General features: G+C 46.6%; 2 protein-coding genes, 1 non-coding gene and 1 pseudogene across 5 annotated transcripts; 2 read left to right on the forward strand and 2 right to left on the reverse strand.

Moving 5' to 3' along the window:
• Positions 1–1891: 1891 nt before the first annotated feature.
• Positions 1892–96744, forward strand: Ccdc149 (coiled-coil domain containing 149). 3 transcript variants are annotated; one of them, XR_007980225.1, is made up of 13 exons: positions 1892–1971; positions 32200–32361; positions 35902–35940; positions 52466–52573; positions 66537–66653; positions 67402–67574; positions 68282–68354; positions 69685–69769; positions 71962–72106; positions 78893–78969; positions 85909–86025; positions 94015–95034; positions 95066–96744. XR_007980225.1 is itself a non-coding variant. In XM_052199203.1 (12 exons), exons 1-12 carry the CDS (start codon positions 1924–1926, stop codon positions 94434–94436), a joined length of 1566 nt encoding a protein of 521 aa, XP_052055163.1. In that variant the 5' UTR covers positions 1892–1923; the 3' UTR covers positions 94437–96744. The 3 variants fall into 3 exon arrangements, 2 of the variants coding, with proteins under 2 accessions (XP_052055163.1, XP_052055164.1); XM_052199203.1 differs by having other exon boundaries at positions 94015–96744; XM_052199204.1 differs by lacking the exon at positions 1892–1971 and adding an exon at positions 20029–20127 and having other exon boundaries at positions 94015–96744.
• A 4903-nt stretch (positions 96745–101647) lies between these two features.
• On the reverse strand, positions 101648–107168 carry Sod3 (superoxide dismutase 3). Its single transcript, XM_052199290.1, has 2 exons — positions 107018–107168; positions 101648–103219 (listed from the first exon to the last, which is right to left on the reverse strand). Exon 2 carries the CDS (start codon positions 103188–103190, stop codon positions 102456–102458), a length of 735 nt encoding a protein of 244 aa, XP_052055250.1. The 5' UTR covers positions 103191–103219; positions 107018–107168; the 3' UTR covers positions 101648–102455.
• Positions 107169–128098: 20930 nt separating this feature from the next.
• LOC127696865 (U6 spliceosomal RNA) lies at positions 128099–128202 on the forward strand. Its single transcript, XR_007980319.1, has one exon. It is a non-coding gene; the product is annotated as a U6 spliceosomal RNA (small nuclear RNA).
• Positions 128203–129807: 1605 nt separating this feature from the next.
• Positions 129808–129932, reverse strand: LOC127696881 (uncharacterized; annotated as a pseudogene).
• Between the last annotated feature and the right edge of the window lie 14247 nt (positions 129933–144179).

The raw sequence follows: 144179 nt of genomic DNA on the forward strand, positions 1-144179 counted from the left end.
TCACAGGTTCCCAGGAGTACTATGCAAAACTAAGCCCACCCCCACAGGCTCTCAATGACTTGATTATTATAATACGTTTGCAAACATTGCTTGGGCAAAGCAGATCAAATGGCCAAGCCCAGGATGGGTGATAATGGAAAGGCTGACATCTTGGAAACAAGGAAGAAAAGCCACTCTTAGGCAGGGCCAAAGCCATCTCTCCACATGTCAGCACTCAGCTTCCGTAACTGGTCAGAAAGAGAACATTTATGTCACAGAATTGATCCTCTAGCAATAGGAACTGAAAATGTAGATACATGTTGGCCACGAGGCTTCTACATTTGTCAGATGGATTTACCAACTTCTCAGGGCACCTACTCATTTGTATAGCTGTGTTTCCCCAAGTATGGAAAACTTTCTGTCGGCAGCTCTGGGGAGGTGGGGGTCATGGAGCATTCATCTGAGCTCCCCTCTGGAGTTCTCTAGTTTCCCTCCCACGAGCGGCTCATGGAATTATCTGTAGAAAAAAGGTTTTATTTATTTTAAGATTTTCGTATTAAATTTGAGAATTTAAAATATTCTTATATTCTTTCCTCTTCTTCAAGACCTCCTAGACCCCTTCTCTCCACCCCCAACTTTGTATTCTCTCTCCCTCTCTTAAAAAACAAAACAAGCTGAGCGGTGGTGGCGCACGCCTTTAATCCCAGTATTCTGAGAGGCAGAGGCAGGCAGATTTCTGAGTTTGAGGCCAGCTTGGTCTACAGAGTGAGTTCCAGGACAGCCAGGACTATACAGAGAAACCCTGTCTGGAAAAAACAAAAACAAAAAACAAACAAACAAACAAAAAACCAAAAAAACAACAAAAGCATTTAAAAACAAATAAACATGGCGTTCTGTTGTGTTGGCCGACTGAGACTCAACACGCAGTCCTGCCTTGCAGTGTGCTTGAAATGTCACTCTGTTTAAGAAAATGGATTCTTCCCTTTCCCAGAAGTTATCAGTTGCAAATGTGCTTCTTGATCAGGGGTGGGACTTTGTGGCCATTTCTCTTCTCAGTGCTGGGATTTTTGTGTCTGACTTGGGTTTGTGAGGGTTTTGAGAGTCCATATGAGCCCTGTTGTGTTTGCAAACTGTTTCCCTGGAGTCACCCACAATCTCTGACTCTTACAGTCTTTCCACCTCCTCTTCTACACAGAGCCCTGAATAGCACAATCTTCAGCTCCTCTCTTAACTCGTGCTAAGTCCTGCCATCAAGCCTTTTTGGTCCTATTCAGAATTTAAAGTTTTATTTTCAAGTTTTGTCCTTGCGTTCTAATATGACATCGGATACTTAAAAAGAAATGTTAGTGGCTTTAAACATCAGTATAAGTGTCCAGTGTGGCGAACTTCATTCATACGCTCAACCAAAATATGTAGAGCATCTACTGCGTGCCAAAATTGTTCCAACGCTTACTCAGGGAAAAGAAAGGCCCTTCTCTGGTGGAGCTTCAGCTCCAGTGGTAGAGGCCTGATCTGGCAGGGGATGGCTGGATGGGGGAGTTTGGCTTCTCGGCGTGGGGGTGACACCCACCTGATCGCCAGTCTCCTTCCCTCACCACAGGCCTGGAATGCTCGAGTCTGGGGTTGTGTGATGGCTCACACGCAGGCTCCCTTCCCTAGGAGACACAGCTGGTGGCCTGGGGTCCCCGGGGTGCCGCGGCTGGCGCCGGCCCCGAGCCTCAATAGGGCAGTGGTTGGGGCCCCGGCTCCTCCTCCCTTTCCTCCGCGGAGGCTGACGTGGAGGTAGCGGCGCGGGCAGCCGCGGGAGGCGACGGCGCGGAGGTTCAGAGGTGCCCGGCCCTCTCCGGGCTGCGCGGGGCCGGGGTGGCGGCGGCGGTGGCAGGAGCCGGCGGAGGAGAAGGGAAACGGGGGCTGTGCCGCTGGCCCGCGCAAGCCGGAGGGGACATGGACGGCGATCGGACCGAGAGCGACTGGCAGGGGCTGGTGAGCGAGGTGAGGCCGGGGCTCCAGGTCGGCCTCCGGAGCGGCTGCAGCCGGTCCCCAAGCCCCGCGAGGCCGGGTAGCAGGTGGCCGCGGCAGGACCTGCAGGTGCACGGTCCGCCCCGCACTTTCGGGCCTGCGGGGGCGCCGCGGTCTCCCGCGCCATCTGGTGCCAGGCTTTGGGGAGGGGCCTTTGGCTCGCCAGTGTTTGGCCTAGGATTGGAGAGACTAAGGAAACCCTGGGATCCGGGAGGGGAAAAGAGCCAAGCCCCACCTGCTTGCCTAGTCACCACTGTTTTGGAGGCAAGCGATTGGATGATTCCTGGTGCTGAAAAGGTGACGCCGGAGGGACCATCCGGGCCCTTGAGTGACAACTGGGCAGGTGATATGACTTGCAGCAGTGGGTCTGGGTGAAGGAGTTTGGCGTCCTTGCAATGGCTGGTTCATGCGTTCACTTACTCAGCTCCTGTTTCCCGCACCTACTGTGTGTGTGTGTGTGTGTGTGTGTGTGTGTGTGTTAGTGAAGCCATTCATTTCTCAAAGGAAAACGAAACAGGTACATAGGTGAATTGACCTGTGCATATAGACAAGGCCAAGTCCTCCCCTGTGAATGGATTAGAAGGCCACCTCCTCTTTAATCCACCCAGAGTTTGTTGGCTCGGGTCGGCTAGTTTCTACAGGTGAGAGGGATAGAGATGTCTTCCTTCCCCTAGCAAGCTACCATTCACCTCCCCCACCTGTGTGGGTGGGTCCTCCGTTATCTAGCCACTTTAACACCCAGTGTGTGTAGGGCAATGAACTCCTCCACTTTAGAGCGACTTAATTTACTTTCTTTAAGCATTGGTCTAGCATTGGAAAGGATGATCCCTTATGTCTCGGCCCATGGCCTATTTCTATCTTCTCTGTCAGGTTATCTTATCTGTCAGGCTTTATGTCAAGGGATAGATCCACTGGGGATCTCATCTCAGGGTCCATCAATAACCATCCATAACAGTAGAAGATGATGGAGGAGGGGGGGTTCTCCATGGAAATCCAGTACTGGGCTCTGACAGAGAAGGTACAATATTCTTGTTCCAGTAGATCTGTGTTGAGAATAGTCATTACAAACCAAGTGCATTAGCTGGCCACAGGGATGCATACTTCTGATCCCAGCACTCGATAGAGGACTAGGCAGGAGGATCAGGAGGCCAAGGCCACCCTCTGCTACATAGTGAGTTCAAAGCTCTGCATAAGACCCTATCTCCCCCCAAATGAATAAACAACAAACAAGAAGTTACTTAACACTATTCTGTGCTTAGAATTCTGTGGTCACCGCCGGTTCAGAAGACACTTCAGCACCCACTGTCTTCAGAAAGCACATGAAGTTTCCTGCTGTAGTCTGGGAACAAAGTTACTCAGTAAACAATAAAAACATTTCCTTGAGAAAGGGACTGTATCCAAAGCTAAGTTGTACCAGGCATCCCATCAGGGTGTCTCCCAGTGTCAGGTGTTTATTCGCACTGAGCACATTGCACGGTAGTGGTATCCTAGCTAGCCTGTATTTTTTAATTGGTTCTTCAAAGCCTATGCTTTGAGCTCCATATACAGAAAATAATTGATAAATGTTGGCTAAAAAAAGCCCAGTGATTGAAACAGTATTCAGCAAAACCAGAACGGGGAAGTGGGAAGGGGTGGGAGGGAGGACAGGGGAAGAGAAGGGGGCTTACGGGACTTTCGGGGAGTGGGGGGGGCTAGAAAGGGGGAAATCATTTGAAATGTAAATAAATTATATCGAATAAAAAAAAAAAAGCCCACTGATCCTGAAATGGGTCTTTTAAAAGTTGTCCCATCCACCCCAAAGTCTTGTTGATGTTATACAAGAACCAAAATGTATAAAATGTTACAAAAATGTATAAAAATGTATTTCATGTCTTAAGTTCATAATTTTGTACACATTCCTAGCTATCATGGGCTATGTGTTATAGAATAATGGAATTTGCTGTTTCATAGATGTATATTAAAGACCCCTATGGTGTGACCACGAGCAGAATTTGCTTTCTGCCTTAGGCACTAATGTCTGTCCCTTGACTATGTCCTTCATGCCAGTTGTTGCACAGAAAACCATATTTCCCTTATCTGTTGAGCCTCATTCAACAGCAATTTATATAGGAATCACTTCTCAAACAGGATGGGAATTGGGGCTCAGGCGGGCCAAGGAACGTGCTCTAAGACCCACAGCTTGTAAGTGGAGGAAACATGACTTGAACCCTGGTCTGTCTGGCCCTGGGACCTTGCTTGGCAGTATGAAGCAGTGATTTATATGATATGTCTACATCTGTCATTAAATGGTATGCCTTCTAAGGCAGGGGGGGGGACCATATTTAATCCATCTTTGAATCTGAAGCAAACAGATCAGCTTTCTTAAAATAAGGCCTGAAGATCGGAATCATTCTGGATGCTCATGAAAGGGCAAATGTCTGGGTCTTCAATTTATTGCAGTGAATGGAAATTTGCTTCCCAAACTCCCACACATATGACAGGTTTAGCTCCTCCTAAGTATTCATGGTTTTCTTTGGAAGTAGGGTCTTTGTAGATATTGTGAAGCTGAGAATCTTGCAATGAGACCATCTTACATTTAGGGTGGGACCTTAATCTAATGTCTAGTGTCTTTTTTACAGAAAGGAGAGAGAGGCTCAATACACTGAGACACGGGGAGAAGGCTCTAGGAAGACAGACACTTGGAGCAAAAACTTATAGAAACTGCCAGAGATTAGGGCAGTGCCCACTGGCGCACTGAATCTGGGCATCTGCTCTCCCTGACCAGGAGAACATGTTTTTGTTTTTTTAAGTTCTACTTGGTGTTCACTTGTCACATCAGCCACAGGGAACAAATCCACCTGCTGCTGGAAAGTGATGTGCTGAGAGATTCTGTCCCCTAGCCCACCTTCCTTGTAATTCCAGCTGCCCAGGAAAGTAACTATCCACTTTTTTTTTTAGTGAGCAGAGTCCTCTGTGTATGGGCTGGGCCTGGTATCTAGCCAAGTTGAATGCTAAGAACTGGTGGTGTTATCAAGAGATCTGAGGACCTAGGGAAGCAACTTGGACCAGGGCCAAATGAGCTTTGTAAAGGAATACCACCTCTTTCTGCAGAAAGTCCAGATTTCAGTCCCTACACCTAGGTCCCTACACCATTTCAGGTGTTTTCCTCCACTGGTTTGGGCATGGTTTTCGTTTTAAACAAGCTTACAGACATCAGGCTATTCCCCATTTTTATGGTAACCAACGGTGACAGCCTTGCTGTAAACACTCCTCGGGTGAAAGATTCACGGCTGATGCTCAAAGCTGGACATTCAAGGCCTGGGGAGGTGCAAATGGCCTGTTGCCACACGTGGTGGTCATTCAGCCTTAGAGAAACCACAAAAGCAGTCACACACATAATCTGTGACTTGTATTAATTACTTTTCTGTCTCTGTGACCAATTAACTGGACAAAGATAAACTTAAGGAGAAATGGTTTTTTCTGGCTCGTGCATTCAGATGGTTCAGTCCATCAGGTCAGGGAAGATGTGCTGAAGAGAGCAGTGAATTCAGCTCCCTCGCTGCCTTTCTCCTCCCGTTCCCCATTCATTAGTCCAGGCCCCGGGTATGGCATGGGTCTGCCCAGATTCAGGGTGGGTCTTCTCCCTTCTGTTATTCTTCTCTGGAAATGCCCAAACAGATATGCCCACCACAGTGTTACCACCAATCTTCGCAGTGATTGTCAGTGCAGTCAAGTTGACAGTCATCTCTTAACCTAATCACCGACTGAAATTTGGTTGGTTCATTTGCGCATGTTGTATACAGTGGGATATATGACTGGCTGTCAACCTCCTTTGGAGGGTATTCTCTTTTCCTATAGGGATTGCTTAGCAATGTCCATCTGATGGCTTTAATGCCTGGATTTGGGCCCATTGACCTGCTAAGGGTCTATAGACTGAGAACAGGGATTAAAAAAGATCCCCAGATAAAACTGGGGGGACTAAAGCAAAGAAAGGAAGCTTCCAGGCAGCTCGTGCGAGCGCCTCCTTGTTTCCTTCCCCTCACCCTTAAGAGGACAATAAAAATGCTCACTTTTATTTTAGTTTATCCCAGAGCTCTCTATGTACCCCAGGCCGATCTGAAACTCACAGAGACCCACTCTGCTTCCTGAGGGCTGGGATTAAAGGTTGCAGCACCATGCGTGGCTACCTTAGGTGTCCTGAAGATAAAAGCACACGAACCTTGTGCTTGGCAGGTGAATTTAGACCAATGAGCATACACTCTAGGACCCTGGCTTTGATGATTTTAAACAAGATAGACATCCATGTGTCTTTCATGTTATGGTCCGTGCAGTCCAGGTGTGCCTACACTCTGCTCTGTGGATCAGTCAGAACCCGGCCTCCTTCCACATTGTTGCTCTACTATAATTTAGGGCATGCCCATCAGCTGGGTGGTTGAACCCAGATGCTGCTACTTTTAAATTCTAGCTCATCGGAAGGGGAAAGATGGAGAGGGCAGGGGGAATCCAGAGCAGGGGCTTTTCTTGCCTGAGGGACGGATGGAGAGTTTTCTGTATTACTTCTGGTCACAAGTCATTGCTTGGAGTGTTGTCAGATGACCAGCATTGACAGAAAGGATAGAAAGAAAATATAATCTTTAGCTATCTATACCCAACTTGTGTTTGAAGGATCCTACTAAAAGGTAGGGAGTATCTATGAACATGGAAAGACAAATCATCAAAGAAAGAGGTAGATAAACTGAATTTTATCAAAATTAAAAGTTATTTGCCTATGAAAGACTTGCTTGGTAAATGCAAAACAAGCCATGGGTTGGGAGATAGTATGTGCAGAATACATATCTCATATCCAGGATATAGAAACAATTCTTATAACCAAATAAGAAAATAAGCAATCTAATTTTCCAAATGGGCAAAATTAAGTAGATGCTGCTCTAAAGAAGAGATAGGGATGGCAAGTGCGCACCTGCACAGATGTTCAACATTATCAGTCACTAGGGAAATGGAAATCAGAACCACAGGGAGAAATGATGACAACACAACTGTTAGAATAGAAAACAGCAAACAAACTAATAAAGAACTAGCAGGATGCAGAGCCAGCAGAAGTCTCCATTGCTGGAAGGAATAGACCTTGGTAGTCACTTCTGGAAGCAGTGTGTTTGTGTGTGTTTGTGTGTGTGTGGTTTGTGTGTGTATGTGTATGTGTGTGTATGTGTAATCTTTGTGTGTGTGTGTGTGGTCTGTCTGTCTGTCTATGTCAGTGTATGTGTGTGTGATGTGAGCGTGTGTCTGTCTATGTCAGCGTCTGTGTGTGTCAGTATATGTATGTATGTATGTATGTATGTGTGATATGAATGTGTGTGCGTCTATGTCAATGTCTGTGTCTCTGTTAGTGTATGTGTGTGTGATATGAGTGTGTGTCTCTGTCTATGTCAGTGTCTCTGTGTTAGTGTATGTGTGTGTGTGTAAGCCTGTCTATGTCAGTGTCTGTGGGTTAGTCTATGTGTATGTGATGTGTGTGTCTATGCCATTGTGTGCTAATGTATGTATGTATGTATGTATGTATGCATGCATGTATGTATGTATGATATGTGCGCGAGCGTGTGTGTGTGTGTGTGTGTGTGTGTGTGTGTGTGTGTGTGCCTGTGCATGCACAGAGGCCATGGAGGACACCCAGTGTCCTGCTGTATCACTATCTGCCACATTCTCCTGAGACAGGGGCTCTCACTCTCCCTAGAACTAGGCTGGCAGCTAGCAAGTCCCAGAGATCTTCCTGGTTTCTTCCACTTTTTCTGGGATTAGTGCTGGGGTTCCAAGCATGTGCTACACCAGCTGCTGCCTCTTTGTGTGGCTACTGAGGATCTGAAGTCAAGTCCTCTCGCGTGTGCGGCAGACATTCTTACCCGTGGAACCATCTCTCTGGCCCTTCACATATTCTCTAAACACACTTTTATTAAGGTTATTTGATATATTAAACCCCATACTTGTTTAGTGTGTGCATTTGATAGTTGGGGCTTGAATATCCACCCAGTGATGGATATTACTGAGACCAAAGAATAAAGAAATCTTTGAAAAGCCAAAGTAAAGAGATAGAAAACCCTTGTGGTTTGCCAGAGCTTTGTAGTAATGTGAAAGAGGAACTTGGGGGAGCTTTTTGGTTTGATGGACATATCTTTTATCTTGATTATGGGGGTGGTTATATTGGGGGTGACTACGTTTATTAAAGTTTATAGAACTTTGAACTTTAGAGAGGTGGTTTTCTCTATGTAAATTACACGAAAATACTATAGTACATATATTTCTTTTAAAGAGGAGGCAGTGAATATTCAAGACAGCCATTGCTATTGACAGCCTCACTCTGTGTCTTTGTAGTTCTTAAACTCAACACGTTTGTGTCTAGAGGAGCCATGCATGTTCTCTCCCCGGCTCACTCCCTCTCCTGCGATACTCACTGTGCTGGGCTCAGCATCCCTTCTAAGAGACTAAGGACCAAGTCCTCCTTCGCAGTCTGATTCTGCCCTACCCTTGGTGTAGGACGTGTTTTATTATCTCTGGGAGATCTTGGTAGAGGGAACTACTGGGCAGCCATTTATGCCATGTCATCGTGAGGGCAAGGCATTCAGAATGGAAATGGCCATCACTAGGTTTTGCTGGATTTCCCTTCTCTGGGACAGGAAGGCATGTCTGGCCTCTTCAAAGAGACAGACACATGCAGGGAGAACCAGGGCAGTGGCTACAGGAAATGGAGGTGACAAGGGAAGACAGAGTGTTCTGTTAATGTTTTGAAGTGTTCACTCCCATTAGCTGATATTTTGTATTTAATAAAAGGACCATGCACAATAATACACAGGCTGGGCAGAGGGGCAGACATAGAGGAAGTGGAATGTGAATTGGTCCCTTCCCTCTAGCCCAGTAGTTCTCAGCCTTCCTAAGGCTGCAATCCTTTAATACAGTTCTTCATGTTGTGGTGACTCCCCTCCCCCCCAGCCACAAAATTATTTTCGTTGCTACTTCATAACTGTAATTTTGCTACTGTTGCAAATGTAACATAAATGGTCTTAGGAAACCTCTATGAAAAGCTCATTCAACCCCCCAAAGAGATCATGACCTTCAGGTTGAGAACCACTGTTTGTAGTTAAAGAGGGAAGACTATCATGAGCAGAGTTGGGCCTGAGCTGGTGTTTCCTTTGAGAGGAAGCATTCCAAGAAGGGGCAGGAACTATTTGGTTGGGAGATAGCATGTACTAGTGTTAGACAGGGTAGATCAGTGGTAGGTCAGGTAGTAACAAATGGATTCAGAGGCTAGACAGCATGGTAACTGGAGCAGAGAGGTACCAAATGCTTGTCCAGCTAAAGTCCAAGTTGATGAAAAGTACTTGGGGTAGATTTGTTTCCATTGAACTTACGTGTTGCATAGCTTCAATCATCTGCAGGGCATGATGCCAGGCAGTGGGAATGTATAAACAATGGAGTGACTCCCAGGAATCAGGGAGAGACAGGCGAGGGTGAGCTGCTACTGATCTGATCTTGTCTGCCAACAGCGCTGGTCTCAGTTATTTATGTGGTCTAGAGATAGGGCTCTGATGGCCAGACCTCTGGTTTTGAATGAGTGACTTCATTAAGTATACGGTAAAGTAAAAGAACGAATAGCAATTAGCAGATAGAGAGAAATTACAGATAGACAGTAAAATATTAAGTCGGGAGTTTACAACATTAGCAGAATCTACTGGAGTAGTACAGCTGAGAGAACAAAAGGGACACCATCAAATCTGGATCTTACAAAAAATAAAATAGCAGAAAATAAAACAGGCAAATCTCACTGAGGCACTCAGTTGCAGTTCTGCCTCCAGAGTCCCAGGCCAAGCAGAGTGTCCCATCAACTAGGCCTCCAAGTGAAAGACCGAAAAGCCGCAAATGGAGATGACATCATTAAACAGACCTGAGGGTGGACTGGGGAAGCTGGGGCAGTTGGCTGGAATTCCCAATCAAGAGTCTCAGGCGCTGGGTGGGTCCTCTCCATGCTTCCCAGAGATGAGCTTTCCACAGCTCAACAGCAGACTGTTTTATACTGTGGGATAAGCACTGGTAACCACACTTGGAGATAGTTTTACTTTCTAGCTGTTCACAAGCACACGATATTTTAGCTTCTAGCTGATTTCCCTTCTCTCCAATACAGAGGTGGGGGCAAGCCTGACCTAGGACAGAGGGTTTCAGAAGACACTTGATATAAACATGTTGGGTCTAAAGTGTGGGTGTGTTGTGTTGTGTTGTGTGTATATGTCTGAGTGTGTGTACCTCTTTCTAGACTCAGCTTCTCAAAGAACTTGAACAGAACACAGAAATTTGCCAATATAATTTGTATATTGCAACAATGAGCCCTAATTATCCTGCTCTTCTCCACCTCTCTACTGGACCCCAAAAGCTTTGAACTTCTTGGGAATACGTAACTCCAAGTCTTTAATTTGTAACCTTACACTGAGTACCAGACTTGTCCATTGTAGGGAGGTATAGTTGTAAGTATAGACTATATGACAGTGTCAATGCTCGAAAGAATGAAGAGATAAGGAAATGTAGAACTAGTGGGCACAGAACCCGATGGCAATGAGAAACATTTCATAGGGAGACCCCTGCATGAGTCACGGCAGCTGGATGGGGCAGTGGAGTGGGGTGATGGCCTTGATGGGTAGCTTGAGCATCATGGTATTGGGAATGACAGGAGGTGGGGGCAAAAGAGCTTGGTAAGGAGAGAGTACATGTTCTATTTTGAACTCTGCATTGTTCAGCTTGCTGGGAGTGCTTGAACTCTTGAGCAGAGCAGGGTGCTTACTGGGAATGCTTCTGATGAACAGCTATCTTTGTAGTGGCAGGCTAATTTCAGAGTAAGTTTATTAAAATTAGCATGTAGAGGGGGGATTGAGTGCATCTGCTATTTTTAACTAATGGGATTCATGTTCTCTCCTATGTGGAGGAATTCACATATGTACTTCTAATTTTGACAATTTCTTACTGCTATTATGTTGAGAAATTAGCTGAGTTTCACACTGAATAAAATACACTGGCTGAAGACTGGGAGAGTACTGTGGCTAATCTCTGAATGAAAATGACCAGAGTAAATAATGTTTCGTACACATAGCCTCTAGCCCATCAATCACACCAAACTGGGCCTGTTGAATGAACATGCTCTGGGGAGACTCGAACAATTGTCTACTCACTTACATAGACCTGTTGATAGACCAGAGAAAATATTGCACTCTAGCTTGATGATACAATGGCTTTACTGAGGTCATTTACAGGAGTGTGGGTGATTTCAAATCAGCTGTTTTACCCAAAAGCCCATCCAGCATGATGACAACTCATAAATATCCATCTCCATCGAGTATAGGGATGTCCATCTCAGGCAGCTCCTCTCAAGAGTTTCCTCTTGCCCTAGCAATTGCTCACCACTTATATAACTGCAAAGAGGAACCTCTTGCCATTTTCTAAGATCTTGAGTCTTCTAGACTTTGTGAGGTTCTCTAAGCCTTGTGAATTTTCCTCAGCTTCCTACTTCTCTCTAGAAGGAATATTTCAGTTTGGAAGAACTTGCCACATAGTGTCATTTTGGGTGCCTCATGGCAAGTGCTTGGCCCAGTAGAGTCTCTGCTCCTATTGTGGGGGCCTCAGACAAAATGGCACCACATGCTGGATCTAAATGGTTCCCAAGGAACATAAACAAAAATGGTTTGGATAAGAAGTGTCTCCTACCCAAGACTCATGTGTCAAAAGTTTGATTCCCCAGCTGGTGGAGTGCAGCATTGAAAGGAGGTTGGATCATGAAGGTTCTGACCTAATCAATGAATGAATGATTGCATGGATTTATAATTTGATGTGTTATTGACAAGTGATGAAAACTAGGAAGAGGGGCTTACTTGAAGGAAGTAATCGACTTGAGGGATGTACTAGAAGGGAGTGTCTGGCCCCAGAATTTTCCTCCTTCTCCTCTGCTTCCTGGCTGCTATGAGGTGAGCTGCCGTACTCTACCATATTCCTCCCACAAGATGCTTTTGCCTTGATACAGGCCTTAAAGTAATGGGTCCAGCCAACCTTACAAGAAACCAAGAACCTTTCTTCCTTTTAAGTTGTTTATGTCAGGCATTTTGTCATGGTAATGAATGGTTACACACCTTTGCCTGATTTTTCATATTTCATGTCACTTCATTTAATCTACTATTTCTATTATCATATCTATTTTATTGCAATAGACATCCTAATTTTGCTTGGATATCAGGTCTTCAATCCTGTCTATAGTCTATACAAATCATCAGTTAAGCTACTTTAAAAACAAAACAAGAAGCATGGAAACCTTCATTGGCTCCCCATTTTCTGGTACTTCATAAATTGGCTGCTTCAGCTAAACAGATTCTGCATACATCCTGGCTCCCTCCTCCTTACACACTGACCTCACTGGATCTTGTGTTCTCCCTGGTCAGAGCCCTTCTTGGTTCTTAACATTAGGCTGAAAAGGTCATCCCTCCTGTGGTGGTTTGAATTGTAATTGCCCCATAGGCTCATTTATTTGAATGCCTAGTCAATAGGGGTTGGCACTATTTGAAAAGGATTAAGCGGTGTGGCCAAACCCAGTCCCCCTCCCAACCTTCTGTCTGTCTACAGATCAGGATATAGTTCTCAGCTACTGCTCCAGCACCTGCCTGCATGCTGCCATGCACCCTGCCATGATGATAATGGACCAAACCTTTGATTTGGACTGTAGGTCAGTCCCCAATCAAAATTTTTTTTTTAAAATAAGAGTTGTATTGGTCATGGTGTCTCTTAACAGCAGTGTACAGCCGTACAGTGACTAAGATGCCCTTTAAAACCATCATGATCATTGAGCTTAAAGCTAGCACTTCTCTTCCTTCCTCATGCATCTTACTGAAAGTGCTACTCCATCAGCACTTGTCTACAGTCTGAGAGAGAATGGAACATCTCTGTGTATGTGTGCGAGCTCCTGCAAGATTAGTGAGCTCTTGAGAGATAGGACAGGAGAGCCAGTAGACAGAGAGCCAGTAGACAGTTTTGGAATGCTGACACTTTTTGAGATGACTGCCTAGGAACACCAGCTGACGGGATTGACCTATTTTGGACCATTTATGAAGAATAAAAAGTGGATGGCCCTGCCCACCTACCGACTCAGAGATGGTTAGTGGTAGGTAGAGCTCAGCAGTGTTGGATGGATCTCCCTTCCACCCAGTTAAATTTGGTGGGAATGGCTGGTGCAAAGGAATGGGGGTCTGTCCACAGTGTTAGTGGGACAGGCCGGATCACAGGTAAAGGTCATCCTTCAGTGCACTACTGGGCATGCTCTGGCGCAAAGCCTCTTACATGGCATAGATGCCCTTGGGCTGTCCGCTGGGGACCAAGGATGAGGCTCTTACTTACCATGATATGCATTGTGACAAGTGTTTTGTTGGGGGTGCAGGGGGAGAGGACAATTTACTGAGGGAAGAAAGAAGGTTCCAGGTGGAGGGGACTCCTAGGGCAGGAAGGATGGGCAGAATGTGACGTGGTTTGGTTGTTTTTCTGTTGCTGTTTAAAATACACTGACAAAAGGAACTTAAAAAGAAAAGAAGGAAGGTAGGACAGACAGACGAGGAGTCTTTTTTAGTTCATAGTTCCAGGGTAGTCCATCATATGAGGAAGTCAAAGAGGCAAGAGCTGGAAGCAGCTGATCCTATTGCACCTGCAGCCAGGAAGCAGATGAATCCTGTTCAGCTAGCTCCCCCTTCCTATGCAGTCTAGGGCCCTGGCACAGGGAAGTTAACTTACTCTAGATTATCCTTCAAAGGCATGCCCAGAGACAGAGCTATGCTATACAATCCTGACCATTGTTACCCAGATGATTCTAGATCCTGTCAAGTTGACAGGATTAACCATCATGTGGGAATGCAGAGGAAGGGTGTTCTAGGCAAAGGGGAGAGAGGCAGAGAAAGTGCTGAGGTAGCAGAACGAAGGCTTTGTTGGGGAGACCTCAGCTCAGCTGGCTTTAAGTGGGGGCACTCAGACTTCAAGAGCCCTGGTGGTAGTAGACAGAGAAGGTACCAGGGTGGTGAGTGGAGCCTTCACTCTGGAGGTGAACGATGGAATCGAGTGATCTGTCAGCTGAGCAGAAGAAACTGCCTTGGAGATGACTTGTCTGTCAGTCATGGCTGATGGAGACAAAGGCTGACAGGGACAAGAGCTAGACAGACGCAGGAGCCCATCTGTCCCTATGCCTGAGTCTTGGTTACATGTGCTCTCAGTGCCTCTGAGTCTGCCTTCCATGTCTTCTCTGTCCAAATGGCCCTAGTGCATACCCACCATCTTGGCCAGTTTCCTGTTTCAGACTGCTGTGCTCACCTGAGTCCTCTGCTGCTCAGATTTACCCTGGACTTGGGTAAATCTCCTCCTGTTTTGGACACATTATTTTCTCTGGGTTTTTATAAAGAGGAGGACTGTACCTGGCTGGTCCCTATCAGAAAAGAAGAACAAGTAAAAGGGTGTATAAAAGTGTGTTTTTGAGCCCCACTCCCTTATAGAGTGCTTACTGTTGTCAGGCTGTAGGAAAATCCCTCCCCGGGGCATCAAGGATGCCTCTGCAAACGGAGGTGATGTGTCAGCTGCAGCTGTCAACACGATGCCATTGACAATTCATGCTGATGGGGCACAGATTGACGTGCCTGCACACTCTGCCATCTGTAAATTCATGATGAAGGCAGTATTGGAGGTGGTTGGGTAGGGTGGGGACTCACTTTTCTAGCCAGCTCCAATTTTGCTTTATAATTGGCTCCAGCCTGATATGTATGCTGGGGTCAGCCTGTAACCTTTTCTTTCTTCCTTCACAGCTTTTCTAGACCTTGCAAGGTGCTTGCTGACTGCTCTGTTTATTCCAGGCAACTTCCATTCTAGGATCTCGTCTAAGAGCCTCTTCACCTCCAGCCTCACAGCTCCTTCATTGTCCCTGAGCGTGATCTCATTGCAGGCCCACACTGTTCTGACCCGCTCCACTTTAACCCCCTTCCGGTCTTGAGTACATCTGCTCGCCACTTTGATTTCCTGCTTTGCGGAGTGAAGTCAAGTTTAATGCTTAGGAAGAAGGCATGGTGCTTGTTCACAGAAAACTAGCAGTAACCTCCTTCCAGGAGATTTTAGACATGCCATCAGCCTTCCTGCAAGTCTCTTCCACCTTTTCTACCTCAGCCATGACTGTCCGCTCAAGTACTCATAAGAATTCTGACCATAACTATCCCTTGCTCAGAGCCTCTGTAAGTCCTTATTGGCTCTCACTTTGGCCCAAACGTTGCTGCCATTTAAGGCAGTTCTTACTTTCATCTAAACCAAAATGGACCAACTCTCTATTGTGTTTCTCTTTTCACACACTCAGCACCTCTGGTGAACAGAACCACTTCCGGTTCTATGCAAAGACTGGTTCCCTGCACCTGGCCTTTCCACGGGCTCAGAATTCTACCCAGAACTCTTCCACACTGCTTTTTCATTATTTGAATTTCAAGGCTCAGCCTTCAGTGCCTCATGCTTCTGATGCCTGCCCTCCCAAAGCATCCATTTTCTCAAACTCGCTCTCGTCCACCTGTCCCTGGGGCGGCTTTCCCTGAGGAGGCCTAAGTAGGATTATTCTTGCCTTGCCTTCAGCCTGGAGTTTCTCAGATGAGGACAGGGCTGATTCATTGCTCACTCTCCACTGGGCCTCTCTCAGTGTCTGGTTCACAATGGACAAATTCAGATGAGATGACAATCTGGATGGTTTGTCGTTAACACTTGAATTGAAAAACTACTGAATCAAAATAAGGACATCATATTTTTTATGAGGACAACGTGATTGTCTGTTTTTTTTTCCCTCCAAGTCTTCTTCTATCCATTTTTTTCCCATAGAGCTTCTGACTTTCAAACTATAGATTGTGATCTCTCAGAGGCAGTAAGTCAAACCATCTTTTAATAAGCTCTCTGATGTATGAGTTTACCATAGCTCACTTCCTTCCTCCCCGTTTCTTCCTTCTTATTCTTTCTGTGTCAGGATTTTACTGTATAGAGATATTGCTAGAAAAAGGCAGGCAGAGGCTGTGGGTGGGAAATCATTTGGTTATAAAGAGCTATTTTTATAATAGGATCTTACCTGCTCCTAAGTGGTCACCAGGCTTTCTTATGCTCTTGACTAGAATTAGCTCTCCCCAAAGATCATTTTCCACCTAGGCTTGACTCTTCTGCAATGAAATTGCACAATTTCTTTTTTTTTAAAGTATTCATTTTATTTTCTCTTTTCCATTTGTGTGTATGTGTGGGTGTGTGTATGTGTGTGCATGTGTGTGTATGTGTGTCTGTAGGGGGGAATGGGGTCAGGGCCATACCTATGGAAGCTAGAAGAGGGTTCAGATCCCCTGGAGCTGGAGTTACAGATGGTTGTGGTCACCTGATATGAGTACTGGGGATTGAACTTGGGCCCTCTGGAAAAGCAGCAAGTGCTGCTAACTGCTACGATGTCTCTTTGGCCCCAGTGTCTTTAATCACTGTGGTCATCATCTCATCGGGCAAAATATTAACAGAAAGAGTTCCTTATGACTGTTTTTCTTCAATTGTTATTTAGAGATATTGACTATATTCTAGGTACTTTCCCAAAAGTCAGGGTGCATCCCAAAGGGCATTCTCCCCCATAACCACCTTGGTGGTTAGACTGGGCAGGCATCACTTTACAGAGAAAGAAATGGGGATTCTGAGAGTTTATTCAGTACCTATTTTGTGGTTATTCAGCAAGAACTGGGAGCAAAAATGTCAACTTCAAATCACATGGTTTCCTATGAAGCCAGGGGCTTGTGCTAGAGGCCTTGGGTTCAAGCCCTTCTATCCTCACTTTCAGACTCTGAAAAATATCATTCCTCATATTGGCACCCATCTCACTTAGGCCTAAACCCTAAAGCCTGAGCTAACAAAGCAAGACTTTGGGTTTTGGCTCAAGATTCCTTCCTGAACTCCACATAGGCTAGAAACAGCAGCAATGGGGTCAGAAGCCCTGTAGTTGTGACTATATCCTAAAGAGGGCATCAAAACATCTTCTCTACTGGTATGGGCTGGAGGCAGGTATACCAGATGACCCAGTCATACTCAGAGTTTACTTCCCCACCTTGGCCTTGCCTCCTCTCCCTGGCCAGGCAAGGTGTCCTTGGGCAACAGGGAAGGATTGGCCATGATGGCCCAGATTTTTGAATGAGGAAGAAATTGAAAATAAAAGTGAGCAACTAAAGTTATTATATAGGCATGATAAATAGCATAGGTAATGATGGGTTTTAACTTTAATATTGAGTAATATAAATTTTCTGTACATTTCAAATTTAGCAAATATGGATATATTTAAGATGTGGGAAAAATCTTTAATTTACCTAGACTTGACTGCTGTTAATAGATGTGTGATCTCTCATTTCTTATGTTGTCATTTCTACAAAATGAACCAGTAGTGTATGCCATTTTTTTTTTTTGTATCTACGTGAAGACTAACCTGCAGGCAGTGAAAGCACATATTTTATATGGAAAGATGAATGCATCTTTTCCATGTGTCTGCATCCATGTGCTAACCACTCTGTTTGGCAGCGTGAACCTAGGAGAAGGAGGCCTAAGAAAGTGAGGCAGACTAAAGTCTCCTGCAATATGCAGCTTTATTCACAGTATCAGTCAATTAATGCGCCGAGGGATCAGAAGCGTAAAGTGTGCAGACACAGGACACGCCGAATGTGGCCAACACGCTTTTCCCACAGAGTAACCTCACTGATATTCTCGCACAATAGCCACATACTGGTGTTTATCCGACAGCGAATTCCAGGATGTGTGTGCTTCCCAATTCTTAACTTCTTTTACTTAAAAAAATTCTAGAAGAGGGAGTTAGAATGATGGCTCAGAGGCTACGGGTGTCTGCTGCTCTTCCAGAGGATCTGGGTTCAATTTCCAGTACACATATGGTGGCTCACAGTCACCTATAACTCCAGCGCTAAGGGATTTGATGCCCTCTTCTAGCCTCTATGAGCAGCAGACACGCAAGGGGCACACAGACACACAAGTAAGCTAACCATCTTACACATAGAATAATTATTCAGAAATTAACAAACAGAATTTCCTTTAAAACATAGTCTCTGAGAGAGAAGAGGCATTCATGGTGGCCCATGCCTCCCCCATGAGCTGTCACTCATGCAGTCCTGAGAGAGAGCTGCAGATGCCGTCAGCCTGTGACTCATCCACACCTGTCAATAACAGAGGGCCGAGACGGAATGTGTGTGTAATGCAGGAGCTGGGATTTGAGCCCCAGTCTTTTCCAACTCTGCCTAGTCTCAGGAAATGTGTGAATAAAAACACCAATGAAAATGAGGTGTCCTGTTCCCCTCAGTGGACCTCAGTGGGAGAGGATGTGCCTAGTCCTGCAGTGACTTGATGTGCCAGGGTGGATTGATACCCCTGGGGGAGGGGCTCCCCCTTCTCAGAGGAGAAGGGCATGAAGGAGGGGCTGTGGAGGGGGAGGAAACCAGGAGGAAGGGTGGCTGTGATCAGGATGTAAACTGAATAAATAAATTAATTAATGAAAAGAAAAAGAAAGTGAGAGAGTGAGCCAGGGTGGCCTAATATATTGAGTTCTTAAGTTTAGAAAATATGATTTTAATTTATTTCATTTTTATTTACGTGTAAGTTTGGCTGGCTGTCTCTATATATGTCTCTTGTGTTTGCAGACAGGCCAGAAATGGAGTGTCAGATCCCCCGGAGCTGGAGTTGCAGATGGTTTTGAGTTGCTCAGCGTGAATACTGGGGACTAAACACGGCTCCTCTGGAAGAGCTGAAGGCACTTTTAATTGCTGAGCCATCTCTTCACCTTCTGCAGAAGAGAATGGTACCAGAAGGGAAATGATCTTGCGCTTAAACTCTGTTAACAACTCCCTAGAATACTCACACACGTTTGTGTCATGGACAGCCAATGTCAGCTGTCAGCAGTGACATAGAGTTTTAGGGGGAACTCAATTCCTCACTTGACACTCCCAGCCAGGCCCCCAAATCTCTTCAATGTCAGTCACCTGTGCACACTACTGCACTGCATAAGTCAGGAAGGTGTTACTGCCTTTCTCCCTCAGGTGCAATTAGCACTAGTGTGGTGGCTTGCAGGCTGTCCATTCGATGGGCCAGCGTGCTGCAGGAAGGAGGAGAACAGGAGGAGAGAAGTGTCACCCCCTTTAACATATTGCCTGGGAAGTCCCTGAGAACAATTCTGCTTCTGTCTTGTCTGCTGCATTGTACACTCATGGGCCAATCACGGTATCTAGTTCAGAGGTCCTCACTGTGAGGGCCACGAGTGGCCAGGAGTACAGCATCCAGAACACTGTCTGTCATGGCTGTAATGGTTCTAGGTCAAGCACTCATTTATAATGGTCTTTGCACCTTGCCACAGTCAACCAGTTCTGGTCCTGATGAGAGGGGTTGCAGAACTAGCTCAGCTGGTAAGAACACTTACTGCTCTTCCTGAGGACCAGATTTCAGTTCCCACATCCACACGGGTGGCTTACAATAGTCTGTAATGCCAGCTCCTGAGGACCCACCTTCTTCTGGCCTCTGAGGGCACCTGCACACACACGTACATAGAAACACAATACACATACACACAAATTAGAGAAATACATCTTTTGAAAGAGAAGGACAACAACAAAAGAGGAGGAGGAGGGGAAGGGAGAGGGAAAAGAGGACCGCCTCTTAGTAAATGGCCAGATGTCAGATACCAGGCTAAAAAGCAGTTTTCATAATCTCATTTAAATCTCTATTAGCCGTATGCAATCGTGGTCTCCATTTTATAGATGGAAGACTTAGGGTCAGCAAGAGACAGATTTCCTCACTGAGATCATTCGGCTGAGGTTGCAGGGTAGGGATTGGTATCCAGATGCAGGACCCTCAAGTCCAGGGCCTTACTTGCTATTATTTACCACTGCTTTGTCCATTGAGGTCTCTCCACCTCTGCATTTCATCTCCTTTAGATGTGGCCAGTCTGGTCACTGGATCAGCCTATTTGGTATCCTGATGTTGAATTTCTTTACTGATAGAGAAATCTGTAAATCTTCATGTTACCTGCCTCAATGACATCCGAATGCTGTCTCAGGAATGCTTTTGGTAAGTGCCAGGTCTTCAGACTACACATGCGGCATTGTCGTCTAAATGCTATTTTGATTAATGGCAGTGACTGAGGTGGTGATGGTGGGGGACAAACAGACTGTGGTAGAAACAAAATGTGTCTAGTGTTGATTTGAGCTCCACTGGTGATTTGTAGCCAGTGAGCATTTTCCATTTCCCCCCGAAAAGCTGTAGTCTCGGGCCGCCCACTGGGACCCTTTGTTAACATAAGCGATCCGTGTGCATGGTCGGCAGCCGCAGACATAGATGGACTCCCCAGTAACAAGTCTTTACACTTCAGCTTGTCCTCTGAAAACTCCGGTGGTTTGAATCCCCACCCCGGGTCCCAGAATGAGTCTCCACCTGAATTTTTGCTGTGGGCTGGTTCTGAACTGACAGCTCTTGTTGAGGAAAATTTCTCCCTAATCAGTCATGCCTGGAGATGGTGGAAAGAAAATAAGCACCGTGAAGATGAGGCGCGAGAGCAAATTAGCAATGCTCTGGAAGAGCTGAGTGGTGCGCAGAGAGAGGGAGCGAACAGCTCCCCGCCTCGGGCTGCGGCTGGGGACACCTTCATCCTGCAGGCGGAAATTCAGGGCCCAAGTGGCCCTTTAGGGATGTCTATGAGGTTCTCATCCAGAGAAAACGACTGTAATGATCACGATTGGTTGGAATCCTGGCAGATGGTAGCAAGAGCTCTACTTACTTGGGTAATTAAAGCGGTAAGGATTTGCATGGTTGATTTGAAGGATCTCGAGGCTGCGGGTGCCCGCGTGTAGGGCAGACTGCGATGGAGCACCTCCTTGCTTTAGAGGATATGCACCTGGCACCAGTATGCGCGGATGAGAGCGGGGGCTGGGGGTGGGGCTTCCACACAGGCGCTGTCTCCAGTGCTCTGGTCCACTCATGGGACTGTTCAGCCCAGCAGGAGATACAGAAAGGTGACGTTTGCTGTCAAACCTGAGGAGGGAGACTGCTTCTTGCTTTTGGTGGCTCGGATGCGTTTTTCTTGATTACTGTGATGACAGAATGTGTTCTATTGGGGGTCGTGGGTGTGACTCAGGTGCCAGTGCGCCCTTTGCCTGTTTAGCACGTGGAAATCGGCAGCTGGATCCCCAGTACTATCCAAGGAAAGTGGCTGGTGGCGTTAGAGTTTCCACGCTTTGTTTTAGGTGAACTGTTTTATGGAATCCTTGCGACCCTCCTGTGAGTGAGATGGGGTGGTGAGCCAGGGGCCAAGTCTACATTCAGATCTCACCTTGGCTCCGACAAACTGTAATGTTTTGCTTGTGTTCTGGCTTCCTTAAAAAACAAAGCCTTTGTGCCCCCTCCCCTTTCTTCTATAGAGAGGAGAGATGTTGGTCAATAGTGGATGCATGCAAGGAGCTGTGTTATGTGTGGGTACTAGCCTCCAGAGTGAGAAAGACCATCTGCATTATGCACAGGAAGGAAGGAAAGAAGGAAGGAAGGAAGGAACTCAAGCACTGTTTGGAGAGTCCTTGTGGGTTTTTGGGGGGTGGGGTGATAGCCATGTAACCCACATGATGTTCCCCAAACCCCAGAATACAACTTGGTAACAAAAGTGATGCCTTCATGTTGGTTCATCCTGTGCTCCCTTTCATCAACAGCTGCCTGGGAGGCAGAAGGAGTCCTGAAGGGACCTTAGCTCCTCTCTCTCAGGAAGCAGAGACTTCCTCTCTGAAGGAGAAACATAGCCCTGGGTCCCTCTGGCTTGTGCTGTTGGGAGCATGTCTGAGAAGTTAGGAGCTGTTAGAGTTTTCAAAGGGGCATTTTAGCCCTGCCAGCAGAAGTGTTAGAGCCTTTTACATCTATCTGTCTGTCTGTCCTTCCATCTATCTACCTATCTATCTATCTATCTATCTATCTATCTATCTATCTATCCGTCTGTCCATCTGTCCGTCCGTTCGTCCATCCATCTATCTGTCTATGTATGTGTGTATGTATGTATGTATGTATGTATCTATCTATCTATATTACTATTTATTTATTTATTTATTTATTTTTATTTATATTTATTTATTTATTTATTTGCTAGGCATATACTCCACCATTGAGCTACATTCTAGTCCTCCAACACTGTCTGGAAAAATAGTCCTTCTATATGGCCCAAGTTGTTGCTTAAAAGCTGTCCTGCTCAGCTTCCCAAGTGCTGGCATCACAGGCACGCACCACCACCAGTGGCCTGGGGTCTTTTCTATGATCTCTTTCTCATTGCAGGGGAAGCTGAGCCACTGTAGTTCACCAGCTTTTGAAGTCAGCCTGACTGATATGTGCCACACATTCTGCTGCCCTTTTGATGCTGCTCAGCCCTGAAGAGCTGAATTGAACCCTTCTCCTCTGTGGAGATAGCCAGAGCATCCCCTCTTCCAACCTGTGTGTGACTGATGTATAATATAGTATGTAAATAGATACGTGAGCACAGGCTGCCCTTAAATCCACAGTGCTGTAGATCCCCACCCAGCCACCTGGACGGGCATGGGAGAGTCTGCGGCTGCCTGAGGGATCACAGTGCTGTCTCCTGAGCATTTGATCTCTGTAATAAACTGGAGCTGCACACCCCACTGGCAGGCAACATCTTGGCCTCAGGCAAGGTCGGATTATCCTTACACTGGTGACAGCAGCATCGGTCTAGGGAAGGGGTGAGTTTGACAAAAATGTGCTATATTCAGCAAAGGAAGAGGGATGTCCTGGCGCACCGTGACCAGCATAGATACAGCGGAAGAGAGCAGCCTTCTTCCCTGGAGTTCTTACTCAGCGTTTCCAGGCCCAAAGGAAGCATGGAGTGGGGAGCATGAGTGGAGGTGTGGCGTGGGGGAGAGATGCAGCAAGAGAGAAGGATTGAAACAGACAATCGGGTGCATCTCGTTATTCGACACTCCAGTTAAGCAAGACCGTCGGGAATTTGACAAACCCCCCAGCTACTTTGGTTCACGTTATAAACTCTTCCAATTACCTGAAATCTCACTTAACTTAAATTCCAGCACATCCCCTGCGGGATTCAAATAATCAAAGTTTGCCTGTCGAAAGTAATCCCAAGGAGGGGGGAACGGGATGGCAAGCCTGAAGAAGATGGATCATAAAAAAGTCATCTTCCAGGATGCCATTAGAATCACTAAGCCACCGACTTAGGACGGCTGGATGGTTGTTAGCCGGAGGCTAGAGAGGAGCACACTATCAGAGGAGAGGGGCCGCCCTGGGAGGTATGCCTGTGAGGATGGGCAAAGTGGGGAGGAAAGCTTGCACTTAAGGTTTGAGGGGGACACTGGAGACTGGGGTTCTGCAGAGAGAGATTTGAGCTAGATGCAGGGCACTGTGGCTGCCCAACATGGTGTTTTATACTAGATGCCCGATCATATCTTTAACATGTTAAGGACACATTTGTGTTTCTCTAAGCGAGGGCCATGAGTGCCCATCTGACAAATCTGCAGGATTAGAATGGGGAAGGGACAGTGAGTCCCAAAGAAATGAAAGCACTTGTGTTACATGCTCCAAGCTGAGAGCACAGATCCCACTTTGACCACTGCAGGGGTTCTCCCACAGTCTCTCCACACGCACACTGTTGCTGTAGAACTGTACATTTCCCTCTGGAACATAAAATGACTTCATCAGTGAGTGACCTTTCGACCTTTCTACATGATGTTGTCATCTTCAAAGTTCACCTTTTAGAACTGAACAATTGTGTTACAAGAAAAAAAAAATCACAAGACATTCCCATGAGATAATTCTCATAAAACCATAGTTTATGATTTTGTATTGGGCAACATTCAGAGTCATATTTGGCTGCATGTGGCCTGTGGGCCATGGGTTGGACACACCTGGTAGAGATTTAGGAAGAATATCAAATCGATGGCTTCATTGTTGAAATATGTAAACTAACACTGAATGCATAGATCAGTATATCAATGTGTGTGTACATTGACCTACTGGGGACTGGAGTTATATCCCTATAAGTTATATATCATTTACTATGCTATGAGCTTTCACTGTGGGCTAGAGTGTGTTCTTGCCTTTGGGGGATGTAACATTGTATGTGGAAGGCCTGGTTGCAGAGGCCAAGCGCATAGAGTAGGCAAGTGGGCAGGCATTGTGTCACAGAATTCATATTCATGTGCGCGCGTATATACACACACACACACACATGTGCACGTGCACACACTTTTCTCTCATATTGAGGTGCATTCAGAATGCTGTACAGCCACCAGGAGCCACTCTTCCTCTACTTGGGTCTTAAGAGGCTTTCAGGATGGGATGCTTTCTCCAGCACTGGATAAACTTAAAAAAGTTGTGTGTGTGTGTGTGTGTGTGTGTGTGTGTGTGAGTGTGTTGGGTCTGGGTGGGTCATGGAAGGAGGCTTTAATGGGAACAAGGAAGGCTGTCAAAAGAGCAGCTGCAGACAAGTTAGAAGCAGGCTATGGCCAGATTCCGAGGAGCTGTAGTGTGACAGTCGCTTCAACACTCAGAGGGGGTTTTAGGAATGGCAGGAGAGCCATCGAGATGCTCTGTGGATAAAGGGACCATGGAGCCTGAGGATCTGATGTAGATACCTGGGTCCCAGATTGGAAAGAGAGGGATCTAGGCCTGCACTAGGCAGGTAGGGAATGCAGAAGAGGCTGGGGCAAGAGGCTGCCCAGACATCTTAGGGCAGAGCAAGCAGCGGTGTCAGAACAAAGGGGTGCTTTACTGGAGTTGAAGAAGGAGTGTTGATTGTTGGATGTTTGCTTGGTGCTTCTGCTTGGGTAGGAGGGGGGATTACTGAAAGGGATGGGGGCAGGGAGAAAGAGGGCACTACCAACAGAATGGAGGGTAGAGAGTGACCGAGTACTGCCAGCTTTCCATCACTGTCATAGACACCAGAGAGAATTATGAAGAGAAATGTTTTTCTTGGCATTTTGAAGACCCGTGTCTGTGGGCAGTTGGCCCCATTGCTTTTGAGCTTTAGGATGAGGCAGCCCATGATGGTAAGGAGCCCATGATGGTTGGAACAAAACTGCTCACTTCATGGCCAGGACTGAAAAGAGAGAGGAGAGAGTCTTGTCCCCCACTGTCCCCCTTCAAAGGGCATGCTCCCGTGACCCAAGACCTCTCTCACAAGGCCCTGCCTCTTAAAGGATCCACAGCCTTCTATTTTCCTATACCTGGACGAGAACCTTTGGTACTTGGGCCCTTGGGGTAATATTTAATATTCAAACCACAGGTCTAGGTGAAAAAGTACCTCTAAGCAGTACTTAGAGTGAGTTTGCAGGTAGCAAACTTCTGGATGGTTTCTGCTCATGACCCTTAGCTGCGTGTGCTCTCCTCTCTCTGTGATCCCTTCTTGGGTACAGGTATGCCCTTGCACAGCAGAGGAAAGCCAGCTTGATTTCTTCACTGGAAATCACTAAGGACCAGGAGTCACTGTTTGGTAGAAAGGGTCACTTGGCCGACATACTCCCCCGGCACTGATCTACCTCCTCTCTCGGCAGCAGTTAGCCGGTCATAAAGCTGTCCAAATCCTAATGTAGTATGTCAGATAGTCGTTTAATTATTATGGTCTTCCTTGTAGCAATTATGATTTGCTTTATTGCAGATAACAGGAAATGGGTAGATAAAAGGTGCTCACCAGCCCAAACTGTGGGATTGGGTTCTTAAGGTGATAAGTACCGGACTACCTTCACTTGTGGGTGTGAATTAACCGCACACATGAGTTACAAGCTCGGCTTCAAAAAAGTAATTGAAATGCAATTCAAAAGAAATCTATTTTTGAGTGGATAATAAAAATATTTCACGATATCTAGTATACATGCCAGAAACGGGGCATATTTTATAGAGTTCATTCCATGCGCGTTTCCTGGATTGCCGGGTCTACTTGGTGTGTGGCACTTTTTTCTTGCCCCAGCCGGTAGGCATGCAACTACCTGCAGCTGCGGGAGTCCTGTCAGCTCACAACTGTCACTGGGGGACACGTGCTTCTGCCCCGATGGACAGCAGCTGAGAGGCAAACGACCATAAAAGGGATTGTTAGCAAATGCCCACCATTTATTTTTCAAACTCTAGTCATGAGCCGCACAGGAAGGTTCCAGAACCTTTGCAAGGTTCGGAAAGAGTAAGTAAACTGGATCCTCCTCAAGTTGGCCATTTTCTCAATCCCCAGCATTCATGTCTATTTCTCATAGCTCCTTTACTTGTAGATAATTGCCACTGACCCCTCTGTCTACCACAGGACTGTAGACAAGGGTCCTGAAGATACCATGGAACCAAGAAGATTGAAACACTGGAACTCGGCTCACCTCTTGCACAGTTTCCAATGCAAGTTCTGCTGCAGTGGTACCTGGCGGTGGGTGTTCTGGGCCTTGCTCGCAGTGTCTGCAGACCCCTCCCTTTTCCTCTTCCCCTAGTCTAAGTCTCACCACTAGTCAAGTCTGTAGAGCCAATATTCTTATGTAAGAGTGTAGAGCCAATCTTCTCATGTCTTATGTATATTCCTCTGTCAGAGTGGTCACTGCTGCTTCCCACCAAAGCATCCTGATTTCTGTGTGCAACTCTGCCCCTCCTGCCTTTGAGATCATTAGATAACTGACCTCTTAGGGCCCCAAGAACTCATCTCTGAAATGGGGCTAATCTAATCTCACTGTTAGAGAGACCCATCACAGAGAGCAAATAGGGTCTTTCCAATACGGTACTCAGCGTAGAATGGAAGACAGTGAGCTCACCACAGGGGTGACTGCTGTTACTATTATAATCAGATAAAGTCTTTATTACCTCTGGCAATGCTAGACACATGGCAAACATTAAAAAAGCAAAACAAAAACCCAAGCAAACAAACAAACAAACAAACAAAAAACAAACAATGCATTTGTTTCTCTTTTTGAAAATAAATTGAATCCTTCCTTTCCTGAAATTGGAAAGAAAGCAGAAAAATCCACTGTCCCTAGTTCAGCTGTGAACTTGGCCAACAGAGTTATTACTTGACTGAAGATCATCAGTGAAGGAATGAGAGATTAAAGGTGCATTTCCTGGCTGCACCCAAGCGGCCAGAGAGTGGAGTGTTTTCCTGGGCTCATCCTGCTCACTTGGGAGGAGCAGTCACGTGACCCACGGACCTACTGAGAGGATCTGATCCAGCTCAGATTCTGTGGCTGAAGCTAAATTGATGTATGTCTTGTGTCCTTTGGTCTGGGGGGTGCCCTGCCTAACATTAGTGTCTTAGACAAGGTGAGGACCCCACAATAAGAAAGAGCAGAGCCAGAGTGTCTTCCGGAGGCCTGCTGAGGCAGCTCACTCTACAGAGGACAGTGACGTCAGTGTCCGAAGACCCAGTGCCTTTTCCTTCCACTGTGTGCTGCATGGCAAATTGTGCCCATGCTGATGTGACTTACCCTCTCTGATGGCAGGAGGCCATTTTCCCCATGTCTCAGAAGACTCTGAATGATCTTCCTCTAGTTAGAGACCCTGGGCTGCTCACTCCTGGGAGAAGAGAGTCTGAACTGCTCAGCCGAATGAGCTTAGGCCTCACCGTCTCTCCACCTTCACCCCAGACACTGCCCCTGCCAGCCCCATGCATGGCACCCACTGCCACCTTCACTTCTCTACTGTGAGGTCTGTGCGCTTCCTGTCTCCTATGTAGTCCCCTCCCCTCCCCCTCTCCCCAGCCATGTGTGCCCCTCTCCGGGCCTGCAGGCTCCATGTCATGTGCCACCCCTTTCTCCAGTGAACAGTTCCACTTCCAAGCGTTCTCCACTTGTGGAGTGATCTGAGCAGAAGTCATGGCAATCACAACTAATGCGCTAGATGGTTTACAAACGCTAGCTTTCTCTACTCTCATCCACCCTCACGCTGTGAAGGCCCCATCTCCATCTGCATTTGATAAACAGGGAGGCTTAGGGTCCTGAGTGGTTAACTGTCTGACCACGGAGCTAGGAGGTGGCAAAGCTAAGACTGGAGCTCTGGCATGCTGGCTCCTCGGCTGGGATCTCCACCATGACTGCGTCCTGCATTGTCCCTTGGTGGGAAGTTTCTATCTCCCCCGCCCCTGCCCCCCAGTCAGGGCACAGTAGTGAGTCACTAGTAGTGAATATTCTCACATGATTTATCACAATCATCATCATCATCATCATCTACCGACTGTGATCATAACAAAACTCTCAAGTATCCTGAATTCATGTTTTTTTTTTTTTCCTAACTTGCCAAGAACTTGAAGTCATTTGCTGGCCAGAAAGAATCCTGAACTTGGAGTGAGATGAATCCACAGTATATATACCCTAGCTTTGAGTATCTGCCATGCTGAGGCCCAGATTCCTCAAGCAGCCTCCTCTAGGAGATGCCTAAAGTCTGCCCTCAAAAGAGTCAGACAACTTGTAACACGGGGGCAGTACTGCATCTGAGGCAGCTCCGGATGCCTTGTGAAGGTTTCCCCTTCGTTAGTGTGAGTAAGGCTTATCTATATACATTCTCATCTTCTCAGTCATTCTATATGTGTTATATATGTGCACATAAGAGAGAGAGAGAGAAAGTAAAGGAGAAAGTGGATGCATTATCTCAGTACAGTGCTCTACGTTATACCCGTGTATATACACCCACACATCTAAATACATGCATTGAGCATCTGCTGTGTACCTTGCATTATTTTTTCAGCACTGGAAATCTGGGATAAATAAGATGAAGTTTCTGCTGTCACAGCAGAGATGCTGAAAAGTCACCAGTCTTTACGACCAAGTAGAGCTCACGATCCTAAGACCAGGTATAGCTCAAGACCAAGTCACAATACAGAAAGGGCAGGAAAATCAGGCAAGGCGGCTGGCTTAGTTTCTCTTCTGTCGCTGTGATAAAGTACTCTGACAAGAGCAACTTAGGGGAGAAAGGGCCGGTTTTAGCGCGCAGTTCAAGGCATAGTCCATCATAGCTGGGAAATGAAGGCAGCGGGAGCTGGAGGCAGCTCACTTTGTATCTACAGTCAGGAACAGAGAACGATGGATGCTTGCACACTTTTGTTCAGTCTCCACTCTCACCGCGCATGCGTCGGGATCCCCACGTCAATCAAACCTGCGCATAGTAGAACCACTGACAATACGTCTCTGGGGCCTCTGAGTTACCTGTGGGTGCAAATGGCTGTCTGAGAGGAGTCTTCACTCTGCTCACTCTGTGCTCAGAACCACTTTGGGCTGCTTTATAAGTGAGACTTCAGTCTAAGGTTTAACCCGCTGATAAAAACAAATACCATGGGCTAAGGTCTTTGTGACCAGTTCTCTAAACTAGAGCAGGCATAAGAAAGGACGGACGGCTGAGTGGTCACATTCTAGGCCCATCCTTTTCTCAGTGTGGCTTCACTTTCTGTACAGACTGCCTCTGCTTTCCTTCAGTACATATATATTATATATTACATATACATGTCCATATTATAATTAATATATTAATGATAAATATAATTAACACAATATATTATAAAATAGAAAATATATTATAGTATGTGTGATGTATTATAATATATACAATATAATATATAAAACATATATCATATATTTATATGCTATATATATTATACATATGTGTGTATATATATATATATATATATATATGTATATATATTAATGTAATTCCATCTACCCCAACTCCTCTGTCACCCCCAGACCCTCCCTAGCATGTCCTCTTCTCCCCTTCACACCTTCATGTCCTCTTTTTTCTTTTTCTATAAACCATTGGGTTCAGTTAGATCTGTCTGCTATAATGTTGGTGGATCTTTTTGGCCAGAGCTTGTGCAGGTCACCTTCGCAGGGGCCAGTTCACAGTGTGGCGGCCACCTTAGCACTTTACAGTGCTCCTCCCCAACTGTCTAGCTCTTCCTGCCCCCTCTTTCGTGATGTCCTCTGAGCCTAGCTCTTTGTGCTGGAGTTTATAACTTTGACCTCTCCGTGTGCTTAGGAGCAAACTGTAGAACTCCGCTTCTCAAACTCTGAGCCACTGTGGCTTGTCAAGGCTTCCGTATCTGGTGTCTCCCAGGCTCCATAGAGCCTAAAGCCAGAGTTTTCTACAGCCTGTCTCTCCTCTAACCTGGACCATGCCTTGGGAGAGAAATGCCTTTTCTTTTGGACCATTCAAGGGCAGGGAACCCGAATTCCTGCTTTCCCAGTTGGAGGCAGCCTTTAGAGTCCCCATCATGAGACAGGTGTTTTATACAAGCTTACTTAGGGAATATCTTGATAGAGTTGAGGTTTTCTTCCCCACTGGACATCTTTGGGGCCTCAGGTACGAATCCCATAAATGCAATCTTATTGCCATCGACACCCAAAGCCCCAGCGACTGCGGCAGCTGACTGTGGGGAAAGACGAGAGAAGGGCAAATGGGTTAAGTGGTGTGTAATGATGCTTTCCCCTGTGAAATCTCAATGCCTCCCTCAGGAGACTGCCGTTCAGGGTTTCAAGCCACTCACCTCTGATATTTACTTGCTGGGGACTTGACTCTCGAGAAATCACTGTGGCAACAGAACCATTTTGCCATCCTGCAGACAATGTCAGTCTCAAAATACAGAGCGTTTTAAGGCAGGATTCCAATCTTGTTACTGTGGGGAATAGAATTCCACCAAGGTGAAGCGTCCTCTCTCAGAACGCAAATCTACCTCAGAATGGCTTTTCTTCCCCCCTTTGTTTTTGAAACTAAGCAATTACTTTTTTTTTAAGGAAAAAAAATGTGCTAATTCGCAAGACTCTCTTTTTCCCCCCTTTCATTTATTTGAAATTGAACTTAACAAAGTCGGTTCTGAGCAAGCACTATATATGAGTAATGCTTTTTGTCTATAAAGAGCATTGGCTCAAACAGTATGGGAGAGCCAGTTCCCGCTCTGCTTTGTGTGAACGTCCACAGTGACAAAGCGCTCGTGTCAGGGTGTATAATGAAACTATAAATTGTTTTCATGAATGCTCTGAATTTGGTCTTTTATGGGGAAAATTCAAAAGGTATTTAGTGCCACATTTCACATACGTGAAGAACACCAGGCAGTGTGATCTATCCAGCAAAAGTAGTATCTTCTCCGGGCTTACACGGGCCACTTACGGTGGGACTGTTAGCCTAGCTTCCTTCCTGGGGCAGGGCAGGAGGAAGAACTAGAGATTCGGAAGTGTTATTGCTTGAAGGCAAGAGTCGTAGCCCAGAGGCCTGGCTGATCAGGGGAGAATTCAGAGTATAGCAAAAATACTTAGCTCCTGAAATCCATCTCTGGTGATGGATGCGTGTCTGTGTTTGATCCTAGAAGAGGTTTCACAGATCAGTACAGATCAGAGGTTTTACAGTACAGTCAGTGAAGAAATTCTCCAGGGAAAAATAACTGCTGGGTTTCATGGGTGGGAATGATCGAGTGAAGTGATTTATGGTTCAATTAAATGATCTTTATATTTGGAGGGCACCTTTGTGATCAATAGCATATGGACGTATCCTCAAAAATTTAGGGAAGAAAACAGAAGAGCATAGGAAGAATTTTAAAACTCGAGGAAAGAAATTACTCAGGAGAGATCGTTCCTATCAATATTCGTACAATTTTCATGAAATATCTTTACGTGTATTACTTTGTAAAATTTTAATAAAATTTTATGCGAGCTTGTCCAAATATACATGCCATATTAGATACGTCTGGGATCTAGAAATGTATTTATCCATGTGTGTAATTTTAAAAAATACTTCTACTTTATTATTATCAGGATGTGTATGGGCATTGTATGGTGTGTGTCTGCATATGTGTAGAAACCAGGGGAAGAAGTTGGGAATGGGCTCTCCCATTGCATTATGGGCCTAGGTGACTCGGGTCGCCGGGGTTTTCTGGCAAGTGCTTTACCCTGCTGAGTCACCTTGGCGGCTTCCAGTTCTACTTTTGAACTCACTTGCAAATGAATTATCGCATCGTTCCCAGCTTGTGAAAGCTCACGAACCGGTTAAGGTTTGGTTTTGTCTCTTGAGAGCCTTGTGTCAGGCAAGCCTAGGGTTGTGGGTGATCCCTGATCACGACTAAGGAGAGAGCGTGGAGCTTGGTGCACTTAGGGGTGCAGAAGCCTGCCTGGCACTTCTAACCCATGGCCGCTTGTTCTGCAGTACCTGGTGTGTAAACGGAAGCTGGAGAGCAAGAAGGAGGCTCTGCTGATCCTCTCCAAGGAGCTGGACACCTGCCAGCAGGAGAGGGACCAGTACAAGCTCATGGCCAATCAGCTGCGAGAACGGCATCAGTCCCTGAAGAAGAAGTACCGAGAGCTGATTGTAAGTGACACTGCGGTAGCATCTGGACCTGCTCTCTTAGAAAGTAATCCCTTCCCAACAGCTTGCCAGCAGCCATGTCTGTGCCTGTAACCCTAGCACTTGGGGCATGGAGGCAAGGGGACCAGGACTTCAAGGCCTTCCTTGGCCACAGAGTGGCCAAGAGGCTTAAGAACCTGTCCCAGACAAGGAAACAAGCCAAAGAGCATGAAAGAAAACAGAAGTTAAAAGTAGAAATGCACTCGCCAGCTGTTGGTTCTACATGTATACACTTCCAGGATGCTGGGTCTGGTACCTATGGAGGTGCCATATATATGCTGTATATGTATGATGTATGTTTACTGTGGTTGTTTTCTTATTAATCTATTGATACAGACTTTTGCTTTTCGTTTTAAAGAATAATCATACCTTAAATCTGCACTAATACAGACCCTGCCAGGTGCGCATGCTGGCCCAACTTAGCTAAGTTAATGAGCAATAAAGAAAAAAACCCCTCAGTTCCTCTTTGTCCTGTCCTGTTCCTCGAGCTCGGACCCCACAGGTGGCAGGCGGCTGCTGTGTGATGAGGGTTGTCAGCTCCCATGGTGGCTGCTGTTCTGTTTTGCCACAGCAGAGAGTTCTGGGGGACATCATGTGACCATGCTATCTAAACCAAGCTTTCTTTATCCCGTAATGGCTTCCTAGGCCTTGTATACAGGCTGAAGTCACCTGTGTTAGTCAGAGTTCTCTAGAGGGACAGAATTTATAGAATGAATATCTGTCTGCCTGCCTGTCTGTCTGTCTGCCTGTCTGTCTATCTATCTATCTATCTATCTATCTATCTATCTATCTATCTATCTATCTATCATCTATCTATCTGAAGGGGATTTACTAGAGTGGCTTACAGGCTGTGGTCTAGCTAACCCAACAATGGCTGTCTACCAAGGGAAGGTCCAGGAATCCAGTAGTTGTTCAGTCCATGAGGCTGGATGTCTCAGCTGATCTTCACTCCATGCCAGGATCCCAAGGAGGTAGTCTAATGCCACTGAAGGAGTGGACGTGCTGGTGGGGGTGAGAGCAAGCAGGCAGAAAGAGCAAGCTCCTTTCCTGTCTTTAATACAGGCAGCCAGCAGAAGGCGTGGCCCAGCTTAAAGGCGGATCTTCCCACCTCAGAAGATCTGTATTAAGCTGGGCCTTAAATCCCAGCACTTGGGAGCCAGAGGTAGGTGGATCTCTGTGTACGAGGCCAGCCTGGTTTATAGAGGGAGTTTCAGGACAGCCAGAGCTGCAAGAAGAACAGTCTCTTGAAAAACCAAACCAACCAACCAATTCTGAATTAAAGGTGTATCTTCTCACCTCAAGCATCCAGATTAGAAGTGGATCTTTCTACTTCAAATAATTTAATTAAAAAAGGGAGTGGGGGCTGGAGAGATGGCTCAGTGGTTAAGAGCATTGACTGCTCTTCCAAAAGTCCTTAGTTCAATTCCCAGCAACCATATGGTGGCTTACAACCATCTGTAATGGAATCCAATGCCCTCTTCTTGTGTGTCTGAAGACAGCAACAATGTACTCATAAATATTAAATAAATAAATAAATCTTAAAAAAAAAAAAAAAAAGATCCCTCACAGGTGTACTTAGCCATTTGGGTTTTAGTTAATTCCAGATGAAGTCAGGTTGACAACCAAGAATAGCCACCACATCATCTCTGGAGCTTTTTGCATAGTCCCCATGATTGGGACACATCTGTTACAGTTTGTGACCAAATTCTGGGTGATTTGAGCTTCTCTTGGGTTTCTTATGGATTTTTTTAAAGGATGTCAGTTAAGCAGAAGTCGAGGAAGCAGTGAGGCTTCACACTCTGGCTCCTTTCCCCTGTTGATGTGAGCCCTCTTTTCTGTCAGCATGCCGTTGCTATGTGTCCCAGGCTGGTCTCGAACTCAAACTCCAAGTATGTGCTTCATACTAGTCTTCAATTTATATTCTTCCTGGGTTCACTTCCCAAGTCCTGGGACTGCAGGCGTGTGCCCAGTTTCGATTAAGTGCAGGCACTATTGTTAATATTTTATCATTTTCCTGGGATCACTGAGCTGTCCTGGAGTAGAAATAAAAATATTCCTTGAATTGAAGTAACTTTGATGCATATGTGACCAGAATCTATGTAAGAGCATTTATTCAGCACCGTGTGGTGGAACATTTCTGAAATCCCAGCACATGAAAGGCTAGAACAGGAGAATGGGGAGTTTGTGGCCAACCTAGGCTACGTAGAGAGACCCTGTCCTATTAAAACTGTAATAATAATAGCAATAACAACAATAATAATAACAACAATAATAATAGGTTCTCAATTAATAGACATTTGTTCTCCTGAGAGATTTATGTTCCCAAAGGCACAAATGGAAGAAGAATTCAAGTTTTATAAGTCAAAATGCCTAATAGAAAATTCTAAGTGTTATTTATCTGAGCAAATTGCATTTCCTTCCCTTGATTGTTCTGCCCATAAATAATAGACATTTGTGTGCATATGTGCATATAATGCATTGTGCTCATGTGTTTTTATGTGTATGCATGTGTGTTTTTAAAAATTAATTAATTTATTTATATCAAATGCTTCCTTCCCAGTCCTCCTTCCTCGCAGTCCTTCCCTCATGGAGACAGTTCCCCATCTCCCTCCCTCCCCTGAAAGGGTGTGGCCTCACTGGATAGCCCCACACCCTGGGGCATCAAGTCTCTGCCAGGGTAGGCATATCCTCTTTCACTCAAGCCAGACAAGGCAGCCCTGTATGGGAGCAGATACCACAATAAGGCTACATGTGCGTTTTTATGTGTGTTTGTATATGTGCACATGTCTATTTATGAGTGTTTGAGTGCGTGTTCCTGTGCTTCTGTGTTTACATGTGTGTGCATATATATGTACATGTGTGCTTTCACATGTGTGGCTGTGTGTATTTGTGTTTATGTTTATGTGAATATGTGCTTGTAGATATGTCTGTATGTACATGTTTGTGTACATGCAACATGTTTGTGTATATGTGTGTACATGTGTAGGTGTGTGCCTGTGTGGATATGGATATATGTGCATGTGTATGCGTGTGTATGCCTGTATATGTGTGTGCAAATGCATGTTTATGTGTGTACATGTGCTTGTGTACATATGCATGTGTATGCATATGTGCATGTGTGTGTATGTATTTATGTCTGCATGTGTTTTAGTCACTATTTCTTTTATTCTATTTCAAAGAACTTTAACCAAATGAACTACTATTTCAATTTATGCTATGCCACAAAGTAATTTTGACCCATCTAGATTTCTCTTTTAGAAACAGTATTTTGGAAAATACGTGTTTGGTCTTGATTGGAGCCGACTCTCTGGGGTCCCCTCTGGAGTGGTAGTTATTTCTAAAGAGTCTTTGAGCTTGCTTCCTTTCCTTACAAGCTGCATGGCTGGCGGGGCTAAGACTGAATTTAGACTCACAGTTGGTCCAACTGAGGGTTGGGATTCTGTGGTGAGCCTGGGCGCATGGTTTGTTCTTAGGAAGTGAAACACAGTATTTGTTTCCTTGTAGGATGGAGATCCATCACTTCCCCCTGAAAAGAGGAAGCAGGTAAGGTTTCTTCCTGGTATCTGGCAACTCTTGCATCTGGTGTGACTGTTGCCTTGACAGTGTGAAGAATTGGGAATCCTCAAGTGTATGGAGCAAGCTTCCTGTTTAAGTTTTCCTGGAGTCTCTCAAGCTGTGGAGGATGTGGTTGACTGAGGGATCAGGTGAGGCTGAAGGGGCACTGAGCACAGCCCAGCAAGGTGTGGGAGGCGCCTGCTGACTGGATCTCGGGACTCTGGGGGATCCTTTGGGATGCTGGGAGTTGAGGGTTCACAACGGTAGCTCCGGTAGCTCTGCACTGCTGGGTGGAGGCCTGCTGTTCTGCGGTTAAGACCTTCCCACTTCAGAGTTTTTTGGTTTTTGGTTTTTTTGTTTGTTTGTTTGTTTGTTTCGAGACAGGGTTTCTCTGTATAGTCCTGGCTGTCCTGGAACTCACTCTGTAGACCAGGCTGGCTTCCAACTCAGAAATCCACCTGCCTCTGCCTCCCAGAATGCTGGGATTACAGGCGTGCGCCACCACCGCCCCGGCACTTCAGAGTTTCAAACACATCTTCTATCAAAACTCTCACTTGGTTTCTTACTTTTCTCTGTATGGGAGCCAACCCTGCTCACCGATCAACCCCTGCCCCACGTGTACGGCTGTTCCTGAGTTCTGGATTGCTCTGCTGCAGGCTGTCCTACACAGCCTGTGGCTGTCCTCTGTGACTCTAAATATTTGGTTTTGCCTTGATTTTCATGGCTGATCTTTACAGCCCTTTTGCCTTATTTCTGTTTGTTCAAATGTTTCGTGTTTGTTCCTTTTTCCAGACAAATCTGAGCAATGTTTTGTCACGCCTGCCTTTGTTTCTCCCACACAGATCCGATTGAAATTTTTGTGAAAACTGTTTCATTAAGTTGATAAAAGTGACATCTAAATAGATAGATGATAAAAAAAGGGTATCTCAATTTAATTCCTTTTAAAATTCCTTTTTAAATGCTGCTTAATAATAAATGTATTAAATCTGTTAATTTATGGATAAATTTGAACTCACTCCTGTGTGTGTATGTGAGTCACCTTCCCCCCCCCCCCAGACAGCTTTCTTAGGCCTCTTGATTTTCAGTTTTTTATGTTGCCTTGTACTGTGTGTTAGAGGTTTTTAATATGCTCAGATGTTGGTAATGCTCATGGTGGTGCATTCTGGGATGGCAGGTCTCTTCATCTGAGCAGGACTTTAGAGCTGGAGGGTATAATCCAGAACACAGAAACCAGCTGTGGCTACCCTAGCAGCCTGTGTTTATAACTGATGGGTGTCAGCAAGTACACTTGATTGTTAACATACAAGGTATTGAATGTACAATTCATATGTTCATTATCTTGAGGTTACTGATGCTGGTACTCTCTCTGTGTTCCCTCTCCTCTCTCTCTCTCTCTCTCTCTCCTATCTCTTTCTCTTCCCTCTCTTTCTCTCTCTCTCCTCTCTCTCCTCTCTCTCTCTCTCACATACAGACAGACAGATACACAGACACACACAGGCACACAAACACACACACAGACACAGACACAGATATACACAGACACACACAGACACACACATAAATACACACATATACACAGACACACACAGACAGACAGATACACAGACACATGTAGGCACACAAACACACACACACAGACACACAAACACACACACAGACACACAGACACAGATACACACAGACACACACACACACATACACACACATACACACACAGAGACATACACACACAAACACAAGACTCTCATTCTTAAATAGTGACACAGTCCACTGCTACTGTCCAATGCTACTCACTCCTAAACTTCTTCCTGCTCTGTGTGACTAGTTTATAATGCTCCATGTTTGATCTAAAGTCTAATTTTTTCTGTGTGGCTAATTGATGTTTTTTTCTAAACAAAATTACATGGGAGTTTATCATTACCGTTTAAAAAACTGAAATCCTTAATCTTGGCTTGCTGGGTGTTTTCGATCACTGTAGGCAGTCATCTTCCCTGTGATTTCAGAGTTTGTTAGTATTCATGAAGGAGTTTTCCAGTTTTAAGTGCATTCACATTCTGTGACTTTATAATGACACATTTACATTTGCTGAGGAGAATCTGATGAATTCCAGTAAGTCTGTCAAGCCGCATCCTTACGGTTCTAAAAATACAAGTTCAAGGTGCCAACCATGAGCACTGTGGCTTTTAATATGGTGCTCAGTTCCCATCTCTTTGGGAATTAATATGGAGCTGGAGCTGGAGCTGGAGCTGGAGCTGGGCATCCTTTCTGCCTAGCTCAGAAATCACTCGCTAGCCCCTGAGATACAGAGGGGCGTGAGATAACAGAATTCTGAACCGTGCACCCGTTCTGAACCGTGCACCTGGTCAAGGATGTAATGGCCTTGTGGTACCGAATGCTGTGAGATGACACAGGCCAAGGGCTGTGTGGTCAGTAGTCTCCTGGGGTGGTTAGTACCTTTCTCTCTTCTGGGGCATATTTGGCAAATAAAAAAAAAATGTCAGGTGCACAGGTAGCCTTGAAATCAGAGAGCCAATGAATACTCTTTTAGGACAAAAGTATATTCCATACAATGAAGGGACACACACACTAGAACGGAAGTCAAACTCACCTTACCCGAGCACTCTGCTCTCATGGCCACGGTGGGGACCACCTCCTCTTGTGGTCAGCACCAACTTCCTTCTATTGCTTTATCCCCTGAGCAGGAGTGGCAAGATGCCCAGCGTTCAAGCCCTTCTCTCTAGGTTGGCCCATCAAGGCCATACTCCCCCTCTTTGTCTGACCCCAGGGTGTTACTAGGATCATGGACTTAGATTAGTCATCGGGGATTGAAGGGCTGTTAGGGGCCAGCAATCATGTTCTCCAGACTGTGTGGTATTAAGAGGGCACCTCTGGGTACCTCAGCCTTCTTCTCTATGAAACGGGATAATATGCTGCCTACGGCTCAGAGTGACCATGAGGGACAGATGATAGAGTGTAAGGAGAGTGCTCGGCTCAGTGCCTGGCACAGGTGAGCGCCAGTGAAGGCTTCTTTCCCTTCCCTTCCTCCACTTCCTCTTTCTTCTCTCCATCTCCTCTCCTTTTTCTCTCTCTTCTTTCCCCTTCTCTTCCTCCTCCCTTTAAATAAAAGTCATTCTATCTTAGGGTGTTAACTGTCCACCATGGCTCCTAGCTCTCTAAAGGACACGCTGTTCTTCCTGGGAGCTTTATAGTTGTGTTTGGAGATCACAGTAGCTTGGGCCAAAGCGCACAAGAGGCAAAAAATATAGCTGGCCTTGGAAGTAGGAAGACTATTGTGAGTGGCCTAGGTCTGTCCTCCATGTCAACTCTCTTGTTTACCCTCTTTTGTCTTAGTGGGCTCCTTTCTCCTCAGAGTAGGCAATATGGCCACTAACCACTTGAATAAGGACATCATCCATTTAGCCTTAAAAAAAAGGCGGTTTCCAGGTCTCAGGGGAGAGTCTAGGCCAAGACTGGGCTAGGACTCATTTTAGGGTTAGACAGACTGTATAAGGATTTCCATAGAGCTGAGCTGGCTCTCACTGTGCCCAGGACATGAGTCCTGGTAGATAGTGTCACGGTCACCTGCTTAATGTGCCTTTTGAAGTGATCTTTGAGTAGCATACACTAAGTTCAGTAACCTTATCGTTCATCCATTCTCTCTATGTTACAGCTGCTGGGGGTGACCTTGTTTCATTCCTGCCCAGTCAAGTGTGGCAGGTTATGGCTATGGTCAGTGCTATCTGACCAGGGTGGAACTGGAAGCTTATGAAGAAGTTACACAAGCACAGGCAGTGGAAGTCATGTGACTAGTTGGTGAAGGACTTGAGCATGAACTCTACCTTGCACCCCAGCTGCTAGTGGTGACTGCTGGGTTTTAGGAAGATCTTAGTGAGCCTTGCATGTGTCCAGTGCTTATTTTGATAGGAAGGATCTGGGGAGCAAAGAAGCCAGAGCAAAGCCCTTGACCTTGTTAGACTTGTGCTGTCAAAGTCACTGCCCCTTGATCTTCACCTCTTGTCCTGGTGTCAGCCTCCTCACTTCCCAAGGTAACTTGGTATAAATGACCCATAACACAGTCATTATTAAGTCTAATGGTGATGCTGTAAATAAGCCAGGAGAGAACATCATTAAATGTAGGATGGTAGATGGTAATTGTGCAAAGGAGAGAAAACTGTGGCCCTAAAATATGTTCTGCCTGAGTGCTAGGGGAGTAAGGAATAGTGGAGAATAGTCTTGGTATCAGAAAAAAGAGGCCTTTTTCCCCTTTAAAATATTTAAAAATTTTGTTTCATGTCAGTTAATGGGCAGGCGAGTGGTTTTGACTGGTGGTGTTAAAGTCACTTTACATCAGGCTATTCATAATAAGGAAGAACATCAGCTACATTTTTTACACACTGATTCCAAGGTGACTTCCCTAGGAACCTTCCCTTCCCATTTAGCCAAAAGCAGACAGACCATGTGTTTGAAGGGGAGGGAGCCATGCTTATTTCCTGAACTGCTTCATGAGCAGGAAGTGGGTGAGGCACTCTCCTGGCCCAGTGCCCCCAGCCTATGTTGTGTATTAATCCCAGATGTGAGGCAGAAGGAGCAGTGTTTATGCCTTCAGCTGCAAAATGAACATACCTGGCATGAGCCGATGGCACTGAGCCAGACTGGACTGCTGTGCTCACGGAGGTGGCCTGGAGATCACAAGATGTGCACTGGAAAGAAGATGCCCGCTTAGCCTCTTGCTGTCTTGTTTCCTTGAGTCTGCAGTAGCCATCTCTGACTTGGAAGGACCTTACTAGGATCTTCCCTCTTCGTTTCTTGGAAGAGAGATACTGTGACCATACCTTGTCGTACCTTCTCCATTTTCTCATCCTCTTGGGAATCAGAGCTGTCTCTGCAAACAAGTCCAACGCTACAGACTCTCACTCTAGAAGAAGCCCATGGTCTTGTCACAAAAACTTGTCTACCATTTCATAAAGTCATCGTTCCTCTGTGGCTGACCTGTATGTCCTAGGCATCCCACAGGCTACATGTTAGGATCTGTAAAGGATTGAGGGTTCTTCACATACTTAGATAGCGGAAAAATGCATTCTTAGCCCTTGGAGTGCTGTGTGCTTTCTAAGAGACATAAGAGTGTCCATTCCTATGTGTGTAATTCATTGTGTTTTCATTTGAGATGCACCTTTCACAAAGGTAGTGCCATGAGCTTTGATGGTATCTTCTAGTCCAGTGAATTCAAGTTAATATTCTGCTTGCTGCCTGGCTGACCTGGGGCAAACTGAGTAACCCTTCTGAGCCTCCATTGCCGTCTTCTTAAAATGAAGATAACAATGAGATGTTCATGAAGTTCTTTTGAGCAACTTCTTCAGGAAAGCCTCTATTGTGCTGTATTAGTCAGGGTTCTCCAGAGTTACAGAGCTCATAGAATGATTCTATATATCAATAATTTATAATCAAAACACTTGGTAGCTATTCTGGGAGTCATTACCAAGAAGTAGCAAAATTATAATGTCCATGATCAGCCAAATATATGCAGTTTGATAGAGTGGTTTACAGGTTATGGTCCAGCTAATCCAACAAAGGCTGTCTAATGACTGTAGAAAGTATGGCCCAGATTAAAGGTAGACCATTTCCCCTCAAGGAGCTTAAAGGTGAGTCTTCTCACTTGAAATGATTTAATTAGGTCAAAATCCTTATCAGTTTTCCCAACTACTTGAGTTTTAGTTAATTCTAGATGTAGTCAAACTGTCAGCCAAGAGTAACCATCCCACATACACCCGGTGGTCGGTGAGTAGGGCTGAAGGCTGGGTCTTTTATAGTTTTCTTGGGATGCTCTCGGGCCACACAGTAGGTTCACAGAGCAAGACTAGACTCTAGAAGACTGTGGGATATGATGGTTTGGTTCAGAATTTTGGTTCTATCTTTGATTTTTTTTTAGATTGCTTGAGCAGGAACAAACTGTGGTCACCACTGTTAGTCTTAGCTCATTTTGAGAGTCCTGTTCAGAGCTAAGCAGTGGTAAAGAAACAGAAACGGAGGTAGGGTTTTTTACCCTGTACTGTTGTGGAGTATCCACCAAAGAAAACTACTCTGATACTGGCGTAAGCCAATAGAAAGTCTTTAGTGGCTGATTGTGACCACCACACTGGGTGTTCGGGCTCTCTGAACCTTTTTCAGAGTGAATTTTTAAGCACAGGAGTTGAAGCTGGGTGGATGAGCTTCAGGTAGTGGGAATAAGACCACAGAAGCCAAACAGCAAGGTTGGTGCATTTGGAGACTTCCATAGACTTTGATGGATTGGGTCTTTGTTTTTGTTTTTCCAGGTGGGGCCGTCCGTCTAAGTGCTAAGTTTTAGCCTGAGTGGCACTTCCATCACGGTGCCAATCGTGCCAAGGTGTGGGCGCCTGTTACATAAGTTAGCCTTGTTTCTGCAGCCACTAGCCTCTGGCCATAATTTTGTTTGGCTTTTTCCTTCTTTCTTAATTGCCTTAAAAGACAGACTTGAACTTCATGCTTGTAAGTTCTAAGAATATAGTTGTCATGCCTCCCTTTTGGACCTTGGAATTCTTTTTCAAACAACTCAATTTCCAGTGGCAAATCATCCGTTAAAGAAGCTGTGAAAAAAAAAAAAACAACCAGACAACAGCGATCGCACTAATAGCTTCTCGTGGGATATTGAAATGAAAACATCTTCCCATTACTCCAGGCAGAACTGTACACAGTGCGCCCCTTTGCACTGTGCGGAGAGATCATGGGAAGATCTCAAACGGCCCTTTAAATATTTTTCTTTTGCTAAACAAGCACTTTCCATGAGGGAGACAAAGGGGAATGAAGATGCTCTTGGGTTAATCTTTTTAGGTGATGAGATTCTTTTGGGTCATATCAGCATACCCCTTCTCCCCCCAAACTCCTTCTTGAACAGTCAAACACATCTTTAATATCTTTGTCTTTGGTTGTTTGATTTCAAGCACAAGTGCCCTGGGAGGCATCTCTCTTGGCTCACTGGGGAGCCTTTGCTTTCTTGCCTCTAAAAAGGAATGGCTCATTTATACAGTGACATGCGCAAGATGACAACTCTGGGGAACATGGAGTGTAGAGTGGCCCTGTTCAGGAAAGGAAAGAGCCTTTTATTTCAGTAGCAAAGTCGTCTTGGTCAAGCTTATTTTAGTCCTCAGGGCCCACAAATCAGAATGACTTTGTACACTAATCTTGGTTTGATGTAGAGAGCCTAAAACTTCCTTCAAAGACTCCAAGTGCTTTGAGGTGTTCTTTTATAGCGCTTTGAAGGGAGTGACTTAGCTGTCACCGGGGAAGCTAGGAGGCCAGCCAGGTCCAGCTGTTTCGAGCCCTCCCCCTATGACTGTGGCTCCATCTTCCCTGTCATGATCTACAAATCCTCATTGCAATTTGGCATGGAGTGTGGGAGGCTCTACCATGTTTCAGGAGCTTGTGGGGTCCCACTTGGTGCTTAATAACGACACGGAGACTTCTGTGTAGTTAAAGACTGTGAGTCTATTTGCTGGGGGCAGTCTCCTCAGCTAGCCATCTAGACTCCTCCAGTCTAAAACACTTAGGTGATACTCCAGGGACCGCTAGCAAGCAGAGGCAAAACTATAATGTCCTAAATCAGGCAAATCTTCCATTAAACTGCACCTTCCCAAAAGCCAGTCAATAGGTTGGCCTGGAAAGACATTCCTGTGTGAGCGTGGGGGAGACTGAGGTAGGAGAAGGCTGCTGAGTTCTTGTGCTGCCCCAAACTATGCAGAGAACATGCTCTCGGTGGCTGGTGTTTGTAAATAAGAAACCTGCCAATGTAATGGAGGCTAAAGCTTGGGGAGTCTCTCTGAACAGGGGCCCTCGCTAATCAAGTTTCACTCAATTACTGCGAACATAGGAGTTGCCACTGGACCAAGGCAGCACAGTAAAAACTGCAATTAAATTTGCCATCAATCATAGGCCGTAAGAACACTGACGTCTCATCAAATGCAGGGTAGGAATTTATTTTTCAAATGTAGTTTTGCTTTTTCTAGTACTTTACCCTACAGAAGCTATGGACTCGTGGAGCCCAGGGTTTAAACTTCCTAGTGTGATACAGCTTAGCAGGGCTTTCTGAACCCGCTCTGCATTTCTTCCTCTCTTTCTTGAGGAAGTCAGGCAGGGATTTGCTTTTCTTTCTGTCTCATCTTATTTTCTTTTTACTTTTGACTTTGTATTCTGATGGGTCTGCAAATTGAGAGGTATGTTATAGGACTTCCTAGTATACATCATTTATTTATTCATATAGTGTTGTGTGTGTGTGGTGTGTGTGAGAGAGAGTATGTGCGTGTATGTGTGAGAGTGTGTGCTCATATGTGCATGTGCATGGGGAACTCAGAGGTCAATCTTGGGTGTGTTTCTTGGAAGCCATTCTTGTTCTTAGAGACTGGGTCTCTCCTGGGACCTGGCACTCTCTCATTGTCTTGATTGACTGGCCAGAGCTGCAGGGACTTCTCTATTCCAGCTCCCCCCACCCTGGGATTACAAACATGGCTTGCCATCCTGGCTTTTTATGTGGCAGCTGGAATTGAATTCAAGATCCAATACTTGTACAGCTTTTGCCCACTGACTTATCCTCTCAGCTCTGTCATTTAAAAAATACAATATATATATATATATATATATATATATTCATTTGTTTCTGAAGGGAAACAGAAGAGCAGTGGATCTGGGTGAGAGGGGAGGTGTGGGAAGACTGGGAGGAGGGGAGGAAAGGGAGGGAGGGGAGGGAGGGTGGGGAGAGAGGGGAGGATGTGTTAAGGATTTACTGTTTGAGAGAGGAATACATTTTTACAAAATTATTATTTGGTAAGTCTCTCTCTCTGTCTCTCGCTGTGTGTGTGTTATGTGCATGTAAGTGTGGGTACCTACGGAGGTCAGATGTATTGTTTCCTCCTGGAGCTGGAGTTGTAGGAAGTTATAGGTTTGGGTACCAGGAAGTGAACTTGGGTCCTCTGGAAGGACAGTGCACAGGCCTAACTGCTGAGGCTGAGCCATCTCTCCAGTCTAAGCTCTGACATTTTATATTATGCTGTAGACTAGCGTTTCCATGGCTCAACGATTAAGATGGTGTGTATCTAATAGATTCCAGAGGACCTGCAGAAGGAAGACTATGCCTCCCTAGCGAGAATGCCTGCTGGAAGGTGGCTAAGAGGCTGGGTGAGAGGTGTTGGCTCCCTGATGTGTTCATATGAGCCATCAAGAGGTTGGGACAATTGCCCTGTGCAGAACATTCCCAGAGCACACTATTCTCACAGTAGGAGCTGGCCTGGGGAGGTGTCCCTAAGCAGGTACAAATCTGTCTTCAGGTTTCTATTGCTGTGATAAAAACATACCATGACCAAAAGCAACTTTGGGGGAAAGGGTTTATTTCACTTTACGGCTTATAAGTTCATCATCCAGGGAAGTCAGGGCAGGAACCTGGCGGTAGTAACCAATGCAAAGGCCATAGGGGAATGCTGCTTAGTAGCTTACATAGCCTGCCTTCTTATAGCACCTAGGACCACCAGCCCAGGGGTGGCACTGTCCACAGTAAGTTAGGCCCTACCACGTCATTCATCAATCAATAAAATGCACCACAGGCTTGTCCACAGAAGCACTTTCTCAATTAAGATTCCTTCTTCCCAGATGACCCTAGCTTGTGTCAAGTTGACATGAAAAGGTGACCAGCACAGCATACATTATCCATCCACCCTATCCTGGGACCCGAGCTTGCCTTTCTTAAAGGAAAGACTCTCCAGAGTCCATTGTGCCAGTAACCTTTAAGCCTCACCTTTACCCACTTGCTACTAAGGCGAGGTATTGTATGTATGTTTGTGTCTACGTGTGAATGTGCATGTATGTGAGGGTGTGCCTGAGCCTCTGGACCTGGTGTCATAAGCAGGTGAAAGCTCTGGTCCTCTGGAAGAGCACCAAGTCTTCTGGGTGCCCTCTCTTCCCCATCTTATTCTATCAGATCTCTCCTCCTTCCTCCATCACAGTGAAAATGTTTTACTCATCTATCTATCTATCTATCTATCTATCTATCTATCTATCTATCTATCTATCTATCTATCTACCTACCTATTCATCCATCCATCCACCCACCCATCTATCTATCTATCTATCTATCTATCTATCTATCTATCTATCTATCTATCTACCTACCTACCTGTCTGTCTGTCTGTCTGTCTATCTGTCTGTCTGTCTATAGGTGTACACATGGGCCAGCACATGTGTGGATGTCAGAGGACAAGTTGTGCCAGTTAGTTATCTTCCACCAAGTGGGTTCCAGGGATTGAACTCAGTGGTCAGGCTCAACAGGAACCATCAATGGCTGAACCCCCTCCTTGGTCCTCTGTTACCTTCAATAGGCCAGCTCCCAGACAGAGGGACTGAAGGGTGGGGAGTCTATAGTGTGCACACTCTATTCTGTACTCACTCCTACTTTCAAGGAGACCATGTCAACCTATTCTAGCCTGATCTGAATATTTAAAACAGACTCCTTAGTATGCCTTTTTGAGCTTTTCTACTAGGCCACCACCTGCCCTGGGGATGGAAAGGAAGTATTCTCCCCGGGCCTGTCTGCCTTCCCTCTGAAGCTGTAGTGCCTTGTCACATTCTCCCTGACATTTCCTTCATGAAGTGCTATTCCAAACTGATGGTCACAGAGTCCTTCTCAATAACAGGCAGAACAGTGCGCTCTGCATAGCTGATAAATTATACGCAGCCACCACCTGCTCACTTGATGGATTGTTAGAGCGAGTGTGTGAGTCATGGGTGTTATTTTTGGTCGAAGAATTGTGTGAACTTTCCTCCTCTAGCCCAAGCTCTTTGAAATGTGCAACCCCCTCCTGATGCTTTTAAGGTGTACCTCAAGGAATTGGGTAGCTTAGCAGAATAGTCCTTTTTCTGGTTTTCAGTTACTGTTTCGGCGTTGGGAAGGTAGAGGGCTTGAATAGAGGAAGAGCGAGTATTGACAACTCTACATGATAAGGATAGTTACAGTCACTAGCTTTAAGGCAAGGATGATCCTCCCCCCACTGCTACCCCTGAGGTCAAGTTCAAGGTTGGGGTAGACTTACCATGATCACAGCCTCAAAGCTATTGTGCTTCCAACTGGCCATCTCCACTGTGTTGTGGGTGAGGCTGGTGCCTGGCTGTATAGCAACTGCATGCCTTTCAGTTGGGATGCAGACTGAATAAGGTTTGATATCATGGCTCTGGTCCTCTGAATGCCTTCTCTGTTGCATCCCAGGACTCTACCACAGCATTGCCTGGGGTCTTGGGTATTTATCCTGGTTATCTGCCCTGTCCTATGCCCAAATGTTCAGGATCACCAGGGCCATCACTTCTCAGAGCCAGGCCCTAGATCCAGAGCCTTGATGCAACCTGATTGTTTCTGGTTTGTAACAAGAAAGATAGGGAAACTAGGAACAAGTTTTCAGGGGCTTTCTGGAACCATCTTTAGGCACAGCTTTTAAAACACTTGGGGTTTCCTTAAATTTATTTTCCTAATAACTCATGATGGCTGCATTGCCCAAAAGCATTGATCAGGGATGGACTAGAGTGCTGCTCTTTTCCTGTATGAGATTAAGTTACCCTGGACTTGCTAATTCAGTGGCAGTGGTCCATGAATGTCAGGTTTTTCCTGCCCCAAAGGGGATCAAGCCATTACTGATTGAAAAGGGGGACTCTAGGGGTGTGGCAGACTTTGTGCTATAGTTTACGTTTGAATTTTGTTTGCTGCTCATGGAAAGGTACAGGTGGCAGCACAGGTGGCAGCACAGATGACAGCACAGGTGGCAGCACAGGTGGCAGTACAGGTGGCAGCACAGGTGGCAGCACAGGTGGTAGCACAGGTGGCAGTACAGGTGGCAGCACAGGTGGCAGCACAGGTGGCAGCACAGGTGGCAGCACAGGTGGCAGCACAGGTGGTAGCACAGGTGGCAGTACAGGTGGCAGCACAGGTGGCAGTACAGGTGGTAGCACAGGTGGCAGCACAGGTGGCAGCACAGGTGGTAGCACAGGTGGCAGCACAGGTGGCAGCACAGGTGGCAGCACAGGTGGTAGCACAGGTGGCAGCACAGATGACAGCACAGGTGGCAGCACAGGTGGCAGTACAGGTGGCAGCACAGGTGGCAGCACAGGTGGTAGCACAGGTGGCAGTACAGGTGGCAGCACAGGTGGCAGTACAGGTGGCAGCACAGGTGGCAGCACAGGTGGCAGCACAGGTGGAAGTACAGGTGGCAGCACAGGTGGCAGCACAGGTGGCAGCACAGGTGGAAGTACAGGGGGCAGCACAGGTGGCAGCACAGGTGGCAGCACAGGTGGAAGTACAGGGGGCAGTACAGGTGGCAGCACAGGTGGCAGTACAGGTGGCAGCACAGGTGGCAGCACAGGTGGCAGCACAGGTGGCAGCACAGGTGGCAGCACAGGTGGCAGCACAGGTGGCAGTAGCTCCTCCCTGGAGACTATCCTTCCACCTGGTGCCTGCCCTTCCATCTGGGAGGATGCTGTGCTGACTCACTGAGAGGATCCAGGAGCTAAGGTCTTGGAACTTGGAATCAAGTGGAAGTGAGGCAGAGGGAAAGAACCAGAAAATGTCAACCAAGAGCTCCTCTCACTTTCACCGTGGTCCCAGTACCCAGCCTGCCTTGTGTCTTTGAACTGTTTTCCCCCAAAGAACTTGAGATGCGAGATGAGGAAAGCCCCTTCCCCGCCTGTATCCGTCCCCCAGGATGACTACAAGGTCCACGATCTCCTTTTCACTGCCGTCTCCTCAGCACACTCTGCTTCCTGAACTTGCTTCCTGTGGCTCTAGAAGCTTAAAACCCGACCCAGGGAGCCACTCTCATTCAGCGCCGTGCCATGCAACAAGTAATCAGTTACGTGTGTGTTCACAAGGCCGCAGACTTTTGTCTCTTCTGTTTGCTGCTAAGACAGTGCCTAGCACGAAGCAGACGCCCAATGAACACTTGTGTAAATAGAGGCGTGAAGAAGGGACAGTGCAGTACAGAACCATAAAGATCCGAATGCGGCCTCGGAGGGAGGGACCTGTCGTGTTCCCACAACTCTCACCTTCTGGGCACCTGGAGTTAGAGCCATGGAGGGGCCTTAAGCAGCACCCACCAGATGCCCCTCCCAGGCTTCAACATTCTGTCTTTGCTGTGGGCACTTCGGGTCACCAAATGGAAGGGGCAGGGTTAGTTCCCTTCTGCAGTTGGAGAAATTCCCCATGCCGCTAGGTTAGGGGAAAAACTGGGGAGTCACTCCCATTCCCCACAGAGAACAGCAATGGTTCCTCGTTTCTCTGTCTACAAAGGGGAGTCTAGCCTTCCTCATCCACCATCAACACTGTGTATCTTGAGAGCAGAATTATGGGGAAATGGGAAGAAAGTTATTGTGAGCTCTGAGCCATGCACATGTGGGGTGTAAACTTTAGAGTGCACTGTGGAGAGTACACAGGGGACTGAGGCCTGGTCCCAGGCAAGGCTCCGGGTTAGCAGAGACTCCCGGTGCTGAGGCCAATGCATTCAGCTCAGCTTCGTCTCCTCATCAGCTGTGCTGTGGAGCATTTTGGGAGAGGGGAGGAGAGAGGACCAAGTTTCGCGCCCTTCATGGGACTTATGCTTTCGCAGGGAGAGAGAGTCAGGAAATCAACAGCGAGCAATAAACCATGAAGTAAATTATATGGTATGTTAGGAGATGGGGCACACCTCAGACAAAAGGCACAGGAGCAAGGGAGGGGGCATGTTAAATCAAATGATCCAGGGGGGGTCCCGTGGGGACTGGTGACCTCTATGAAAAAGGCTGAAGGAGTTGACAGAGGGTGCAGGCGCCAAGGTGGAATCAGGCCTGGCAGGTAGGAGCGAAGAAGCAAGCATGGAGGTTGGATACAGTGGAGGAAGAGGCAGAAGGCAGGCCAACAGACGGGCCGTGAAGGCCTGATGGAGGGCGAATCGAGAACGGGTGAACATTTTATCTTTCTATTCTTTCCTTCACTACCCAACGTAATTGTTCTCTGAAGTGTAGCCCTGAAGGCCTTGGAGATGCAGCCACTAGAGATGGGTTGTCCATTTATACCTCTGGGTTTGGGTTTCCTCGACTATGAAGGAATCTGGGACCGATGTCCCTGTATGCCTCTTGGAGTGATTCCTGTGAGGGACCAGCTTTCTCCTCCCCTTATCCTCGTCCTCGCTCTGAGGCCTTTAGACACTCGCCCATGCACAAGCCCTGTGTGAATGGCTGTCTTGCTCAGTGGTTGTCTTTAGTGAAGGCAGACAAAATCATGGCCGGTGGGGTGGGAGTCAGAACGAGTAATAAGTTGCCATCGGGGTAGTTTGAGGCAGCACGGAGAACAGGGGCCAATCAAGGCTGAGCCGAGGGAAGCCTGAAGCTGCAGAGGGGCTGTCAGAAGTTCAGGAGAATCCCCTGAGGCGGTGAGGGCAAGTCAGAAGGTGCCAGCTCTGCTGTGGAAAGGAAGGGAGCTGGCTGGCTAGGTAAGCCCTCCTCCCAACATACACACACACACACACACACACACACATACACACACGTGCATGTGCACACACACAGACACACAGACACACACACAGACACACACAGACACAGACACACACAGACACACATAGGCACACACACAGACACAGGCACACACACAGATACACACACAGATGCATACACACACAGACACACACACACAGACATACACAGACACACACAGACACATACACACAGACACACACACAGACACACACAGACACACACACACAGACACACACAGGCACACATACAGACATACACATGCACACACACAGGCACACACACAGACACACACAGATACACACACACAGACCCACACAGGCACACACACAGAAACACACACAGACACACACACACAGACATACACAGACACACACAGGCACACACACAGACACACACACAGACACACACACACAGATACACACACAGACACAGACACACACCCACACACACACACACACACACACACACATACACACACACACATACACACACAAGGTCTGGACCCCAGGTATGGACAAGACATAGGCAACGCTTGTGAGAGGGGAAGCCTGTGGTGGTGGGTGATGCCTGGGGCAGAGGGCAATAACCCGGGCTCTTTGGCACTACATGGCCCACCACGAGGAAACAATGAGATGAGAGACAGCCCAGGAGACCAAAGAGTCACAACTGGATCCCGATGTTGGAAATGGCCGCCTTTTAGAATGGCAACCAAAATCCTGGGCATTTAGCCTGGGAAGATGGCATCCTGGGTAACATGTTTGCTGTTCAGTATGATCACCAGCACACGTGTAGAAGGTAGGCACAGCAGTGTCCAACTGTAATGCCATTGTTGAGGCGGCAGAGACAGAGGGGCTCACTGGCCAGATAGCCTAGCCTAGAGCAGCGGTTCTCAGCCTTCCTAATGCTGTGACACTTCAATCCAGTTCCTCGTGTTGTGGTGACCCCCAGCCACAAAATTATTTTTGTTGCTACTTCATAACTGTGATTTTGCAAGTGTTATGAATTGCAACTTAAATATCTGATTTGCAGGTTCTCTGTTGGGTGATCCCCAAAAGGAGTCATGCCCCACCCACAGGCTGAGAGCCACTGGCCTAGTGGAATTGGTGCGCTCCAGGTTCAGTGAGAGAGACTCTCAGAAAAGTAAGGCGGATTGCAGTTGAGGAAAACACTCAATATCAACCTCTGCCCACTGCATGTGCAAACACATGTGCATAGACATATATGTACCCACAAGTGTACACACAAATTCTGGGCACTGGAATAAAAAGAAGAGCTCATTTTACAAGACACATCTGAAGGAGCAGAAGAAATGACCGAAGCGAGAAAATGCATGGCTGGCCTTCACTGGAGAACTGAACACTATCAGTTTGAAAGTGGGCATTCTATTACCTGCGTGTATGTGTGTGGGGTATATATGCGCAGGTGTGTGCTCGTGAGGGTGTGAAGGTCAGAGGACAACACCGGGTGACCTGCTCTATCACTCATAACTGTAGCCCTCGAGGCAGGATATCTCACTGAGCTTCGAGCTAGGCTAGCAGCCAGCAAGCCCCAGAGACCACCTGTCTCCTTAGGGTCTGTACACAGCCACACCTGGCTTCTTATGTGGGTGTTAGGGATTTGAACTCACGTCCTCATGCTTCCATAGCAACATCTTAGTGACAAGCTCTGAGAGAAAAAATTTAAATAGTCAAATATAGTTGATTCCTTTGTAACCTGTCTGTTCTTGTAAGCCATTCTGGAAACAAAGAACCTCCCTAAATAATGGAAGTTTGCTGTCCACATCACCTCAGTCTCCTTGAGTGGTGATTGTGTGGCTTGAATGTTTGTTGCTTTCGTACACACTAACTTGCGCTGGGCTCTGTGGAATGCAGCTGAGCTGACTGCCAGCGTCCATGCGTCAGGAAGGCCCCCATCGGTTCACACCTCCATACTGACTGTCCTTGTGCTGTGTCGATATTTGCAGGCTAATCTCGCGCAGCTGCTGAGAGAATCGCAGGACAGGAACAAGCATCTGGGAGAAGAGATTAAAGAACTTCGGCAGAGGCTTGGCGAGGTCCAGGGTGACAATAAGGTACTGTGAATGTTGACAGGAAAGAGCTCACCACATGAGTTTGCACGGAAGTGTCTGCGTGCATAGCACATTAGGAAGAGCACCGCAGCATTAGTTGAGAGAAATTGTTATAGATTTTTATATTTGCAATAATGGGAACTCACCGTTTAGCGTTTGTCTTTATCACAGCCCCTTTGTGTGTGCACGTGCATGCATATGTGTGTGTGTGTGTGTTTCTGGGCTGCTCTGAAATATTGTTCCAACCGCTGTAGAACTTTTGTTATATTCAGCATGGGGGTAGACAACATGTGGTTGAGGGCGAAATAAAACCAAATGCGATACTTCCTCCCTTCTATACAAATAATGGATTTGTGGCTCAGATGATTTGAATTTTAAGTAGTCATTCTACTAATGATGTTCACATCACCAATTTACTTTATTGCTAAATTTGGCAATTTGTATGGAACATTGCTCAAAATCCACTGCTCGGCATTAATCAAACTCCCCTGTTGGCAACGTTAATTATAAAATATGAACTCATAAACTCCAAACTAAATGTGTGCACTCACTCTCTCCCAGCTGAAGCTACAAACAAAAGTCCATGGAAAAACAGAAGAAAAAGTGCTGAAGTTAAACTCTGCCCCTCCCATTCCCACCCCCAAATAATTTTCTGTTTTGCCTGGCCTGGGTAGATCAATTTTCAGCCCTCTGCCAGAGGGAACATTTGCAACAGAAAGGGCAGTAGATTTTGACTCAGAAAAGCTGTATCATGTGTCTGCATGTTTAGAGGTGCTTTCTTGGGGAGATGTTTTCTGGATGGCATCAAATTCCTTGACAACTGAAGGTGGCTTTTGCCCCTGTAGGGAGTTGTTGTTCCTTAGTGGGAGGCGCCATTGCTGAAGATGTTTGTTTAAAACAAATAAACAAACCAAAACCAAAACATGCATAGTACTTCCTGGGAGACAATTACCCAGAGGGAACACTTCCACAGTAAGAGATCAGAGAGGCCTCGCTGACTGACAGATGGGAAACTGGGAGGGTGTGAGTACGGGGTCATCCCTTTACCAGAAATTTGGCTGCTATGTTAGTCTCTTGACAAAAGCAACTTAAGGAAGTGTCATGGTGGCAGGAACAGAAGGTGGAGACGGGAAAAGATGATAACTGTGCTGGGTTCTCTCCTGTTATTCAGTCCCAGCTCCAGCCCATCAACTTCCTCCCATAGCCTGTGTTTAGGTTGTGTCTTCACAGTTCACTTAATCTAGCCCAGGAAATTCCTCACAGCCCTGCTCAGTCATCTGTTTCTATTGTGAAATGTGAAGCTGCCAGTCAAGACTGTCCACCGCAGTCTCCAGTGACAGCTCTGGAAAGAGCTAGGACATTCAAGAAGTGGGGTCTACACCTTAAGCAGAGCTCAGAGTACTCCACAGATGACAAGGAGGAAGGATTGGAGGAGCCAGAGGAAAAGAACTGACAGAGTCAACTAACTAAGCAGGCCTCATAGCCTGCCTGGGTGGACCTGGGGCCTTTGCATGCATGTTACAGTTGTATAGCTTGGCACTCTATGGGACTCCTAACAGCAGGAGTGGAGTGTCTCTGACTCTTTGGCCTGCTTTTTGGAATCCTTTTCCTTTCACTGGGTTGCCTTGCCCAACCTTGATATGAGGGTGTGTGCCTAGTCTTACTGTTGTGTTGTGTTCTGTTGATATCCCTGTGAGGCCTGCTCTTTTCTGAAGGAAAACAGAGGAGGAGTGGATCTAGGGGAGAGGGAAGGGAGTGGAGAGGGTTGGGAGAAGATGGGGGAGGGGAACTGTGGGTGGGATATAATATACAAGAGCAGAATAAAAAAAAAGAAGCATTTAAAAAAAAGTCCAGAAATGAGCTCTGGCAGGTTGGGTCATGAGTGCCCTTACCAAGGGACTCCTTACCGGTTTGCTGGAGTAAATCGGGTTTCTAATTGGTCACAAGGGTCAGTATCATGGGAACAGCTGACCCCTTCTCTCTGTCCTACCTTCTCTCTCCCCACCTGATTCCTCTGCATCCACCATTTTGTACTGCAGCCGTGAGGCCCCATCTTAGCCAGGGTTTTATTGCTATGATGAAACATCCTGACCATAGAACAAGGTGGTGGAGGAAAGGGTTTATTTGGCTTACGCTTCCAGATCACAATCCATCATTGGGGAAAGTCAGGACAAGAACTCAGGCAGGGCTGGAATCCAGAGGCAGGAGCTGACAGAGACCGTGGAGGGCGCTGCTTACCGGCTTGCTTCCTCTGGCTTGCTCAGCTTGCTTTCTTACAGAACCCAGGAGTACCACCCCAGGGATGGCACCACCCACAATAGGCTAGGTCCTCCCACACTGATCACTAATTGAGCAAATACCTTACAGCCGGATCTCATAGAGACATTTCTTCGACGGAGGCTCCTTCTTCTCTGATGACTCTAACTTGTATTAAGTTGACACACAAAACCAGCCAGTAGAGGTTGAAATCTTCTAAAGATGTGAGTCAAGAAAAGCTCTTTTCTTTATGAAGTCCCTGGCCACAGGTATTTTGTTATTGCAATGGAAGATAGGGTTGGAGACATGGCTTAGCAGTTAAGGACGCTTGTTGTCCACACTCGAGAACTAGCATGGAGATTCTGGCTCCCACTTAACAAGCCGGGTGTCCTGAATGTGTCTGTAACTCCAGCTCTGAGTTGTAGCAGGGACAGAACATTCCCTTGGCTCGATAACTTCCAGCCTAGTGAAGAAAACTAGAGCTCTAGGCTCATGGGGAGACCCTGTGCCAAAGGAAGAGGGGGAGCACAACAGAGGGGGATACCCAGGGCCCTCTTCTTTTCTCTAAGAGTGCACATAGATGTCTATTTCAGCTTACAGTTCCATGGTGTATACCGCAGACATGCACACAGTCACGTAAATAATCAAACAGATAAATAAAAATATTTTTAAATAGACTAAGTCTTCATTTATTCATTTTTGAAACAGGATTTCACTATGTAGTTCTGGCAGGCCAGGAATTTGGATGTAGATTATATACTCTTTGCCCTCACAGAGATCTGCCTTCCTCTGCTGAGATTAAAGGCCTACACTACCACCTTTTCCTTCCTGCCTACTGCAAAATAAGTAAACAATCTGTATTTAACATAAATTTGAAAAGTTCAGCTTTATTATTTGAGGTTGTTAAATAGGGATGAGAAAGAATGCCCAAAGAGGGTTTCATTAGCACCCCAGAAGCCCAGCAGGCTCCTCCCATGTGACTGAAGTATCACAAAGGTTAGAGGTTAAAGGTCAGCTCTGGAAATCCCTTCCTCAGCAGTAACAGAGCGTGGTCTTTCTAGTAAAATGTGCAGTTGTTTTCATAAAAACACGGGGTAGATTTGGGAGACCCCATAAGCCTGGTGAAACAGTTTGAAATGTGATTATTTTTGATCCATGCTTCTTTTTTAGTATTATATTATTTCCCTATTTCCTTTCATTGTTCTGAGCTATGCCTGACTCTGACTACCTTTCTGCGCTCTCTCTCTCTCTCTCTCTCTCTCTCTCTCTCTCTCTCTCTCTCTCTCTCTCTCTCTCTCTGTATATGTGAGTATGTACATGCACTGGCCCGAGGTTGCTCTCGGGAATCTTCCACCATCACTCTTGACCTTACCCTTTGAGGCAAGGTCTCTCAGTCGAGCCTCAAGAGTGCTGATGTCCAGTCTCACTAGCTAGCTTGCTCTAGAGATGGCCTGTCTCCACCTTCTGAAGCTAGAACTAGAGGGAAGCCATTTTGCTCACCTGGCATTTGTGTGGATTTGGAGAATCCAAATTCCAGTCCTCCTGTTTGAGCAGCAAGGATTTAACCCTGAGCAGTTCCCCCAGCCTTCTTTTGCTTTTTAAGCATTAGAAATTTCAGAACGCAATGATGGCAATTGCTACTTCAGGGAAAGCAAGGTGGTGTGTGTGTGTGTGTGTGTGTGATGGCGCTGGTGGTATGTTTTTGATGATTGTTGCTTATTTTTTTGTTTTGATTCTTTATACCATGCGTGGCTTCCACGTCCACGTCCTTGTCATCATGTGCCAGGTGTCCATGCTCTGCCCCCTGCAGAATTTTCCAGCTACCATCTGGCTAATACCATCTTCTCAGTCTAGTTTCAACCTGTTCTCCATGTTGCCTTGTGCCGTGGGATCTTTGCACCTACGAGGCACTCTGGGGCCTTCACCTTCACGCCCCTTTCCACCCATTCCTGATCTAGGCAGATCGGGTGTTATTGGATCGTGTGTTAGGTGTCTGTCTTCGCTCTCTGCATTTGGCTCTGTTCCTTGCCCTGACACTCGTGTGACTCTGTAACTCCAGGGGGCAGTGCCCAGAAGATGAGTGCTCGGCCCGTGCTTAGTGCCCGACACAAAGCCATCCATAAAGGCATGGAATGTGTTGTCTGAACGGATGATGCCGGGAAGGGATAAAGAGAACCGAAGGAACGGGCAAGGCGCAGGTGTGGCGGCTCACAATTCCAGCACTTGGGAATCAGAGGTGGTGGAACTCGGGACCTTAGCCAAGATGAGGGTGGGACGAAGGAGTGCAAGCAAGAGAGGAAGAAGAGATCGGAGCATGGACTCCCCTTCCACATTACCAGCACCTGATGTGAAGAACTCAGAGGTTGGAACAATTTCTAGAAAAGCACAATGTCCCAACAAGGGACAAACAGCATCTCTACCTGGGAGCCCTTGGGAAGGCCTGATAGTACACAGGTGGAGGACAAGCTCCGGTGGCCAGAGGATGGCCATGACCACTCTGCTCATAGCCAGCCCCATTCCACTCAGAACACTCACTGACTGGGTATTTGCTGCTTGGAGACCGAGTAGGGGCCAAGGGCAGTGTTTGCTGAATGAACCCCAGTGCCCTTAACTCCAAGTCACCATTTCAACAATGACCCTTTTATAGGAAGGCAGACTGGGGGTAGTAAGCACTCGTGGGCACTGAGGTGACAGGAAATGGCCTGCCTTGGATATTTTCAGAGAGACTCATTTTTCTATTTGTTTAGCTAGAACCTTGGCACCCCACGCTCCATAAAGCACTTCCAAATGGCTTCCAGAGGGTTTGCAACTGCAGCAGTTCTGACAGCTTAGTATTTGCATAAGCTAGGGGGCAGGTGTCTTATAACATGTGTGTTTGGCAGGGGTGTGGGGGGAGGGGATGCTTGGATTCTATCACCGCCTGACATCCCTCTGACTGGTGGCCAAGGGACCAAGAATGCACCTAGATAAATACCCACCCCCAACCCAAACTAGATGGGAGGCATGACAACTGGAACCCACCAGAAGCTACCCCTTCCTCAAAATTTTAGGGTGTGTCTGTGTGTGTGTATGTGCATACATGTGTGTATGTGCATACATGTGTGGTGTTTGCAGGTACATACGTATGCTTACACTTGTTTGTGCATGTATGTGGAGGCTAGGATCCATGTCACGTGTTTCCTCAGTCACTTTCCTTTTAGTTTTTTGAGACAGGGTCTCTTCCTGAATTTGGAACTTGCTGACAAACTAGCTAGCAGGCCCCAGGGGTCCTTCTGTCTTTACCTCCTCAGGATTGGGATTCAAATTTCAGTATTTAAAAGTCAAGGAGGACTCTGGGAAAGAAAGGGTCAGGCCTCACCCCTCACCTTGGGGAATCCTTGCGGTGATGGAGGACGCCCTTGCTGTCATCTGTAAGGATGACCGTAAGAACCAGTTATGTGGGAAGACCCCCATCCACACCGAGCATGCTCTGAATAGTCTCAACACACCTGGTCTCTACATAACTTCTCTTATAGTAGAGAGAAGGGTGAGGGCAGTAGAAGGGGACCTTTGTATATCTAAAAACTTCAGTAGTGAACTTGAAGAGTCTACCTGAGCTTTAAGATGGGAGCTGGCACATCTTAAGATGGGGTCTCTCTGGCAGAGAAAGCTTAATGTGGACTGTGGCCAGCTTTCTTGGCATAAGGACTGATGTCACAACAAACATCAAACCCCTGTCTTAGTCAGGGTTATTTTTGCTATGATGAAACACCTTGACCAGTGCAAGGAAGGGTTGATTCAGCTTACACTTCCACATTACAGTTCATCATCAAAGGAAGTCAGGACCGGAACTCTGCAGGACAGGAGCATGGAGGCAGGAGCTGGTGCAGAGGCCGTGGAGCTGTGCTGCTTTCTGGCTTGCTCCTTAGAGCTTGCTAAGCCTGCTTTCCTATAGAGCCCAGGACCACCAGCCTAGGGGTGATCCAACTCGCAGTGGCCTGGGCCCACGCCCGTCAATCACTAAGAGACCCTTCTACAGGCTTGCTGACAGCCTGATCTTACGGAGGTCGTTTCTCAACCAAAGTTCCCTTCTTTTGTCTGACCGTGGCTGGTGTCAAGTTGACATAACCAACAGACCGCAGAGCTGAAGAGCAGCACTGGTAGTAATCCAGGAGGTCCTGTTCTTCAGGCACGCCCAGGCCCGGCTGTGTGTTCCTGTTCTGCCTGCTGGTGTGTGAGTGATCTTAGGAAACTGGGTCATTTTCTCCATGTTCTCGTCTGTAAGATGGCAATCAGTGACGGCCAGGCTTCTTTGCGTGTTTACCGGCACACGCCTGGCGACTTCCTGAGTTGTATTAGAGACCGAGAAGCACAAGGTTCCCCCACTAGGGCGCTTAAATACGGATTGGGGAGACAAAACATAAAACACATAAGGTCACCAGACGGTGTCTGGTACGAGGAGATGAGGAAGCAAGGCAACGAGATATAATGGCTGTGTTCTCAGTGCCTCTCACTGTGCAGTGAGTTCTCTGGAAAGGAGTAGCTGCTTTTTTAACATGTCAGGAACCAGTGTTGCCCGCAAAGCCCCTCACATCACAGTGTTGCCTGAGCATGCCACTAACAGTCACAGACTTCCCTCTTCTGGGCTTCACTATTTCCCAGGACCTTAGTATGTGCCCCAGAAGAGCCCATGGTCCAAGTGAGAAGTCTGTTGCGTGACACCTGGACCTCCAAGCTCTGCCCTCTCACCGCCACCCAGGTGTAGCTAGCAGTGAGCATCATTTTTTATGCTGGTCTCCGGAATACACTCTATTTGAATGCACCCTATAAAAGGAGCCATGCACTCTATCAAAGGAGCACCTGTAAGATGCACCCACAGCAGTCACCCTACTTCCAGGCCCTCTGGGAGAGTGACAGCGGAGCTGGGACTTGGGTACTATTCATTTTGCTTCATGTTAGAGATCATAGCACTTGGCTGGAAGCAGACCCCAAACCAGCATGGATGGCATGGGCAGAGGCGAGTGCGCTTGCTTTTTTAATCGTCTGTGAGAAACACAAGCTCTGCCTTTAGTAATAAGCTTTATATTTCTCCAACTGGCAGCCCTAAGTGCCTCTGTTTGTTCTGGCATTGGCCCCATAAAACCTCAGAGCCCTTCTGTGACTGCTGGTTGTGGGGTGTGGTTGGATGGATCCTGCGAAACAGTGAGGTCCAAGCCATCAACCAATAAAGATGGGCCAATGAGCAAGCAGGTGACCAATTAAAGTATACATTGTTTATTTAAAAAGAAAAAAAGGGAAGCGTGTTCAGCTGTGGTTGTTTATCACGGCCCTGGATGAGAAGAGGGAAAGCCCTGTACAAACAAGAGGAGTCCTGTTTAAGTGACCTCCAGCAACGGGGACCCTAACGAGCCATTCTCAGTTGGAGCATAGCTGACCCTTTGTGTTGGTTTGAGGCAGGGACTCGTGTAGCCCATGGGTTTGGCTCATTACACACACACACACACACACACACACTGAGGATGGCACAGAAAACATTTGAGTCCTTACTCTCATGGGGCTTCAATTGTGACAGAGTCAGCCAGCCAGTGAACAAATAAGTCCCTTTTCTAGGATCTGGGAAATGGAGCCCCATCATTGTATCTGTGCTCTATCAATAGGATGGTGTGCCTGTGATCTGTGCTCTGTTCAAAGGGTCTGAGAGTTGAAGGTATATTGGCCAGAGCACAGTCTGGATGTCAGTGGTGCTAGGCGGTAAGGCTAGAGCATGAGTCTAGCTAGGTATTGCTATGAGGCTTGGTGAAGTCCTGAACTCACATGCCCAGGGCACAGAGACCTGGAGGAAGGCAGACAGATACCTAGGAGGTGCCGTACAAATGTCCTGGGGAGGGCCAGAGCATAGGGTACTTTTGAGGATTATATTGGGAAGTTATAACACATGCCAGTTCAGAGCAGGCTCTGCAGAAGGGCATGTGTTTTGCCTGAGCAAGGGTTGTGTAAAATAGTATTACAGTAGAGGACAAGCCTTTGGCAGCTAGGACCAACCTTACCTCAGTCATTCCTAATATTTGTGACTTAAGTTAGTGGCCTTGTCGCTTCTGGTTTGTGTCCTCACCTGACTGAGCACCATCATGACCAGCTGGATGCAGAGTGGATCTTCTCCAAGTTGGGCATGTTTCAGCACCCTGGACAGCATCAGAGACCACAAAGAGGTCACACAGATCTTGCCCCAGACTGATCAAGAGGGGGCATCAGGATCTGCCCCTGGGCTGTGAGGAGCATGGCAGAGGGACATCCCTGATCTGACAAGCATTTGGAGATCTCTGTGGAGAGCCCGACACCGCTGTGGACACTGAGCTACTGTAGAGCTGATGTCAGGTGTCAAGTGGATGTGTGTAGAGAGGAAGGCATTAGTAGGCAGGGGGCCTGGGGAGGAATAGCATCAGCTGAGATGAGATGTCTAAGGATGTCTTTAATCTGAGCCTTAAATCAGATGACAGGAGTGACTCGCTGTGCTAGGGCAGAGACAGCACAAATGCCTGGGGGGCTGGGATGGATACCGGGAGGCAGGCAGGATGGGGGAAGCACAGGCCCAAGGTAGCAGTGATGGTATTGGGGCAGATGAGAGTCAAGTGGGCCTCTCAGCCTCAGCAAGGGCTCTGTACCCATCTCAGTGCAGGGGAAAGCCACTTCGAGTACCTGTTGTGGGCAGAAAGCTCAGAGCGCATGGCTTTCTCAGCCCAAGGAGGGCGCTCATTAGCTAATAGGCACACTGGTGTGAGGACCACAGTTTCTTGAGATCCTAAAGAAGAACACAGGGCCCATCATTTTGCTTCTAAGATGGGAGGGTAGAGGCGTCATTTTTGGCTTTTTGAAACAGGGTTTCTCTGTGTAGCTCTGGATATCCTGGAACTCACTCTTGTTGATAGGCTGGCCTCGAACTCAGAGATCTACCTGCCTCTGTCTCCAGAGTGCTGGGATTAAAGGAATGCATTAGTTTACCTAGCAAACAAATCCTTTTTCATGGACATTGTTGTATCTATAAGATTGTGTTTATCTTCTTGTGTTTTAAATCCACAAGTCAGATGTGGCTTGGCAAGGTTAGGTTACTTTCTCAGATACACAGCTAGGATTAGCGTTAAGCTCTGAACACAGGTAACAGTCAGCACACTGGCTTCCACTCTAGCTGCCTACCAGCGCCCAGTGGATACAGTGGTTCCAGTAAATAAAACAACGAGAGAATGTGGAAGGCCGTGACAGGAGCAGCCTGGGGAGAGGTCAAAGAAGAACCGAACCTCTCTGACTCAAGGGCTAGGGGCGCCTCACATAGGGCTAAGCCTGATGCAGCCTGGGCAGCTGGAAAAAGAACCTGGACCCTTCCTGCTTTACCATTTTGTTCCCTGTCCCTCAGCGACATCTAAACTGCAGCTGGGCCTCATGCACCAGCCAAAGACTCATGTCTGTGATTCACTCATAAACATTTATTTCTCTCTAAATCAGCAAATGGCGGTGCCTGTCGCTGACAGCGGGTGTTCACAGAACACAAGTCCTCTTGGCACTGGGAGACTATCTGTAGTGTCCTGTTTGGGGATGGCAAGTATGGGGAGCATTGCTTATTGTCACTTCCCAGGGTAGGAAGCCACACCTTCATGCTGTCAAGTAAGCTTGGGTCTGGAGCTCAGGTTCAGCCATCTCTGAAGACAGCAAATTTCCTTGTGGGGGAGGGGTGTTAGGACCTCTTGAATGGATGAAGATGATAATGACGATGATGACACAGTAATGGTGGTGGCAATGATGACAACGATCATAATGACAGTGACAGCAGTGATAGTGATGATGGTACTCATCCTACAAGCAGATGATGTTAGTTAAACACACACTTTCTCTGCTCCCAGGCTGAGTTAAATGTTATAGAGAAGGACCACGGCTCTCATTAGCATGGGGCAAGCTCACATTACCTGGATGGTCTTTAAATGGCACAAGCAGTCCTGGGCAAACAGTTGCACGCATGCTTTCAAACGGTAGCATTGTTGATGACTGCAGACATCACAACTTCCACATCGATAGCTGGAAACATGTAGTGTATTTATGTGTGTTGAATATGTAAATATCTTTGCATCCCTCACCCTATTTGCCTATGTGGCCCCTAACCAGTGTCTCTTGATCACGCCTCCACCCTCCCATTCCATGCTGTGTGTTTGGCAGGAAGTTACAGAGGCCTGGAGAGGCTCAAGCTCATCCTTGGGGAGTGAGAGCAGGCAGTCCTAAGCAGCTGACCCCAGAGCCTACAAACTGTCCTTGTAGAACCCAGGCTTGATGTTCCTGGGTTCTATGTTGCCACAGCAACAACCCTATCAAGCCCCTTCTGCTGACTGCATTTAAATTTCAGACCCAACAATCCAACTTGAGCCTCAATTTAAAAGTATTTCAACCAGTACAGCCCTGCAATGTGGGAGCAATATTATCTGCACATTAAACACCAAATGATAGCTAACGTGTTGATTGACATTTAACCAGCATCCAGGGTGAAGATGGCTTTTTCTTTTCCTATGGAGTCGGGCCTCACTAGGCATGTGCAACAATTAATTGGCATTAGCAAACATAATCGTATAACTCTAAATGAAGAGTGCAGTGAAGCCGGTTGTGGCTGGAAAGTGAGGTTTCTTTGTATCAAGTTCAGGCTGTCTATCTAACATGTTACATGTCAGGGAAAGGCTCTGGTTGTCAAGACACAGCCTGAATCTCCTGTGGCCTCCTGCCAAAAGCTTGCGTGCTTGTGATCCAGCCTCTGGGGTTTGACGAGTGCTGCTTCTTGGCTTCACTGTGTGTTTGGGATGTGCTTTTCAGAGCCCTCTTGTCCCAAGCCAAAGACCAGGTGACACGAAGGATGCTTCACATTCAAGCTCTTGCTTGAATCAACTGCTTCTGCTGTCCATGTGTTCCGTGCTGAGCGTGAGCCCACTGGCCCATTGCTCCCAGGGGAGGTGGGGAGGTGCCTGCCCGCCTTATAAACTTATTCAACAGAGGTAGTAAATTCATCAGCACTGAATTAACAGGTTCACTCATTCTTTAACTTAGAGTCAGAGGAAGCTGGGTTAATTGACAGATTTCTGTTGCAGTGCACACTGTACTTCCTCCTTGAACTCAGGGACAAGAGACAGCACACCAACAGCGTGTGTGGTGTGTGAGGTCATCATCAGGGGACCTTTTCCACACTGCCAGGAGGGGGAGTATAGATTACTGCAGCCACAGGAAGAAATGCTGCAAAACTTCGAATTATAAATAAATGAAATGAAATACATGTGCACCAAACTATTGTGCTTGCACTACTGGGTATATAGCCAAGGCAATGAAATCAGTATATCAAAAAGACGCCGGCATGACCATGTTCACTGCTGTGCTATTCAGGCTGGCCACAGTACAGCGACAATCTGAGTGTCCCTCAGTAGAGTGAATAAGGAGGATATGGCATGTGTATCCAGTGGGATACCATTCTGCCTTCATAATGGATGAAACCCAGAAGCTGTTATGTTAGCAAAACAAAACAAAAAGCACAGGAAGACAATTGCTACATCCTGTCATTTATATCCAGAATCTTAAAAAAGTTTCCCCAGATATATTGCACTGGCTAGTGTTTATTGTCAACCTGACTCAACCTTTAATCACTTGGAAAGAGGGCACTTCACTTGAAGAATTGCCTCAATCGGATTGGCCAGTGGTCATGTCTGTGAGAGATTGTCTTGACTGATGTGAGAAGGCTCAGCCCACTGTGGTGGGGGTGGGGGGGGTGAGGGTGGGGGTGGAGGTGGGCACCATCTCTGGGCCTGTGGGTGGGTCTGGGCTGCATAGAATCACTAGCTCAGCATGGGCCGGGAGTGAGCCAATCAGCAGCCTCTCTTCAGTCCTTGTTTCTGTCCTGATTTCCTTCAATGATGGGCTGTGACCTGGGAGTGTAATCCAAAACAAACCCTTCACTTCCCAAGTTGCTTTTAGTCAGAGTTTTATCAGAGAAGTAAAAAAGCAAACTAAGATAGAAATAGAAAACAGAGCAGTGCTTGTCTGGAGCTGGGGCGGGCATGGGAAGACAGGAGTTACCATCCTGCAGAGTTTCAGTCAGAGGGGAGGATTAAGCTCTGTGCTTTATTACATAGTAGGTGACTCTGGTTAGTACCATGCATTGTGCATTTCAGAACAGTTGGATTTCCGAGATTTTCATGATAAATGATCAATGTGGAAGGTGAAGTGTGTATTAATTACCCTCCTGTGACCACCATACAGTGTACATACATGCATGGAGGCACCACATGGAGTCCCACACATATATGGATTCTGTAAAACCATCAAAGAATGATAACTCTGTGAGCACTGGACACTAACCCGGTCCCAGACAGACCGTCCGCTGTGTGAGGCTGAAACAGACAGGCTGAAGGTGGCACTGTTGACCTCATCCAAGCCATACCTCAGTTTCCCCACTCTGAGTGTTCAGCAGTCGCCCTGGAAGACCTTGAAGATGGGTTTGGGATAAAAATAAGTTGCATTGAGTAGAAACATCCATAGATATACAAGCTGCTAATCCTGAGGATGAACTTGGCAGATTCCAGTAAGAGTCAGTTCTGCATATGGGATCCTCCACCCTCTGGCTGGTCTTGACCCAGGACACTCAGTAAGCATTGTGGGATTCAAGAGAGCAGTGAAGGGTCATTGCATCCTTTCTGCTTTTCTGCAGTTATCACTTCTTTCTAGTTCATTGTGATCATAACTTCAAAGAGGTAATTCTGTCTTAGTTTAAATGAAGTTGCTATCTCTCACCTGACCCAAATCCTTCAGAAATGCTGAGGTTTAAACGTCTTGTCTCTACTGGTCACTGTTCTCATAAGGGTCATGCAAGAGCAAGAAAGAACACGTTCCCAGTGAGCTATGCTGGAGTGTCATACCCACACGGCAGGGACAAACTGTCCCCAGGGCTTCATGTGCATATGAGCCCATCCACATATGCCCTTCGTGAGAAGTAGATGAACTGTTTAGGATAAGCATGTTGTGTTTGGCAGGCATGGTCATTTGAAGGTCATGGATTCACCCTGGGATTGCTCTTATAATTGCTGCTGAGGCCTTGCCTGGGAGATTGAAGCATGGTATCTAAGACGTTGTCTTCCCCACACATGTTTGAGTACTTCATGTATTTGGTCATGTATTGTCACATGCATAAGTTTCTAGTACACACTTTATCACAGTGCATTCAAGATGTGCTATGCAGTACAATCTATCTATCTTTTTTTTCAAAAAGCTAGTCCATATCGGGGGCCATTTGCAGACAGACAGGAATACTTACTGAACATCGGATAGCATTTTTAAGGTTCTTGATAGCATTGCCCAGTGGATTAATGTGGGATATGCATATTTGGGCAGTTCCTTATCAGTCCTAGGGGGTCATTTTGGATCTTTGCTAAATCCTCACTGTGGCAGTGCCCTGAAGCACATCCAGCTCCCAGAACCAAGCCTGAATGCCCCAGCCTTACACTAAGTGTGTGCACATATGTGTCACCAGGTTACTTTTTCTTAAAACTTCATAATATTGGTGGGTAGCTTGTCCTGTACTTTCTTCCAGTAGTTCTTGCAAGAGTTCTTCCAGAAAGAAATTTCTGGAAATAGGACCTTGAGATTTAGGGCGCGGGGAATGTGCTTTCTCATACTCTTTCTCTCTTCCTTTGCCTTTTTCTGACCATGGAAACCACAGCTGTTGAGGATGACAATTGCTAAACAAAGGCTCGGAGATGAAGAAATTGGCGTGAGGCACTTTGCAGCCCATGAGCGGGAAGATTTGGTTGAGCAGCTGGAGCGAGCTAAGGAGCAGGTGACGCTGAGCTCTGGTTTGGGTCGGGGTGCCTGCATGTAGCCTCATAACAGGAAGTAGGGGACACATGCTCCTGCAGCCCTTCGGAGCAGGAGGTAGGTCACATGTGTCCTTGTCCAAGAGGAGTCCAAAGGATGACAAGAGAGGGCTTGACTTCCTCAGCTCTTCCTAGGTTCATGAGGAGTGGTTGACCCCTAGCTGGGTGGTATCCTGTACTGATGTAATTATTCTGAGCCCACCGAGAGACTGGCTACCCTTCAGCCACATAGACAGCAGGGAGGAAATGTGACAAACTGGCCTTTAATTGATGAGTTCCCATTAAGATGCTGAGTGGTGCTTTCAGGCAGGATTTCGGAGAGTGCAGACCTCTACCTAGAGAGCAGCTACCAGAATGGAGACTTCCTTTCTCTTCTCTTGCTAACGGGCCACCAGTTTGAATGACTTGGAACCAGGCACATTTGTAAGACTCTAGGATCAGCTTGCCGTCTCCATGCCTGTGAACGAGGGCAAGGTGCAAGGGTTAGAGATCGCGCTCCTCCACCCATCCATGACAAGTGTCTGGCTAGAAAGTGTCCCCTAACTCCAGCCCTTACCCAGCCTGCAAGACAATGTGGTGTAGTGTGTAATATACTCTAGCACTTGAATAGTACTCATAAGCCTCCAAGTCAGCCATTCACGTGGAAGTTGCATCCCTGGCCCCAAAGCCTACATCTGAGACTTCCTTTCTGTGACATGCCTTGGATTTCAGATAGAGTCACTAGAGCATGACCTACAGGCCTCAGTGGATGAGCTCCAGGACGTTAAGGAAGAGCGGGCTTCCTACCAGGACAAGGTGGACAGGCTGAACCAGGAGCTCAACCACATCCTGGGTGGTCATGAGAACCGTATCATTGATGTGGATGCTTTGTGCATGGAGAACAGGTAAGTTCCAAGCATCCCAGGGAGGCTCTGTGTGTGTGTGTGTGTGTGTGTGTGTGTGTGTGTGTGTCCCTGAAACCCTGCATACAACTAGGATAGCTGCATTTGAAATAAAAAAGCATGTCACAACCCCAAAATACTGGCACTGGCATGTACTGGTTATAAAAATAAGAAAAGAAGGGAGAGATACCCACATATCTAGCCTCCCTTGCTCTCCATATACCTTCTCAGATTGGGCCACAGGGGTGAAGAGCCAGGGAGAGTTGTTTGTGACTGCTATCAAGGAGAGGGGAAAGAATAAGAAAATAAATTGAGAAATTCCCTTAGCAGTGTTTTCGCCCCCAGGCACATTTCAGCGTGTGGATGTGTCTGACTCATGTTATGGCTGGCGTCTTCTCTTCCTGGTTTGCTCCCCAGTGGAATCATCTTAATGAGAATTATGTGAAAACGATGCTGTCATCCCTTAGGGGATCTCCAAGAGGACTGTTTTAAAATGGGGTGTCTGTGACTCGGGCATGTCTGACCTTGATCACATCTATTTAATAAAAGGTCACATTTTAAATTGTCCCCTCCCCTCCAGGATGAGAAAGATGTCGTTACATCCAAATGACGGTGGGACTTCATGTTTCACTCGTATCATTCAGTGGGTTTCATTTTGTCCCCATTTCCATTCCGGTTATGGGTATGTGTTTGTTTTTTTTTTTTTCTAGATATCTCCAGGAGAGACTGAAACAACTCCATGAGGAGGTTAGCCTTCTGAAATCGAACATTGCCAAGTACAAGGTAACCTAACCAAGTCTGATTTGCCACTCAGCATCTGAGTGTCAGCCTATCACAATTCTCTTTAATGCTTCAAAGATATTTCATCACTCTCCTGTCCTCCCAAATGGAGCCCAGTAAGACCCCTAATTGGAATCACACAGCCAGGAAGATCAGTCACAAACCAATGGACTCCCAACATCGTTTTCCCCCTGGTATCTACATCTATGTCTATAGTGTGGACAAGGCCCTCTTAGACCTCCCGAACCTGTGTGCTTCCACCTTGGAGCCTCAGCCCTGTGAACTCAGGGGTCCTCTTTGCTTTCTCTATGAAATATTGCAGTTGTCAGATACTATTTATCTCATAATTGTCCCCAAGAAAATGGTTTCTGTGGGAGAAGAAACAAAAATGGATACCACAACCCAAGCGCTCATATTGGAGGAATCCTGAAAGACAGCATGTTAGAATTGGCTGCACTGTTATTTAGCCTAATCCCAGCTGCATTGGCTTGATAATATCTATTTCTACAGATGTTAGTTGTAAGTGTTATAATTGGAAGACTCTCCTGGGTCTCTCTGCTTTGAAAACAGAGTGACGTCTCTTCCTGAGGGTGAAGTTTCACAGCCAACTGAATGCTAGGGAGAGCTGGCACATTGTCCTGGTTGTTGATACTGGCTTTTGTTCTCAGATCACCATGGCTTTCCATTTGGTAGGAGCCACACTTCCGTTCACATTCATTTGGCACAAACAGGAGCCAAGGAAGTGTTTGCTTTTCAGTATATAAATGTAAAGCCGTATATCTACCCTCTCATATCATGCATCCTGTTCATGTTCCACACCCTGGCTTACTCCTGCATATCGGTGCGAATGCAAGAGTCCATTCTAAGGACGGCTGTAGCAGCATGGCCACTCAATCCTGTGTCCAAGGCAGACATCACTAATTGACCATGATCCCTTTCCAATCCAACCATCATATCTTTCTAGATATTACCACTGCTGCATGAAAGCAAATGCTGTGTTTATCTCATGTCTATTCTAAAATGATTTCTATAGCAAGTCTCTCCACATGTTAGACTGGGGTCTTGCATCGGATTTAATTTAAAGAATATGAATTAAATACCTCTGAATTTAAGGGACTGCAATTACTCCATTCTCCTTTGCAGTAATTTAAAAGCCAAACCAACCCTCTATGTGGAACCTTTTAAAACTCCAAGGACTGAGAGTCCTATGTTTTAGGCTACATTTAGAGTCTGCCAGGGTTCTCATCAGTACACAGGGTGTATCCTTAACAAGGAATTTTTCTGTCCCTGCCTTTTCTGACGAAGGTTTTTGGTTTTTCCATTGCTGCTGCAGAATGCTCTCGAGAGACGGAAAAACTCCAAGAGCCAAGGCAAATCCAGCAGTAGTGCTCTGACTGGGGTCTTGTCTGCAAAGCAAGGTAGGTGTTAATAACCAGATGGGACCAACTTCTGAGCACAGAGCTGTCTGTAGTCTATGTCCCAACCAAGCCTCTGGGACAGAAAACTGTGGCTCCTGACTGCTACTTTCAGCAGGATTGCCTGAGTCCTTCCAACCCAGATAAAGCCCTACCTAGGCTCCTGGTTTGACAAGTCTTGAAGACAGGACCAGAGAATTACATGTCTTCAGGGTTGCCAGGCCATGGCATTGCAGAGGGAAAGCCCACTTTAAGAATCACCATCTTCAGGCTTCACCAGTGATCGGATCTATGTCCTCCTGAGGATGTTTTTCCTTTCCCATTACCACCTGAGAGCCTCTAGAAGCTCAGGTGCCATGAGTGTATGCCTCTGGGCCTCTGGAAGCAGAATGTAGAAGCCCCTTCTGCATAGGCGATGGCACAGTGGATCATGGGAACGCTTGCCGTTTTCCAAGAAGCTTTTATTGATTGCAGCTTTGTTCGTCCTTCCTGTCGATTCCAATGAAAAATAATGATCTTCCGGGAGCAGTCCAGTGGAGAATAAATAGAAGAAAGCTTGAGTCTGGTACTTCATATTCTACAGTCAGTTCTCCACTTAAGTCGAGGATGCACAGGCCTGCTCCGTGGGTGCTGACGGTACCGACCAGCAGCACGCATGGCCAGGTCTTAATCAGAACTGGCTTTAAAAAGCATAGCATCTTCAGTGGCCCTAACAATCAAGGTTCTTTTTCAAGCAGCTTCTTTTTCCCACTGATCTAGAAGATAACATCCTAGCTAGAATTGTTCTTGGATGGGCAGCTATAACACTCTCTAAAAAAAAAGTGTGAAAAAACCCTATCTATGTGGGGTTGCCTGCCGTGTAAACATGAGGCCCTGAGTTCAAATCCCTGACACCCATGTAAAAACTTTATTGTAGTGGAGTTTGAGGCCATCTGGTCTACCTGTAAAGCTCTAGGCTAGCCAGGACTGCAGAGCTAGATGGTGACTCAAAAGTAAAAAGTGAGGAGAGAGTAAGGAAAGGACTTATGTCAACCTGCTTCTTCTACATACACCCACACATGCATGTACACATATGAACATGTACACATGCATGCACATGGCTAGCCCTGGATACCATACCTAGCTACCACCTTAGAGTATGGACCCCTATACTGACTCTTATGTCACGAGTGCCAGCCATACTCAAAGACCATACAGAGATATGGTCTGACCCACATCTTCTAGAAAAACCTATGAGAGAACCTTATTACCATGAGCTACTTCATAGGTAATCAAAATGTATGAGCATAGCAACCCATTATGAAAAACCTAAACAGATCCTTTAGCGAGAGCTAGCAAAAGTAAGTTAGACATACACGAACTGAGTGTCCTCATACATTCTGTATTTAGACTGGAAACAGCATAAATTAATTTTTCAAACCTAGATGGGCTATTGAAGTAGACATTCACCTTTATGATTTAGGAGATATAAAGAGTATTGGAATGTTTTTAAGTGAAAAAGTACTATTCCTCCATTTTAGAAGAATATTGAATGAATCTTTATACATACATATAGTCACATAGGAAATGATAGTTGAAAGAATCACAGTGTTTTGTCATAGTCAGAAGGAGTACCGGGGTGACTGTTACTTGTGTTTCTCCCTCCTCTGATTTGCCCCTTTAAAGTGCTATGTTACTTTTGCAATAATCAAAGAGCCTGAAGATGAATCATTGTCGTCTGTAGGGCAGTATTACCTTGACCGAGTGTCTTTAACCCATCTGAGACTCGCTTTATTGTTTACAAAATGGAAATTAGTAATACTTGCTAGGCTTTTGTATATTTTTTTTCAGTTCAAAATCTCAGTGAGTTAGCCTTAAAAAGTCTGCACCCACTGGCAAGTGAAAATATTATCAGTCTCTGAACAGCTTGCAAGTGGCTGGTCGGGAGCATGGCTCAGTGGGTGCATCCTTGCAGAGCCCTGGGTTCTATCCCAGTGTGGCAAACTGAAGAAAATGAAAGCCTCTTTAAGGCTGCTCCACTGAACTCTCACACTGGGTTTTCTGTTGTTTTCCTCGTGGTAGGTGAGGAAGGCTCTCAGTAAAACACGAGTGTTGTGTCCAAGCTTGAGACTCCCGTTATCCGGGAAAAACCAACATGGGTTTCCAGTCTCGTGTTTCACAGTCCACGACTAAACTGTCCGTTTTGTCTCTCCTAGTTCAGGATCTGCTCTCTGAAGACCACGGATGCAGCCTCCCAGCTACTCCTCAGTCCATTGCTGACCTCAAGTCCCTGGCCACCGCCCTGCTGGAGACGATCCATGAGAAAACCATGGTCATTCAGCATCAGAGGCAAACCAACAGGTAGGGAGTCTGGGTGGTAAGAGGATGGCTTCTGGAAATAAGCCACAAGCCTTCTGGGAAGAAGGTAACATCCCCGATATCCGGGGGGGTGGGGTGGGGGGGGAGCAATAAGCATGGAAGCAGAGCCAGGCTTCTACGTTGCTTTGGCATCCTGCTTATCCATCAGAGTCAATGAAGCAGGAATCCTAATTTCCTAGAGAGCCTGTCCTATGAGCTCCGCCCTAGCCAACACACCAGTTTCACGGTGGCTCCCTTGGGACGGTGTTAGCACTCTTGCCCCTTTCTTAGATCATTGTTCCTCTTCCCCAAGACTTGACTCTGAGTGTCTCTGACCGCCAGGAAAACAATCATCAACTTTCTCCCTCCTGCTGTGAGTGTGAGAGCCTGCTGACATGCTTTCAGAAAATCAGGAAAGGCAAAGGAACTAAGTATCCTGTTTGATTTGCAATGAGTATTGGCTACATTGTATCAAACTGAGCAAGTTAAGGTAGTAAGATGGTTTGTATATGCTTGGCTTGGGAGTGGCATTGGTGAGAGGTGTGGCCTTGTTGGAGAAGGTGTGGCCTTGTTGGAGTAGGTGTAATATGCTTGTTTTAGCTCCCTGGGGGTCAGTATTCTGCTAGCAGCCTTCAGATGAAGATATAGAACTCTCAGCTCCTCCTGCACCTTGCCTGCCTGGACTCTGCCATGTTCCCACCTTGATCACAATAGACTAGACTTCTGAACCTGTCAGCCAGCCCCAATTAAATGTTGTCCTTATAAGAGTTACCTTGGTCATGGTGTCTGTTCACAGCAGTAAAACCCTAACTAAGACAGTGGTCAAACCAGAGTTGAAAATATCCTGAGAATAACAGCTGAGAACAATAATTAAAGCAATAAATACTGCATACACCAGTCCATTTTCTGTTCCTATGACCAAGACTAGGTAATTTATAAAGAATTTTTTTAAAAGCAAAAATGTTCAGTTCTCACACTCCAGGGGGTTGAATTCAAAAGTGTGTCACTGTGTCTGGTGATGGTCTTCACACCACATCTGATTCCATGTGTTCAAACATAGCAAGCATGCTCACACTGGACCCCAGAGATGCCATGCTGGGGGCCTCACCTTCCCGACACTGTCTCATTCTAACCACCCCCTAAGGGTGATCAGCACTGACCTATGATCTTGAAAATGCAGCGTCTAACAGGGCAGAGCCAGCTTTGTGGCATGCAGTCTACACCTAGAAGGATTTGGCATTTGGCCAGATACTGCTACCACCATCTTTTCAAGGAGGTGGGGGGTGGTAGGGATGGATGGGCTCCCATTTTTATCTCGCACAGAACCCTGAAAATTATAGGTGGCCCTGCTCCCAAGTCCCACATTCAGAGCCGCAAGGACACTGCTGAAGATTTGAGCAAGAACAGATGTAAGGCTTAGAGTGGAGGGACCTGAGGACTGGGGCTGCCAAAGGCAGGGACACCCACGGAAGAGGCCACAGGAAGATGATTGAAAGTGTTATAAAAACAAAAGGGAAAAGGGAAATGATGGAGTGAGGAGAGGACCGTACCAGAGATGAAGATGTATGTGGGAGAAAGCGAGAGCATCAAAGGGAGGCCGGCAATCTCCCCGTGTGACAGGGTAATTTATTGACAGGAGAAGTTCGCAACAGCCTTGCAAAATGAAACAGCCGTGCCCAACTGCAGCTACCCTCGGGAAGCAGGGCTGGGAATCTGGCTGGGGAGGGGCTGTCCCTGAAGATCCCCTGACGCAGGCACTGAGCATGCTCCTTATTCCTGAGCAGCCCCTGGCCAGTGTCTCTGAGCTCCTTTGAACCTTACCACACCCGCAGCGACAGGCCTGGGCCCCAGATGCAAGCCCGCTCTCTCCCTGTGTGGAGGCTACCATTTGCATTCATCAGGGTTTTTTTTTTTTTTTTTTATTTGAGCATACCTTTGCATATTTAAAACAGTTCTTTGGGCCATGGTTGAAGAACTGTGGGTTTCCACACATCTCAACTGGGCAAAACCCCTTCTTGGGGGAAATCACCATTTCTTGTCTTTATGGGTCCTTCAAGTCATACGAACAAAGGCATAGTGGATGGAAACACACACCCAAGTATCCGTATACTTATAGATTTTTTTGAAAAACAAAAAAAGCAGCTCTTCATTATCACAGAGTGGGGAGGGACATCCTTTGTTCTTGCTTGCTCTCTGGCCCTGTAGCTATAGATCATGGCGGTACATCAACAAGGGTCGATGGAGGTGCCCTTTGGTACTTTGAAGGCCTTCTGTTTCATGCTTCCTGGGGATGTGTGAAGAAGTTAACCGTACTACAATTAAGTAAAGGGCTGACCACAGAATGAGAATTCGGTCAGCTCACTGTTAGCCCTCATAATTTAGCCTTATAACTGAGGGAGGAAAAAGAAGTTTTATTAGGGCGAGGTAGTGCCTCAGGACTACAGCGCTTCCCTTCTGGAAGCTCATGCTCTACCAGCTCCAGCTCGCTTTCTCCTGTTTGACGATGGAGGGCCTCCTGCGGGGAACCATCTTGATGGCTGCTAAGTATCATGGGATTTGTCTGAATGTTGTTCAGTGGCTGTTCATTTGCTGTGCCTCTTGCTGACACATTACCTGGTGATCACTAAAGGGAGACGGCTCCCTTATCTAACAGACTAATGCCACAAGCAGAAGACGTGGTTGCTAAAGTGCTGCGTGTCCTTGCCGGTAGTGAGGTGGAGGCTGACTCAGTTCCATCCCTTTCATGCATCCCTAGCCGACGGTAAGTGAGCGTGAAGTCTTTTAAGTCTCCTGGAACAGTGCGTTTCACAGTGGAGTCTACAAGGGCTCCAGATGGTGCATGACAGATATCGTAGAGGGCCACGGCGTCCCCCTCAGGCCTTTGTTCGCCCCTCCCTCAGGGATCAACCCAGACTTGCCATCTCCTGGGTCCCCTTTGCTGATTCCTAACCTTATGCCCAGTAATATTGTTAGAAGCCATGACGCAAAGTCAGTATGGAGGCTGGGTACCTGGAGGATTTTCTTAGACCAAGGGACACATAAGGGGAGGACATATACTGAAATCTCTACTATTTTCAAACAACCTGGAATTACCTTAAATACAAAAATTAAAAAAAAAAATCTCCACCATCCTACCCAACCCAAAAGGCCTCCTCTCCCAAGCCTGGGTATGCCTCCAGCTGCTGCCCTGTGTTGTGTGCTACTGACTGTCTTCCCTACAGACCCATCTCCCTTCCTGTGTGCTAATCTGTCTTAGCCTCTCACTTGGGAACTGGGGTTCCCTTCATCGTCTGATACCCCCCCCCCCCCCACCTAGGGTAGATCACATTTCCCATGTACTTCCGTCTGTGACCACTTCCGGGAAGAAGTGGACCCGTCCCATCAGCACTCCTCTCCCTCTGGCTTCCAGGCTCTATCTTTCCCGTTCCTTTCCTGGTTCCAGACCTTTCTTGCCTCACCCTGTTGGCAAGTAGATCTCCTCCCTGACCCGTTGCTCATGTGCTCATCTCTTCCTGGTGTTGCCATGTGGCCATTTGCCTCTCCCGCGGCCTCAGCTCCTCCGTCTCCTCCTTGTGGTCCTGCTTCTTTGGTTTCCCCGCATCCTCACTGGACTGTTGGGTGCCTCTTCATTTTCCTGGACGATTGCCCACTTAGTGGGCAATCTACTCCCAGTTCTTGTCCATCTTCAACTTCACGTGAGGACCACTTCCTAAGCTCCTCTCTGCTGCCTAGAACACCTCAGACGTTCTGGCTCCCCAGAACCTCTGATTAAAAGTCAGAGTGTTCTCAGCCTGTTCACAGGCTCCGGCTTCTTCAGAGGTCCCACCAGGCTCTCTGCTTCTGTCTTTTTCATCGGTTGCCAATTTTTCTCCCCGCTTAGGTGTTATTAGGCTTAGTTTTTGCCTGAGTACCAGCTGTGTGACCCTGAGTGAGTCATTGCCCTCTGTGAGCTTCAAGTTCCTCATCTACAAATCAAGGACTGCCTAGCTAGGTGCAGAAAAGAAAAACACACACCCAAAAAAGCAAAACAAAATGCAGGGCATTGTATGCATTCTTCAGGGGCATAATGCCTGACTGGGATCAAATGCTGGATACATATCAGCTGTCCTTGGGTTTCATATCCCATGGTGTCTGTGTGTCCACCCGCAGGCTTTTCTCTAGGAACAGGGAAAGGGGCTTCTCCTTTCAATTTTCCCTCCAGCCTGTAGCACAGAGGTAGATCGCAGGAGCTGAGTGCAAATTGCTCAAACTTCCTGAGCTGGATTTGTTCTTATCTCTTTCCATCCTGAGAGCTGCCAGCCACTGTGGCAGTCTCTTATACCAGCTCCCGTGACCCCTGCCCACATCTCTGTGTGAGGCAGGCAGGAGGTCCCTTCCGGCCATGCAAAGCAACTTGAGTTGTATTTTGCACATCACATCACCTATGGCTATATCTGTATTTCTATGAGCACAGTTTTTAAGGATCCTGTACTTGTGCTCATAATTAAGAATCTAAGAAGGGTTGTCTTAAAGTTCCACTGAGGGGGTATGGGTTACGATTCTGGGAAACGCATCTTGGGTTGTATTTTTGACATCACCTATGGCTATATCCATATTTCGATGAGCACAGTTTTTAAGGAGTAATTACATGAGAAAGAATGTAAAGAGGGTTATTTGATAGTGCCACCAAGGGTGTGTGTGTGTTAAGAACATGAAGTTCAGAGGCTGAGACAGGCTTGCGATCGGGTCCAGACTCATCACTGAGTCTTGCATGTAGTTTAGGCCAAACTAACTAACTTCTGAACTGGGTAAATGTTTAGCATGTCTTGTGCCTCATACTGAGGACTCTGGGAAAATTAGTTGTCATTTGTGGCAGTAAAGTCACTATTATTGGTGGTTCTGTTGCTGCTGTTACCATAACTTCTGGATGGCATAACTTACCTCCAGCCCTGCATCAGGTGCTGGTATCAGACCAATAAACAGAGCTACCACTAATAAACTCAAGCAGGATATCTTCAAGTAGAATGTGAGGGCTCAGGGTCCCAGTCCCTCCACTCATTCCATTTCTGGGAGAATTGGCTGGGTTCTCCAGAAACAGCAGGAGCAAAGCCTCTGCTCTCTACCTGAAATCCAGCTCAGGGCATCCCTCAGCATCACCAGCATCACTGAAGAGTGGAGTCGTTGCCTTTGTTCTCAGAGGCAGCTGCAGGCGTGTGACCTGACCTCATTCAGAAGCAAGCATGAGCTTGAGCACTGTGGTGATTGCCCGTCAGACCATCAGCAGGGAGAAAGGACACCAGGATCAGAAGATCTGGGCAAAATCCTGAAAGGCTGATTACCAGCAGTGGCCGTGGAAGGGTCACAGGTGTGACAGCAAAACAGACCCAACAGATGGAGCAAGATCTGAAGTAGTTGGTGAGCAGCCTGCAGACTGTGAGACCTAAGGAACCGAGGGAAAGATGAGCTCTAGTAACTAGATGAACCAAACCATGGAGAGCACCGGCAGTTCCCCTGTGAACTCCAAGGGAAGATTAAGCTACTGCAGGTCGATTCAGGTAAAATCAGGATGAACTGAGCTGAATATATGTGCGGCTATATATGCATATTCATGGCCCTGAACGTATGTGGGTGTGCGCAGCTATCTCTGGAATAGAAAGAGACGTAGGAGAATAATTCTGCTGCTCTAATTTATCCCACTGAAAGGAATGGTGAATTTGCTATTAAGGAGATTTTCATGTCGCTTCAGCACAGCAGTGCCAAGAAAATTGCCCAAATAAAAATAAAGGCTGGTTTCCATTTCCAGACCACCGGAAAGCAAGGTTTTAGATGACTGTCAATCATTTCTCAGCTCTGTTTAATGTTTGGAGCAAAGGAGCAGATGTTTACCTATGCATGTATAAAAGCACGCCTCCCGAGCACACCGTCTGATCTTTTCTAGTGTGCATTTCAGAACTTAGATATGGCAGCGAGTCAGAATGGTGTATGGAAGTCAGAGGAAAACTTGCCAGAGTCAGTTCTCTCCTTCCACCGTGTGGGTCCTGAGAATCGAACTCAGATCGATGAGCTTGCCGTCAAATGCCTTTACCTGCCGAACCATGACACAGTCCCACTGGGAGAAATGGAAAGCCCATGTGATGGGGTACACTGTACGAAATTCCTAAATAATTAACGAAAACATTATGTAGGGGAAAACAAGAAAACTCTCGGGAAATTCTTCTTCCTTAACTTTTCCATAGATGATTGCAGATTATGGAAAAAGACAAAGCATGGGTTTAATTACACACACTCACTGGCCACCTACACTGTACCAGACATTGCTCTTGATATCCAGGGCATGTGCATCAGTAAGACCTAGGGTGGGGCTTTGAAAACTGATCTTATTACTATTGCATCTGAAAAAACATTGCCAAGTGTGTCAATCTGTCTTCCCTACTGGTTCCAGAAATCAAACATGCTCTCAAAGAGGGTCTGATGCTCCTAAGGGCATTCAAAATCAGTTGTCATCTTTAGCAATGAGCACTTCTCAAATGGAAATTCCTTATGATGTTTTGGGCAGTGGTGGAATAATTGTCTCACCTCCAGGGAACTGCCTCGTATAATGGAACTCAACTGAAAAATGTGTGCATGTTTTGTGGTATTTTCTATTTCCACGTGAACTTCCAATAGAGTGTGGATCATGGGCACACATAAACCTACATGCTACCTACCTTTCTAGATCTTAAATCCATCGACTTTCCTATTCCCTACCACCTAGGTGCAAGCACTGACAAGTGACTCCATCTTCTCTTATTATTTCCTTGCCTTTTCTAGGATCCTAGGGAATCGAGTGGCAGAGCTGGAGAAGAAGCTAAGGACTCTGGAGGTTTCTGGTTTGTGGAGTCTTCCAGGTAAGCAGAAACTTAGGAACAGTGGCTTTCATCTTGTTTAGGATTTCGTTCACCTTTTGAAAGAACTTTCTCATATAACTTACTGAGAAGGTTCTGCCTGTTTGAGGCCCTTTGTATTGGAGCCTGTTGAGAAACAACTCACAAGTGTTTCAAAGTCAGAAACCCATCCATGGCAAATCCACGGAGGGGATAAAGTAGGAAATACAGAATGTATTTTCAAATTCTCATCAGTGGGGCACTGAAGTTTAGGTAGCCTAACTTCTCAAACTCTCAGTGTGTGTGTGTGTGTCTGTGTGTTAACCTTTGTGAATGCCCACGAGTTGTTTTATTTCTTATCAGTAGTCATCTTATAAAGATTCGTCCCATGTAACCTTCCCTCCTAAAACGAATGGGAGAATATACAAAGATTTGTTCAATTTAATCACCGGTCCTAAAAACGAATATAAGATCTTACAAAGATTTGTGCAATTTAATCATCAGTCCTAAAGTGGAATGTAAAACCGCACAAAGATTTGTTCAGTTTAATCACCAGTACTAAAAATGAAACGCCAACCGTTTCTCCGATCCAGATGTACTTCAGAGCCACCTTCCCCAGCCTTCCCCCTCTCAACGGTTTTATGTGGCTCGAAAACAAAAATTTTTCTCCCCACATTTGTCCAATGTGTGGGGAGCCGTAGTGTTTCTTGCTAATGAGCTATACTTATCCCGTTTATCCCAGTAAAATACCCCTCTCAGGAGACCCCGTCAGTTCTTCACTTTCCTCTTTACGCTGTTTGGAAACTTATATTTATCATTTTCTGCCGCCTCCTGGTTCCCTGGAAGGAACATTGTCTGGGTATTTTTAGTGTCTTACCCTTTCAGTGCAAAGCAGTCTCCTCTTCGCTCGGCTCCCGTGGGCTGCGTTCCTGTACGGATGAGAAATGAAAATCGCCACAGGGGAGGAGGTGGCCAACACCACGTTTTCCTCAGTGGAACTCTGAAGGGCTGCCTTAGGTTGCCTGCAAGTGTATTTCATAAATTGGAATTTTTTTGCAGCGATTCCTTGAACTGGATGTCAAAAGACCTCACAGAACTAATTAGTGGCGAGTGCCGTCCTGGGGGTTTGAATGGTCCATTTTGCACCAGCCGCTTTTGATTATGTTCAAACCGCATCTTCTGTGAAGGCCTTTCTTTTACTGCATTGAATTTCAACACAGACAGACAAATTTGTCATTTATTTGTGCAGTCAAATTGCTGTTTTTGTCCATGTACCGAAGCTTTGATTTTTTTTTCCCCCTCTCAAAATGACTTGGTGAATTTTCTCACTGTTTCGTTTGTGTGATTTATGTAAAAAGATGGAGGTTGAATGGGTGAATCAATGCTGGGAATTTCCTGTGTCTGGTGTTTGTTTGGTCAGGTGGGACTTCACTGGCTGTTCTACGATAATGACTATTTCTTCCTTCTTTTTGCTGCCGAAGGCCTGAGCTACAATGTTTCAGTCGGATTTGGGAGTATGTTCATTTTGAAATATTTGGGGTTTCTTGAAGCTAATATTGGGGGGCACGTGCTGTCCTCCATGTGTATAAATAGTAGAAATTTGTTATTCACCTTTCGGTGACTATTCTAGATATAATAACTTGTTGAAATAGGGCATTCAATTAGTGCACAGCAAGCATTAGTAAGTACAGTTAGCTTGAAGGACCAGCCTCAGTGGGTTTTATGCTGTGGGCCTGGAGGTTCCAGTCTCTGGCTACCACACAGATACAAAGGGAGCACAGGAAAGGGGGGAGGGAAAGAGGGAGGGAGGAAGAGAGGGAGGGAGGGAGAGGGGCACTTTTCCCCGTGGAGACAGCCTCACTTGGAGCACACATGAAGGATGTGTAGAGATAGCCTTGTGTTAGGGAGTTTGCAGTCCTGGAAAGTAAGGACAGGGGGTGGGGCATTGCTTCCTGTGTGAATCACATTGGCTGCCCAATTCCTGCTTTTGTGCATACTTGCAGGGCAGAGCGAAAAAGCAATGTGTTCTCTCCTCCACACACCTCCTCTGCCTCCCCCATCTTCTTTCTCGTCTACTCCCCAAGCAGCAGCTGAATCACAGTAGAAGTTTCTGAGTCCCAGGAGTTTGAGAGAACTGTCTTATTTACAAGCATCTCAAAGAGAACAATGTCTTCTCCAGAAAGTCAGTCCACCCGTGGGCTGGTACCCAGTCTGAGATGCAGCTCTGTGGATACAGCACCCTGCCAGACAGCCTGGCCTCTGGCCCCCTTAAATCTATAGTCTATCTAAGGAAGCAGGACGAATCTCCATCAAGCAGTGGTAGGGAAAACAGAAAGTATTCCAGGCTCAGCGTTGAATGAGTGCTCAGAACAGAAATACTATGGAGATGATGTAGAGAGTCATCTGATGCCCCTCTGTGAAGAACAGTCAAGAACAAGAAGATTCAGGATGACAAATACTTGGTATGTGTTAGGTACACCCATTCTCACACCCGCAATAGACATCGCTAATTGTATTAGTTAGGGTTTTACTGCTGTGAACAGATGCCATGACCATGGCGACATTATAAGGACAACATTTAATTGGGGCTGGCTTACAGGTTCAGAGGTTCAGTCCAATATCATCTAGGTGGGAGCATGGCAGCGTCCAGGCAGGTGTGGTGCAGGAGGAGCTGAGAGCCCAACATCTTGTTCTGAAGACAAGGAGGAGGAAACTGGCTTCCAGGCAGCTAGAGGAGGATCTTAATGCCCACACCCACAGTGACACATTTTTTTCCAACAAGGCCACACCTATCTCAACAAGGCCACACCCCCAAAAAGTGTCACTTCCTGGGCCGAGCATATGCAAACCACCACAGTAATCTATCATTTTCCCTATCTAGCATTTTCCCTTGCTGATGTGGCTGCTGTCTTCCATATCGGCCAGCTTCTAGTTAGAGCTGACTAGAAGAACACTTCCGGTTTTCCTAATCTAATCTGATGTGCTCATTTTAGTGCAGGAAACAGGAAGGGAGTTAGGTGACGTGTAAGGTCACATGTTTCAGGTTTCACAGGCTATCTTCTATGGGTGCTGGATGGCTGAAGTTCTGAGCCAAGATTCATAGGCAAATGATGTGAGTGGATACTGGTTTCGGAAGGCAGAAAAACCTCTTCCTCAACTGTAGTGGGCGGTCTAAGAGTCCATAAGACAGAAGGCTTCATGTGTCTCCACTTCCCCCCCTTCACTTCCTACCAACACCATCAAGTTTGATTTTGTTTTGTTTTATGAGACAGCCTCATGGATCCCAGTCTAACTTTGAACTTGCTATAGTAGCTGTGGATGATCTTGAACTTCTGATCCTCATTCACCTACCTCTGAAGTGTTGACCTCATAGGCATTTACTGTCACTCCTTGTACATCAGTGCTGTGGACTGAACCCAGGGCCGCATGCTTGCTAGACATGCTCCCAATAAGTTACATCCCCCAGCCTCCTCACAGAGTTCTTGATGGTGTTCGCTAGACTTGGGGTCATTTGTGATCTTGCTTGACCAATGGTACAGGCTAGAGCAAGAGGTTGCCTAGATAGCTGAGACTATTCCAAGCTGTTTTGCCTTCAGAGTGACAAAGCTCGTCTTCTATAAGGAAGACAGATGTGCAGGCCGTGCTCCCCAGCCAGGACTGATCCCTTTACTCTCACCTCCTGGGATCCTTCCCTCCGATATTCTCAGATCTATATAGGCAGCTCTGGGGAGTGTTGCCCCAGGTGTGTTCACAGGCAGCAGCACAGGGAACCAGGAGACTGCTCTTGGGTGAACCGTGGCTGCATGAGCATGAAGACTTGACTTTGAATCCCCAGCATCCATATGAAGCCAGGCCTGTTAGCACGCATCAGTAATCACATGCTCCTATGGCCGGGTGAGATGGGGAGTCACATGGACCAAAGAGCCTGGAATACACAGCAAATGCTAAAGTGATCCAGTCTCAAACCAAGGTGGGAGGCAAGGACCAACATCCAAGACTGTCTTCTAATTCCCATGTAAGAGCTAGGACACATTCCTCTCTCTCTCTCTCTCTCTCTCTCTCTCTCTCTCTCTCTCTCTCACACACACACACACACACACACACACACACACACACAGAGGTTGGGGGGACCCAGAAACAATCCACAGAAATACCAAAAGCCAGGGAACAGTCTGGCTAGAGGCGATGACAGTCTGGCCTTTTGAGATTTTTCATTTTCATTCTCTCTTCCTCTCCAGGCATCAGGCTGAGGAGAAAACTGTGGGGGTTGAGAGTGCTTGGTTCATTTTTAGAGGCAGGAGTGAGAGCTTCGGTGCCATATGGAGTCAGCTGAGCTCGTAAGCCACTCGAACCCCAGCTCAGTGAGAAGCCCAGGCCCCTCTTCTTTAAGTGTAAGAAGCAGATGAAAGCTTACACAGGCAGATTATCCAATTAGAGCTCAGCTCAGTGGCCACAGCTGCCTCCAGACCTTCAGAGAGACAGTGGAACTGCGAGCTTTCTAAGAAAGGCTTTGAATTTTTCAAACATGGCAAGAGTGACCAGACCCAGGCATGGTGCTGATGTGGGGCACCATCTCCAGGCACAAGTTTGGACAGGTTTGTCTTCTCACCCCACTGTGGCTGGCACAGACAAAGCCTGGTCTGTTTGTCTTCCCTACATGCCCTCTGCTCAAGTTTTTGCTGAAGTCTCTTGTGTTTGTGAGGAGCCACCCACAAATTCCCTTCCTAGGATGGAAGATGTCCTGGGATTTGTGGTGTCAAGGAGACATTCTATCCTAAAGAATTCCCATGAAAGGAAACCCTAGGCTACCTTGACCCCATGCCAGTTCCCACTCCTGTCTCTGCTTCTGATTCTTTGGCCACCAGGGCAGAGGTTGAAGACTGTTTTGCAACAGAGAGGATGGAGCCTCCTCAGGAGGCGGGTGAGCTGTAGGTCTACCTGCCTGAGTCAGATGGGCACGAAGAATAGGCCCGACCTCGACTTGTGGATGTGCTGTGTTGCTGTGATGGAGATAAGGAAAAGAAATCTGCCACAAGGCACCCGTTGCCTGATATGGTCCCTGTAGCCAGTCACCAAGAACCCGTGAAAGCATTTCTAGATGGTGTCTTGGCACTGTAGAAGTAGATGTCATTCTGGGGACTTCCTATGTCACCCTGAACCATAAATCTATAGTGTGCTTTGGAAAACCATTCCAGATAGTAGCACTAAAGTTTCTAGATTTATTCCATCAAAGGCAGCGGAAGTGCCTGTCACAACTTCAGGGTCAGATCCAAGTAGCTTCTCCTCAGCTGGCCTGACACACTCAGAAGACAGAAAATCCGAAGGCTATCGCCATTTGCCCAAGACAGCAGCAAGCACCAAGCAAGCCAGATGCCAGGACCCATTAGGCACTTCAGTCAGCGACACAGACATTATCAGACATTTAGTGAGTGCCTAATGTGTGGAGAACTCTCTAACACAAGTTTCTAAAAAGCAGAGGAACAGAGGAACACAGGGAGGAAACGTGCTTGGTTTCATCTGATTCTCCAAAGGAGGTGTAGACATCTGTTTTTACCCTAGTGGCCTTCTGGGCTCTGATTAATGGGAAAACAAATAAAATTGTAGAGCTTCTGAGAAAATTTTACTCTAAGCCAGACTGGAGCCCAAGCTGTACTCGTGAGCTGGAGCTTTTATTTTGGACCCAGTGGTTTCCACCTAGAAAATCCTTAAGCCTTTCAAGCTTAGAGTTGGCAATATATCATGCCCATGGTCTGGCTCTCCTGACCTTGTAGGTGGCATTGCTGTTTGTCCATGCATTTGATGCCAATGCATCTGTTTGTGCTTGCCATCTTCAAAGCTATTCTTCCCTGCTACCCATCTGTGTGGCCTGCTCTGCCCTCCGTAATGGAAGAACAGTGCATTTCCCTCTGCCCTCTCATTCCCTCAAAACCTTCTCCACGCTCTTTGGGGAGTTCACACTCATAGGCATAACTCAAAGTTATGCTGTGTGTATGTTCCCAGTGGGAATACAGCTGGGATAAGGTGGAGGACTTGATCCCACCTGCCTTATGACAGAAATGCATAGTTGACATGACCAGATGCAATCAGGTGGGAGTTCTTGCTGATGTCAGTGGGTGACATTTGTGGAAGGCTTGCCTAAGCCCTGAAATATTCTCCCAACCAGTTCATGTTGTCTTCACAACCACCCATAAGGAGAAGACTGAGGCTAAGAGAGGGAAAGTGACACTCTTGCTGTCATCCAGTTAGCAGATGACTCTATCCAGACCACATCCCTCCCAAGCTCCCTACTGCTGCTACTGCCGCTGTTGGGCCACCCAACTGCTGCTCAGTTCCTCTCAGACAGACAACCTGCCCTTTATTGGAGGACCCCTGTGGGCAGTGTTCTTGAGTCGGAGAAATGAGTCAAGGGGAATGAGCACGGATACAGCCCTGCTCCATCCTCACACTGCTGATCCCCTGACTACTTGTACTGACCACAACTGAAGGGATTTCCCAACCAAATAGCTAGCTCATTGTGCGGGAGTATCTTAGTTTCATTTCTGATGCTGTGATTAAAAAAAAAAAAAGTCTTATAAAAGCAACTTAGGAGAGAAAGGGTGTATTCAACTTACAATTCTAGATTGTGAGGAAGCCAAGGTGGCAGGAACTTGAAGCATCTAATCACAGTCCCAGTTAAGGGCAGAGAGAGAGAGACCATGTGCATGCTTGTACTCAGCTAATTTTCTTTACTTTTATAGAGTTCAAATCGCCTGCCTAGGGAATGGTGCCACCCACAGTGGGCTGGTCTTTCCGCCTCAATCAATTTTGTTAAAATAATACCTGAGAGTCCAACCTGATCTAGGCATCCCCTCTTCCCAGGTGATTCTACAGTGTGTCACATTGACAGTAAAAAATGTTACAGCTTATAATGTTACCCAGCTAAACCAGTGACATGACAAGATAACCTTCTCATCTTCCTCACAGGGGGCAAGGACACCATACTGCTCAGTGACCAGACTCTCCCCACTATACAGAGGTCCAAGTCCCCACTGTTGAGGTTTGTGGAACAGCCCACTGAGAATAAGCAGAGTGCCGGAGATGGTAAGTGTTGCCAAATTTGTTGCCTCTTCCTGGTCTGTGATCTCTACAGAACGCATGCCAGTGCCAGCAGGTTCTCATTCTACAGCTCCTCTAGGACTCCAGGACAACATCCTCACTACACACACACACACACACACACACACACACACACACACACACACTTTCTATCTGCTGCTACGATCTTCTAATTCTCAGGGCCTAAACTTCCCCAGCACTGGGTGGTGTTTTTCAGTATGACATCATCATCAAATCTCCATCTCCCTGCTTCCTCCGCCCCCCCCCCATCTCCTTGATTACTCAGACTTGAAACCTTGTAATCCTCGACTCCTGTTAGTATCTCTTCCGCACCCACATCTGGCCAGTAACCAAAGTCTTTCCGTGGGCTTTCTCGGACCTCCCATTTGGTGGTTCAGTCTGGTTGTGTCATCGGAGACTCCACTCCTAGATTCCCCGCTTCCAACCCATCCTGTTCCCATTTTCATCCTTCAGCTGTTCACTCAAGCCCTGGAAATACCTTGCCATCTCATTCCACCCTGCTCAGAGTTTCCGAGTTACACTTAGCTGTCGTGACTTAGAATCTCGCTAGTCAGACTGATCTAGTCCGCCCTCCTCCCCTGATGACCGAATGACCTTTTAGCAAGGTGGACTGACCAGATCTGTTATTTAGCTTGTCCTGTGAAATGAGCCAGCTCACAGCTTAGAGCTTGGAGCTTCAGCAAGAAGATATAGAACTCAATCTAGGGCCAGCAAGTTTCACCCAGCCTCTTCTAACTATTCAGATCGCTTAGCACAGTGCCGGAATGGTAAATGGAGACGGCATTTCTAGGTTTTCAACAGAAACATTCTTAGGTACCCATGGAAGAAGCCCTGGAGAACAGCTCCTTACCCTGGTGAATCAACACTGGCCAGAAAGCAAAACTGGGTCTTTGCAGCCTGCAGCATATGGCCTCCGGTGTGCTCGCTCTGTGTGGCCGCCAGTGCACTGTGTGTGGCCTCTGGTGCGTTGTGTGTGACCTTGTATTGTGCCTGGTGGTCATGGCACGCTGGCAGCCTATGTCCCCATGGAACACCAAAGCCTCTCTCTGCTCTGAGTTTGCTGAGCCTCTGGGTAGCCTGGGCCTGCTGCACAGAAATGGACTCTGGCTGTCTCCATCTTCACAAGTGATTCAAAATGATAGCTTCCAGGGTCCCATCATCCATGCGCATTGTTCTTTTCTGTACTGAGCCAGCATGCAGTGGGAATAAGGATGCGTTCTCCAAGAAGCTGTCAGTGTCCCAATGGCCTCCTCACTGCTGTGGCCTGATTAATCCCAACTGAAGGCTGCCACACGCAGAACAAGCAAAACCCAGACAGACAGCCGACAAAGATGGGCCTATGAGCAGGGTGGGACACATATTTAGGGGACTAACCATCTCAACACTATTTCTTCTTCATTCTTTAGAGAGAAAAAAAAATATTTTTCTTTCCACTCTGTCATGAAGCATTTGCCTCGTCCTTATTGATGTCTGTTTTGTGACTAATAATTATTAATGATATTAATTCTGTTTGTGACAGCGGCCCAGAATAATTACTATTATTTGCAGTAATATTTTCCAACTTTGGGCTAATTCATAAGCCTTTTATGGAAACGTCAGTGTTATGAGTCTGTAATTAGAGCAAAAGTAAGGCTTCCCACGGCTGGCTTAAGAGTTAACACCTCAGAATCTTAGCGTTCAAAGAGAGTTGGTTCCCATAGCAAAGGAGCAGAGGTCTTAGTGAAGGCATGATGGCTGTCACGTGTTTAAGAACTTTTCTGTGTGTGTTAATAATTGACTTAACTATGCTGTTTTTAGTGCCTTCTAGATAAACACAGGGAAAGGGGGGGTGGTAATCCCAATTTCCTGGCGTGTATTGTTCTAGTCCCAAGTCATGCTATCCAGTCTCTCTCAGGAAAGCCAAGTAAACAGGAGCAGACAACAGAAGCTCAGGCAGTGTCCACCGTCCCCTTCAGGAGTCTGCCGTCTCTCCTGGTGTCCACCAACCCCTTCAGGAGTCTCTCCTGGTGTCCACCAACCCCTTCAGGAGTCTCTCCTGGTGTCCACCGTCCCCCTCAGGAGTCTGCCATCTCTCCTGGTGTCCACCATCCCTCTCAGGAGTCTGCCGTCTCTCCTGGTGTCCACCATCCCCTTCAGGAGTCTGCCGTCTCTCCTGGTGTCCACCGTCCCCCTCAGGAGTCTGCCGTCTCTCCTGGTGTCCACCGTCCCCCTCAGGAGTCTGCCGTCTCTCCTGGTGTCCACCGTCCCCCTCAGGAGTCTGCCGTCTCTCCTGGTGTCCACCGTCCCCCTCAGGAGTCTGCCGTCTCTCCTGGTGTCCACCGTCCCCCTCAGGAGTCTGCCGTCTCTGCTGGTGTCCACCATCCCTTAGACACCCGGCATCCCCTTTCATGGTTGCATTTAGCCTGTAATGATAACAGTGGGACTAGCTTCCTCATCCCCTGAACAAACTTTTAGAATAAAATGTTTCCCAGCTAACCTCAAAGGAGGGGGAAGAGAAGTAGGAGAAGAAAGAGGAGGGGGAGAAGGGGGGAAGAAGATAGATAGTGGTGACAAGATTCGCACATCTAGACAGGATTGGAATATCAGAGAAGGAAATAGCACGGGGCAAAGCAGCAGCAACCAAGAGGCCCTGGCATAATTCATCCCGGCTCCCTTTAGATGTAAATGAGGGTGGCAAAGGTCTCACCTGAGCTACGCTAGAAACACACTGCCGATGGTTTAGGGGTGAGGCAGTACTGAGGAAGGTTAATTAATTTTTCAGGGGCAACAGAATATACTATTAACTGTCTCGGGAGAAGTGATTTCATGGGAGTAATTTGCAGAAGGAGTTTATTCATCTCACACGGGTGAGAAGTGCAGCAGCAGGAAACCCCAGAATTCACTCTTTTTAACTAACGCTCCCCGAGATCGTTCTGACTCAGTGTTTCTCGGGCTCCTCCATAACCACTATGAGAATTTCCATCTGTTAGTATGGAATTGATGTGATTGCTTCCCTGAACCACCTTGGATGTAGCTAAATATTTGTAGGAGTTAGACATCTCCACTCCTTTCAGAAATTTGGAGAAGTTTTAGCATAGTTACCTGAATATACCTTAAAATGAATACTATAAATTTAAGTTGCTTTCATAAAGTGATGCATGGTATTTAGGATGTATGCTAATAGATTCACTTTTTCATGAATTCATGTATAAGTCCATATATTCAAGCACTTAGTAAGATATTTATTGGGTCTCTGCCATAGAACACTTGCGGAAGTTAAAAAATTATTCAGGCAAGACTTTGTACTTAAGGCAGTTAGTTATAAGTAACAATTTGAGGTGAGGGGGAAGGAAGGAAGGAGAGGGAGGGGGGAGAGAGAGAGAGAGAGAGAAGGAGGAGAGAGAGAGAGAGAGAGAGAGAGAGAGAGAGAGAGAGAGAGAGAGAGAGAAGTTCCAGGAGGCCTAGACTTCCCCTGTGGGAAGTCTGTGACTAGGAACAGGGCTTTCCGCCATATTTAATCTTCATGGAGGAGGTGGGGGCTGGGCTGCCCCTCAAAGGCTCCCTTTGGAACAGAGAAGGGAAAGAGTGAGCAATTGCTCCAGGGAGAGGGGAAGTCAGTCAACAACAGCCCCAGGAGAGGTGAGGGAGAGGGGCTGGCCAATGTAGCTGGATGGAGGGGTGCAAGGTGAGGAGCTGGGGTGTGGGGTACAGAGAGACACAGGTGTGGAGGCAGGAACAAGGTTATAGGCCTGAGCTCTGTCCCCCAGAATCTGCAGCCTCTGAAGGCTTTCTCTATGGAGGAAGACATGATGAGATGTGCTCTTTAAGGTCACGGTACTTCCCACACTACAGTGGGAACCCCCATCACCTGGGACCCTATGAAAGTGCGACCCTATGAAAGTGTGCCTTCTGAGGCCAGTAGATGAGGGGTGGGGCCTGAGACTCGGCTGCTCTAAGCACATCCATGGACCCAGTCAAATGGCCAGACTGCAGCAAGGCCCCTGGCTTGGTTGGAGGATGAACTTATTGGGAACTGTGCACACTGGTATTTTGACTGAACACATCACAACAGGTTTTGGTTATTTATTATCTATCTATCTGTCTGTCTGTCTGTCTGCTTATCAGTTCAAGGATTGATTATATCATATCTGTGTTCATGTATTTCATTGTAAGGACAAGGGCCAGGATCATTTTCCAGGATGTGATTTGTGGGGAACAGTGACACACGGTATCCATAACTAAATACAGACTTGAAAATGAGATTTAAAAAATTGGTCAAAAGTCTGGCCCTGGAGTTCTGTGGTTATCCTAAAGGCTGAGGAAAATGAAATGGCTCCTTTTAAATGTGAAAAAAAAATCAAATTTGTATCAGGAGAACTAGACAGAATAGGTTTGCAGACAAAAGGCAAGACTTGTCTTTCCCAGGTGAAGCCTGTTCAGTGTGTGTTTACACCCACGGTGCCCACAGTGTGGTACCCACAGGGAGCAGGCACCAGGTCCTCAAAGGAAAGGAGGAAGGGCATGTGTACTAGAGATCAGTGTTCTCCAAGGGAACCGATTAATCACACCTCCCGTGATGAAAGCATTTTGCAGACGGGATTCATCTATGGATCTTGAGGTGAGAAGATGATCCTAGATTATACATATGGTTCAGTCCTAAATGGATCATCTTACAAGATGAAGGCAAGGGAGGGTGTAGCCCCAGTAGATAAGATAAGGACATATAGTTATGCTGATGGGCACTGGAAGAATCCTTCCACAAGCCAAGAAGCCACCAAACCCTGGGAAAAGTGAAGAACAGATCATGCCCTTGAGTCACCTGGGGACTGAGCTCCTGTTCTGCCCAGGGAGACCCACTTAGGACTTCTGGGCTCCAGAGCTATAAGAAAACAGATGTGTGTGTGCTAAGTAGGTGGTCATCTGTTACAAGCCACAAAACATCAGTCTGTGTGCACCCAGAAGTCGACTGGAAACAACAAAACCGTGCTGTCGCAGAAACCACAAACAGTCAGAGAGAGGGGGACGCTGTGGCTGGTGGAAACAGGAGGCAGAGAAGGCACAGAGGAGATGGCGGGGCTGATCAGAGGATGTGGATCTGACGCTACAGAGCTCACCAGCGAGGGACTGGAGAGAGACCCAAGTCATTACTCAAAATTAAGAAAGGAAAAGTGGTGGAACCATTACAAAGTGGGGCCCAGAGCAAGGCAGTCAGGTGCGTGGGCACACTTTCCGAGAGGCGAGGGGGACCCCATCACCCTCTTTGTTTTTCTCTACCTTCCCTGTCCCAGTGAACTCGTTCAGTTTACCCTGTGCTTCAGGCATAGCATGCGGCCTGGCACAGAGCCAGAGAGTGGAGTAGAGCCAGTCTGAGCTTAGCCCTGACCAGCTACAAAGAAATGCGACTCAGACTGTGGTTATTTTATTCGGCTTTAATAATTACTGGTGGGTCACCCCGATCTACTCTTCGAACTGCTAGCCTGGCTACCTTCCCCCAGTAGTGTACCCCAGATACTTGCCATTTCTCCTGGCAGATCCCACCCCCTCCCCTCTCCTCCTCGTTCTGTCCTATCTCTCCTCTTCCAACCAGGTCACTCCAAACCCGCCTACCTCTAATCCCTCCAGTAATTGGCTGTAGCCAATTTTTATTTAACCAATAGTTTGAAATGAAGGAACAAGGTTTGCACAACACAAGCTTGTAAACATAAGCCTGGACCTTACAATCCATGGCAATAGACCAAACAAGAGAGCTTATTATGGGCTAGCACCCCTTAAACTGTAAGCTGAGATCTAAGAGTGAGGGAAGGAGCTCAGGGGGAGAGAGATTGCCTGGCTTGTACAAGGCCCTAGGTTCGATTCCCACTAACACCCCCAACACACACAGACGCACACAGACACAGACACGCACAGACATAGACACAGACATAGACACAGACATAGACACACACACACACACAGACACACACACACATGCACACACACACTGCCTTTTCTTTTTTTTTAAGATGCTTGTCTCCATGTTTGTTACCATAACGACAGGCATCCCCAGTTCTCCCCACCTGTGTTATATTTCTACTCAAAAAAGAAAAGTAAAATTCCACTTTTAAGGTGATCTTAAATGTTCAGATGCTATCAGACACGTCAGTTGAGGCTCCTGACATCATGGACCATAAGATAAACCATGTCACGTGTGTAGAGCAGCTCCTAGCAGAGAGGCACATGAAGTAAGACTCAGCTGGTCTGACTTTAGAGCTGGAGAAAACTGGTTCGTGCAGAGACCTAAGGGGTCTCATGTCAGGCCTTGCTTTCTAGAGGAACTGAACCATGACAAAGTTCATACATAAATGATATATGGTGTGGCTTTGCTAGAGGAACTGGGATCCACCAGCAGACAGGCGAAGGACCGGGTTCTTAGTGCAGAATGCAGGATGATGCTTCAGCTGTTCCCAGCTGGAGCTGAAATGTCTTGGAGTTTCCAGAGAGTTGCTGGTATTACTTCTAAGCTGGTGTATGACATCAGCTGTTCCCAGTCGCCCTTCCACCATGCCATCTTCCTCTGCCTGCTTTTCTGTGGGCTGCCAACTGGAAGGTGCCTTGTCCATTCTGGCCAGGTCTTTCCATGAATACTGATCACTCTCCCACATACCGATCCTCTCTGAAAGGGCCCCAGACACATGCAGGTGTAGTTCACAAGTCCTGGATTCTCTTCAGCCAGACGAGTTGACTCTAAACCTATCACAGGTATGTTGGTTGGCTGGAAGGATCCGTGCAGGTGTCCTTATAGCCGTGTGTCCATGTGCATATCCTTGTATCCGTGCATATATACAACCTGGGAAACTGAGGCTGCAGGTCATCAGGAGGGGACCAGTAGGACCTTGCGAAGAAAGTGAATGGTGTCAAAGCTAATCTGGAATCAGTAAGGCTCCCCACAAAGGTGCGATGTGAGAAACCGACAGGAACACGTGTTCCCCCCACCTCCTGCCAGTCTTCCACAGTCTAGCCCCACCAGCTAGCTGTCAGCCCAAGAACCTCCCTGCACATGTCCAACGGCAGGCCTGACTGTAGTGTTGTTCTGCTGCGGTTCTAGTTAGGAGTACCAGGAAATATCCCTGGGGCCTTCAGTGTTTGCACCAAGACCTTTGCTCATGCTAAACCCACCCAGCTGTGTGCCTTCCATATTCTTCATCATGGCTGTTCCTGAGGTCTCAGAACGCACTGACTTGTGGGAAACCCACAGCCTAGTATTGAATACACGTGTCTTGGTATTAAGTGCTGTTTGTTCTTCCCTGGTCATACAATGCCACTGTTACTTATTAGGTCAGGGAGGGATATCAGAGTGAGAAACTGAGGCCAGACGTGATCATAGAACAAGTGAGTAGGGAAACGGGCATAAGGGCCCAGCTCCCAGGACCCGCCCCTTGGCTTCTGACTCCTGGTTCTTGTACCTCTAGAATTTCTTATTGACAGAGGAATTTAAGGCCAAGAGTCTGGAGCCTCAGGAGAAAGCTTGAAGCTGTTTGTACGTAGCCTTCTATCTGAAGCTGGGCAAACATCGGGGGTCCCCTCAGAGAGTAAGGAGCTGATGGAGACTGAGAGATGGGATGATACTAAACCTCCCCAAGCTATCCTTCTCTGAAGGCAGCCGGAATCCCTGTCCATCCATAAAGGCCCTCAGCTTCCAAAGGACAACCTTTGCCCTCAAATTTAGTCTTCCATGGTCACAGGAGGTCAATAGTAATAAGGCATGGGTTTTCGGGAAGCTGTGACTTAGTCTTCATTGGACAAGGTGCTGGCTTGGCTTCTCCACATGGGTCCTTGGGTCCCCCTGGCCTCTGGAGCCCTGCCTGGACGAGGGAAGAGTAATAAACCATTGGTTCTTAAAGGCCTTGGGCAGGTGGCTAGGTGGGAGTTATCAGGAGAGGAAGGTGAGAGCAACCTGCTGCCTCAGGTTTAATGCTGCCCCTTGCTTGTTTTCAGGGGAGATTCAGAAGCAGGAAGAAGATGAGAGCCGTGGAGCTGCTGAGGCGCTGACAGAGCCTGAGGATGCTGGGAAGCCTGCTGTCAGCCCCGCAGCCCCGCCACCGAGCGACATGAACAAGCACTCGGCCTTTCATCATCCTGCAGGGCCCCAGCCGCCTTCAGAAGAAGTAAGCACGTTGGGGAGGGAGAGCATTCAACTGACGGATGGACAGGAGGCTGCAGACCTGGAGGAAGCTCCCACGGGGGAACAGAGGTGTGAGCCGGGGCTGTCCCCATCTAGCCTGGCCTCCCAGGAGGAATACACCACCGCTCTCCAGGACCACTTGCCTTCCACACAGCCAGAGGTCAAAGCATCCAGCACGGGAGGTGACAGAGGCGTCTCAGAGGGTGGAGACACAAGAAGCACTGTGCAAACATGACGGGGAGAGACTGACAGGGTGACACACTGAAGGCACCAGGGACAGCGAGGGAAGGCTGAGGCCTCGGAACAGCCGTCCAAAGCCCCCTTTCCACTGGACACCTTCCTGTCTGCAAATGAGAAAACACTCTGATCCCGCTACAAGCTGGGAACACCCAATGGTGCCAGCTCTGTCTGACTTATGAAAGCTGGTCTGTGAGTTTCTCGGTGTCACCTCTCTCTGCTGAAGACGTGCTGCTGTGAACATGGCTGGGCACAGGAATCGTGGTTGCCATATGGCTGCCTCTCCACATCCCTCTTCCTGTCAGCATTTGTTTTATTAGAGAGAAGACGTTTTTCTATTAGCATTTAATGTTGTCCATCAAGACAATGGGACAAGCTAGGGAAGCAAGGGGTTTTTTCCCTGGGTCTCAGTCTTGGGAATAGCTAGGTGGCTGGAAGGAAAGATGTAATTGAATGAAATGTGTTCACGAGGCCATGGCTGCACTTTGTCGTGCGGTGGTCTCTGAGGATCCCCCAGCAGTGGGGACTCTTTGCACCCAGTATTTCACAGTGGCAGGTGGGAGGGACTAGAGCAGGCTGGGGAAGTTTGGCTGCAGGTAGGAGAGGCTGTTTGCTGACTGGGTGCAGATCTGAGTGTCCTAGCCTAGGTGTGGAGGCTTCACTGGTCTGGAACGATGGGTAGCAAGTGTCTGCCAGTGAGGGACTTTTTAGTGGTAATCTGATTTTTGTGTTGTTGTTGTTTAGATGACATTAGAAATACTAGGTATCTTTATCCAGCCCAAGCTGCATATAGGATGGTGGGGTTATCTGGGGTTTGGGAAAAGCTTAGTGTTACCCCAGTTTCTTACACCACTGAAGAATCCTAATAGAATTTTGCATCTAGACTCCCAGGGGCCAGAACTGATCTCAGAAACTCCAGCTAGAAAGAACTCAAATGTGTTTCCATTCATCCTAAACCCTTTCTGTGCCCTGGGACTCTCAGGGACAAGGACACACCTTCTGATGGGAGCCTCACTGCCCTGTTTATCACTCTGTATTTCCTTCTGTGCCCTGCCCCCTGAAGGCCAGCCCTCTAGGGAAGGAGGCTGTGAGCCTGCAAGTTTACACAGGCCAACAGTCCCGAAGATGCCTTTTCGATGGACGGGGTCCGCAGCTGGCTTTCAGGTCAAGTGGTCAATATTGCGTCGGACACCAGAATGGCTAAGGGAAACCCAGCCAGATGTGACTCAGTAAAAAGAAAACAAACACTCTCCCCTCCCAGAAGCTATGGTTTGGACACACATCCAACAAATGGACACTTCTTTGCGGCCATTTATCACTTTCAGGTAAGGAGGGGTTTAGAGTAAACTCTAGCACAGTCTAGTAGGGCGGGAAGCTGCAGGGGGCCCCGGGGTCTGTGCTTTAGGGAGCCAGGATAAAAGGGGACCCTAGCTTGAGCTCAGTGTATCCAGCCAGCACCGAAGGCACCTGTGCTACTACATGGAGCGAGTCATTAAGCTGATGTTGTTATGTACATGTAACTATGACAACAACATCCCCACTTTTGCTATGTCTACCCAACATGGTTCTTCTGCTCTGTAGACATTAAAGAGAATACAGTCACTACTTACAGTTTCCCTTGGTCTTTCTTAAATAGTTGGCTGTAGCATTGTCTCCTCAGCTCTGCTGTATGACCTGCATCTACCCTGGTTTTCCCGGCAGCAGCTCATACTCAGAGACATTTAAACAGCAGGGAAATGAATTCTGTTGTGTGACCAGAACATCTGAAGCGGAGCATCTTGGAACTACTTCAGGAATTTCCCAGGGATCTCCTATCTTTGCTTGTTTGGGTCAGTTGAGGTTCCTGGCTATAACAGCTTCACATATCACCTATTATCACATATATTCGAAGGCACAAGGGTGTCTCTCCACGCATATGTATAAACATCTTTTAAGAGGCAAAGGGGTTTCTGCCTGTGCTGGCTAGTTTTGTGTGTCAACTTGACACAGGGTAGAGCTATCACTGAGAAAGGAGCTTCAGTTGGGGAAGTGCCTCCATGAGAACCAGCTGTGAGGCATTTTCTCAATTAGTGATCAAGGGGAGGGGGCCCCTTGTGGGTGGTGCCATACCTGGGCTGGTAGTCTGGGGTTCTATAAGAGAGCAGGCTGAGCAAGCCAGGGGAAACAAGCCAGTAAGAAACAAGCCAGTAAGAAACATTCCTCCATGGCCTCTGCATCAGCTCCTGCTTCCTGACCTGCTTGAGTTCCAGTCCTGACTTCCTTTGGTGATGAACAGCAGTGTGGAAGTGTAAGCTGAATAAACCCTTTCTTCCCCAACTTGCTTCTTGGTCATGATGTTTGTGCAGGAATAGAAACCCTGACTAAGACACTGCCATACTTTTTTAGTCACAATTACACACCTATGCCTAAACACCTAGCTAGGAGGTCTTATCTTTGTGATGGGTATAGGTTGCTCAAGGTACACTCTCTGGGTTATCCCTGGACATAAGACACTGAAAGAGATACAGATGAAACAAAATCATGTCTCAGGCAGCAGAATGAGCCATTTAGGTGGACTTGACCCCTACAGATCTTTTCTGTTCTTGTTTAGTAATGTACAATATTACGTTGCCAATAGGTCTGGGCTGGGAAGCAACTGCAGTTGACTAGGGAAAGGGTGTGTCCTCTCCCTCCTCCCCAGTTATGGTCTGCTCTGTTTCCTAGTTTCCTCCCATCCTTGCTTCCCCTCTAGGTGTGCTGTCCTGTTAGCTTTCTACTGTAGTTAGTTGGTTAGTTAGGCAGTTAGTTGGTCACCAGAATGCAGACCACAGTCTACAGAGATACGTTGATAGTCCTGAAAGAGAGCTTGTTTGAAATCTGCACTTTGCATTTTCTGTGCCGGGGATCTCTTAGGTGTGAACAGTCCACAGCAGGTGTGTGGAATTAGATTGGTGCTTGAGAAACCCGCCTTTCTCACTCTTGCTCTCTCCCATCCCAAGCCCCGTGTGTCACCCTCTTCATTCCTCTGAGCCCTACTAGCCAGGTCTCTGGTAGAGCCTCTCCCCACAGCTAACCGGAGTCAACTGAATTAGCGTAGGCTCCAGTGTGGTTTCCTAACACACTCCCATCATCCATCACGATGCCAAGTTCTAGAAAGGGCCCAGGTGGTGGCATTCCACACAGTGGATTCTTAGTACACTCCTGCCCTGAGAGAACCTGTACCTGCGTCACTATCTGGCATTGACAAGGTCGTTTTACTTGCTCATTAATATGATTCTTCCCTATCTGTCACTTTACAATGACAACTTGCTTGTGTCCTTCTTGGTTTTCTTCGCCACACCCCCAATACACACAGATCCAGGTGCTTTTCAGCCTTTATTGTGTAGCCATGTGAATGCCTGGACTCTGCCCTCCTCTTTGGAAATCTCTGCTGGAATATTCTGGAAGATGCGTTTGGAAGCATCCTTCCTGATTCTGAGTCCCCCCTCAGGAGGCAGCAGGTAGGCAGTCCAAAAGCCCAACAGGGGCCATGAGATCACCGTTAATGCAGTCCTTTCCCCTAGGAGACTGAGCAGAGAACCCCTGAAGATCAGAGCGGAAGACAGGCAAGCAGGAGAGGCTCTAATTAGAGGGAAAAGCAAGAAAAGTAGGAGCTCTTGGTCTCTCCAGAGTATGCACACAAAACCAAAACACCATGACTCAGCATGGTGGCAATTTACACCTCTCACTAAATGGCAATGGTTTCTTTGGCTGTGTAGGGCAAGTCCACACAACACTGAAAAGTTTCACTTTAGCAAATCTGTGTGAAACACCCCCAACCCCACCCATTGTGTGGGGAGGGAATGCAACTGAGCTCGGGATGCTCCTTTGATATGGCTCACCTGTTAAACAGGAGTTGGGGTCGAGCTCCAGAATGGAAGTGAGGGTCTGGCAGGGGTTGGGGGCAAGGGAACAACATAAAAATCCAGGTGTGGTGGCACGCACTCATCCAAATACTAATCCCAGTGTTTGGAGACGAAATGGACAGAGGGTCCCTGGGGTGCCCTGGGCAACCAGGTTAGTTACGTGGTAAGTTTCGGGCCAATGAGAGACCCTATCTCAAAACAACAAAAATAATGGACTGTGCCTGAGGAGTAACATCTCCAATTGTCCCCTGACAGCCACACGTGCATGCATAGACACTGTACACATACAACACTAAGTCACCTTAAGTACATTGTACTGTTTCTAAAAATGTTGATGATGATGATAAGTTCCACTCCTTTGCACACAGTGTACTGGTTCCTCCAATGTCGTGTATCATGTAAACTAGATCTTGTGCCATTGTTACCTCAACTAAAGAGGCCTGGAGGCTGGGGAGATGGTTTAGTGAGTAAAGAACTGGCAGGGGACTGGAGTTTAGATCCCAGCATCCATATAAAATTCTGGTCCTTGGGGCAGCTTTCCTATAATACAAGCCTTTGGGAGGTAGAGCTCTAGACGAACCAAAACAACTCCAGAGTTAGTAAAAGTAAAAGACCTTGCTTCACTATGGAAAATGGAGAGGGGCCAAACAAGTCACCTGCCAACAAACTTGGGTCCCACACATATACACACACATCCATGTGCACATGCACACACACACTTGTTTGAAAACAAACATGAGATCATGAAGGAGTGTGCCCATGTACACACAAAACACACACATGCATGCAAAAGAAGGAGATGGAGTAAGAGGAGGAGGAGGTGGAGAAGGAGAGGAAGAGAGGAAGAAGGAGAAGAAGGAGGAGGAGAGGAAGAAGAAGGAGGAGGAGGAAGAGAGAAAGAAGGAGGAGGAGGAGGAGGAGGAGGAGGAGGAGGAGGAGGAGGAAAAGAGGGCAGGCTCTATAGCTCAGCGGCTAAAGGAGTTTGCTGCACATACCTAGCTACCTGAGTTCAATGCCCAGAATCTGTGTAATGGATTCCACAAGTTCTTCTCTGACCTCCACACATGCACCATGGCAACTACATGCTCCCATCCCCCACCCACCATTCACATGCACAAAATGAAACATTTTTTAAGTGTTAACTTTCCTGACTGGGAGATTAATAGTCTACATTATCTATGTCCTCCTTCCCCCAACCTTTCCCAAGGCCACGCCCAGGCTGGGCATTACTTCCAGTCTATGATAGCAACTCATGCCTTGTCATGTGCTACCTGAAATTTTTTGGTCATATGGCCATAGTGAAAACTATAGAGAATGTAAGGATTTTATGCATTTTGTCCAAACAGCAGATCTAAACTCAGTTGGTTTATTTCCTGTAGGCTTCCAAGTTGGTTAAAGCACTCACTGATTTGCTCTATTTTCTTAAGTTTTTTAGTATTTTTGTGTATGTGCACTAATAAGCCCCACTCAGAAAAAAAAAAATAAAAACATCCCTGCCATTCTGAGAAACAGCTTATCCCAACATCTAAAGATAGCATCCCTAATTATTGTCTACATTGTGTGTAAGCTATGCGGGATCGAGCATTATTCTGGCTTTACCAGCTGTGGGTAGGTGCAGCCATTACATCAAATGCTTCTAATTTTACAGAAAGAAATCAAAACAAGTGTGGGTTTAAGTCCCAGCGATGCACGCAAACCCCGTGAGTCAAACCGGCAAACTGATTAGCAAGCAGGCCAGGAAGTCAAAACAGCAAATATAAGGAGATCCATAAGCCAGATCTGTAAGATGAGGGGACTAAAAATAGAAGCCAGGGATCAAGTGAAGTCCAGTGGGCGGTCTTGGTGGCACACAAGATTTTGTGCCAAGAACCAGATGTCCGCATTATAGCTCCCAAACTTCTCCCTCTGCCTCTCGCCACCCCCTAACTGAAAAGACAGAGTTGTCTCCTATGGACTGTGGTTGGTTGACTGTAGAAATGCTTCATAGAAACCTCGGGTTGAAAGCCAGGTGGTGGTTCATACCCTTTAATCCCAGCACTCAGGAGGCAGAGGTAGGTGGTGGATCTTTCAGTTTGACACCAGCCTGGTCTACAGAGAAAGTTCCAGCACAGCCAGGGGTGCACAGAGAAACCCTGTCTCTCTGTGGCAAGCTTTCTTTTATTGAATTCCCCCTAGTTTCATGACACTCACTAACTTATAAGGTGTCCAGAGCCATTGTTAGGGCTAGCTCTTTGTCTGACTTTAGCTGGAGCTGTTCTTAGACTAATTGGATTTGTATTAAATATGCCTGTTCTGCTGAACATCTCTCACAAACAACCCCTGATTTAGTCCTCAAAACAACCCTGTGCGACGACTATATTTTACATAGGTTCTGTGATATGTTCAGGTCACACAGTTTAGAAGCATGAGGCAGAGCTGGGGCTCCATCAGGTCTTTCTGTGTGAGCCTATGTCGTCAATGAGCACGCTGTAGTCATTCCTTTGCTTTTACAGAGAAGTGCACTGCCCTCTTGTTGTTTTCCTGGTGTTTCTTGTCTCTGGGCCCAAGGGAGAGTGGCTAACCCCATGACTGGACGGAATAAATATGGATTGGGTCTGCTAGGATGTTCAGGGGCCCACCCACCCAAGAAGAACAGAGGCAAGTGATGAGAAGCACCTGCTGATCCCAAGCCTGGCTTCCCCATGGTTCTGAGTTGGCCATCGCATGGCAACAAAGGAGAGGATCTGACTGTCACGGACTGCGTTCCTCTCCATCACGGGTCCCCATGCCCTTGGCATCTCAGCAGCACAGCTTCTAACTATGGAAACAGGGTACACTCAGCGCAGGGGAAGGGTTTCCGACTGTGGTTCAGTTCGTCTGACAGCTGAGATCTGGGAGAAGCGGAGGCTGCCTGGAAGAACCAGCTTGGGAAGCCTGCGCTAGGAGGCAGGTACTAGCACACTCAGATTGGGTGTGTAAAGGTATAGGTCATGCAGAGGCTGATCTGGGGACATCTGGGGAGCTGCATGCCTGTGTATCTCAACACTTACCTCATTCTCCTCAGGCTAGGGACTCCAGCCTGGGGCTCACTTCACAGCAGATGGGTTGTATTCCCCTATCTTTGAGTTCTTTGGCTCCCAGCTCTATCGGTATCCTTTGATAAAGAAGCCACACACATGCCCATTTAAGTGTCCTTGTTAATCCTCAGTCCTCCAAAAGGCATAGCAATTAGTGACAGAACCTTCTATCATTAGAGGAGGAGACCTGCAAACTCTCAGGGATATTTTGGGGGAGGAAAAAAAAAACTAAGCTGCAAAGTCTCAAGTACACAAGGCCAATGCAGGACTGAATTGCTGGGGTTTTAATGAGCAACATAAAGGTTTCCAAATACTCTCTGGAAGGAGCTGATCTCCCCGGGGTGCAGGCACCATATGGGAAACAGATGAAAACAGAACCAGCCCCCCCCCCCATCCCCGCAGAAGGTCATCAGGAACGTGGAATCTTGGGGGTGGGGGGGTGTCAGAGTGGTCCCGGAGCACCTTGGAGGAACAAAGGGAAGAAAAAGGTCTCCAGGAAAGAGAGGCGTCTCAGGTGCTAGGGGAAGAAAACGAAAGCGGGCAGGAGGAAGTGGGGTGGGCAATATTTCAGTACACCCCAAGGGAGCATTCTCAAAGGTGCTAAGAGGTCCTCAGAGTAGGAGCGTGTCTGAGCACATGCGATCTCTGGGGAGAAAGAGGGGGTTCTCTGGGAGCAGACTCAAAGTCGGTCTCTAGGGGCTTGTGGGATTGTCTTGGGACACAAAGGGATTCAAGGTGGATCTAGAGCACAAAGGGGTTCTGGGTCTGTGGAGGTACATAGGCATGAAAGGATGTCTGGGTTACCCAAGGTGTTCTGGACACAGAGGAACGGTGTCTGCGGCACGTGGGAACATCTGGGGCGCGTGGAGGTGGCGGAGGAGGTTCATGGAGGCATCTGGGGCCACACAGAGGTGTCTGGCATGCATGGAAGCGTGTGGGGCGCGCAGAGGCAACTGAGGTGTCTAGGAGGCCTCTGACTGGGTGCCCGGACGCCTCTGGGGTGACTGGAGGCATCTGGGGGGGCGCATGGAGGCATCTATGCGTACAGCGGCTGGGCTCGGAGACCCTGAGCGATGCTTAGGAGGTCTTGCACTCGCTCTCCCGCCGCCGCTTCTTGCGCTCCTTAGTCAGGTTCTCCCAGGCCTGGGAGTTGCTGGTGCCGACCACGCAGCAGGCGAGCCGGCGACCTGCGTTGCCGTTCTGCAGGCTGGCCTGGTTGCCACCTTTACCCAGGTCGTCCTCGCCGGCGTGGACCACCACAGCGCGGCCCAAGATCGAGTGCGGCCCAGCCAGGGACGCCGTCAGGCCGGACCGGTGCCGCCAGAGTTGGCCATTGTGCACCGCGAAGTTGCCGAAGTCGCCTGGGTGCTGCGGGTGCGGCACGTCCAGCGGATTGTAGTGCGGTCCGGTGGAATCACAGCCCTGGCTCAGGTCCCCGAACTCATGCACGTGGATGGCGCGGTAGGAGGTATTCTGCTCGGCTGGGAAGCCCTCCAGATTGAAGTAGGCCTCAACCCTGGAGCCGGTCCCCAGCTGCCGGAAGAGGATCAAACCAGTGACCTGTGGCTGATCCGGGGGCAGTGTGGCTGATGGCTGTACCCTGCAGACTGCGTGCATCTCCCTGGCATCCACCTCCCGTTGTCGTCCTAGTTCCATCCAGATCTCCAGCACTTTGGCATGTGTGTCGCCTATCTTCTCAACCAGGTCAAGCCTGTCTGCTAAGTCGATGCCGGACTCCCCGGGATCTGACATGGTCCAGGTGACAGAGCCACAGGCCGCCAGTAGCAGGCCGCAGAACAGGAAGGCCAACATGGCTGAGGTCCTGTGGAATGCCCCCAAACCTGTGGGAGGAAAGCAAGTCTTAGCCACTTGAAAATTCCAATCTCGGGGACTTCACCCTCACATCCCAAACCCACAGTCCCCGAGAGATTGCCTGGGTCTTCTCACTTTTTTTTGGGGGGGGGGGAAGGGCAAAAATGTGTCTCCAGGCACAATGTTGGGAACTGTGTTTACAAAAGTGCCAAAAGCCTGCATTCAAAAATTCTCCATATTGAATAGCTGGAGGGAGTCTTATGGCTCTCTCTCTCTCTCTCTCTCTCTCTCTCTCTGTGTGTGTGTGTGTGTGTGTGTGTGTGTATATATGTGTATGAGATGCGGGGATCTCACTGCCTTTCTAGATCCCTATCTCTTCCCACCTCCCTGCCTGATCTCCTCCCAGGCTCTTTCTTCTGACAGGCAGTGAGACTTCCTTTTGCTGCCATCTTGGATTTTGCCTGCACTGAGTCCTCTTTCTCAAGTGTCAGCACCCTGTTCCCTACGACACAGGTGACTTGGAGCTTGTGATGGTAGCAACTCAGTTTTCTTCATGATTTCTCCCTTGAGTACCTGCAATAGTTTCCTAACTGGTCCTCAGCCTGTGTCTGTCTCTGAGTCTCTGTGTTTCTGATTGTCCCTTCCTGGTCCTGTCCAGCTCCTAGGTCCACCCCAGGCACAGGGTACATAGTTACTGAATGAAGATGCAGGTGCTCAAGCCGTTCTAACACAGTTCTCAGACTGAAGTTTGAGCCGTGTGCTGGGGACACGGGGGAGAGGGGGTAGTGCACAGATTTAAAACACTACATCCATTCCATAAATATGTAAAATTACATATCAATTTCACAAAATTTAAGTTCTAATCTAACATTAGAAAGGACAGGGGCTGGATTTTGAAACAAAGGACACAGGAGAAAGACAATGTATACAATCTTGGGACAGAGATGGACACAGAGAGACAGCCTTAGGACTAGTTAGGAGGGCATTGCAGGAGCCAAAGCAGAAACCATGAAAACTATTACTCAATGGAGTTGGCAGAGACGGGCATGGGTGTGGTGGCAGTGGCAGGAAGGGAAAGAGAGACATGGTTGCCAAATGCCAAGGTACCCCAAAGAGAAGAATGTGTGGGTGTTTATATGTACCTGGTTCAAGAAGTAGGCTAGGATGCGTGCAGTGGTGGGGACGTCCGGAAGCTCAGGTCTGGCATTGGGGGAGGCTAGGCGATTGGCTTAGTGTAGAGTGTGTACATCAGGTTCTATGTGCGTGTGTGTGTGTGTGTGTGTGTGTGTGTATCAGTCTGTGTAGGAGCCCAAGGTTAACATCAGATATTTTTCTCAGTTGCTCTCACTGAGATGAATCTTGTTGACTGGCTGCTAGTCTAGCAAGCCAGATGGGGACGTTCTAGTTCCTCCTCCAGGGCGCTGGGGTTACAGGTGGACCGTGGAGCCCAGCCAGCTTTTTGCACAATTTTTGGGGATCCAAACCCCTCATTTTTGCTTCACCCACTGGGCCATCTTTTTAGCCTGGATTCTAGTTTTTCAAACCACGATGATTCTAATTCAGAGGCGCTTAACTGGATTTTGCTTTTTTTTTAAAGTTTAAATATCCTGGTGCCCAATCAAAGACAACGGAGAGGCACAGAACCCAATCTCAGTTACAATGCTGCTGACTCATTTGATATGTGGGTGATTGATTCCAGGAGGCCTCGTGGATTCCAAAATCCATGGATGCCCAAGTCCCTTACATAAGATAGCAAGATGTGTGCACAGAAACAGCTCAGATGGTCCTGGATTCTTTAAAACATGCCTGGATGGCTTACTGCAGTTACCAGGGTAAATGCTGCACAAAGCGTCATCGCAAGAATAAAAGGTCTGTGTGTATGTTCCGTGCAGGCGTTGGGTGGGGCTTTTGTCTGTTTGAGTTTTGTAATTTCTGTCTGAGGTTGTCTGCGGTACATAACCCAAGGACACGGGGGTGGGGTGGGGTGGCTCTACTGTGACTTCATAGAGCTGCAATCCATGGCCTCGGCTCCTTACCTGTAAAATAAGACCAGTTCTGATATCGAGGGCCACGATGAGGGTCAAGGCAGATATTTATAAATGAGATACTTTCACACTTTAAAGGCTGCCCTAGGGGATTAATGACGCCTCCAAGGGGCCGGTTGAAGGTCACCTGTGCTCTCAGAGTCCTTCCGCAACCCCTGAATTGGTGCCATTTAAAATGAATGGAATGTGAGTTCTTTCCGAAGCTGTTATAGAAGGACAATTTAGTGTGGTGATTATAAGAATGGATTCGGGAACTCACCCCATGAATCTAAAACTTGACTACCACTTACGCTCTGAGGTTATCTGCCAGCGCTGCTCCTAGGCTCAGTCACAATCCCGCTAAGCTCCAAGCTGTAGACGGGTCTGCTTCCTCTCTGGGCCTGACTCTCCTTTGCAAGCAGGCATGGGCATACTGACCTCTGGGAAGCTTGCTACCGGGCTTCAAAGAGAAAACTGAATTGCCGGCACCTGTTGAATATTTGGACCATGCACTGTTAAAAAAGCCTTTGGCATATGTGAATTGTATACATATGTAGGTGTGCATGTTTGTGTGTGTACATCTATCTGTGTGTGTGTGTGTGTGTGTGTATGCATGTATATACTGATTCAGCTAGATTAATAGGCCAGCAAGCCCTCCAGTCTCCATAATTGTGCCTGGCTTTTACATGGACTCTGGAGGTTTGAATGGAGTCCCGAGGTTTGAATCCCGGTAAGCACCCTATGAGGTGGGTGCTTATCTGGATACAAGTGGGCAGAAAGCTGGGGGCACGGAAGTGAGGCTCTCTCCCAAGGTTGCGTATTCACCGAAGAGCTAAGGGCAGGATTTGGAAGGGAGTGGAGGTCTCTCAAGCCCAACTTCAGAAGCACACCACACTTGACGTCTAGAGCTCTCAGAGAGAGCAAGTTCTCAGAAAAGGCTACTGCCAGAGAGAAGCTGTGGATGCTGCTGTGAGGACCCTCAGCTCAGGGGTTCTGTGAAGACCAAGGAAGGAGAAGTTACCCAGAAAAAGGCTTGAGAAGAACAAAGATATTAGGTCTTGGGGGACAATGAGAAAGTAAAATCAGACCCTCTCCCTTTAGATGTGGCCTAGTGTGGCACTGCAGTTAAAGCTCTGGGGAGAGGGTGAAGTAACAGGGGCAGCCTTATGCATCTGGGCCCGGGATCTCTCACTGGACAGGGACTCTGACCCTCTCCGGAGGCAGCCTGTCACTCAGGAATGTTCTGTGCTCACGATTCGCTTCAGGAACTCTTCCTGCAAAGTCTAGAGCAAAATCCGACTAGAGTGTGTTTGTGGGCTTTTCTAAAAATGAACTTTTTTTAAAAAAAAATACTCTTACAAAACAAAACAAGAACATCTTTCCTCACTGCCAGGTAAACCTAGACCCCTTGTTGGCATGTCTCCTTTCCTCAGATATTTTCAAGAAGCCTTTGCTGTAAGCCAGAGCTGACAGAACCTCGGTGACTCGTCCTCCATAACTCCAACACCCAAGCCTCTCCGTGTCCAAAGACAGCCTTCCATCCATGACATTTATAGCATGGAAGACCTCTTGGACCAGCCACTACAGGCCCAAGGCAGAGAGTGCTGTCCCACCACGGTCCTTCCCATCTTCCCTTGACTTCACTCCCCACTCTAGAAAAGCCATGCGGTCACTAATCTGGTTTCTCTTCCACAAACATGACTGAACCTTCTCCAACAAGTGCCGGCTGCCCAACCCAGTTTCTAAAACTTAAAAAGCACACTCACTCCTGAAAGAAGGACTTGAACCTCATTTGGCACGCACCTGTCAAGCTCGCCCAAGAGCGCGTTCCCTCTCTCTGGTGAAGTGCAGAGCAGCACCAGCTCAAGAGGCCTGAGGAAGAGCCTCTGAGCTGCCTCCCTAGAGCTGTCCAGCTGGCTGTGAGCAGCAGGGAGGCCAGCCCGGGGGAGTGGTCAGAAAAGGGAAGGTCATTGGGCTGGCTGAGAGGAGAAAAGCCAGCCTGGCTGTCCCTAGTGGTAAAACTGCTGCCTCCTCCTCTCCCTCCTCCTCCTCTTCCTCCCCCCTCCTCCTTTTCCTCCTCTTCCTCCTCAGTCTCCTTTTCCTCTTATTCCTTCCTCCTCCTCTTTTTCTTCTCCCTCCTCTTTGTCCCCCTTGTCCTCTTGCTCCTTCCCCCCCTCCTCCCCCTCTTCTTCTCCTCGTCCTCCACCTCCCAGTTCCTTTCCCTTTGCTGCTTCCTCTTGCCAAGTATGCCTTTCGTGACTTCCCTGGCTTGTGGTGACGGACGCAGTCAGTGACCTTCAGAACGCAGCAGGGGAGCAGAAATGAGAAAGAAAATAGTCTTGTTTGAAGAGGCACAATGGTCTCTTTATTGAAGGGCTTTTGCTTTTCCCCTGACTCCTGTAGCTATTGACTTCTTCTGCTGGATGCTGGTCTGTGTTTAGGACAGACGCGGGGACTTGGCAGCTGAGCGTGACACTCTCTCCAGACCTGAGCACCACACGAGGTGTGGGGCAGGCATGGTAGCCTGCCTTCACAGTCTTACCATTTCCTACCCATGTGTTCCTGAAACTCCCCCCTTTCCCTCGCTCTCAGCATCTGTGATACAGGCAGGGACGTGAATAGTTCCCATCCCCAGAGAGTCAAAAGAGTAATCCCAGTAGCTGGCTTTCATAACATCAGTGAGTCAAATAGTGACCATAACAATAACAGTATGACTAATGTTATTGTCGCTGGTTAAAACAACAAAGGAGGGCTGTTTGTTTCTAAAACTAGGTCTCATTTAACCCAGGCTACCTTCAATTCCATCTGTACCTGAGGATTATCTTGAACTTTTAATCCCCCTGTCATCAGCTCCCAAATACTGGGCTTGCAGGCATTCACCGTCATGTTTATGTGTAGCTGGGGTCAAACACAGGCCTTCATGCATGTTAGGCTAGCACTCTGCCAACTGAGAGCACCCCAGGAAGACCGTTTGAAAACTACATAGACTGGAGGGGCCGCGAACCTTCAACCCCAGGATCCATATTTCTTTTGTTGTCATGAACTCCTGTCAATCACAGAAGCTCTTTCCAGAAACAGAAGGTTCTCCTTCCCAGAGAAGCACCCTTCCCCCAACCCTGGGGGAGGTCAGCTTGCTGCTGTCTGTGTGTCCCCTGAATTCCTTTGATAAATGGTTATTGGGTTCCTGCCCCCTGCCAGGCACCACACCACACATCACAGACGCAAAACTGCACAAGGTTCTGTCCTGTGTGGTTCACACTCTTAGGAAGAAAGCAGAGCAGCGATGGTACAGCTAGAGACAGGGGGACAGGATGCCCCCTGACCCCTCCAGTTGATAGGCCTGGCAGATGGGAAGTTTCTTCAGTAACCTGTTCTCTGCGCTCTACGTGCAGCTCAATGAACATCCGTCAGGTGGAGTCTTCTAGAAGCACTGTGTTTAAATACTGATGGTTCTGCCAGACAACTGTGTTTCAAGATCACTGCTTGGCTGAAAGGCCCACAGGAAAGGGCTTTGTCCAGAGGCAGCTGAGAAGCTGGCTTCCCTCGGGACTTCAGGGCTCTGGCCCATCTGTCCTGCATCTGTTTGGGGGCAGACAGCTCTGAGAATACCAGTTCAGCCCTGAACTCTTCATTTGCTGTTGGGAGTAGCTGTCGTCAACAAATGAGCTTACAGAGTGCCAGATACTAGCCACCACCCATCGCTGCCAGCCCCCATCAGCCACCCACCACCATAACCACCCACAGCCACCCATAACCATCCACACCACTCATAACCACCCATAATCATCCACAGCCACCCACACCTACCAGATCCTGGCTTCTCTTCCTGGCTTTTCCATTGATTTTGTTAAATCCTTATTTTCATTCAGTCCTTGAAATAATTCTTTCAAAAAAAAAATCCTGTTTATTTACTTATTTTATGTGAATATACTGTTGTATATTCAGACACACCAGAAGAGGGCATCAGATCCCATTATAGATGGTTATGAACCACCATGTGGTTGCTGGGAATTGAACACAGGATCTCTGGAAGAACAGTCAATGCTCTTAACCACTGAACCATCTCTCCAGCCCTGAAGTAATTCTTACATAAGCTCCTAGCTTCTGTTTTAAGGGGTACTATCTTCCATGAGCCTGATTTTATTTCAAGACTCAGGAAAGCATTCCTTTGTTCTGGGATTCTAGGATTAGTGTCAAGCCCCAATCACTTGCATTTTTTATGCACTCTAGGAGAAAACTGCTCTTTTTTTTTTTTCTTTTAACTCCATCCCTGTAACATTCTGTCCCCTCCCTTGGGTATGGTGATCTCATTACCTTCTTAGAAGCCAACTTTATTCCTAGAGGCAAAGCTAGTGGCTGGTGTCTTGGACACCATTTGTCATGGTCTAAGCACGAAGCATTCTGGGACAATGAGAGTCCAAGCTAATTGGTTGGGACTCCCCCCACAAGTCTTTGTTGACCAGGCTGGCCTTGAACTCACAGAGATCCACCTGCCTCTGCCTTCAGAATGCTGAGATTAAAGGTGTGTGCTACCACACCTGACTTTCATTGGGACTCTTAAAAGAGATATATCTTCTCTTTTCTGAATTGGAGGGAAGCCATGATTGATCACTGTGCTTAAAGATGGAGAACCTGTCTGAGGACAAGACCATGAGAAAGGCAATACAGTGAGACAGGACTGGGGGGAGGCCTCTCAGCCACACCAGAAGCTCTGCTCTCATTAGGTGAACTCTCTTCATAGTATAAGAAGGTATCATAGGTATCATGGTTAATGATAGTAGTAGTTTTGTAGATATTGATCCATCTACTCTATAGATAAGGACATCAGGTTCAGAAAAGGAAAAACTAGAGGGTCAAGATGCAAAGCTAGAAAATGGCCACTCAGGGTTTCAATTCATAAAATAGGCTTCGAGCCACATGCCTGTGCTCCCTGCTATTCAGGAGACTAAGGCAGGTGGACTGCAACCCTAGGCTAATCTGGGTTACACAACTCTCAAAAAAGCAATTTTCTCAAGTGTGGGAAGGTAGAACAGAGGGAGCATGCGTGCCTAGCATTCACGAAGCTCTGGGTTCAAGTCCCCCAAAAACCTAATCCAAGATGGGTTTCCAAAGCCTGGCCTCTTAATCATTGCTTTTTATTACTCCCCAGCCTGGTGCAGAGCTGAGACAAAAGGCACGAAGCAGTGTCAAGTGCTGTAAAAGTAGTAGTTATGTCTAACAGCTGGGAGCTTCTTGATGGCGACCCTGAACCAGTTTTGACCCCTCAGGCTGTTAATGTTAGATAGGACCCGACCGAATCGTTAGGCGCAGACTCAGATGCATCTAGAAGTGCTTCTCAGGACCTTTGTACTTTTGTGCAGGCGTGCTAGCTGTAAAGGGCATGCTCTTCATTCTGCTAGAAAAACTCTAGGACCTAAGTTTCATCAACAAGTGGCTTTTCAGTAACCTTGAAAGTCAGGGAGCACAGATCCTGTTCCTCCAAAGCCAGGTTACAAGAAGTGACGATTTACCCAACTGAAGCACTTTAGACACACTCAGAGAAAACTTTTTGCCTGCCTGATCGTTGCCCAGAACCCCACTGTGTAGCAGAAGCTGAACGGAGACTTTGAGCGAGCGGCAGTCCTGGAACTTGTCATTTGATCTGACTGTATTTGGATAATCGAGGGGAAAGAGGCTCCTTCCTGACGAGGTGGACAGGAAGGAACCAAGCGCCATTCTTCTGAATAGAAGTAAAATAATAACATTTATTAGCCACCCTTTGTCTGCCAGGCACTGGCTAAGCAATACTTGGCATTCATCTTAAGGGCACTGCCTCTGGGTGAAGAGGCTTGCACTCTGGTGCCTGCTATATTCTGCCAAGACTGGCTTTCCCAGAAGCCCTTTCAAAGTGACCAAGTGACCCTTTATGCTGTGAGCATGTTCCCTACTCCTCCAGCTGTGCCAGTGTGAGGAGAAACACTCATACATAGAACAGGTGTGAAAGGCCTTTTCCTACCAGAAGGACAATGGATACAGCCGATTCCGCCAGGAAATACCAAATCAAAATCCTTCCAAGTTATGTTCCTCGTAGATTTCGAGCTTCCCTTGGTTCCGTGGCCCCAGCAGGCCTGTGAGAGAGCTCTGTCTCTTTGTGCTTTGCCAATTGTAAACAACAGAGCAGTACAGTCTGGGAAAGTCTGAGAATATCTAATTCTGGGCTTGTTTCTTCAAAACAGTTGCGTGGAACACTCCATTGGGAAAAGAGAAACCGTCTTCAGCATACATGTTTCATATTTATTTAATAAACATTTCTTAGACCCAGCAGCTATATTGCTGACCCCCTTCTCTCAACTGGAAAGCAGCGATTTGCTTCCCAGAAACCCTTCCAACCGGTCATGGTCGGGTGACCCATTCTCAGCTTGGAAAACAAAGTAAGACCCAACCAACTCTTTGCTCCTTCTTAAAGAGAAATATCAACTGTAAAGACACAGGTGGGTTGGCAGTAAAGGAATGAAAGAAAGTTTTCATTTCTTTGTGAATGTGCAAACTGGCTACATGTGTTAACAGATTAATATCTGTCGAAATAAATGCCAAGACATGGCTGTAACTACAACTAAATGCTGCACAATGATACACAGCCACCGGAAAGGCATCATAACACTCAAAATTTTAAAGATGCAGGGATGAAGCTCAGAATATATTAAATGAAAACCTATAAAACTCAAGGCAGAACAAAATTCAAAGAATTGAACATTAGAAAAAAAATACCCCTCTTAGTTGTTCATAAGAAAAACAACCCAAATATAGATGAATCAAATATTCTATCAGTCCACACAACTCAGTTGGTATATTCCCAATAAATTTCAAGATACACAGCTCTCAAAGTTACAGTGCATTCGCCACACCAGATCATATGCTAGGCCAAAACACTAGGCTCACTAAGGCCTAAGAGATGTCACCTACCTGCAAAGAGGCTAGGGTAGAAATCGATGCACTGTCTGGAAAATCCTTCAAATGAAGGGAAATCAAACACTCTAGTTCTAAAGGAAGGACCTGCAGGGAAAGGAGGAAATATTTGTGAATGAAAAATAATAAAGGTATCACAGAAAAACCTGCATGGTGGAACCAAAACGGTTCTCAGAGGAAGATACGTAACTTTAATACCTATATCTGTATTTTAAAGGTACGAAAACTTAGGTTTTAAGGAACAGTCATGAGTAAACAAATAAAGACATAGGAGCAAACATCACACGGATGTAGAGAAGAGAGGAAATCCAAAACACAAACCCATAAGCCAGACAACAGAAACACATGATAGATTTTTTTTTTTTAAATCCAGACTAGATTATGTAGAAAGGCTGTTAAAAGCCAAGCAAAGCTAATCAAAGGAAGGGAGGGAAATCAAAATGGCTGTTAGGAGATGAGGAACAGAGCGCGCTATTTCACACCCTAAAGTTATTAGAAGGGTCAGTAGAGGCGGAAGGACGGATGGCTCTGCAGTTAAGAGGGCTTAGTTCCCTTTCATTTGTATGGAGTCCAGAATAGGCAACCTGGCTAACTGCTGGTGAAACCAGAGGGATGGCTTCCTTGGGTGGACAGAGAGAGGGGGGGGGAGGGAAGGTGGGTGAGAGAGAGAGAGAGAGAGAGAGAGAGAGAGAGAGAGAGAGAGAGAGAGAGAGCCAAGTGTGTGCTGTGGATGGAGGCCCGGCAGGGCACCAGTTGCCCACTCTTGCTCCCCGCCTTGTTCTTTGTGACAGAATTTCTCACTGAGCCTGAAGCCCACCACCCAGCAGTCCTGTTTGCTTTCCTTCCCTCCCCAGGTCCTCACACATGTCGAGGAGGAGCTCTCCCCGCTCACCGTATCTCCCTAGGTCAGGCTTGTTTATTTGAACTGCAGCCCAGATTCCCACTAGACCTGCAGCTTGGGGTGGCCGTGCTCTGCAAAATTTGGACTTGACAGTATCTAATTCCTTAAACTTGATCTCTTTTATTTATATGCATACGTCCTGTTGGGTCTGCGGCCCCAGATAACCCGACAGATGTGTCACCAAGTCTGAAGCTTCCTTAGGGTCTCTTCTCAGCCTTTCCTGAACTCTCCACAAGCTTTCTGAAACACGCAGATGCCTGGCTAGCTTGTGGGTTGCCTGGATGGATAAATTGTGGCTGTGGGCTGGGGAATTAATGTTTTTTTTTTTAAAGACTTCCTAGATCATTCTCAAGTATAAGCACCATTGAGAAACACTGTCTAGAATGTTTAAATCTGTGTAAGATCTGGGGCTAAACCTTCTATTTCTTAAGCAACCAATCCCTCTGCTGTGAGTCTCACCTTGACACGCCTCTGCTACAGGGTCGCAGTGTGCCAGGTATGAGTCCTTCCTACTGCAGCACTAGGAAAGCTCTTTAGTTCACCACTCGCGAGTGATGGGACTTTATATTGACACTAATTCCTATCTTCCCGAAGAAAAGCACACTTTTCTAGTTCGTTTCAAAGTCTGATGGCATTGCTTTGATGTTGGCAAGTGGCTAGTTAATTCACACCAGCTTTATTCACAAGGAAAGTAGGACAAAAAACAGTGACTGCTCTGCTGCATTCGTTCTAAGAGCCAGAATAGTTCAAGGAAGGAATACATTGGCTTTTAAGGATGTCTTCCCGTGGTAATTCTTAGGACATCACCAAAGCCTGGTCTACGCTATATTTGCACATGAGCAAAATGATACACACATGAGATTAGCCATTAAAGCCTAGTTTGTGGAAGAAAGAGAGTAGAAACCAGCAAAGTGTGAGCCATCAGGGACAGGTTAAAGAATTACGGTACATCCTAAAGAGGTGTGCTATACACTCATAAAAATGAATGAGGCCGTTCCTCCTGCTCAGATATGGAAAGATCCAGCAGTTTACCACAGCAAGCTTGGATCCATTCATGAGGATGTTTTGATAGTGTCTCTTTTCTAATGTTGCAATCAGTGGTCTTGCATGGCTTGAGGCCAGACACACACTGGGAGTTATCCCAGAGGAATGTGGACCTCGCGAAAGCAGGTTGTTAAACATTTACTAGCACACCACAGTAAAGAACTCTAAACCCCATTGTCAGGAGAATAAAACAAAGCTTCACACAGTGTGTCTAGCCTGCCTACAGATCTACCTATCTGTAGGTGAGGGGATCATATGCACTGAGGAACAGGTGAAGACTGGTGGTCTAGCTCAGGGTGAGCGTTCTCTTAGTATTCATGAAGTCTGGGTTTGGATCCTAGCGCTACAAAAACATACCTCATTTTCGATTTCTCAGTTTCTAAGCATAACTTAGCACATAACCTAGACATTCCACTTACAGATATATAATCATGAGAATCACAAACATGTAGTCACAAGAAAATTGCACACAAGTGCTTATGGGAGCATTATCCATTACAGCAACAGGGTGAAAATGTCTGCCCTGTTGGATGAAGAAGCAAACAGCAACAGGGTGAAAATGTCTGCCCTGTTGGATGAAGAAGCAAACAGCAACAGGGTGAAAATGTCTGCCCTGTTGGATGAAGGAGCAAACAGCTGGCATACCTATGCCTAGTAGATTATCAGTCGTTCCTATAAAGGAATGAAGGGCAACGTGGAATAAGTTCAACATTGAAAGACAAATACAGCATGTTCTCATATGTAGAAGCCAAAGTTTATCTCAGAAACACAGAGGCTTGAACAGTGTTTACCAGAGTCTGGGAAGGTTGAGAGGGAGGCAGGGATGGTGACAGGTGGGCCCAGTCGGATACAGGAATAATACCCAACATTGGATTGCACAGGAGGATGGCTACACTTGACAACAGTCAATGAAATATTGCAAAAGAGCTAAGAAGAAGAATTTTGAATGTTCTCAACACAAAGCAATGACATGTGTCTGAGGTGATACATATGCTAATTGCCCTCATCTGATTGTTATACATTGTAGCCGTGTCTTGAAATGTCACACCGTACTGCATAAAATGCATAATTACTACATGTTAATTAGAATACATTAATAAAAATGAGTGAGGTCTTGATGAATGCTCCAACTCGAATGACCCTCAAAAAACATGTTAAGAACTGGATGTGACGTAGGCTTATTTATGACCCCAGGCTGAGGCAGTACAAATTGTGAATTCACAGCCTGCCTGAACCACACAGTGAGACTGTATCTCGGTGGTTTGTTTGTTGGTTTGTGTTGTTGGTTTTGTTTTCTTTTGATATACAGAGTCTGGCTTGGACCTCACTATGTAAACCAAGCTTTCCTTGAAGAGATCCGCCTGCCTCTGCTTCCCCAATGCTGGGCAACATGCTCAGTAAGAATGTGTTTTAAACAAACTAAATAAAGCAAACACCATCATCAGCAAATGACAACACGTTAACCAAGAAACATTCTACTCCCAGGAAACCGTGAGATGAAAGAATTTAGACCCAAAGGGCCACTTGTTATAGTGGCCCATCCAATCAGTGACTCCATAATAGGCAGATCCGTGGGGAGAGCAGTTAGGGCGAGCAGAAGTGAGGAGCAGGAGGGAGAAACAGGGAGTCATTACTCAATGGGTAATTTTGGCTTCTGTGGTTTCATTCCCAGGGTGATAACAATGTTTCGATAGTGAAGAGAGGGGTGGAGCAGTATTACACAAGCAGCGGAGGCCACAGAATCACATACTTTAGAATGGGAAATTGCGTGTTGCGTGAACTTTATCTCAATTAACAAGATAAACCCTCAAACCTCAGGAAGGCTACAGATAGGAAGTGATGGAGTGCCTCTAGAGAACAGTAGGTACCTGAAAGATGAGTCGAGGGCAACAATTTTGTATATATTCAAATTCTTAGCCATGCATACAAAAAGTGATATAAAGGTTTATTAAGACCACATATCCCTTCTATAATGCCCATGTAAATAGGTAAAGAATAAGTTAGCCGGGCTGATTAGATGGGTCACTGAATCCTGTCAGTCACATAAGAAGCTGAGCAGGGAAGCAAACGCCTGTAACGCCGGTGTTGGGGGCTGGATGCTAGGGGATTGTGATCAGCCTGGCCAGCTTCGGAGGTAAGATTCAGGGCTGTGAGAATCTCTGTCTCAGAATACAATGTGGAGAAGTGGTTGAGGAAAACATCCAACATCAACCTCTGGCCTCCACCTGAACATACATGGATAAGTTTATCTGCATGCAAACACACACACACACACACACACACACACACACACACAAGAATAAGTAAATGGCCACTCACAAGTCCTTTAGAATCTGTAAGCAGAGGCTCTGCTCCATAGGTTCTCACTGCTTGCCCCACCATTATATTACCCAGTAAGGTGGGAGCATCTTTGGACAGCCAGATTGACACCACACTGTGAATAGTGGATGGCACAAAACTTCAAGGCTGGTTTGATCCAGGAGACACCCAAATGCCCCTTGTGTAGTCCTGGGACTTCTCTTTGACACCCTCTTCCTCTGTAAGATGGAGATGTCCAGCCTTACTTCTCAAACTGGGACGACAACGGAGGGGCGTGGCAGATGCATGTGTCCATCACCTGGTGGCCACTCAGCAATGTGAAGATACTTTTCCGGATCAGGGGCCCCGAGAGACTCTGCCGAAGCGGAGGCTCTGCCTGATGCCATAGGTAGGTTTGTTTGGCTTGCTTTGTTTGTCTGACCAAGTGCTAACTAACACGCTGCAGCTGAAGCTTATGATTCCCTCCATTTCCCCCCTAGTTTTACAAACCCTGACTGGATCATTGAGAGAGAATGAAAAGGAAAAAGAATTAGACTCCTAAGGGCCACTAAAGCTGTGATTTATTGAGTGCTTATCGTGGGCCTCGTATTTTAAAGTCTTTATCTCCAACTCTTACAATACCTCTGGAAGCAATATATTCCGGTGCTCATTTATGGGGGCTGAGAGAGTTGACGTCAGCTGCTCTGGGCTTGGGGGATGGCTAGCAAGTGCCAGAGCAAGGATTTGAACCCAGGTCTGCTGAATATTCTGCTATACTGCACTCCATTAAATCACCAAAGTCAAGACCTCTGGTTTGTATGGACTTAGAACAATCCGAGGATCCAGATGACAGCTGGGAGTGGCACACGCACCTGCAAAAGACTGACTCCAACTTCACCTGAAAAAGATCCCCCACTTCTGTGTCCCTGGCTCTTTGACAGCAAACTCACCACCTCCTGTGACAGCCCATTCCATTTTTAGATGACTCTAATTACTAAGGAGACTCATAATGTTCTGTTTGCCAATCACGTTCACCTGCTATTTTCATTACAACTCCATATGCCCCGGTGAGGCCATCATTAAGAACCGCATTACCTCTTGGACGGGCAATAATGCCTCTAACACCATCACCAAGCTAAGTCTGAAGCACTGGCAATGCAGACAGAGCCAAGAACAGGCTGCTCATTGCACTTTCAAATGAGTCCTACGACAGGTGATTATCTCTTGTAAGGAAAGATATTCTGGTTGGGATGTATTGTCACTCGGGACAGGGCTATAGCATAGATTGCAGAAGTTTAAAATAATCAGAGCCATGCATGTCTGCAGCACACTTCTCTGGTTAATTAAAATGCTTAGGAAAAGCAGCGGAGGTTGATTTCAACTTCCTCCTGGTTTTCAACCTCTCTGGCAGGTTTTTTTTTTCTCTCTCTCTCTCTCTGAAGGACAGTCAGTCCTAAATGATCCAGCGTGAGCTCTTGTCGTCAGCTTCCTGCACAGGGAACTTTCTGTCAGATCTAACAACTAATAACGGAGATTAAAAATGGAAAGGGCTGAAAGAGGGGGAACCCAAGGTCTCCCGAATGTGTGAGCCACTTAACTGAGTCTCCTCAGGGGAACGGAACTCTGTCTCTGTGATTGCGTGAACCACAGGGAACTAAAGTATGCGGGGTCAGAAAAGTGACGGGGCTCTCCTGGGATTTCAGGTGGCAAATAGGATTGAGAATTTTAGCTTTAATGAAGACAACAGAAATCACATAATTAACACGCACTGTTAACACCTCATTAGTCTCCCGGGGCTTAAGTTATGCTAAAAATAATCAACACATTTTGTTTAAATAAGGCTCTGCTACAGGTGGCCATGAAGTCCTCCTTGGCCATAGCAGACCAAGAACATTCCCCTGACTTTACTTCAAACGCTCCTGGAAGGCTTTGTCTTCAGTCCAAGGAAAGGATTATTTTAAAATGAACGGACATACGGGGAGGAAATGAGTGCATTATCCTGAAGTCTCTGTGGCTGAGTTTGTCCCTAAAGTCTTATGCAATCCAGTGTGGAATCCCACATGCCTGAGGGCAGAGTTGCTTCTCCAGTGGTTCTTTCTGCTGGAGGTTTGATACCAGCCATAAAGGAAGCTGGAAAGAGGCAGTTTTGCCCAGTGCACTCTTGGTTTTTTTTCCCCTGGGAGACATTCTGTTTCTTTATTGCCTTCCTCCTGATCTGAGTCTGGCCTCTGATCAAGAAAATGGTAAGAAAATGGGGTGTTGCTTCTGGGTTTCTGAACTTGGGTATCAGAGGGCCCGGGGCCTTTGGAGAACTTTGACTCAACAGGGGAGTCATATTTTCTGTTGGGCAGAGCAGACCCCAGGAAAGGCCTCAGAGAATGAGAGGGCACATGGGAGAGGGCTTGTGTTTTCTGAGGCCAAAGCCTCCAGCCTGCACCTACAAGACCAAAGCTAGATAAGATGAAGGAAGTTCCCGCTAGAATCTTGAAGAAAGAAGAAAGATGACTATTTAGAAGCCGCTGAGCTGGGGGTGACTGTCATAAGACAAGATTCACCGAGCCACCTGGCTATTCCTCCTTGTTACCCTTACCTACCTATGGCGGTTCCCTCAGCTCCTAAGCTCCTCATGAAAGGATTCAGTAGTGAAAGCTGAGGAAAGTTACCTACCCCCTTCAACACCAAGATGGAATATGTTGTCCTTGGGGAAGGAGGAAAATGGATCAGAACTCCTTCTGTTTGTCACTCAATCACTCAGAAAATGGCGCCTGTTAGATGGAAGGGCCTGTGGTGACACTTTGATCTTGGGCTCAGGTTTCTAGAATTTTGAGAACTGAGCATCCATTGCTTCTGCTGTGTGGTCTGTGGCCTTTTCCTAGAATGGGTTGAGCTAAGTCGTCACCCCAATGCACACTTCCTGTTCCCACAGGATGGAAAACCCCTTCCATTTCTTGGAAAAGTTGGACGATTACTAGGAAGGTTGGATGATGATGGTCCAGACTTCTGTGTCTGAGCTAAGAAAGGAACACAATGCTGTTTTACTATTTTCTTTCTTGTCCTTGTGTTCTCTCTGCATGAAAATAGAGACTCATGGGGCTCACAAGCAAAACCCTGTGCTTCAGAGCTGACGGTGCTGGCTAAAGGAAGGTGAATCACAGTTTAACTATCCATCTCTGAACATCTCACTATCCTATAAAGTTAGAGCCAGTTCTAAAGAGAATTTCCCAAGTAACCCTCAATCCAAAATCATTGTGTTCATGCCCAAACCACAGCAGATACAGAATGCTTCCACTCAGGTTAAGGATTGCAGCTTGTTCGGAGCAGAGAAACTAGCCACATACCCTGGTATGGGGAAAGAAAAATGTCCTTTTGCAAGTACACTGGAGGATGTTTACACAGACCTGTACAATAGCCTAGCAAAGATGAAATAAAAGCATTGTTGTAAGACTGTTGTTTTATTGAATTCAGAAAACCTAAACTGAATGAATAAAAGTAGGGGTGGGGGAGGTGGATGGATGGTTGATGGATGGGTGGATGGATATAGATGGGTGGATAGATGGATGGATGGATGGATGGATGGATGGATGGATGGATGGAGAGGTGGATGGATGGATGGATGGATGGATGGATGGGTGGAGAGGTGGATGGATGGATGGATGGATGGATGGATGGATGGAGAGGTGGGTGGATGGTTGATGGATGGGTGGATGGATATAGATGGGTGGATAGATGGATGGATGGATGGATGGATGGATGGATGGATGGATGGAGAGGTGGATGGATGGATGGATGGATAGATAGGCAGATGGATGCGTGGATAGATGATGGATGGATGGATGACTGGAACAGGCAGAGAGAATACAGTGTGCCCATGTGTTTGAAAATGAGGAAGTCTATAAATTCTGAAGAAGCAGGAAGGATAACAAGAGATGGTCCCTGGAGGTGCACCTTGCTAAGACTTTTCTCAATGCCTCTTGATCAGGGACACACACAACCTGACTTCACTGTCTCTGGTGGCACAGGCTGGAGTTTGGGACCTTTCTGTTCTTGGGTAATTCTGAGCACTTTAATTCTGGAGGATAAGCTTGTATATCCCAACTCATCTCGCTATCTTCGTATGCTCTCAAATTAGAGAACTTCTAGAATATGTTAAAGACTTAAAGGTAAACACCAGCACCAGCATGGCAGACATCACTGGCTGCTTAGCCAGAATCCACCCTCCTTCAATTTTAGCAAAAGAAACTCCATTTTGTTCTGAGAGTAAAAGAAGGCTTGCTCTGCCAGACTCACTATTTGTGTTGATGACCTATGATTTAATTTCTGGCCATGAGACCTCAAAACATGTAGGAAATAGGATATTTCCCTTCCTTTATTGTCCCAGAAATAGGGTCCCACATAGGGAAGTGTAAAAGATGTCACCTGACAGTTACAGGGCCACTTAAGAGCAGCTTAATCTGCCTACTGCCACAGTGAGTCCCGCTGGGACCACTGGGCCCACCTACTGGCTCCAGACTTTGTTTTTTCAGTGACAACTGACCAAGTGTCTCAGAAACTTCTTGTCATATTTTCCATTATTTTCAGCCAAAAGAATTTCTGGCAGACATTCTTAGTTGATTTGATTGTAAACTGTAGTCTGGGAGCCGGTGCCCAGAGTAGAGAAAGGAAAAACCATTTTTGAACAATACCCCTATAAAGGCCAGTTCCTCCCAGGGTAAGAAAAACTGTATCCTTTTGGGCCTCAAACCCAGGCTGGAACCAGGTTTTTAAATCAAATCATAGAGTAGGAAGGCCAGAGCATTAAAAAAAAGATATGCAGAAACATCTGGGCTCCAAGTCCCTCCTTTCTCTGGACTCAGCCATTCTACGGGACTTCCTTGTGACAACTGAACTAGATTCATCAGGAACTTTCCTTAGGAACTCTCTCTCTACCCCATGTCCAGTGGTAAAATACAGAGCCTGAAATGAAATATTTGGAAAGAAAGGCAAAGGAGGAACTGCCAAAGTCTCAATCACCCATGTTATATAAATAATTTCCAAAATGTGAAATGCCCCCAAACACAATGATGATGATGATGATGATGATGATGATGATGGTTGTGTGGTGGTGATGATGGTGAATATGATGGTGGTGGTGGAGGTGGTGATGGTGATGATGATGTTGATGGTGATGGTACTGGCAAGAGTGGAAGCCGGGAAGCATTTACATTTCCAAATGAATGGTTGACTTCATTCATCCTTTTCCACTGGTCTCATAACAGGAAGCAATTAAAGTGTTTCAAGTGACTCAACAGCCCATGTGAAAAAATGAAACAGATTAACAAATCATCCCTCCCTGCCTGTGAACCCTGGAAACCATCTTCAGTGTGCCTGAGAGATGTGCTGAGGGAACCCCAAATTCTCCACAAATGGTAAGAAAGAGACTCCAATCTGCAAACTAACAAAACTGAGTTGTGGACTGTTGTCACAAACGGCCTCGGCCTCCTTACTTTCAGAGTTGGTCCCTTGCTGAGAACAGATATAAAAATGGTGGATGGGATCATGTGATCGCCAGAGCCTCCGCTAAACGAATCACAGTGCATCTCAACAAGACTCGGTGAGAGCCTGGTGGGTCCTTGATGCGAGGATGAATTCATTTCACTCTCAGGAGTAAATTCCCCTTGGGGACATCCACCTGCAGGCTCACAATCCAATATAGCATTCCATGTTGGATGCGTAGAGGGCACGTCTGCAGTTTCAGAAGCCACCAGTCGGTCGGTCACACAGAAGACAGAGCCAGGCAGACTCTGCCTCAGCGATATAAACAGCCTCCAGGACATTTGGCCTAGGGTTGTCAGAAATGTGGAGGGTGCAGGGCTATTCAAATAGAAGATCCTAGGGGCTGGAGAGATGGCTCAGCAGTCAAGAGCACTGACTACTCTTCCAGAGGTCCTGGGTTCAAATCCCAGCAACCACATGGTGGCTCACAACCATCCATGACAAGATTTGACTCCTTCTTCTGGGGTGTCTGAAGACAGCTACAGTGTACTTACATATAATAAATAAATAAATCTTAAAAAAAAAAAAGAAGCAAGCTATACCCACAAATAGAAGATCCTAGAGTTTTCGATTATGTAAACCAATGAAATTTCTCTTTTTGCTGAAGTTAGCATGAGTTAGGCTTTCTATCCCTCACCCCTTAGCAGAGCCAACGAACAGAAAAGGTTTGGGTCCTGAAACAGACATCTATGTGGAAATTCACCTGTAGGTTGGGCATGGCTCTGTGGGTAACAGCGCTTGCTGTCTAAGTGGGTGAACCTCAGTTTGGATTCTCAAGCACCCAAAAATCTGGGTGTGGTTATGCACACTGTTATCCCAGCACCCGGCTTCCTCTCGTTTGTTCAGAATTATAGGATTGCAGAGGGCTCCACAGTTCAGTGAGAGGCCTGGTCTCATGGGGATAATTTGGAAAGTGACAAAGCAGGACCCCTGCTGTCCTCTCTGGCCTCCAGGTATGGGAAGTGGGCATGTTTCTACCCCCACAGCCTGAAAACTCTCTTTTTGCCAGACCAATTTACAAAATAAATTATCTTTAAAAAAAAAAAAAGATACTGAAATTACACAATTGGTGGTTGCTATGTGCTAAGCACTTTCTTTCCTTACATACATTAGCTCAATTATAAATTTCTCTCATTATGTTGGTTAATTTGATTACCATCCAGTGGTGGTTTTTTTTTTTTTTCTTTTTTAAATGTGTGGAGACAATGTGTGTTGGAGCAGATGGATACTGTGTAGGACCTGCTGGGTTGTTTACATGAGGTCAGGAGAAACTCACAGACTCTGTGTTGGAATGAGATGGCACCAATAATTCTCTGGCATTTGAATAATTGGTCCCCAAGTGGTTGCTGTTTAGGAAGGATTGGAAGGTAAGATGTGGCCTTGTGGGAAGATGATTGACTGCTGGCATGCTCCCTGCCTTATAGGGATAGACTCTGTCTCCCCCGGAACTGTAAACCCCAAATAAGAACTTACCTTGGTCATGTTTCATCACAACGATAGAAAGTTAAGACACTGTATACTAATATACATGTGTATTTATGTATGTGTGTGTTCATGAACGTAGGGGTATGCCTGTGTGATTAGTGTGCATGCACATATGAGCACACAGATAGGAGGGCTAGTGGCTAACCTTTGGTATCATCCTCTAGGATGCTGTTCACCCTTTTTATTTGAGGCTGGGACTCTCCCTACAACTCAAGGCTTACTCATTGGTTAGGCTAACTAGCCAGCAAGTCCCAGGCTCCTGTTTCTGCTTCCCCAAAGCAGGGATTTCAAGTATGCTCTATAGCACGTTGGCATTTTTATGTGAATTCTGGGAATCAAACTCAGATCCTTGTGCTTATATTGCAAGCGCTTTAGTGACCGAGCCATCTCCCCGGATCTTGATCCCAGACTTTTGTTATCTCCTCCAAAGACCTCTGAAGACTGAGTCCAGTTGATGGCCTTGGGAACTGGTTAGGAACTCAGCTAGACAGCCATACCACCAATGAATAAGGTGCTCAGCCCAGAAAGAATCCTTCCTCATTGGAAGTCTGATCTCAAATTCTGCAAGACTGAATTTTAAGGGCCAATAGCACATAATGCTGAATTCCATTTGAGTAGCTTGCCTGGAAAGATTTGAACTTGAGGTCATCTTCATACCAGTGAGGTCAGCCCAACATCTGCCAATCTTCCTGTTTGGGTAATGTTTACAAGATATCCTGCTCTTCAAATTTTTTGAGGTATAATTTATAAGCAGTGACTGACAAGATCTTTGAGGTGCAAGCATTCAAAATGTGGAATGTTTCCATATTTCTCTTGCTCCTTTACAACTTCAGACATTCTCTCTCTCCCTCTCTCCCTCCCTCCCTTCCTCCCTCCCTCCCATTCTCCTGTCTCTGTCTCCCTGCCCCACTCCCCTCTTTCTCAGCATCTCTCAGGGTAATGTTTGGCCAAACATTTGAGCACCATGGATGAGCCAACCGAACACACAACATTAATCATCATAACTTAGCAGTTCTTTGGGAAAATCCAGCTTCATCTTTCTGGAGTAAAGATGGTTACATTGTGTGGTCCCTGGGTCTTCGTGTTTCTAATTTGGTTATAAGCAAGACTCTCGACAAAATGTCCCAGCTCCTCCCTCAGGAGCAACCAGACTTGGTCATCCATAGCCCTGTTTCTGGGTCCCACAGACTTCATTAAAATTAAAGACTATGAGAAGATTGTTAAGTCCCATCAAGTAGATGAGCAAGAGTTTGTGGGAGTTGTGAAGGGGGGGGGGGCAGAGGTTATGAAAATACTCTCATTTTGCCAGCTACAAGTCAACTCACATTGACTGGCCCAGAAGCAAGAGGGCTGTAGTTAAAATTATTTAATCTTTTCTTTTTAGATAAGGCAGATCTTGGCCTTAAAGCAGGAGGCAGGGTAGGTAGACTTGCCTTATGGATGGCTGCATGTAGAAGGGTAGACATGTAGAGTCTCTTCTCTTAGCTTCTCTGTTCATGCAGGAGGCATGTGGACTGAGTGGTCCCAGCATGGAGACATGGAGATATCTGAGTAAAAGACTGTTACTCTCCTATCCTCATCCCAGCTAAAGTTCTGGCCATACTTTCTTTTTTAAAATATACACTTACTTACTTACTTTCTTTTTAAAGATTCATTTATTTTTGTAGCTATCTTCAGACCTACCAGAAGAGGGCATCAGATCTCATTACAGATGGTTGTGAGCCACCATGTGGTTGCTGGGAATTGAACTCAGAACCTCTAGAAGAGCAGACGGTGCTCTTAACCACTGAGCCATCTCTCCAGTCCATACAGCATACTTTTAAAATCATGTCAGGAGTAACAAGGGGAGGACAGCTGTGCAGACTGCAGGTGTGGAGTGTGCAGGGATGGAACGTGGAGCTTTGTCTACACTGCTTTGTGTTCCCCGATGGTCGCACACATGCACCTGCCCAGGAGCCATCTCAGATCCACGGATAAAAGACATACGCACATTAGCTCTTTTTAAAACTGGCTTACTGGCTCTGTGGCTGGGCTCTTCTATGTCTTCCATGGCTAGCGTGCCCTTATCTTCACTCCTAGCTCAAAATCTCTAAATCTGGCTTCAGCTTAGTTGCCCAGTTACCTTCTTTGAAGCCTGTTGGTCTTGCTGCCCAAGATGTCTTCACTTTGCATTTCCACCTACCATTTGGAAGATCTCCCCTGTAGCTCCGAGTTGGCTCCATCTCCCTCTCCCAAGTATCTCCATTCTCTTCCTCTCTCCCTAGCATGTGGGAGCCTGAAGTCTCGCTTCTTTCTTTCCACCTGGCCATTAGGCACTGGCATCTTTGTTGATAGAACAAAAACCAATTGGTGCTGAGGGCCTTCTGCATCAGTAAACACAAATGCTTCCCGATCAAAGCACTGGAACCACCTCCCTACCCAGGGAAGACCAGTATGCATGGGCGCCCAGGTTCCCTGCTTAGGGAATGTTTCCCTACTGGTTGGTAAACACTCATATTTACCATGACATAAGCCTGCCTTCCTCCCCTCAGCTCTTTACCCCCTTGGGCATGCCGCAGGTTTTCCCAGGATCTAAAACTAAACGGCTAATTTCTGGCATAGTAGGTCATTTAGAATGATCCTCCCTGTTGCCTTGACTAATCCTCAGATGCCAGATTCAAAATTCAGAAAGATTGGTGGCAAAAAGAATTTTATCATGCTTGATAGAAAGGAATCAATAGTGGGCTGGGAAAAGGATGGGCAACCACCTCCTTCTGCTTTTTTCCTTTAGAAAAGGACTGTGGAAACTTTCCGAGTCATCAGCAAAGGGACTCGGGTTCAGCACTAGAGTCAGCTACACCATTTTGAATGGGCTCTTAGCTTTCCCATAGTGACCTTAGATGTGTGTTCCACAAGTTAAAGAGTCACAGGGGGCCTACACCCACTGCCTTTCCAGAGGACATCCAGTATTCCCCAGATATTTCCTGTGCCTGCCATCTCTCAAAGACTCAGGTTATGTCACATGTACCTGTTCATCTTTGTGTCTGCAAGCTGTGCTGCGACTATGGATTAGCTCCCACTATCTGTCTCACCTCCAAGAAAGGAGGGCTGGTCTCCTTATAACTACTTAACCCAAAGGCATAAGCATGTCAATCTTCCCCATTCCCACAAAGGGATGGGTGATAGGGACATCAATTCAGTGAGATCCAGACCTGGGATTGTGTAGGTACAGTGTAGATGATCCCTGAGTCCCACTTACCCCAAGGGTATGTGGTTGGTCCCTTCGAGACCCAGATAATAGCTAGACCATAGCTTAATTCAGTGTACCTAGCTTGAAAGTTCCAAAGTCTTGTAGCTAGACAACTAGAAAAATCACCTAGCTGTTAATCATTACACCAAGCACTTTTCTCGGGGATTCTGGAAGGTTCTGAGACACCTCAGTCATGAACAAATACACTGAAAAAGAGCAAAAGGCATGTGGAGCTTGTGAGTTAAGTACAAAGCTAAGCTTGGAGGGCCTTGGGGGCTCTCATGTTGCATTAGACAGAGTTCTTTAGAAAAACACCAATACATTTGTATACTATGAAAGGGGATTTGTTGGATTTGTTACATGACAAGATGATTGATAGACCAGCAGTGGCTGTGTATGTGCATACTGGAGACATAGAGATCACTGCAGATACTCCTTTATGAAGCCGTCTGCATCAGCAGCTCTAATCCAATGCTGAAACCCTTGGAAACTCCCTGGAGAGGTTCTAGCACTGAATCCTTGTTGAATGCCCAAAGGAGCTGGAATCTAAAGCTGTTGTAGGTGTGCCCAGGAGGAAAGGGGGATTGCACACTTACTTAACACTGCCTTTTTCCTTCCCCAGCCTATTGGATGATGCCACTCCCATCCCCCATCCTCCCCCTTCATGTTATCTTAGTTCCTTTTCTATTGCTGTGAGAAGACACCTGGACCAAGGCAGCTTACAGAAGTAGGTGTTATCTAGAACTTGCAGTTTCAGAGGGTTAGAGGGTTAAACATGACCACATGTCAGGGGGCGTGGCAGCCGGCAGGTATGGCACTGGAGCAGTAGCTGGCATAAACCTCAATGCCAGGCCCCAGTGAAATACCTCCTCCAACAAGGTCATGTCTTTTAATCCTTCCCAAACAGTTTTACCAACTGGGGACCATGTATTCCAATAGATGAGCCTATGGGGGACATTCTCATTCCGTCACACATGTCAGTCCCCTCAAACACTCAAGTAAATGTCAACCACTCTAGACATCTCTAAATCCAAGCCTTAGTTGACCTCCTCCAAGTCCAAGCATCACACAGATGAAGCAAGTTAGAGAGCAGGAAGGCAGGGGGAGGACCCCTTGGAGCGATGCTTTTAAACTCTCCCAGTCACCTTCTTCGTTGTCTTCTCCGCAGTGTCTAGACAGACAGTTTCAGGCCTGACACCAGTGTGTCCAAGCTCTTCCATCGTAGGTTCTGCCGACATTGCATACGTGTGGTACGGAAGGTCAGCGAGCACAGATGTGACAGCCCTGGACCACTGAGTGCGTTTCTCAAGATTTCCAACTTCCCTGCTGCCTTTTTTTCCCCTCTTAGATTTCATTTCTTCCACTTCATTATTTTCCCTGATGACCTTGTTAAGCCAGATTTATCCTTTCTGGGTCATTTTGCTTTTCTCGGTTTAAATCTAGCCATTCTATTCCTTTGGTGGCACATTTATATTAACCTGGAATAATAGAGAGATCATCAGCATGGCCTCTCCCTAGGATGGCACGCACAAATTTGTAAAGAACACCATTTTATGTATCCATGTAAAAATTAATTAAAACACAAATCTAACCAACAGTTGAGTCAATAAACCAGTCTTCTGATTTACTTACCTACACCACAAAAGAAAAAAATGCCTTTGCGTGTTCTAAGTAATCTCTTTCGCCTTCCTTATTGGTGAGAAGCTATTTCTGTGACAGATCCTTTGAGATCAGAGAACACGTGAGCATCCTTGTTCCCTTGTCTACCGGCATGTGCCTCGCTGCAGACATCCAGGGATTCTCTACTTTAAACCCATCTATGGCAACCCTGGACCATTCCCACTTATCTCTGCTATGCAGAGACAGAGAAAAGCAAACCGTTCTCACCCAAGAAACAAATCTTCACTTCTGTGAATTTTAATTATGAGTCCTTTCAATGCTTCTTTCAATGGGCAAGAACACAAAAGTGTCTTTTCAAAAACTTTCATCTTGCTACTCATGGAAGGCAGTGCTATACGGACTGAATCCTGTCAACACATTCGTGGGTTTGGAGGTTTACCTTTTCAAAGACGATCCATCTGCCTACCATGGCCAGGAAAGAATTAAATGTCATAGAATGTCTAGTGCTAGAAAGCAGAGGACTGCTCAGTAGCGGGTTGAGGGTATATCAAAGCCACAGCAGAGCGGCTTGGAGGCCTGTATAGGAGTCTGACTGGACTGCCATGACAGAACAGACAGACCGGAGAGACTAAGCCAAGGGATTTGTTTTTGTCACAGCTATGGCGGACAGAAATCCAAATAAGATGTCAGCAAGATTGGTTTCTCCTGAGGCCTTTCTCCTCAGACTGTAGAAGGCTTCTTTCTTGTGTCCTTACATGGCCTGAGTGTCTGTCTGAGAGAGACTGACAGATATGTTGACTCTCTCCCTCCCCCTCTCCCTCCCTCCCCCTCTCCCTCCCTCCCCTCCCCCTCCCCCTCCCCTCTCCTTCCCTCCCCCTCTCCCTGTCCCTTTCCTTCCCTCCCCCTCTCCCTCTCCCTTTCCTTCCCTCCCCTCCTTCCCTCCCCTCCCCCTCTCTTTCCTTCCCTCCCCCTCTCCCTCCCTCCCTCTCCCTTCCCCTATCCCCCCCCCCCCGTAATTGTTTATATAAGCAGGAGGAATTATTGGTAGGGTAAGGATGGAAAGCATAGTAGAATCCCCTGGAGTTCAAAGCCACCCCTTTCCAGGGCATCGTTCTTAGGAGTGAGTCTGGCCTTATAAACACAGACAACCCAGACCCACTCCTCAGAGCCCCTGTCCTTTGTTTGCTTGCCTGTTTTGAGACAGAATCTAATCATTCATCCCAGGCTGACTCAGAAGTCACTATCCACCTGTTCTCCTGACTCCCAAGTGCTGACGTTACAAATGTGTACCACTACGCCCACGTAATCAGTCTGTCATTGTGGGTATCCTTGGTAAAACCCCACTTCAAGATGTGGAAACCAATCAGGCCCCGTGTGGATCATCAGTCACATGCTCCTCCTATCTGTGGATAGAGGTGTTGGTAGAGACAGAGGCCATCATACTCTGAGGCTTCCCAGAGCCATCCCAGCACCCTACATTTCGGGTGGAGCTTAGATTAGGGACAGCATGATATCACATATGTGAGCACCCACTAGAAGAGTTGTCTCCGAGGTCAGTTGGGACAACCTGCACAAAGAGTAGGGTGGTATATTGCTGAACAGGCTACTGTTCATAGCTATTGCACTCTGAGTTCCTACAAGAAAGAGACCCAGCTAGTATACAGGTCTATTGTCTTCCTCGTGTTATAATGATACCAGGGCTGTTAGATGAAGGTCCCAGGCATACAAGCACACTTAACCTTAATGACCTCTGAACATGAATTATCTTTAAATAAGTCATTTTAGGTTGAGGGTTCCAACATGAGAACACAGGGCCCACAGTGCAAGTCATGATAGGCCTCTCTATGCTTTGTTGCTACCCAAGGCTTGTTATGTGAGCAAAAACAGGTCAATAAAGCACTCTGGATGTCACAGTATGGAGAGCAAAGTAGGTGACGGTTGGCATATATAATGACACACATATAAACACGGCTTTGACTCCTTGTTGCCTCGGGGGCTGAATGTGCTTCTGTTCAGACAGGCTGCCCGCCCCCATCCAGTTTTATTGTTTGACCTATTTCTCCAGTTAATTGTTTCATAGAGCAACAGGACAGGAGGGCCGCAGCATGTGACGATGCTTTGGAGGTCCTGTTCCTGCAAGAAAGGACCACCTTTGGGCTTCTTCCTGAAGCTGAAAGAGATAGTCCTTCAAGTGTTGTGCTACAGCCCACAGTCCCAAGGGCAATCTGTCCCCATTAGGGACAGGGCTACCTCCATGTCCCAACAGGTGAGTTCTCAGTGCTTGGTGGCACTCCTAGAGCTGAATCCTCAAAGCTAGCTTGAAAGGATTCTGTGTTACTAAAGATAACACAGAAAATGGAGCCTAGGTGATAAATCAAAGATAGAGAATCCCTAAGGCGTGCATTTTCTTCAACCTTTCCTTTTTTTTAAAATTATAAAACAAGCAGAGAAAATTACCAACAGAATAATGTCTTCTCTCTCTCTCTCTCTCTCTCTCTCTCTCTCTCTCTCTCTCTCTCTCTCTCTCCTCTTCCATTCATTGTTCCCCATTCTCCTATCCATATGCATCATTTCATGAGAATCTGTTCTGCTTCTGCTCTTTAACCTTGGTTGTATGCATTCTTGAGAGATGATATTTATGCCTCTTACCCATGAAGCTAGGATGACTTTGTGACCACTCTGTGGTAACCAATACCACACAGCCAAGAGATGCCATTCAATTTACAAAAGTACGCCAGAAAATGCCACCAGGTTTCAGTCTGTTCTTTTGGGATGTTGGTTCCAGGAGAGACTAGCGTTGTGGAAGAAGATCTAGGCACAGAGTGTGTGTGAGAACAGAGTGCCGGGCAGCCCAGCCAGGCTCATCGCTGACAGCCGGCATCAAATCCTGGCTGTAGGAGTGAGCCATCTTCCACTGCCAGTCCCGTCAGCTCAGCTGATATTTGCAGTCCCAGCTGACATCTTGCTCCCACTGCATAAACGACCTCAATGGAGAGAGGCTCAGCTGAGCCCTTTGCAAATTTCTGAGGCTCAAAATTGTCAGCAAAATAAAATGGTTGTTTAAAGACACTTACTTTTGGAGACATTTTTTTTCACACAGCAATAATAACCAAAGTAAATTTTGGTATCTGCAAATAAGGGGTTGCTGTAATAAAAATTTTAAGCACACGGCATTGTCTTTGAGATCAGACTGCAGACAAAGGCTGAAGGGGCTGACATCTGAGAGCAGTTGGGGAGGTTGTCAGGGAGGGGATCTGAGAAAGCCAGAGGAACATTACAGAATTGTAGGCAAAGGAGATCTTTGTTACATAGTGGGAGAAAGTTCATAGAAAGTATCATCTGTAGTGTGGGAAGTAGAAAATGTACCAAGTGAACTTTGTGAGCTCCTAAAGAAAATTCCCAGGCAGCGTGTGGAAGATGCCAACGATCAAGGGAGAAAGGAGAGGCCAGCAAGATGACTCAGTGTGGAAAGGGGCTTGCCACCAAGTCTGGTGACCTGAATTTGGTCCTCAGGACCCCTCATGGTCCAAGGAGAGAACTAACTCCTTTGAGTTTTGTCCTCTGACTTCCATTGTGCATATGCAGACACACACACACACACACATACAAATGGCACATGCACATGAATGCAGGTGCCCTGCAGATTCCAGAAGAGGGTATTAATTCTCCTAAAGCTGGAGTTCCAGGAGGCTGTGAGCCTCTGGACGCAAGTGCTTGGGTTACTTTTCCCGGGTCCAGCCTGCTGTCTAATCCTACCTTAGCAATGTTGGAAAAGGCCTTGTGTTCCCTTACCAGTCTTCCCACTGACCAGTGAAGTTTGCCCTCTTCTTGAGTTTTGGCCAGGCTTAGTGACACACCTGTGACTAGAAGAACATAATGCAACAGAGCTTTCTAGGTGAGCTCACGAACAGCCATGAAGTTCTTGCAGCAGCAGTTCTGGGGAAAAACCTGGGTAGGTGAAACCAGGAATTCTGGATAAGCGGGAAACCCTGAAGCTGCCACATCAGAGAGGCTGACGGTAGGGGCTCTGACCCACATCTTAGCTAAGACTGCAGTGAACAGCTATCCATCTGAAATGTGTGAGCCACCACGGACAGGGAGCCAGGTCAAGCCACTGATGGCTGCAGCCAGGGTGCAGTCTAAGCATGGGTCAAGAGTGACTTCAAGCAGAAGCTTCGTGTCTTAGTCAGGGTTTCTACTCCTGCCCAAAACCTCATGACCAAAGCAACTTGGGGCGGAAAGGGTTTATTGAGCTTACACTTCCACATTGCTGTTCATCACCAAAGGAAGTCAGGACTGGAACTCAAGCAGGCCAGGAAGCAGGAGCTGATGCAGAGGCCATGGAGGGATGTTTCTTACTGGCTTACTTCCCCTGACTTGCTCAGCTTGCATTCTTATAGAACCCAAGACTACTAGCCCAGGAATAGCACCACCCACAATGGGCCTTCCCACCCTTGATCATTAATTGAGAAAATACATTACAGATGGACCTCATGGAGGCATTTCCTCCAGGGAGGCTCCTTTCTCTGTGATAACTCCCGCTTATGTCACATTGACACACAAAACCAGCCAGTATACTTGGACTCTTTCTGAGTTCCTGCATTAAAACAAACCAAAAAACAACAAAACAAAACAAAATAAAACAACAACAACAACAAAACTGTGAGCAAAGCAAAGTGATTGTTTCAAGCTGCTATGTTTTAAGGTAATTTTGTTTACATGTAACAAGCAACTGGGACCTATTCTACACAGACCTTCTTAAATGTTCTTTAAGTTACTAGAGCTGCTTTCAGGGGAAGGATTCCCCTCCAACATGGGTGATTACAACAATCACGTTCCTCCTTTTCCTTCAGTAAGGACAAAGTGGAAAAGAGCAAAGATTATTCTAACTTCTAATCCTCCCAGCAAAATTACCTTTGAGAGAGATAGTACTGGGAGCTTCTGGGCACAGCAGTTTGATGACACCTGTGCCAGCTTTGGGTATTGTAATTTTAAGCAGTACTTAAAAGCATCACAAATTCAAAAGCCATCCTTATGTGGCTGCTGTAAAATTCTATTACTCTGACCCTAGGAGGGAAGCCATTGAAGCTAGAGCTGAGCCTCTCCAGTCAGGCCAACCCTGGGGTTGGGGGGGAGGCCTTAAATCTGGTTAGCACTTTTGTTTTTTCCAACAACATTTTCCTGTTGCATTCCCTGCCTGTTTTGAAAAGACAAAGAGACCTTGTTTTAATGTTCCCTACAAATAATCCTGACCTAGGTATGTGGGCCCTGACGTCAGTGTTCTGTCATCACAGAGGACCTTGTTAACGCTCTTAACCACTGTGCAAGTTAGTTTTAGAAAATGTTCCTCCCCCCCTCATCTTCTCTCCCTCTCACCTTCCTTTCATCTTTCCCTCTGTGTGTGTATGTATGCATTATGCACATGTGGTATATGTATATGCACAGGTATATATAGTGTATATATAGGCCAGAGGTTGGCTGTGTTTTCCTCGATCTCTCTCTTCCTAATGTTACGCAGAGTCTGCTGACTGACTAGCTATTGAGCCTTGGTGATCTTCCTGTCTCTGCTTCCCCAGCCCTGGGATTCCAGATCCATCAGAGACTGCTTTAATGCTACGGTCACATAGAACTTTGGAAGCAGTCATAACTTAGACATTGATTTTTGAATTGCAGTGGTTTAAAAAAAAAAAAAAACTGAAGTCAGGACAGTGTTTGTATGTTAGCATCAGAGCTGTTTATGTCACAGCCCAAATAAAAGGCAGAGCCCCCAGACCTTGCTCTCTCCTTTCCTCTTCTTCTTCTTCTTCTTCTTCTTCTTCTTCTTCTTCTTCTTCTTCTTCTTCTTCTTCTTCTTCTTCTTCTTCTTCTTCTTCTTCTTCTTCTTCTTCTTCATCCCTTTCTTTGTCCTTTTCTCTTCTCCCCCAGTAAACCTCTCCCATGGAGCTATTTTAGCCTGGTGTGATGCGTCCCTGTACGAGCCACCATTCTAACACAACACGTGCCTCCATGCCAGGCTTTCTTTAACAATGTGGATACTGCAGATAGATAGGACTCAGGTCAACATGCCTGTCTGGCAAGTTCCTTACCAACTAAGCCGCTTCCTCAGCCCCACAAGGTAGATTCTTATCTCTTATTTTGCAAGGAAGCTACTAAACCTCAAAGATTTGAAGAAACTAGGCCAGTGGCATGCCTTGTGACTGATGGGAAGAAGCTCTGGCTCTTGCTTTGACCCCTGGACTTTGCTCCTCTCCTAGACCATGAATCCATAGTGCACTCACTTAGACTCCCAAGAAGAAACTAGTAAGTGCTGGAAATCCCTGTTGGCTCCTTTCAAATATTGCCTTCTTCTTCCAAACACTGTCCTGACTTCCTTTTTGGTTTTTTTTTTTAAACCACTGAAATTCAAAAATCAATGTCTAAGTTATGACTGCTTCCATAGTTCTATGTGATCATAGCATTAAAGCAGTCTTCATGGATATTTAGTTAGCAACTGTTTGGAAGAAATAAAAGTGATTATGTCTGAATTCATATAAAAATATCATTAGAGCTGGGCAGTGTTGGTGCATGCATGCTTTTAATCCCAGCACTTGGGAGGCAGAGGCAGGCCGATTTCTGAGTTTGAGGCCAGCTTGGTCTACAGAGTAAGTTCTAGGACAGCCAGGGCTACACAGAGAAACCTATCTCGAAACAAAACAAAACAAAACAAAAAAATCATTAGGAAAAATGTAATCATTTCAGAATTTCTGTTATAGTTCTTAAATAAGATGAGAAGAAGAATATTTTGAGTTTAAAGTTAAGTCCACTTTTCTCTGGTTCTTCATAGGTCTTCTTCCCCAGGGGATAAAAATCAAAGTCAAAAGAAGACACCTTGAGGAGACTAGAGAGCAAGCTGTAAGCAGGACTTCAGTTCTCCCTTGCTGTGTGCTTAGTATGTCAACAGTGACCGGAACACATATTTTTGGAATAAGTGCAGGAACTTTAGCTTCCTACCCAACCACCTCCTTATTTCTACAGCTAAGATCATTATCCTGCAATTCAGACTCACCTTCCTCTTGTGGGACCAATTTTATGCAATTCATAGTCAAAGCCCTGTTCCCATGGCTAGCCCCTGGGTACCCCAGGCTGCTTGCCACACCCGTGGGGCCAGATTCTGCATTTTAGTAGACTCTCAACCTTGAAATTTTCACCTAGCTGCCTAGGCTAGGTTGAATCCTGCATCAGCATCATCTGTACCCTATGGGAAGCTGCTAGAATATTGATTGCATTAAAGGTTCTTGGCTCAGGCCCAGGGACACACACTTGTAGCCTCTAGGTGTTCTGATGCCTACTAATGTTTGAAAACCACCTTTCCAAATTCAATCACAACCAACTTGGCTCTACAGGCCCCTTGGATTTGGGCTTTGGGTTGCAATAAGTGAGCTGTTTTCTTACCTCCTGTGACTTGAACCTCTCCAGTATGGGGAAATCACTTTCTCTTAAATCTTTATACTCAAAATTTGAATAGCTCTGAAAATTCTTCTCTACTAACTTTATGCCACAGGGTATACTCTAAGCATAACGGGTAGTCTCATTCTAACATAACCTTAAAGAACCCACATGTAGCATTCTGGTAATGAATTCCAAAACATATGGACAGATCCGTGCCATTGTTATCAAAGGCTGTAAATATAGCTATCCCTCATCAAAGGTGCCCACTCAGCAGAAATCTGAGAAGCAGTGAGTGTTCTACTCCCCAAGCAGTTCACCCACAGAACTGCATTTTGCAGGATGGGGCCTTTTCCTAACTGACCTCTATGGCTTTATGAGCATATCTTCGAGTTTCAAGAGCTTCCTAGGACCCTAAACTTGTGAAAACAAACCCCTAAATATTCTTGAGCAAAGGCATGCTCAGACTTTACATTGGTACTCTACAAATAGGATTTGTGTTGTTGGCTTTTCTAAATGGAAAACATGGATTTGTGATCACAGGTTATACCCCAGAAAAGAAGTATTAAGTTTAATTTCTAAAATAGTAAGTGAGCAAATCCTTTCATATACAAGTATGCAACTATCCAGCCATTAGCATCCTGCCACTTGTTGACATACTTATAATTATCTTCACAATGATGCATCCTGTGACTGGGATTATAAGGCAATAGCCTATCTCCAGGCAACCTTTGAGAAACATATGTGTTTTCTGTATCAAGATATGGAACTAAAATGTGTCTGTCTCCTTGTGGGTTTTCTCTGTTGGTCCTGGACCCATCTCTGGGTCCAGGCATTGGGCAGAGAACAAACTTCATCCTTCTCCCATGAATATATCCTGCAGAAGTTTGTATCTATGTCCCTCAGCACCTTTGCTATTTCCTCTCTAAAGCTAATGTTCTCCCATTGTCTATCAAATGAGAGCATCCGTCGATGTGCCACCTTGACTGCTCTAGATTGTATGATTATAGCCTGTAAAGTATGGGGTATAAAAATCAAGACATAATTAAAGCTTTGTTTTTTATTTATGTGCATGTGTGCATGTGTGTGCCACGCATGTATGCAGGTGCTCACACAGGCCAAAAGAAGTCATCGGATCCCTTAGGGTTGGAGTTTCATGCAGTTTTAAACTATCTGATGTGGGTGCTGGGAACCAACTACAGTCCTTTGTAACAGCAATGAGTGTTCTTAACCACTGAGCCATCTTTCCAGCCCTGAGACATGATGTTGAATGATTTGAAACACAGAAACCATGACTGCTTCCTTATGGTTTGGAGAAAATGTAGACATGTTGAAGGCTTGGTCCCCAGGGTGCAGTGTTAAAAGGTGGCGAAAGCTTTAAAACAGGGAGCTTCAGGTGAGATCACTGGAGGGCTCTAGGTTGTTCTCATGGGACCTTGAGTTTGCTCTCACATTGTTTATTGTTATAAACAGTGATCCCAGCCTTTGAATCTCTCTCTAGCCTCCTATCTAGTCAAGGACATTCTCTGTCTCACATATGGCCCTGCCCTTACGATGCAACTTGTCTCAGTGACATCATCCACCCTGAGACATGAGCAGAAGCCAACACCATATCCTTGACCATCTAGAACAAAGAACAAAATAAGACTTCTTTGCCAACACCAAGCTTTAGGTATTTTGTTATAGCAATCAAAAATGCACTAATGCATGGCTTTCATTAAATACAGTCACTTAGTTAATGAAGGGATGCTGCTATTAACGCTGCTTGGTAGGCCTGCTTGATTTTATCAGCCATATCCTGTTGCTGGCCCAAAACAAACAAAAGCCAAAAATTGTTGTGATACACAAATCAATAGAGAAGCCATTCCTACCCAGCTCTCTTTTGAATCATCCTCTAGACCACAGACTTCTGGGACTCCCCTCTTTAACCTCCTTCCTAGAAAAGATGGCCAGCAGCCACATCTCACCATGTCCATATTCCCAGGTCTTGTCACCATCCTTTCCCAAGACAGTGCAGGACATCCTTCCTAACTATTGCTGGCTGATTATTTACCAGCAGACTTGAAAACCTGATTTTTAACAAGAGCTACAAAAAAAAAAAAAAAAAAAAAAAAGCCACACTATGTATGAGGAAATCTGGTGATGATGATTTGTTATTATTACTACTATTCCCAGCCCAGATGGTTCTCCAGATGAAATGGATAAAAATTGGAGTCTCTTTGTGGCTGGTGACAGGTGCAGACTTGGCCTCTCCGGTGGGATTTCATCAAGCACGCAGCTCACCGCTGGGGCAGGAGCGTCCCACAGGCCTGTGTGTGTTGTAGCAGTCCTGAAAACTGTCAAGTGAATAATTGGCCTCTTATCTGGAGTCTTTAGAAGATTCCCTCCTGCACACCCTTTGAAAAGTTACATCCGTCAGGCCCTTTGTTTGCAAGCAACAGAAACAGGCTCTGGCTAACTTGATCAGGAAAGGCATTTATTGGGTAGACATGGGAGGGTCCTTCCAGAACTGATTAAAGGCCAGAGAGGCAGCCTCTGAACACCTTGAGAAGCAGGAGAGCCCTTGCAAGGAAGGAAGCAGGAGGACATTTAGAATCTTGTCAGGGTGCAGGGGTGGGGAGGTGGGGGGGTAGGGGGTGGGGGAAGGGTTGGGGGGATGGGAATTACAGTCTCTTATTTTCTATCTTAAATCATTCCCCAACAAGATTTTTAAGTTGTGGCAAGAACACTTGATGACTTAGCTTTGACTTAGGTTTCTTCCCAGGCTGCAACAGGGTAGGGCCTGTAGTTGGCAGCGCTGCCCAGCAGCATGTGGTAGCGTGTCGAGGATGAAATGACACCGAAGAAGGAAGACTGCCTGGAAAGTAGGGGAGGATCTCAGCAACTGACTCCCCATAAACACAACTCCAAAACTGAGCAAGACTGACCAGGCCAGTAACTTCAGGACTCTGAAAATCAACTAAAGGCAATTAAAAAACCCCCTTTTTTTTCTTGAAAGCTGCTGACACTTGTCTGAGAGTGGTGGCACTCTACAATGCTCTAGCCCAGTGACTCCCCATCATGTTGGTTATATGAGCATGGTAGGTCTAGCAGGGCAAGGTATATTATGAAACACAAGAGCTTGGGGTGGGGAGATGGCTTCATGGCTAATGTGCTTTAGATCCTTGGCACACACATCTGGACCTAGAGTTATAGGCATCTGTAGCTTAGTTCTGGGAAGGTGGAGAGAAGACATGAATGCCCAAGAGGAGGGAAGAACAAAGGCAGAATGTTAAATTACCTGAAATTTGAAAGCAACAAATGGTAGAAGTCTTACAGGCATGGCATATGTAAATGAACACACTCCTTTTTTTTTTTAAAGATTTATTTATTATTATATGTAAGTACATTGTAGTTGTCTTCATACACACCAGAAGAGAGCATCAGATCTCATTACAGATGGTTGTGAGCCACCGTGTGGTTGTTGGGATTTGAACTCAGGACCTTCAGAAGAGCAGTCAGTGCTCTTAACCACTGAGCTATCTCTCCAGCCCCACACTCCTTAGTCAACTGAGGAGCCATGACGAACCAAGGGCTAATAGTAGGAAACAAGGCTAGAAATAAAAACAGAGGGCTGGAGAGATGGCTTTGCGGTTGAGAGCACTGACTGCTCTTCCAGAGGACCCAGGTTCAATTCCCAGCACCCACATGGCAGCTCACAATCATCTGTAACTCCAGGATTGACAGACCCTTATCCAGACATATATGCAGACAAAACAGCAATGCACATAAAAACAATAAAATAAATAATTGAAAAGAAATAAAAATAATAAAAACAGAAGCAAAGAAAAAGAAAAAGTGGAGGAGTCTGCAGCCAGGTGGTGGTGGCACATGCCTGTAATCCCAGCACTCTGGGAGGCAGAGGCAGGCGGATTTCTGAGTTCGAGGCCAGCCTGGTCTACAGAGTGAGTTCCAGGACAGCCAGGGCTACACAGAGAAACCCTGCCTCGAAAAAAAAAATCCGAAAGAAAGAAAGAAAGAAAGAAAGAAAGAAAGAAAGAAAGAAAGAAAGAAAGAAAGAAAGAAAGAAAGAAAGAAAGAAGGAAGGAAGGAAGGAAGGAAGGAAGGAAAGAAAGAAGGAAGGAAGGAAAGAAAGAAAGAAAGAAAGAAAGAAAGAAAGAAAGAAAGAAAGAAAGAAAGAAAGAAAGAAAGAAAGAAAGAAAGAAAAGAAAAAGAGAAAGTGGAGGGGAGGAGAAAGAACCTAGCAGAGACGTGAACAGCTCTGTTTTTTGACAAAGTGACTCCACAGACTCAGAGCAACAAAACAACTAGAAAACAAACAAAACATAAGAAACAACACCCCCCCAAACCAAACCAAATACTAGAAATTGTGTAATAGCTCCAAGAGATGGTGTGAGAATCACAGACGAGTGGTGCTTGTCTAAAATTTCTAGTTTCCAGCTAAAAGTTACTAGATTCTCATATAAACAGAAAGTGCAAAAGAGCCCAGGGACAGAGCTGTCAGCGGAAAATGTCTCTGAGAGAGCTTCATAGATGTTGGACTCAGGAGAAAATGTCACACAACATTGAAGAAATGTGTTCAAGAACCAAAGGAAATATTTTAAAAAATTAAGGGACAATGTGATGACGGTGACCTATCTTAGGTCAACAAATAACATGTTAATATTTGTATTAAATCTTTGAGAAATTTATACAGGTTTACAATGTCTTTGTAAAAGTATGTGCTTTTCTACGCCCGCCCTTTGTTCTGAATAATGACAGGGCAGCTTATATTTATTAACAATGCTTTGGGGCTTAACTTAGGCTTGTTCTCCAACTGGATGTTAACTTCCGTTAAGTCGTTCACACTATTCTATGTCTGCCATGTGGCTATTCGGTTACCTCTCCTTCCTGGCCTGCTTCTTCCTCAGAGTCTGGCTGACTGACTCTACCGCACCTCTGACTCTTTCCCAGAGTTCCTCTCTCTGCCGGATGCTCCACCTTACTATTCTGTCTTTTGCTGTAGGCCATAGACTTTTTATTTTAACCAATCAGAAGGTGGTTTAGGCAGGCACGGAAAGACAGAGACACATCTTTAGACGATGTGCAAAAACATCATTCCAACAGCATTTTGCTCATATTTGTCTTCCTCTCCTTCCCCCCCAACTTCTCTCAGATCTACCCCAAACCCCTTCCAACTTCCTGTCCTAGTTTTAGAACTAATCTACCAGATCCATTTTGTGCCATGCACTGAAGCTGACCTACTAGAGGCTGCAGTCTTAAAGAAAGCCGACTCACGCTTTTTCCAGAAGCCATCCACTGTTGTGGCTCCTCAGCAAAGTGTGAGACCTGGGGAGCTCTTCTTCCCTTCAAGCTGACATCTTGGGTGGCTAGATCTTGTAGCAGACTTGTGTTGTGAGGTAACTATACCAGAGAATGCACACAGATTCTTAAAGCCGGGTAGAAAGTATTCATGGCCCACCAGTGAGTGCACAGGGAACTCACCCAAATCGTGCAGCCCTAAGCCTCACTCTTCTTGGTACTTTAAGCATAAACCCACACCCTAGGTTGACATTCTTCAGTTAACAAGAACAGACGTAACTTCAGTTAACAAGAAACTACAGACACCAAAAAAGCAAGCTGAGTAAATTTAGGGCTGTTTGCAGAACTGTGCATTATAATGGATTAGGTCTTTGTTCTTGCTTTGACAAGTGTTGGTGTCTACATGCTAGGTTCTTACGTCAGAATGGTGCCTCTGATGTGATATCTGTTGCCCTAAGATCCGGGGGGCCTGGTATACTTGTGCAGGCAACCATAGGTGCTGTGTTCATGAGTGCAGGGCTTCTATCATGTCCAGAAGACCCCGTTTCCAGTCCTCCCTGACCTCTGGCCTTTATCAACCTCCCATGCCCTCTTCCTTGATAATTCCTTAGCCCTGGGGGAGGTGTGTTAATATGATATCTCACATTGAGTATGGGATATCTATATTCCATATGGAGTATATGAGCATGCCATAATCACCTATTCTCTATGCTTTGGCCAGTTATAGGTCTTCTGCTGCTCCCAAAAGAACATATCTGATTAGGTCAGAGATGCACTAATATGTGGGTATAAAGATATAAATTCAGAGGGTAGTTTGATACTATGTCCATATAGTAAAATAGCAAGAGGCAATTCATCTTTGGGTTTATGAGATCTCCTCTCATAGGTTCTTGGTCATATTTACAGTATTAGGTACGTGTTTCCTCCTGTAGATACTAGATAAAAAGACAGAATTTAAATAATGATGATGAAGGTTTAAGTAGGGAGGTGACTGGAAAGGGAGAGAAGATGATGAGCAAGGAGAAAAGAAAGATAATTAACACAAGGACATTTTCAAAGCCATATAGAAGTTGTCATGGGCTTATCTTTCCAGTCACTGGATATTAATTGTATCACAAATATGAAGTCGAGCCTCTGTGATAAAGTTTCCATTCCTCTCCACTTAGTTTCGATTACAGATTTGCCATTTGGTTCTTTTGGAAAGATAACATTGACAAGCTATTGTTTTATAACACACACACACACACACACACACACACAGAGAGAGGGGGGGGGGATACTGAAGAGCAGTAATGGGAAATGCAGTATCAACCAAGCTGCATTTGGCTTCAAGAATCAGGAAAGTCAGAAATGATAGAGAACACATTATTATCTCGTTACTAGAGACTTAGAGGCTGGGGAGTTCCCAACCTGGTTAATGCTGGAGTTCTCCAAAGTCACCCCTGACCCAGATGCTCTCTGACTGTGTGGTCACACTGTGTCCTTGTGGACACTGCAATGCTAGTAACACCAAACCTTCACACACTGCATAGGCTGCCCTAGCAGTGTGGCACTACTGGGCAGCAAAAACAATAGAAATGGGTTGCCTCATTGTCTCACTGCTCTGGAAGGCAGAAGGCCAAGGTCAATGTGTTTTCAGGAATTCTTTTCCTAAAGAGTGTCCTGGAAGAATGTGTTCCAGGCCTTTCTCTAAGTTTCTGGCTTGAGTAAGTCTTGGTTTTCCTTGGTTTACAGCCATGCAACCCAAGCCCCTCCTTCTTACATCTCAATCATGGGTCACCATGTCCAAATTCCCTTCTATAAGGACCTGAGTTATGTTGTCTTAAGGACATAGGCTGCTCTGGGAATGCCTCACTAACTGTATCAGAAATAAAGCCATCCCAAATAACATTAGAATTTTGAGCACCCAGCATTAGGACTTAATTTTGGAAGGCACAGTCCAGACTCATAACACATCAAGGCAAATCAAGTGTGATGGTTAATTTTATATGATAATATAGAGGGCCCAAGATATTTAGCTAATTGTTATCCTGGTGTTTCTGTACCTTCATTTCGGTCAAGATAACAAGTGAATAGTCACACTGAGATCTTGTGTGGGAGGTCCTCATCCAGTCAAAGGACTGATGACTGACTGACTGACTGACTGACTTTCCTCCATGGTGGAGGGTCATTCTTCTCTGCCTATAAACTGGAACACTTGCTTTACTCCCATCCATCTGACTGTGACTGGAACACTGGCCCTCCAAGAGTTTAGAGGCTGCTATTCTTGGATCGAGAGCTTTCCATTCCAGCTTCCCTGACTCTCAGGCCTTCAGAGACTGGGGGTAAAGCTACAAGTCTCCTGGGTCTCTTTGCAGATCTGAGAGTTTAACTTGTTATGTTGCTACTAGCCAGTCTCAGGTAATACACACATATATACTCACAAACACATGTAAGCCAATCTCACTCTCATGTAACACATAAGCAACACTCATATTTACACACACTCACAGGAAGCAATCTCATATATCTTTCCCTCTCCCTCTCCCTCCCCCCCCCTCTCTCTCCCCCCTCTCTCTCTCTCTCTCTCTCTCTCACACACACACACACACACACACACACACACACACACACACACACACACTGTCATGCCTTTGCTTGCTAAGCTAAGATCACCTGCATATCTTTCACCTACTTTTTGCAAACATAAGAAAACCTATACAAAAGGCATTCTAATTGGCCACATTTTCAGAGTGAGATACAGTGACTGCCTGAGAGCACAGGTTCTCAACCTTCCTGAGGTTTAAGCCCTTTAGTACAGTTCCTTGTGCTGTGGTGACCCCCAACCATAAAATTATTTTTTGTTGCTGCTTCATAGCTGTAATCTTGCTACTGTTATGAATCATAATGTAAAGGTCTGATATGCAGGGTATCTGATCTGCATCTCCCAAGATGACACCAACTTTGACAACCAGCACCGCCTCAGCACAATTTGAATGCATCCAAGCACCCTGAAGGAGATGTGGGTCCAGGAACAAAATCAGGACAGCCAGCATGAAGAAGGGAGAAAGTTTCTGTCACCTTGCAGCAGAGGATGTGGTGTAGTCTAGGGCCAGACTGCGAGACAGATAGTAGTGACAGGGACAAGTGAGCTGGTAAGGCCTTTCCCCGAGTGGCTGGTGTGGCACTTGAGCCTCTTGGAATCT

This window comes from Apodemus sylvaticus, chromosome 11 (assembly GCF_947179515.1).
Source record: "Apodemus sylvaticus chromosome 11, mApoSyl1.1, whole genome shotgun sequence".
Classification (NCBI taxonomy): Eukaryota; Metazoa; Chordata; class Mammalia; order Rodentia; family Muridae; genus Apodemus; species Apodemus sylvaticus.

Coding starts and splice junctions, on each gene's coding strand:
- Ccdc149 (XM_052199203.1), top strand. CDS start 1,924: ATGGACGGCGATCGGACCGAGAGCGACTGGCAGGGGCTGGTGAGCGAG. Junction 32,362..35,901: donor AGAAGTACCGAGAGCTGATT/GTAAGTGACACT, acceptor GTTTCCTTGTAG/GATGGAGATCCATCACTTCC. Junction 35,941..52,465: donor CCCCTGAAAAGAGGAAGCAG/GTAAGGTTTCTT, acceptor CGATATTTGCAG/GCTAATCTCGCGCAGCTGCT.
- Sod3 (XM_052199290.1), bottom strand. CDS start 103,190: ATGTTGGCCTTCCTGTTCTGCGGCCTGCTACTGGCGGCCTGTGGCTCT.